The sequence below is a fragment of the Periplaneta americana genome, chromosome 14 (assembly GCF_040183065.1).
Source record: "Periplaneta americana isolate PAMFEO1 chromosome 14, P.americana_PAMFEO1_priV1, whole genome shotgun sequence".
Lineage (NCBI taxonomy): Eukaryota > Metazoa > Arthropoda > Insecta > Blattodea > Blattidae > Periplaneta > Periplaneta americana.
In genome coordinates, this window is record NC_091130.1 from 155,364,756 (window position 1) to 155,470,103 (window position 105,348).

Below are 105,348 nucleotides of genomic sequence, written 5' to 3' on the forward strand. Positions count from 1 at the left end.
TGTAAACATCGTGAACGATCTGTTCTCTGAATGTAGCTCAAACGATATAATATGTTATATGAAGATGCAATAGTTTGTTTAGTACACTTTACGATGATGTCCCAGGAATTTATTTACTACCGCAATTAAAGCTTTGGAATAGTGAAAACATGAATAGAGTAATTAATAAAAATTAAACAAACGTCCCGCCACAATTTGATCCACGTATCTGACGTATTTCGAGTCACGTGTGACGTCAGCATGCGTTAATTTATGCAGCGCATAGCAACAGTCATTTGTTCGCGCAAAGACTCCCGGGAACTGTGGGACGCCATCTAAAGTTATCATCAGAGAGCAAAAATTGTGACATTATGGCGGAATTTTCAGCGGCATTCAAGGACATTGCTTATTTATAGGTGTAAAAAGGTGTAAATCTAACTTATAGCTTCATTTAAGTTTCTTCCTAAAGTATATTAATTGAAGGTGTACGGACAAGCTTTGGTGTAGACGAAGCGCAATAGTGAATTTCCGTTCAACAGCAGGGGTGGGAAGAGGATTTGGGACGGGGTCCAGCCGATTTCCTTGGCGTAAACAAACTGCAAACGTATGTTATACTTTATTATATACTATTAGTTTTCACATGCGTGTTTGAGTAGTTGGTTTTATTAATACTAGACGTGACTTTTATTGTGGTGTTACGAACTCTTATGAGTAATGTTGACAAATAGTTGTAAGCCTATTATGGCTGAGGACAACATGCTGGAGTACCAACTTTTGAATGATTGATATAACAACAAAGTTATTAATGGTCATAGTAAAATAGATGCTTTGGTTCTTCGGATGAACTTTCAAACAATTTTAGTGATATAAGTACCTTATAAATAATGTTTTATTTATACATGCAATATGTCAGAGTTCAACAATTGACTTCAGAAGTTGAGGTCACTGGCATGATTGCCACAGTTTTATCGTATACTTTGTCGATTAATGTTACACTTTTTTTTTAGGGTTCAGTAAGAATTTCTTCACACTGAAGTTACACATAAGTGTAGGCAGCTTTAAATTGCTGTAATGAGTGCCCCTGCCGTAAAACCAGCTCTTCCCACAGCAGGAGCTCAGGCTCCTAAGGTTGGTTCTGGAGCCCCTCCTGCTACAACTAACAATCCTCCACCTTCTGCCGCTGGAGGACCTAAGATTATACCTACTACAGGTAGCCCTAATAGACCAATTGCACCCCCAAGTGCCAACCACGCTACAGTTGGCTCTATGCCATTGAGCTTAGTGCAAGAACACAAAACTGGCAGTGGCCTTATGCAGCAGCCACCCCAGATTCCTCGAACACCAGAAAAGACCAAGGAACATCCGATGACAACTGCTATGGGAGTCAAACCTACATCAAATGGTGTTGAAGGATCTCCAAACAGACCGACACCGACCTCCCAACTTCCAGTAGATACCAAGAAACTGGAAGAAGGGGCTGTTGCTACAGCTGTAATGAATCACTCTGCAGAGATCGCGACGGTTGCTGCCACACCCCCTCAGCCACAAGGGTTACAAACAGGCCAGGCTACCCAGCATAACCCAGTTGTATCAGGTAAGTTATGCCCACACGGCACTTCGTAAGGCTACTCTTTATCTTTGTTAGAATGCACCAAATATATCTTATGATAATATTTTGCATAATTTAGAAGTGACGGAACAATTTGATCAACGATCGAAGTGAAATAAGGGGCGCGCTTCCGAATAGGGGCAGCGGCATTTTCTCTAAGGTTAGGGCCCAGTTTAGGTGTGTGTGTATTAATCGAAAATTAGGGGCTAGAAAATATTGAGAATAGGACTCATGTTTATAGGACATTTTTTTCGATTAATACACACACACCTAAACTGGGCTCTAACCTTAGGGTAATGCCGCTGCCCCTGTTAGGAAGCGCGCGAAATAAGAATAAGGTTTAATTTAATTTGTTGTATTAAATCAGCTTATAATTGAAGGGGTGAGAATGATATAACCCTAAGCTGCACAGACACAATTTTACGGGTGAGCGTATTGAAGGTTTAGAGTCCAGTGCTATTAGGCATGGTATACGAATTTCTTTGGATGTATACTTACGTAATTTGTTGACTTATTACCGCTATCTTCTTAATATGTGTAAGACTTGAACTTGCACAAAAAAAAAAAAAACAGTTTTGTTAAAAGTGTGGCTTTGAACTAAGTATGTCATTCTCACCCTTCAATTATATTCATGATCCAGAAGTGTGTTTGTTGATGTGAGAAGGAAATACTTCTCGTGATTGGAAAGTGACATAATATAACATATGAAGAGTTCGCGGGAAAAACGAATGTCACATTTCTGTTAAGGATTAATGATCTAATTTAGTCTATAACTGCAAGATGTAGTGCTGTTTCTATAGAAATAAAGGAAAGGATTACTGTATTCGTGGTGATAATTCTCCTTTTTACCATTTTTTCATAAGAACAACATTAAATTTCGTAGTGATCCATTTAATTACATAATGACATCAACCTTAACAAAACTGTGACATTCATCGTTTTTCCCGCGAACTCTTCATATCTATTGTTTGAAATATATTGTAACATATTTTATCTTTTAGTAGTCTTAATGTGAGTTGATATTACACTATAGTACATAGTCAAATCTTGGCAAGCAAATGAATTTTCAAATTTTCCAAATTACTAATTGGACAATGGTTTTTCGAGCTAGACCAGGTTGAAACTACATTATGAACTCGGCAGTGGTGATGATGACCGTGATGATAGTAGTGGTGGTGATAAAACATATTGACACTTACGAAAAGCAGTTTGTTATTTAATTAATGTGAAAGTTAACTGTGAACTCAGTTTTAGCTAGTCTCTAGTTTAGACGAAGATAAATGTTATTTGGTGACATTCAAGAAGTAGCTTACTTATGAAATGTATTACTAAAGAATTTAAAATACGAAGTTTAGTACTGTGAATTCACTATCATTTTTTTCTATAGGATGTAGGCTACATTTCTCTGGTCAGCGGGAGAAGGCATATAAGTCAAAAAGAATAATTTTTCAGGAGAGAATTTCTTTTTAATTTACTCTTAACTGAATATAAGTATAATAATGAAATTCATGTATGTTTCAATTTAAAATAAAAGAAATTTTATGATTCCAAAAATTAGAAAAAAATACTAGATTTATGTGATTAGGTACAACAGAAATCATTGCAATAAGTGAAAGTCTCAGGAATCTTCTATGCCACATCAGTAAATTTAAAAATGCAGTTATATTGTCAGACTCCAAAGCAGCTATTCTATCAATAGTCTCTAAACACACACCTTCATCTCAAACAGCAGAAATAACTAAAATGCTCTTTCAATTAATATCACTCAATAAAAGAATTGTATTCCAATGGAGACCATCCCATTGTGGAATCCTGGGAAACGAGAATGCGGATGCTTTAGCAAAGAAGGGCAGCACTGCTACTTACAGACCTGTTACTAAATCTACGTATTACTCTGTGAAGAGATTTATTAAATCTACATACTTAGACTTCAACAAACAAAATTTCATAACACAATCCCAAGGGAAAAAATGGAACTCTCTGCATCAAAATCCACAGTTAATTCCCGATTTACCATTTAGATTGGCAACAGGCCATGATTGTTTGGCCAAACACCTGCATAGAATTGGAATATATCAGTCCCCTAACTGTCCATTGTGCAACTCACACCAAGAAATGGATTCGGAACACCTCAAAATCTGTGCTTCAGTGGCTGGTCATGATAATATCTTTGAAAAATATTGGAGTGCAAGAGGTCAAATGACTTTATTGTCAAACGCCTGGCATTAGAAAACAACAACAACAACAGAAAAATCGACTTTTTGACTTATGTGCCTTTTCTCGCCGACCAAAGATTTTATATTATTTTAACTTCGCCCAAAGTGTACAGTTTGTGTTACTGTTCTGAGTAATACTAACAATGTTGTATTTTGTATTCTCAAATTATAATACTGTCATAACTGATGAAGGATCCTGCATTGAGAACATTTTCGTACAGTGGTACAGTGTGTATGTTCAAGAAGACTAATCTGTAGATTGTGTATACTGAGGAAAAAAATGTCTGTCATGCTAACTCTTGAAATGCGAAACTTTAGATTAGACTTCTTGGAATATTATCTGGAAGAAAAACTCCCAAAGAAAACACTGTAAAAGCAACTAAACATAAATAGAAGTAGCTTTTACATAGGACATTGGAAGTAGGTACTTGATATATCACATGCTCATAAACAGATGTCGCAAAAGTCAATTTTCTCTTGCACTGTAATATACAGTAGAATCACTCTTAATCAGCACCAAAAGTAGAATAACTCTTCTCATGTTCTCAGCCAGATGAGTTGGAGATTTGCTTCCAAGCTTTCGACAGCTAGCTCTGCCATCTTCATCTGGGAATGAAGTGATGTGGGACCACGTCTAGCCGGTATATATGCAATAGTAGGGCTTCCCGATGCGGGCCAATCAGGAGCTAGTTCCTGGTCCCGACCACCAGGCGCATTCTGGTTGGTGGAGCGGTAGCCAATCAGGAGCTGCTTGGAAGCAAATGTCCAACTCACCTGGCTGAGAACCCGAGAAGAGATATTCTACATCAAACGCCGGGAAAGCTTCATGTCATACATCACAAAAGGGTCAGGCTATTTCTGGATACGAAATTTTTCCGGATAATTGAATAAACACTGGTAGCCTATATACAAAAAAAAAAGTTCCTATTTCATGGTGCCAAATATTGAAACTGCAGCCCTATGAAGCTTATTTCTCTATTACTTGTTCATAACTGAATAAACAAAAACTGTGTGGATTTTCCTTATTAAAACACATCACACAACACAAATAATACACTAATTCTAGGTTCGAATATTCACTGAAATTGATAGTTCGTGCGGACTTCCTAATGTGGCATCACTGACGGTCCGAACATAACTAAATAAACATAAAAACTGTGTGGATTTTCTTTATTAAAACACATCACACAACACAAATAATACACAAATTTTAGGTTCCAATATTCACTGAAAATGAAAGTTTGTACAAACTGGCAGATTTCAACTTTTTTTTTTTTTTTTTTTTTTTTGGCGTAGACAAAAGTGCCGTTGTTTTGGTATTGCCAGTTACAAGGGATTTTACTGTAGTTCACATGTATAGTTCATATGTGTTGCTCAAACTGTTTTATTTTGTTTTCAATAAATTTCGAGACTTACAATCAACTCACAAATAATTACATGATTATCTTTATTAATGACATCAGTTTCATTATTAATTAATATTTTCAGGTCCTCTGGGTGATGCTGAAAATACCAAATTTAGAAAAATCTCATGGCATCAAATGTGGTAGCCAGTCAGTATTGCCACAGCATTCAATCCACTCTTGAAACATATTATTTTAAAACCTAGAAACTCTTTCTTGCCGCTACATTAAAGAGTGGCATGAATGAACGGGATTATTTTTCAGCTAAGACCACAGATGTCTTACAGCATCTCTAAATAAGCTGCTGACGTAACAGTTTCTTAAAAAATAAAGTCCTGTTAATAAATTTCGAAAGTCCTTCCCTGATACAAACACTTCGCATATTGAGCTTCATCTGTGCATAACACTGACTGCCAGAAGTTTAGATCTGCTTCATTACAGATTAACACATAATTGTCTTTGTGAAGTAATTTTGGACGATGCGGTTTGAATTTTGAGTCCTTTGACATTCCCTGCAAGCCCCTTGGGGGTAACCCCGTTTCAATAGATGCCTTTCTTGTTGGCTTACGAAAACTTTATTCAAATACCTGAGCCATCAATTGAATGTGTTCTTCATTACAAGCGGTTTTTGACTGGGTCTGCAATGCTTTCCATTGTTTCAAGTTTTATGTTTCATTTTAGCAAATGTTTGCTGAGTTGCCAACGTTGCATAAGGAGCTCTGAAGTAATTATGAACTTCGGCAGTATATTTGCCATGCTTCCATCACAACTGAAGCATGTACATTTGTTCTATAGTAATACTAGGAAGCGGATTTTTAGGCACTAAAAACGATACTGAATAGGTATAGTTGAATGGGTATCATGTCAGAAGTGTTTTGAGATCTCATTCACAACACTTTGAAATCTAACAGAAGAGAGCTGGCTCACATAAACTGGAGAATTAATCTCGTACAGTTTGCTTGCTATTTGTAAATAACATTTGAGACTGTTCATTTGAACTTACATTTGAAAAGCAAGCATCACCTACTGAAGCCACCCACAAGTCTATGTCAGCAGAATCTCTGACCAATATTAGAGAATGGAGTGAACGTCAATTAAATAGCAAACATGGTTTTGCATCATTCACTGCAATTGACTAATGCTTACACTTTCAAACCCAGCAGTTTTATTTATATGGTTCTATTTTATAACTAGTCCCGCGCCGTGGCGTCGCGGTCTAAGGCATCCTGCCTAGGACTCGTGTTACAGAATGCGCACTGGTTCGAGTCCTCATGGGGGAAGAAATTTTCTCATGAAATTTCGGCCAGTGTATGGGACCGGTGCCCACCCAGCATTGTGATGCACTTGGGGAGCTACGATAGGTAGCGAAATCCGGTTGCGAATGCCAGCTATAGCAGCTGGGGGATCATCGTGCTAACCACACGATACCTCCATTCTGGTTGGATGATCGTCCACCTCTGCTTCGACATGTGGGCGTGAGGCCAGCAGCCGGCTGGTCGGTCTAGGCCCTTCACTGGCTGTAGCACCACGGATTATTATTATTATATTTTGTAACTATAGCGAGTTGGAGTATTAGTTTTTAGTACATAAAATCTGCTCCCTAGTAATGAATGTCATTGCAAATACAGAAGTTGCGCAAACAGTTCACTTACGGCTTACCATGGTCATGTAGTTTGCGTGTATATGATAGAATAGTAATATGCGTTACAAGAGCGGTATGTTGAAGTTTTCATGTTTGAGGAAAAGTTTTAAAAAGCGAAACGTAGTTGAGCTTTTTTAATTTCCGAGAATTGAAAGAAAACATACCGCTCGTGTATCGTACATTATTTTGTGCGAAGATCGTTTATTACATACCTGAAAGAGGAATTTCTAATTAGTTGCAATGAAATCTCCATCTTGGTTTCTGTTCAATGACTGCAAATTTGCAAAACAAAAATATCTATCTTCAACATTGTTGCTTTAAAATGTTTTCTGTGTTTACTATACTCCAGCAGGCCGTGATATACGTGTCCCTTTTTTTTTTCCCCCAGTCTATGATGAGTCTGGAATCTTGAAGATTTTTCACGGCTTCCTTAATGTTATTTGCATCACGAATGCAGTAACTTTAGTGGAGTTGTAGAGTTTACTTAATTTTTGCAAATATTTAAAAACAATAATTAACAGTGCAATTTAGGTGAAATTGCAGTGGTAAGTTTCCAATTTATAATTATTACTATATTGAACGTCTCTAAAAATAATATGTTAAAAGCCTAAAACAGTAAAATGAATATGTCACTTAAGCGGTAAGAAGAGGGAAATTGTTGTGTGTGTTAGGTTGGGAATACTGAATGTGGAATTTTAGACTTTCCGCGTATTGGTTCTGTGCAGAAACCAAGCAAATACGCACGATCTCAACCAAAACTAATAACATTGGGGCAGCACAAATGTAATAATTTTATATTTCATTGCTTTAGGCACACAACCAAGTCCAATGAAACCTCAGTCAGCTCCTGTGTCTGCTGCTGCAACAAATCATTCGACACTTCTCAGTGTTACCAACAAGCTGGAGGGAACGGCGGTTGAAGTGAAGACATCTGTGGCGACAAGTGCCGCGCAGTCAGCTGAGCCTCCGCCTCCCACTGTGCCGCCGGCACCCACAACTGTTCCTCCTGCTCCAGCTTCCATTCAACAACAACCTCAACTCCAGCAGCAGCAGCCACCAACTCCACAGCAGCAGCATCAGCCTCAGCTACCGCCGCCACCACAACCGCAACCACTGCCACAGCAGCAAACTCCACCGGCACTTCCTCAGCAACAGACACAACAGCAGCAGCAACAGCAGCCACCACAACAGCAGCAGCAGCCACAGCAGGCTCCACCCCCTCCTGCAGCAGCAGCAGCTCCAGCAGTGCTGGCGCAAACAACGGCACCACAGCAGCAGCAGCAGCAACCTCAACAACAGCCAGTACCACCTGCATCATTGCCCCCTCAGCAGCAGCAGCAGGCACCAGTACTGGCACCTCAGCAGGAACCAGCACCTGTCAAGCCAACTCTTAGCTTGGCAGACAAACCCAGGACAGATGCAGTGAAACCTGAGTTCAAGGTGGCAACACCTCCCAGGAATAGCAAGAGGAAAAGGGAAGTGAAGGTAATATTTGCATGTACTCAATCAGTTTTAATTTTATCTTGGTTATTACACTTTTACTACATCACACTACTTTTGACCAATAAAATGGTATGAAAGAACGTCTTTCAACCAGTCATGGCTGCTTATCGCACAATTTTATCGCGTCCCTAGCATTTGTTTAATTTTATCGCATCCCTAGCATTTGTTTAATTTTATCGCGTCCCTAGCATTTGTTTAATTTTATTGCTTTCCTAGCATTTGTTTATTTTTATCGTGTTCCTAGCATTTGTTTAACTGTATCGCATTCCTAGCATTTGTCTATTTTTGTCGCGTCCCTAGCATTTGTTTAATAAAACGGTATGAAAGAACTTCTTTCAACCAGTCATGGCTGCTTATCGCACAATTTTATCGCGTCCCTAGCATTTGTTTAATTTTATCGCGTCCCTAGCATTTGTTTATTTTTATCGTGTTCCTAGCATTTGTTTAATTTTATCGCATTCCTAGCATTTGTTTATTTTTATCGCGTCTCTAGCATTTGTTTAATTTTATCGCGTCCCTGGCATTTGTTAAATTTTATCGCGTCCCTAGCATTTGTTTAATTTTATTGCGTCCCTTGCATTTGTTTAATTTTATCGCGTTCCTAGCATTTGTTTATTTTTATCGCGTCCCTAGCATTTGTTTAATTTTATTGCGTCCCTAGCATTTGTTTAATTTTATTGCGTCCCTAGCATTTGTTTAATTTTATCGCGTTCCTAGCATTTGTTTAATTTTATTGCGTCCCTAGCATTTGTTTATTTTTATCGCGTCCTTAGCATTTGTTTAATTTTATCGAGTTCCTAGCATTTGTTTATTTTTATCACTACCCTAGCATTTGTTTCTTTGTTTGCCAACATTTCAAACTGCACTGGTCTGGATGTCAAAAAACAGAAAATTACAAACCATTCCAGTCGATGCACAGCAGTTTCAAATATGACTGGCATTGGCATTCAGGAACAAGAATTAATAAAGATCACTGGTCATAGCTATGCATCTTCCCTGAAACCCTATTTACAAATAAATGAAGAGCACCATTCGGAAATCCTGAATAAGTTGAGGGATACACCATGTACATCAACGAGTTCCACTTCTTTTAAGCACACTTCTAATATATAACACTAACACCAACCACTAAAACATTCAAATTTGAAAATTGCACTTTCAATAATTGTTTCTTTTAAAATTATTCATGTTTATTTTTTATGTCATCATCGTTAATTAAAACTTTTCTTGTTTATTTCATCATCCCTAATTAAAACTTTTCTAACACTTGTTCATATTATTTAGGTTATGTTAGAGCTTCTCCTATATGATATTATGAATAGTCACATATCAGAGATTGTTTAATAGCCTACTAAGATTTATTGAAATTCATCTGTCAAGTGACATTGATTACTGGGATCTGGATAATTGAAGTGGAATGCAACTGTTTTAATAAAAATGAAACTGTATCAACAAAGCCTTCTTGACTAGTAACCGTCCACAGAGTTCAATGAAGATTCCATAGTTGGCACAACTGATAACAAGAAAATAGTTAATCATAACACACTACTGCCATCTAGCGTAATGTTGAGATGGTACAATAATACATTTGAAGACAGTTATATTTTCGTAAGTCAATATTTTATTGTATTGGAATACTTTGTTACTTCTAATCTTTATATACTTTCTTCTAATCGTGTAATAGTCAATTAAATCCCACTCGAGTTTTAATTTTCTCTAGATAAATCAAAACCTCTAGTGAGATTGCTGTTGATAATTCTTATAGCCTATATGCAAGTTCAGTAGTAGAAAGAGAAAGTACTTCTTAAAAAGGACTACCTACTAAACTTGAAAGTATTGAAGTTATGTTGCATGCCATTAGCTTTTCTTACTCGAATTCTGGTAATGGAAATGGACTTCGTTAAGATTTTATTGCTGTTGTAAATGTAATTGTTTCTGGTTATGCTCCGGCAGTTGGATGCTCTCTCTCCATTTGCTGCTTTGCATCCCAGGCACTAGGGTAGATGGTGGATATTCGTGGTGGAGTTCTTATCCTTGCACAGTATGCAATGTGATGAGCAGCCAGGCAGTCATGCCAGTGTATGATTTGAATAGTGCAACTTGCTTTCCTGGGAAGATCCGGAATTATTTCTGTGGTTTTTTTTTTTTTTTAGTAAAATATTCCATTGTTTATTGTCGCTTTCCTTTGGAATTCTTCATGGACTCTCTCTTTTATGGATTTCTGGATGAGTAGTTTTGATGAATGGGTGTGTTCGAACCCTTCTTTGATAAGTAGTATGTAATTTTTTCTTGCTGTTATATTAATGAAAGTTCAGTTGATTGAGGGAAAACCTAGGAAAAAAACTACAACCAGGTAACTTGTCCCAACCAGGATTTGAACCTGGGCCCTCTCATTTCAAGCCAGACATGCTGTTACGCCGCAGCAGTGGACAGTTCGGATGTTAGTTACTTAGTAGAAAGGAGAAAAAGCATAATTTCGAGGGAAAAATTGTTCCGGGGCCGGGCATCGAACCCGGGACCTTTGGTTTAACGTACCAATGCTCTACCAACTGAACTACCCGGGAACTCTACCCAACACCGGTCCAATTTTTCCCTCTATATCCACAGATCTCAAAGTGGGCTGACAACCGTCAAGCAACCAACTTCGAGTGGACACTAACTCCGTGTGACTTAAATTGTGGTACGTTAAACCAAAGGTTCCGGGTTCGATGCCCGGCCTCGGAACAATTTTTCCCTCGAAATTATTATAATTTTTTTTTTAATCCAATGCCACCAGGTTGTCTTTTCGACATTTCTGGTCTTCTCTCCTGGCCGTGGCTTAATTGTAACCCACTTCTGAGGTTGGGGCGCCTGGAAGGCAGAGTTATTACATTACCCCGATGATGTGATAGGATGATTATGATAATGTGGTGCCAGGAGAGGTCTTAAATCTAAACTTAACCTAAATTCCAGACGATGGACAAACACAGGAATAATCCCCTTTAAGGAAAAATTCCTGTGCTCTAACCGGGAATCGAACCCGAGACCTCATGAACTATAGCCAGAAGCTCTGACCACTAGACCATGAGGCTGGTCTCCCTCGAAATTATTCAAATCAACTTTATGGGGAGTTATACCTGAAATCTTGATTTGCTTAATACACGTCACTGTTCGTTAATAGAATACAATTTAAGTCACACGGAGTTAGTGTGCACTCGAAGTTGGTTGCTTGACGGTTGTCAGCCCACTTTGAGGTCTGTGGAAAAATTGGATTGGTGTCGGGTAGAGTTCCCGGGTAGCTCAGTTGGTAGAGCCTTGGTACATTAAACCAAAGGTCCGGGTTCGATGCCCGGCCCTGGAACAATTTTTCCCTCGAAATTATTCAAATCAACTTTACAGGGAGTTATACCTGAAAGCTTAATTTGGAGAAAAAGCATGTTAAGAATACAGATATATCTACTGTATGTATAGGGTGCTTCAGAGCACCTGTATCACCCCTTTTTCACGAATAGTAGGTGACTGGGTATTTACTGAAAAATTTTGTTACCAAAACCTATATAAAAGAATCAATTGTTGGTACTTTCATTTTGCAGGACAAACCCGAGGTAGGGTTATTGGGTAACTGGAGTCAACTTCGAATTTTCAAATGAGAACCTAGGTCGTGTAAGGTATCTTTGGATAGAACTTTTATAAAGAAACAACTTTTACTAAAACTTTTTTTTTTGTAACTTTCAAAGAAAAAAATAAGTTATAAATATGTTATCTCAGTTATTGTGATATATGCAAATCTCATTCTCACACAACACTCTTCATAGTTGCTGAAAATGTCCACCACTCCATACTAAACAATGCTATTATCTCTTTCTTATGTTCTGGATTGCTAGGGCACTGCTGAGAGATCCACAGTCTACTTTAATTCTTTCTTTCATGCCTTCCCTTGTTATTGGACGATTTCTTAATTTGCCCCCACAAAAAGGAGCAATTTGGACATAGTCAGGAGATTGGGCTGGCCAAGCTATCAGTCTTTCTTGTCCAATCCACCATCGCATTTTTCGTTCTAGTCACATAGAGATCTTTCATTGGGTGAGGGGTTAATTCTCTGTGTCAACCTGTTAATGTTTTGTAAGTTCCCGGATCACAGTTCTGCTCTGTCTGTAGAAGTCATGAGTGTAAGATCTTAATTTCTATTCTTCAATCTAGGATCATGATTTTATTTACATATCAAATTAAGTTTGCTAAGAACTTCAATTGTTTTGAAAACTCATTGTCCATGACCGGACATGAACATATGAACTTCTGATCTAATGGCAGATATTATAACCATGACTAATTAGACTGTTACTCTGAACATACAGGAAAATCATTTGTTGAATTTTAGATACATTTTGTTCAGACTGGGAATCAGTCTTTATAACATGTTATGAGATTTCATTGGTTCATTTTTTTTAGAATGAATTATTGTAGAGTTAACATTTGTCACTTTAAGACCTGTCCATTGGAGCTGTACTTCCAAGCAGGCATGACCTGTTAACATTCTCAATTTGGAAATTGTTGTTTCCTTGTCAATCTAACTGCCGTTTTCTTTTTTTGAAGCTAAATTTGGATTCTTCGAAACTGTTAGCAAAGCTTTCTTTTTGTTCTTGCTGGATATTGTTTTTTACTTAACACAGGTGTAGTTCGTTTTTATCTGTCCCAATTTCCCAGCAGGACATTGCCCTTTAAGGCAGACTAATTTTATTTGTTGCTTTTACTATAATAGATAGATTGTAGTAATGTATTTAAGTCAATTTGTAATGAAAGTATATTTTTGATCGTTTTCAGCCATCAGCAGAAGTAGCAAAGACACCAGCTTCAGAACAGGATGATCGTAAATCTAAGAGAGTCAGAACCCAGACTCAGCCTTATCAGAGCCCCCTCCCAGAAATATACATTACCAAGTTTAAGACACTCATGAAGTCGCCTGATGACAAACTAATCGTTTTCTACAAGTGAGTACATGTAGACTTATTCCTAGATTACAGAGGCAGTTCGTGGTGTAATTGCAGTTAACTTATATCTATAAATTTTACATTTAAAAAATGACTTTCAAATCAAGAAACAAATTTAACCCTGACAGAAAGAAATACAGTAGCGTGCAAATTAATCTGAACACAACATATTTTTACATTTTCTGTCATTGTTGGCCTCAGCTGCTCATACCGCTTTAATTGACTCTGTAGTACGTGTAATTCCATTGTTGAAGGTCTGTCATTATTTTTTTTATAATATGTGACATTTTGCCTGTCGTTTTGTACTTATAAGCATTTCAGTTGTATTGAAGACTTAATACTGCAATCCTGTGTACATTCTGTCGTCTTCACCAATGGATACAACTCCACGAAAACGGTCTAAAATTATAACATTAGCAGAGCATTCTTCTATGACACAGAGGCAAGTTGCTGCAGAATGTCACATCGGTTTGGCTACTGTTAATTCGATCATAAAACGATACAGGGAGACTGGATCCATCACATCCCAGAAAAAAGGAAACTGTGGCCAGAAAAGGAAGACTTCACCTGCAGATGATCGTTTAATTGTCAGGAAAAGTAAATTAAATCCTAGACTAACTGCTGTCGACTTAACCCGCGAGTTAATGGCTACCACTGGGGCGAATATTCACGTCACAACAGTGCGGCGTAGGCTTTTGGAAGCTGGACGAAGGGCTCGTGAGCCTATTAAGAAGCAACTGCTAACCCCTGTTATGTGCAGAAAACACTTAATGTGGGCAAAATTACACCAACACTGGACAGTGAATGACTGGAAGAATGTACTTTTTTCCGATGAGTCTCATTTCGAGGTCCACGGCCACCGTGTTTCTTACATATGGAAAGGATCCGAAAAAGTAACAGCAGCTCATCTCCAACTAGCACCCAAATACCCCCCTAAAGTAATGTTTTACACATGAAAGGCCTGGAGCATTAATACCTATCAAGGGAATGATGAATTCTGACAAATATATTCACTTATTGGAAACCAGAATCGTACCCCAGCTGCAAAAATCATTTCCGGATGGCAGAAGTGTGTTCCAACAAGACCTGGCACCATGCCATACGTCTCGAAAAACTACAGAATTCTTCAACAAGAAGAATATTCAGGTACTTCCCTGACCAGGCAACTCACCCGACATCAACCCCATTGAGAACTTGTGGTCGATTTGCAAAAAAAGAATGCAAAAAATGGATTGTTCTACAAAGGAGAAGATGATTTCTGCCCTCATTGGTGTATGGTTTCGTGATGAAGAAATGAAGAATATTTGTGGGAAATTAGTGGAATCCATGCCAAATCGTCTCAGAGCTGTTATTAGGAACAAGGGAGGCCACATAGATTACTGAGGTATGTCTTAGATCCTTTTTTTATCCCGTTTGAGTGTTTTTGCATATGTATTGCGTTGTTCGGATTAATTTGTACGCCACTGTAAATAATGGAATATGAGGAGGGAAGTTCCTTTTTTACTGTGAAATTACGAATAAAACATAACTATGTACAAGATCAGCTGTTAATGAAGTTATATAAACAATTAAAATCCCAACTAATAATTTTCTTATTACCTCTGATTGAGGTTCTGGCTGGTATGTACATCTATTACCAGGCAGTACATCTCACTTGACGATATGTGTCAGAGGAAGAACTATTGTTTGTATGCATCTGAAGTCTGACTAGTGTAATATGTAGCTAGTCGGTGATGTATGCAGTGGAAGGGAAAAGAACTGGTCACCCTGGTGTTTCAATTAAAATGATTTAATGAAGGTGGTGGTAAAAACTGCCACTGGTAGATTTATTCATTTAAAGTGCCAGTATGGACACTGATTCCACATTTCATTTTATACTCTTGGATCGTGTCAAATGACTTCTCTATTTCTGGTTGCATTTAAACTGATAGGTATACAGTATGTCATATGTTTAAATTGGTTGGTTAGTGTGTGTTTCTTGATGAAGCCATCTCCTGTCTTGCAAGAGTGAACAAAGTTAGTAACCAGATGAACAGTCTCGCAGATCAGTAAGTGGTCACCATCTATAAGTAGAGTCTTTCATTCAAAAAGGAAACACAATTCATGTTCATTATTTGTAATTTATTTGCTTTCCCGGGGGTAAAAGGCGGTCAGAGCGTGGTGCCGACCACACCACCTCATTCTAGTGCCGAGGTCACGGAAAGCATGGGGCTCTACCTCCATGCCCCCCAAGTGCCTTCATGGCATGTTACGGGGATACCTTTACTTTGCTTTACACAGGAGAGCACTCAATAACTAAGTTATTGGCTCTTCTTAACAGATAGCAGTTTTCAATTTATGCACCTAGTACACTGTACATGTTATCATTGGGTTGCATTACACATAAACTCTTATGAAATTAAAAGAAACATAGAAGAGCTTATTTTATTATATAATGACCCTTTTCATAAAAGAAGTAAGATTTTTTTCAAAACTATATTGGACAGCTTTTTTCACTATTGCTTGTGAGACTTTTTTATTTGGTTCACTTTGAGTTCTTTCTTCAGGACATACGAACTTGATACTAGATGAATGTAGTGATTTTCTTTTGGTGTAAAGCTAGCATCGAGTTGTAAAGTCACTAAAGGAAATGTATGGATATGCATTAGGCAGAATTTATAACAAAGCATGTTATTTGCATGTGGAATTAAAGAGGTTGTATATATTATCTCGCATACTCTATAGTTTTTGATACCACTTCAGCAAAACTACAGTATCTACATACTTGTATATATATTTTCAAAGAAAATGTATTGCTTAATAGATACATCCTGGGCAATTTACTGTACCACTATTCTCTTACACCTCACTGACAAATTGAAGACTGACATTACATATATTATCAGTGCCTATCAAAAGGACATAAAGGACATTATCGGTTACACTAATGCAGCGTTTCTCAAACTTTTTAGAAGTGGGGACCACTTTTTAAGTCAGAACAGTTCCGCTGACCACCTTACACTTGTTCCCTTCGAAAGAAAATTTATCATTTTTGTAGCATAATTTAATATCAGCATATTTGTATTTTTAAACAGAATTAATTAATTAAAATTAATTTAATTCCATTAATTTTATATTATTAACTAATTAAGTTAATGTTATTAGAAGAATTTTTTTTTTTTAATTCAAAGCTATTAGAGTTTGGATAATCTTTAATTTATTAACTAAACAAAATAAATAAATGTTGGTACTCACATTAATGAGATGGATAAGCCTGCCAATTCTTGCACAGTTGTTATAATATAACAATAATATATTATATAATATATTATATTTGGATGTATGCTGGTAAGCTTAAGTCGGAGATCGTCACATACATTGAGTCGATGTCGGTAGTTTATTTTTATTAGAGTTAGTGATGAAAACCCTTCCGCTTGAAATTTCACTTTAAGTCCAGTGTCATTCGAGAGTTCAATTAACTGTTCTCTTTCACTCAATGAAAGTTTGTTAGTTTCAATATCGCAATGAAAGGGATCACGAACCCATGAAAATTCATCATATTTACTTGGAAAATAAGTTTCAAATTGTGATCTCAGAGTTTAAAAATGCGAACATAGTATGTCACTGCATAATTCTTTTCCAATAACGAAATAATTTTCAACCAAAAAAGATTCTAGGGCTAGAAATAGTGGACAAATCCTCTGTTTTACGCAACTGACCCACAAACCAAGTTTTCTCTCGAACCTCTATATTTTCTCATGCGTATTAAGAACAGTCAAAGAATTACCTTATAGACAGAGAATTAGTTCGATTAGTTTTGAGAATACATCTGAAAGCTATGCCAATGTACTTACCCACATGTCATCAACTGATGTGCAGGAAAAAGATGGCGAGAAGAGATGGCTTTAAATCCCTCTTTTGTTGCTGAGAGTAGAGTGGGAAGTCGGTAGACGAGTAGGGTAATAAATTTAATAAAATGTCAGTGGGTACTAGGAGAAAAAGTGAAAGGCAATTGTTGACATGTGTCATTTTCAAACTCAGAGATTTTCAACTATAGTGTGATATGCAATTCGTTTGAATTTTATTTTTTCTTCTATCCTTTTTGAAGGACCACAAGGGTAGACCTCGAGGACCACAGGTGGTCCGCGGACCATAGTTTGAGAAACGCTGCACTAATGCACTCTCTGTTGAAATATAACTGAAACATCTGAGAGACTGCACAGGAGTCAACTCGGGTGCATTAGCATTTCAGTCCATGTGTTGGGCATGAAGCTGAATTGACCCACGGTGTATTATGTACTACTGCTTAGAATGACCATGCAAACATACTAGCAAAACTTTGTCTAGAATTTGGTTATATTATTCCAAAAATACACAACTCTACCTACAACTTCCATCAGATTTCTCAACCACTTTTAGGGGCTGCATATATTGAACACTATTAATTAATATTTTCTTTTTTTCTACAACAGGAACGAATTTCTTGCAGTTCGCAATCAGGAAGGCAGCTTCTACATTTGTCAGGCAATGCAGAATATCTACAAGAGTAGTCCTCGTATCCGAATACGGTGGTTATCACAAGAGAAGAAAGACAACAAACCATCTGATGTTTATATTCCGGATTTCTATGATGCTACAGGTCAGGTTACTTTCAAAATGTTTAAAAACTAGCCATACCCGTGCAGTTCGCTGCACTTGTTAGAAATAAATATAAAGTAATTACATAATTAAAATAGGGCATTTGGTCCAGGGAACACATATTCTCCTTTGTTGTGTGCAAGGCCGCCTTAAATAACGGAGTCATTTGTTTTCATTTCATTATAGCATGTTAGTCTGAGGTGGCAGTGATAAAATGTATTGTTACTTTAAAACTATTGTATCTCGTTAAATATCAGTCCTATTAAATTTTGCATAGAATGAAACTTATCAGAAATCGTTTTTAAAGAAACTTTTGTTATGTAACATTTTCATGAAAATCGATAATAAGCGAGATATTTCGATTTAATTTAGGCCCCCTTATAACCCCTGTTTTAAATAAAGTATTTTGAATGCCATATAGCCTAAAATCTAAGTTGGAACGAACTTAACTTATATTCCAATTTTCATAGAAATCCGGTCAGCCATTATTGCGTGAAAAGGTAACAAACATTCAGACTGACATACTAATAAAGATTTCAAAAATGCGATTTTCTCTCTTAGGATGGTTAATTATAGGCTACATGTTAACACCAATTATTTTTGGAAAAGCGAAAATTACCACAAAAATTTCGGTTACAGATTTATTATTATTATTATTATTATTATTATTATTATTATTATTATTATTATAGATGAGTAAGGTGACTTATGACTTACATATGTGAAATTAGTAATCTGTAACCTCTGAAGAGTATAAATTTGAGACAGTTTTTGAAATTTTATTGTGACTATTACACTCTTACTACGTCATACTACTTTTGACCAATAAAACGGTACAAAAGGACGTATTTCAACCAATCATGGCTGCTTATCGCACAATTTTATCGCGTTCCTAGCATTTGTTTAATTTTATCGCGTCCCTAGCATTTGTTTCTTTGTTTGCCAACGTTTGAAACTGCGCTGGTCTGGACGTCAAAAATATATATAAAATTACAAATCACTCCAGTCGATGCACAGCAGTTTCAAATATGACTCACATTGGCATTCAAGAACAAGAATTAATAAAAATCACTGATCATACCTATGCATCTTCTGAAATCCGATTTACAAATAAATGAAGAGCACCATTCGGAAATCCTGAATAAGTTGAATACACCATGTAGGCCTAAATCAACGAGTTCCACTTTTATTATGCACACGTCCCATATAACATCAATTGAACCACCAACCACATTCAAATTTGAAAATTGTACATTCAATAATTATTCCTTTTAAAATTATTCATTCGGAAATTCTGAATAAGTTGAATACACCATGTAGGCCTAAATCAACGAGTTCCACTTCTATTACGCACACGTCCAATATAACATCAATTGAACCACCTACCACATTCAAATTTGAAAATTGTACATTCAATAATTATTCCTTTTAAAATTATTCATGTTTATTTTTTATGTCATCGTCGTTAATTAAAACTTTTCTAACACTTGTGTATATTAGTCAGGTTATGTTATAGCTTCTGCTCTGAGAGGATAAAAAGAACTTCTGCTACATGATATTATGGATAGTCACGTATCAGAGATTGTTTAATATTAAGATTTATTGAATAGTAATCATTACAGTGTCTGTATAAAGACACTACTGCCATCTAGCATGCATCTAGCGTAATATTTGTAATGTTGAGATGGTACAGTAATACATTTGAAGACAGTTGTATTTTCGTAAGTCAATTAATATTTTGTTGTATTGGAGTACTTCGTTACTTCTAATCTTTATATACTTTCTTCTAATCGTATAATAGTCAATTAAATCCCATTCGAGTTTTGATTTTCTCTAGATAAATCTGCTCGTGTTCCACTCGCAGATTTATCGATAAAATCAAAACGTCTAGTGAGATTACTGTTGATAAAATTCAGATTCTTTTGCTAGTTATACAGGTATTACCATCAGAAAGGCTTAACTTGCTGGTATATGCTTTTGTTTATGGTATAGGTCATTCTTTTTATATGTCTCAGTGCAGTGAAAACTCTACTTACTTACTGGCTTTTAAGGAATCCGGAGGTTCATTGCCGCCCTCACATAAGCCCGCCATTGGTCCCTATCCTGAGCAAGATTAATCCAGTCTCTACCATCATATCCCACCTCCCTCAAATCCATTTTAATATTATCCTCCCATCTACGTCTCGCCTCCCCAAAAACTCTACAGTATATTAATCCCATTTGTATAATTTTCTTGGCTATAGCATTCAGTTTCCTTTTTAATCTAATGGTGGGTCCCCCCCCCCCTCCTTCCAATGCCACCGGGTTGTCATTTGACATCTCTGGTCTCTCCTGGCAATGGCTTATTTGTAACCCACTTCTGAGGTTGGGGCGCCTGGAAGGCGGAGTTATGCTGCCCCGATGATAGGATGATTATGAATTGCCAGGAGAGGTTTTAAACCTAAGTCTAATCTAATTTCCAGACCATGAAGGAACACAGACACTTTCCCCTTTAAGGAAAAATTCCTGTGTTCTGTTTGGAATCGAACCCGGGACCTCATGAAATGTAGTCAGAAAAACTGACCACTAAGCCCATGAGGCTGGTCGAAGTGTGTATTTTACTTCACGTCATTCATTTAAGTATTCCCTTCTGTTAGCAACACACCAAAATTGTATTTTTTTTTTTTTGCCACCATAGGCATTGTAGGCCTACACTGCATCATCTGAAGCAAACTACAATGCAGTGCCTAATTTTATTATTATTATTATTATTATTATTATTATTATTATTATTATTATTAATGTAGGATTGGTGGAATGCTGGTAAGAGAAATGGAAATAACCCACAAAAAATGTACCACCACAAATTCCACTAAGACCTGCTGAGATTTGAACTTTGGTTACCAACGTGGAGAGCTGAAGAGCTGATGCTCTAACCTTTTGGCTAACGTGCCCCTCATTCCGTGTTTACTAATCTAATTTCCCTCTATAACAAACAACTCATATTAATCTATGAACAAAATATTTTATAAAAATATAAAGCTTTCTGTATTATTTTTAGGTCTGTGTATTTAGATGATTTTTCTTACTGCTTCTGAGAGAACAGTCTTTTTATGTTAAGTCAGTATTTTATTACTTTAAATTTATTTGACTACCACCGTAATTGATGCATTCAACTGTTTCCTCTGCAATGCACTGCCTGCTTTTAAGGAGGTACACTTTTCTTCTTCTCTTTCTTCCACCCTCACCCTTGTAGGACTAAACTTGACTCAGTCCAGACATTCGAAAATGAACCTTAAGAACTACACTTGACCAGTGGAGGAATTAATTGAACACACTATGTGTAATCTTAGTGTGAAACTTGGACTCTCACTCTGGGAGAGGAACATAGGTTAAGGGTGTTTGAGAATAAGGTGCTTAGGAAAATATTTGGGGCTAAGCGGGATGAAGTTACAGGAGAATAGAGAAAGTTACACAACACAGAACTGCACGCATTGTATTCTTCATCTAACATAATTAGGAACTTAAAATCCAGACGTTTGAGATGGGCAGGGCATGTAGCACGTATGGGCGAATCCAGAAATGCATATAGAGTGTTAGTTGGGAGACTGGAGGGAAAAAGATCTTTAGGGAGGCCGAGACGTAGATGGGAGGATAATATTAAAATGGATTTGAGGGAGGTGGGGTGTGATGATAAGAGACTGGATTAATCTTGCACAGGATAGGGACCGATGGCGGGCTTATGTGAGGGCGGCAATGAACCTTCGGGTTCCTTAAAAGCCATTTGTAAGCAAGTAAGTAAGTAAGCATGTGTAATCTTAGTTTATTCGAAATTTAGTCTGCATATTGAATGTTAGAAACATTAGGAGTAATATGAAAACATTATTCTACATTTTCAAAGCCATGTTTTTCCGATAGTCAAGTATATTAATTATATTAATGGATAAAGGTAGTCATGAACTTATCTTTTTTTTTCTTCATAACTGACTACCTTTGTTCATTAATATGATTGTACATGATAATGCTACTTGCGTATAATAAAGCTTGTCATTCATCCATAGTGTTCTGCCCAAGGACAGGTCTTTCGCTTCAAACCTAGCCTTCTCCAATCTTTCCTAATTTCTGCCTTCCTTTTAGTTTCTGCGTACAATCCATATATCTTAATGTCGTCTATCATCCGATACCTTCTTCTGCCCTGAACTTTTCTCCCGTTCACCATTCCTTCCAGTACATCCTTCAGTAGGCAGTTTCTTCTCAGCCAGTGACCCAACCAATTTCTTTTTCTCTTCATGATCAGTTTCAGCTTTATTCTTTCTTCACCCACTTTTTCTAGCATAGCCTCATTTCTTATTCTGTCTGTCCATTTCACATGCTCCATTCTTCTCCATATCCACATTTCAAATGCTCCCCCCCCCCCCCCAGAGATCTGCATAAAATGCTTCTTTCTCTGTTAGAAGTTTCCTTTGCCATTGCTATCCTCCTCCTGACTTCCAGGCAGCAGTCCGAAGCTATCTACTTTGTTCTACCACCTCACTTAGAATTTGCACATTTACATTCTTCATTTTTCTTACAATAACCGTGGTCTTCGTCTTGTTTGCATTTATCTTTATCCCATACTGCTCACATCTGTCATTTAGCTTCCGTAACATATCCTTTGATATCATCTCCTGTTCTGCTAACAACGCCATATCATCAGCAAATCTCATGAGTTTTATTCTTCTTCCTCCTCCTATCACACCTTTCATGTTCTGAAAACAGTTCGTCATTAAATCCTCCAAGTAGATGTTGAACAGGGTAGGTAATAAAGGGCATTCTTGTCGTGTTGTCATGCAAGTTTCAAAAATATAATCAATCTGTTTGCTTAATAATATGATATATGATATATTTCGTCACAGCACTTCTTTACATGTAATGGTGTACCTCACATTTCTGTATCTGGTGCCACCATTAACATATTATTACAATAACACATTATTTGCAGTACACGTCTACACAAATACTCCCAATTACACAATGTACCTTTTTTGTTATTTGGTCAATCTCCGCTTCTGTATTTCTCCTACATTTCATTTGCTATTCTCTATTTGTTCATTAATCCTAATATATCTAATATTATATACTCCTTTCACACCCCCTTTTTCCTCTAACAACTATTCACTAAAATCTCAATTTCAAGCTTAATAATATTGTAAATTTAATTCAACTCAACAATAGGATTTTATTCTTCCAACAATAATTCCTTTCTACAATTCACCTTAAACGTTCTCGTCAACAATAGAATTTTCACTCAACACAGTATTCGTTATAGCACTCCACTGACGGCAATGACAATTTACTTGGACTATTACGAACAACAATGAACTGTTAATCTTAACTAATATTTACAAAGCACTATTTACAAATCAGAACTATCAGTTCACAGTTCTTCTAGCTCAGTCACTCGAGTTCACAGTATCTCGAACCACAGACCTTCAGAGACAGTTCACTGTACTCGAACTCAGGTCCCTCCAACTGCGGTCCACTGCACTCGAACTCAGGCCTTCGGATGCTGATACAGTTGTGGACGCACACTCGAGTTGAACTCCGGTACACAAGACTGGCTTGCTTGCTCTGGCTTTCTCACTGACTGGCTGACTAATCAACTGAAAACTGCTCGAGTTCGCTGGCGTTTCTTCTTTTATAATCACAGCGACGTAGCCTCGAAAGTTTGACGCGTCTCCAGAGATTGCACTCCAGAGAAATCCAGAGCCCTCTCCTCTCTACCAGCACCAGATGCGCACGCACTCTCGTCGCGTTGACGTAATACACCCCCTCTCTTCTCTCCGCCGCGTGCCGTCCCAAAGTGCTCCGTGCGATCTTCTCTCTTGCGGGACGCTGGTCGTGAGTTCGAATCTCCCGTCGCTGTCACAATATACATTGTAATATTGTTTCTTAAAAATAAAAAAGAAGAGACTGTTGTTTCTGCTGGCAGTTTATAATGCATTCTTCGTCAGATTTGACTTTGTTTTAAAATATTTTGAAAAGTATTGTCAAAAAAAATTGTAGTAGTGCAGTAAACCTTTGAATTACGAGTAAATTGGTTTGCAATGAGGAAACATTTTTGTGAAAAAACTCAAAATACAGTAAAGTAATTTGTTTTGCACTATTGTATTGAATTTTACCTAAATTGAGGACCGTTTTTGCAAAACTTGCTAACTGCAAAATTTGCAAAATTGAGATTTTGTTGGATTCGTTAATATAAGGCAGGCCTCTACATGATGTTCAAAGCGTCTTAGTAAAATTGGGTTATTTTTCTTCATTGTAGTGTGTCAAAGTGTGATCGTTTTTTCAAAACTTGCTTTCTCCTATAAGTGAGACATACAGCAAAACTTGCTTACTATAGTGTTTTGTCTCTCCTGTAAAATTTAGTTTTTTCAGTTACCAAGTTTTGCAAAAACGGTCCTCAATTATACTGTATTTTATATCAATAAAAGGTTATGAAACGAATTAATCTGACTTTGCATTATTTTTATGGAGAAAGTCGCTTTGATATGCAAGTGTTTTGGATTAAGAGTACATTACGTACCGAATTATTCTCGTAATCCAAGGTTTTACTGCACTGGTTTCATTTCGCCACAAAAAGAAAAAAAAAGAATAATGTGGACAGTGACAATCTGAGTACATTTGTGCAGCAGATCTTCATAGTAATGAAAGGACAGCCTGATATTTTTATATACTTACAGGTGTGAACTAGTATTTAAAGCTCTAGTACATTTTATTCCTATGTCATATCGTTTGTTCTGTTTAGATTTTGACTGCATTCTTACAAATCTGGAACTGAAGAGGTTGGATAAGAACAAATACCAGCTTCCAGAAGAAGAACGAGAAAGAACGCAAAGTATTCTCAAACGTGCTCTCGATGTAGAAAAGGGTGTGTCAGAGAAGCCTCCGGTCACGGAAGAACATCCAGATGGACGTGAGTATTTTACAAGCTCAGTTGTGTTTGATTCTCGATTATATATTGCCAGGCGTGTATTCTTTGTATAGAATGACTCCATTTGCTTTCTGAGGCAACGTACACCAAGAGTCAAATTCTTTGTCTCGTAGAAGTTTTCGTAAAGATGGTATGTTTATCTGGTCAGAAGAGTCAGTATTTGTCAATCCAAGTTTATCCAGACTTGCTTATATTTCATAGGTTAAATCACGTGTATTCGAAACATACATGTTGTTTGTCTTTGCAAACATATAAGAAATTGAGGACCGTTTTTGTAAAACTTGCTGGCTGCAAAATTTGAAAAATTGAGATTTTGATGGATTCGTTAACATAAGGCAGGTCTCTACATGATGTTCAAAGCGTCCTAGTAAAATTAGGTTATTTGTCTTCATTGTAGTTTGTCAAAGTGTGATCGTTTTTTCAAAACTTGCTTTCTGCTATAAGTGAGAGATACAGAAAAACTTGCTTACTATAGTGTTTTGTCTGTCCTGTGAAATTTAGTTTTTCCATTTAGCAAGTTTTGCAAAATGGTCCTCAATTATTATTTTCTTGTAAAACTGACGTACTGGAGAAATTCGGAGCGAAATAATTATGGATAAAATGGTAGAGAGGGACACCTTTATTGATGTGACTGAAACAAGTGATTGATCTGGTATGGCCATGATAGATTAATGAGAGAAGAATAAATCCCATGTGACATGTTGGAATAGATTCCTAAAGAGAGGGAGAAGTAGAAATCATGACGAGTATGATAAAACAGTTTTAAATGGGGGATTATAAGTAAACATGGATAGAGGAAAGACGATGTAAGTAACTTACAGTAGATGCTCCATCATCGCTCTAATTGGGAGTAGGAAAACCGCAAATAATCGGCAGTGAGTTATATGTTCAAGAAGAAATTTTACTAATCACCCCATGCAGAAAGGGCTTCAGTCACAAATTTTGAAAAACCAAGATATCGATGGAAATCATATCTTTATGGGTGGTTCCATTGGCCTGTGCAGAAAGGTATTCAGTTCAATGCTTGGAAAGATAGAAACTGAAGCGTCAGGCTCAGAGTTGTATGCAGAAAGGAATACAGTGTGCAGAATGTTTTCTTTGGTTTTCTCAGAACTAGGATTAATAGACTGCAGCCCTTTCTGCATGGGGCGATTCGTTAAAATACAGATGTACTGTATATACAGTAAAACCCTGATAAGATGCTGTTCAAGGGACCAGGTGTAAAACGTGTATTAACCGGGACTGCGTATTAGGCAGGTATACTAATTTTGACTTATATACAGTATCTATTAGCATTTTTCTTTATTGAAATACATGATTCATGAAAGGTAATATAGTATTGCTCCATTATGTAATTACTGTACTGTACGTCAAGGACATTTACAATATGTACTGTACTTAATTCTTTCGAAAAAAAAAAGTCATTTATAGTTGTTTGCCATGTGCGTGTTCTCCAAGTCCTCATGTTTACCACACTTCAGTTTCTGCGATTACATCCTCCTGACGTCGCAGCTGTAGAGATTGAGTCGCGATTTTTTATTATCCTTCTTAATGTCGATGATGGGATTCCTAATGAATCAGAGAGTTGTTTCTGAGTAAGAGTACTGTTCTCATCGTACTTTCGTAAGATTTACAATTTTTCCGACACAGAAAGGGCTTTTTGTTTAACACTCATTGAAATCACATTCACAGACATTTCAATACACAAAAGGACAACAAACTGCCCAGCAAAAATTTCCATAATTTTATTATGGCCGAGTGAGGAATGTTGTTTGAGAGAGAGGGTTAGCAAGAGGTTGAGGTATTGTAATTGTATTGTATGCAGATAAGTATTCGAATAAGAGAGCGTAATAAGAGGGTGGGGTATACTGAGGTCTGAAATATGAAGGTTTAAATGCGCAGGGAAAGGGTCGAATACCAATACTTTTCAGGTTAATCGCAATGACTAAGGTGTTTCATTGCTGTTCCAGTACATTGCTGAAAATTACATCGAAAATATTCCACAAAAACAGCGTATTATGCGGGACTTGAACGCAACAAACGGGGTATTTTATAAAGGCGTTATATATGAAATGTGCAGGGACCGGACAAAAACAGGCATATTACTCTCGGCTCCACAAGTAAAGAACCCTGGCCTCACACCACTTCTGCAGAGTGATTGACAGGCCAGTTAGGGGAGTTGTCTTGCTAAAACTTTCAGCTGTTGCCATGTTCCCCCTTTGCTGGACTCTTTAAATGTATTTTCTTTTGCAACTGGTTGGATTCTTTCAAAAATGGAAAATTCTCAACACAGCATTCTCGGCAGTCTCCTGGCGGTATCTTTGTCCACAGTTTCACTAATTGGGGGAGCGTGTCAGTCAGATTTATGGCTTCCTGAACCCAAACCTGCAACGAAGGTTCTTTACTTGTGAAACCAAGAGTGCACGGGATAGCGTAATAAGCGGGTATGTCTTATCGAGGTTTTACTGTATTTTGTTTTAAATGTTATGTTTTATTTAACGACGCTCGCAACTGCAGAGGTTATATCAGCGTCGCCGGATGTGCCGGAATTTTGTCCCGCAGGAGTTCTTTTACGTGCCAGTAAATCTACTGACATGAGCCTGTCACATTTAAGCACACTTAAATGCCATCGACCTGGCCCGGGATCGAACCCGCAACCTCGAGCATAGAAGGCCAGCGCTATACCAACTTGCCAACCAGGTCGACTACTGTATGTTTAGTCAGCAGTCCGAAGACTGGCTGGAATCTCTTAAGTGACACCAATAAGGAATAATTCATGAGGAAAGTAAGCTAGGAGATAATAGGGCAGGGTGTCCAGTTCCTTTCCTTCTCCATTGCATACATTGCTGACTAATTACATAGTTCACTAATCACACTTGAGATGTATACAAACAATTGTTTTTCCTCTGACACATATAGTAAGTGAGATGTACTGTCTGATAATAGATGTATCTACCAGAAATAGACTTAAATTGTTTTAATTTATTTAATGAATGCTACACTGCTCATTAGGTGTCAGAATAAATACTGTATGTACCATGTAAAGGTACGGTCACACGTCGCTACTTTTGCTGCGCAACTTTTGTACTGCAGCTGCAAAAGTTGCATGTCGTGTTCACACATAAGCCAAAAGAAGTGTGCTGCACGCTACTTTTCGTGCTGCGCAACCCGAGCGCTGCAAAAGTTGCAACTGGAGGTTGCGAGTCTGTTCACACACAAGGCGCTACTTTTGCAGCCGCAGTCATGCTGCAGGTTTCCATCTCCGTGTTGACTTCTCAATATGCATTTTGTGGTTATGTTCGCATTATTAATAAACTCATGCGAAAGCTTACTTATCTATTATTTGCTTTTCTGTCCTAACTAGTATTCAGAAATTGGCATTTTTTTTACTATAAAGCTTTTAAAAATGCCAATATACTTAAATGATAACCAACAGCATATTCACGTAATCAATGTTGGCAACCCTCCTGTTTGAAACTATGCTAAGGAAAATTAAAAAAATGAATTATATCGTCAGCAAATATGCTCAGACTTTGTTGTGCATTTAATAACTGTTACAAATAATTTATTTTCATCACATCTAACATAAAAATATATCCAAACAATAAAAGTATCATTGGCACATTTGGGTGGCAACCGCAGCAAAAGTTTCAACAAAACCGATATCAAAAATGCTGCGGCTGCAACCCTGAGAATCCTGTTCACGCGTCATTACTTTTAAGCTGCGCGCAGCATAAAAAAGTAGCGAGCAGCAGGTTTGGCAGCCGCTACTTTTCGGGTTGCACCGTTGTTCACACGTCGCAGTACGAGAGTTGCGCAGTTTTTTGTACTGCAGCGCTGCAAAAGTAGCGACGTGTGACCGTACCTTAACACTCAACTGAAATATAAAATCTACCCACAAACAGTAGACAGATTCAGTGTCATTAACCTGTTACTCTCCACTTTTTGAGAGCGAAGATGCTTGTAATGTTCAGTTACGACTAAAAGGTTGTAGTGCATTTAAAGAAAGGATGCAGTTAATCTGTTTGTGGTTAATCAAGAGTTTACTGTTTGCGTTCGTAATTGTGTTAATGTACTTTGGTTTTATTTTAGTGGACTTATCCCTCTTCCGTGATGAATCTCAGCTAAAGAAGAGGAGAAGTTTAAAACGGACAGCAAGGAGGAAGGGGAAAGAAAATGCATCAGGCACCGAGGATGATTATGAAGGCTTGACAGGTGACGATGAGTCAGAAGAGGAAGTCAAAAAGAAGAAACCAAAACCAAACAAAAGATTGGAAAAACCAAAGGTTTCTGTCAAGGAAAAAGTAAAAACAAAAGAGAAACCCGTTGAGAAGAGGGCAGAACGTTCTTCCGAACGGGGACGTGATCGAGGACTAGCATCAAAGAGGAGAAGTGAGACGATAGTTGCCACCACCACCACCACAGCTGCTGCTGCAGCAGTTAAGAACGCTGCTGTGAAGCAGACGGTGGCCAAGCAAGCCGTTGCAAGGCAGGCTGTTGCCAAAGCTGCTGACAAGAAGCCCAAGGTCGTGGCCAAGACTACTAAGAAACCCGAGGCTGTAGCGGAAAGCAGTATTCCCACAAGGTCTGCCAAGACAAGAAGTAAGTATCTTTGTCACCATCTAGTGTACAGTGTTATGTTCCAGTGTTTCAAATTGTGTTAATTTATTTTGTCTTTGCTGGTACTCAAACATCTGCACCATCACAAAAGGATTCATGTAATTATCTGCCTTGTAGAACATTTACTCAGCCACCGGTGTAGCTCAGTTGACTCAGGCACTTGCCTGCCAATCTGACGTTGTGTTTGGGCGTGGGTTCGATTTCTGCTTGGGCTGATTACCTAGTTGAGATTTTTTTCAGAGTTTTTTCTAATTGTAATGTAAATGTTAGGTAATTTATGGCGAATTCTCGGCTTAATCTCGCCAAATACTATCTCGCTATTATCAATCTCATCAGTGCTAAATAATCGAGTACAGTAGAACCTCTATTATCCGTGGTAATGAAGGGGGTAGAGTGAACAGTTAATCGAAAAAGTCGGATAATCAGTACCATGAGAGGTTTTCATAAATTAAGTGTATAATAAAATTTCGTAACTTCCTCCATGGTTTTTTTCTTTCAACAAGCTAGGTAGTGGATCAGAAGTTGACTAATTTAAGTCTGATTTTCAGTTACGGGTTTTTAATGTTTTTAATGCCAAGGAAACTCCTTATGACGGCTGTCTGTGGAAAGATAGGAATAGTAGAGGTCTCATGTTGTAGATTTACATACTTTATACACTTTACATTTGTTTTCATTAAATTGCGCACAGTTGTAATTCTTATCTCGTATTTTGATGTGAGATGAACCATAGTTTCTCTTTTCCCAAATCACACAACACGTCATCAGCTTAGAGTGTAAACCTGCTAACCGCCAAAAAAGACAATTTTACAAGGGAAGCAAAAAACTGAGTTTAAATTAACACTGATGGCGAAGTGCATCAACATCGGTTAAAAACGCAGTAATCATAGATTACAAAACGACGGTTAAACAGTAACGTGGTTAAAATGTAATTTCTGTGCACCATTCATAATCACCAATTACTTAAACATGGTTAACTGACACCTCATTTAACCAGAGTAAAGTCTATGATAGTACACTGTTTCTACAAAATGACAAAAAGAAAGCATCCATACCGCTGCAAAGATAATAGTCAACGTCTAAAAACGACTGCGCTCACTCCGTTCTACATCGAAATGAACGTAGCCTACATTTTCGCGTTGCATTTGTTTGCCTTTGGGCACTGTTATATTTGCGAGTTGCATTTCTTTGTTTTTCAGTGCTGTTAGGTTAAAATCGTACAAAATAGAAAATTGAATGCAAAAATGATTATATTCCAATATGAGGTTAAAGTATCATAGACTTACTTACTATATTTAAATATATTATATAAAAAAGAAGGAATATCCACAAAGGAAAAGGATGTAGAAGATTAGTAGGAATGTGTGTACGATCCAGGACCTCATTTACACCAGGTTACTGTTCATTATCCTAAGATCCATCCATAACCTCTCTTTGTTCAGCCAGTGACATAGAGAAAGAGATATTCAAGTATTCCCTCTTAAAATATAGAAAATAAGTTATATAGAATCGTAATATAAGCAGCCGATCAATAGAAGAAATATGACTGTTTTTGTGTTATTTCAAGTGAGCCATTTGTAGATTTTGATAAACGACATCCCTCTTGGAATTTTCTGTCACCTAATTCCTCGTAAGAATTCTCTCTTGCCACTAAAGAAACTTCACGCTCCCGCTCTATCCAAGTAATTCAAGTACTGTACAATAATAATCGTCTTCGAAATAAACATTTGTGGCTCTGGCCGCCATTTTGCTTTACTTGCTCTACTAATCACTGGTTATCTCCTTTAACCGCTCGAATATGGCCGGTTAGAGATTACTGTGGTTAACCTTCTATTTAAGTCATAACCGAGGTCGATCCACCGTAAAAATGCTTAACCAGGGGTTAGGTGACAATTTTAACTAGTGGTTACACTAACCGACGTTGATGCACTTGGGCGTGAAACTTTAGGACCAAATCCAGAGTATAGGTACAAATGCCATGTGTACTTTAGATTTGGTCCTAAAGTTTCAGAGTTAATTTAAACTTAGTTTTTTGCTTCCCTTGTAAAATTTTCTTTTTTGGCTGTTAGCAGGTTTACACTCTAAGCCGACGATGTTTACTTTTGACACCTGTGGAAGACATTTTGCATAGATGTTAGATGCTACTATCATTCAAGAGCAGACCACTGTGCAAGGATAAATGTTTGTAAAAAAAACAGCCTATAAAAAAATTTGTACTAATGTGATGTACAGTACTTCCTATTTTTTGCAGCAAAAATAAAAACGAGCGATAGAATGAAAGACGGTCGGATAATCCACCAATTAGTGGAAAATCGGGGTTCTACTGTAGTTGATACGACGTCGTTAAATAACCAAATGAAAAAAAAAATTATTCCTCCAGTGATGGGGATGATAAGCTAAGAAGAAAAAAAAGTTTACGGGAAAATATACTCGAGCGTCGTCTGGGTTTACCATGTATGTATTCCACATGCATCAATGTTGGTTAGTGTAACCAATGGTTAAAATTGCCACCTAACCTCCAGTTAAGTATTTTTATGCTGTACTGACCTCAGTTAGGTTAACCACGTTAATTTCTAGTCTTATTCCAGCTGTTAAAGGAGGTAAACATTGATTATACCCAGGCCGTTGTAACCTTGCACATGACAGTTGTTAATTGTGTTGGCGATCCTTCCTATGAATAAGTTGAACGCTGTGCGGTAGCCTTCTGAACCAATCGGAACGTAGTATTTTCTGCATGTTGCCAGTTTGCTGCATGTTGTGTCACTGCCACGTGCTTAATTTGTGTGTTATGGCCGGTTTCACCAAGCTTCTTTAAATCAGCACCAACGACTTGGATCGTTTAATTTTAACGGAATCTTTAAAAGTTGACTGTTTCACCAAGCCTCGTATCTTTAAAATTAACAGGCGTTTACTAACGAGGGGATTTTGTACTTATATCTTGCATGTTTTGTTTTTCATACGACCATGGCTTCGAAATCGCGAATTTCATTGGTTACATATGATCATGGCTGACTTTGTTTGGCATGAGGAAACAATCATAGGCAAACGGGTAAGAGGCTGTAATTTTAGGAACATCTTCCTAAATACAGTATGTTGTTATACCGCAATTAAAAAAAATAAAAGACAGCTGCTTCCAAATGTAAATAATAGGAATGTAGAGCAGTTAAATTGTAGCTGCTAAAGGAAATCTGAGAAAATTTAGCGGACTGTAAGGTCGACAGCTTAAAAATTGATGCCACAATTAATTATATACAAAGCATTCTAAGCAGTTATATTAGGCCTAAATTTAGGATGGGAAATCGCCTCTTCCATAAATTTCATACTACTTTTCCATTGTATTTCATGTAGATTTATTAGTACCCTGTAACAATTTTGCCATGCTTGTGTGGCAGGATTCAGGAGAGGTGTCATTAAATTGGATTTTAAGGGGTATCCATTGTCTCCTAAAAGAAAATCTCTTTGCAACCTTTTCATTTAAAAGGGCATCCTCCTTTGGAATGTTGTGCTATCCGTGTAGACCGTAACATTATCTTAAACCGAGAAGAATCTGTTGGAGAGGCGTTAAGTGGGTGATTCCTATCTGTCGTATTCTAACCTATTACAATTTCAATAAACTAGCGCTGAGGTAGTTCTGCTGGTTTCAGAAGTGAAAATCGTTGAATTTATAAGGGATTTTTTTGTGGTAATGCAGTTGATCGTATATGCAAGGCATAACAAAAACCTAAAGTAATCAAACTAACCTGTCACAGATTCATATGTGCAAGGTGTATAAGCAGAGTACGAAGGAAACTACCTCAGCGCTAGTTTAGCCACAATTTTTCTATGCGGAGCGTTACATAGGCCTATGAAATTGTTTGAATATTGAAGGAAAAATAGGATCTTCTATTGCAGAATCTTTTGGCTATATTACTGCCAGGATATACGATTGGAACATGTACACAATCTATGTTGTCTATGACAACATAAAATTTAGCTATAAGCTTATTAGGCCTATAGAAATAATGACTATTGTAATGTTGATAGTACGTCTGATAATTTATTCAAATATCTAGACAATACAGCTTTTGATACCCCGTTCATATCATGAATTACTATTTCAAAACTTCCCGCAACGTTATTTTAAAACTAGAAGAATCTGTTAAAGAGGCGTTAAGTGGGTGATTTCTATATGTCGTATTCTAACCTATACAATATACCGGTATTCAGTTTCTTGTAGAATCATACTACTTATTTCCTTAATGTGTAGCTTTCGTGGAATTCTTTATCACTTAAATCTCCAAAATGATTATTCCGAGTGTTATTACAACATATAAGTTCGTCATTATGTTGAAGTTCTAAATAAAGAACTTCATCACCGAATAATTACGTCTGCCATGTTGTTGACTTCTTAACGCATCGTTACTGTTTTAACGCGATGAATAGGTCCTAATAAATTAACGATGAATTTAAAGATGTGTTAGCAATAATGATACTTGGTGAAACACAAAAACTGACTAACGTGTCATTAAATTATTTAACGAGACGTTATAATGATAATGAAGGTTGATGAAACCGGACATTAGTGTTATAAAGTTATAAATAAATTTTTAGTGCTGCTGCGAAATGTCACAAAGAAACTGATGACTTGTGTAGTGACAATCTTTTGCGTAAATAGTCAGACTTGTCAGTTTTATGAGCAGGATAAAAAATTTGACCATATATGCACAGTAGGTGTCCCTCCATTCCTGCAGGTAATGTAATACAGTGGACATCAGAGACTTTAGGCCTTTCTAAGCAAATAATAATAATAAAGAACGGAGTTACATAATAATTGTCATTTGAATTAACGGCACATAATAGTAAACTCCGCATAAGTTAAGTCAGCTTTTGTGTAGTGATAATTGTAGCAGCATTGCATCTCTCGCTACCAACATTACATAAAGCTGTCAGAAACAGGGTTACAGTTGCCTGGATATAGAAGGCCTTGTGAAGCAAAATGGCAGCCAGAATCATAGTTGATAATTTTGAAGACGATTATTTTTGTACTTGGATAGGGATGATGGTGAATGGGAAGTTGCATTAGTGGAAAGAGAGTACTTCTGTGGGGAGTTAGAGTAGGTGACAGAAAATTTTAGAAGAGGTTTTTATGAAAATCGACTGTGTTATTTCTGTTGCAACAGATGAATCACTAGGAATAACTCATAAACAGAAAAAGTCCTGTTTTTATGAACCAGCTACTTGTAATATTAACAGTATTTTAAGAGAGAAATCTCTTTCTCTAGGCTGAATGAAGAGAGGTTATGGATGGATTTTATGATATTGCAAAGTTCTCTGGTGTAATTGGCGTCCTGGATTGTGCCATCTGTTATGGAAAGCTGTCACTATAGCCGAACATTGCAATCTTTCAAATCCAAGTTAGAAAATTATCTTATGACGAGTTGCCAAACTAACTTACTATTATGACAAGTGTTGTATTGCATGTTACCACGTATTCACATTTTTTTTTATGTTCTAGTGATATTTAACTTATTCTATATTTTTGTTTTCATATTTTCCGATAATGGTATATCTCTAATGTGATAAGTTGAGCTATATATAAATATAATTTTCCTTACTGTGTATACTTAAAAATATTGTATTCATTGTATGCTTTGTACTGCACTATTTTATTACTACTACTACTACTACTACTACTACTACTACTACTATTATTATTATTATTATTACAATTTTATTATTATTATTATTATTATTATTATTATTATTATTATTATTATTATTATTATTATTAGGAGGGCTAGGATTTTGATGAAATTGCATCTTTTTTCTAATAAGCCAGAAACATTGCTGCTTTAGTATTTATGTGTTATGTGATAAACTGAGTGTTTTAACTGATATTTGTTGGGGCATTTTTTTTTTTATTTTTTTTGCCTGTTTCAACTCATAAGAGCATCTTTTGTTTTATTCGGTCATTTTTTTAGGCATTTTCATTTAATTTTAGCCATCAATCTCCATTATTAATGTAAAATAATGTCTATTTCCTTTTATATTTTCTTCAGATATTTTGTCCATTAATACTCATTATTTTGCATAATATTTTAATCGTTTTTCTACACAAATATTGCCATTTTAATGCAGTACACCCCACGAAATGGATCAGTCCAACCACCCCTTCAATATAGACTCCTCTATACCTGCTAATTCCAGATAAGAATGGCCTTGTGGTAGACTACACGGAAACTAAAAAGTATATAAAGTAAATCCATGGTGCTACAGCCCATGAAGGGCCAAGACCGACCAGCCGACTGCTGACCTCACGTCCACATGCCGACGCAGAGGTGAACAATCAATCATACATGGAAACTACATCAGATAAAATAATTAAAGTGTTCTACTTAGAAAAAATTATGTAAAATTTAATTTAATTACTAGTCTAAATATTAAGTAGTACAAAACCTCTTTTCCTACTAAGGTAATTATGTAAGATCAATTTTTAGAGCATTTTTAAGGGCAATTTTTTTTTTTAAGATTTTTAGGTCATAAATGCATTGTTTTTAGGACATTTTTTCATGATTTATGGGTCATCAAAATCCTAGCCCTAATTATTATTATTATTATTATTATTATTATTATTATTATTATTATTATTATTATCAATAATTGTCTTATTTTTTATACTTTGTATGTCTCATTTATTTTGACCTGCTGTTCACATTTTATTATGCTTTTTCCTTTCTTTCTGTATGTTATATATTATATATGATTTCTACTTACTTGTTGTTTACGTTTTATTATTATTATCTTATTCAGTTTTGTGTGTAAAATTGTAGTGTACTTTGTAAATTTGTAGTGTTTTTTCTATCACAGTTTTACTCCTGGTTGAATGTTAGAGAAGGCCGTATGGCCTTAACTCTGCCAGGTTAGATAAATCATTATTATTATTATCATCATCATCATTATTATTTGACTGTTGATGCGCTGTTGTTATTGAAATTGTGTTTGGTGGTCTTATTGAGTGCCAGAAGGGTCAATTGTTACAAGTGTATGACAGTATCTCATATGCAGTAAGAACTGGATTCACGTGACTGTGTTGCAGGTGTAAAAGTGGCTTCTCCGCCTAAGAGTTCACCTGTGACGAGGACTAAGGACCGTGAACGCAGGGGAGCAACCCCTGCCAAGGGGAGGAAGAAGCCAGGAAAGAAAGCCTAAACTGTTAAGGCGTGTGAGGTAAACAGTTAATAAACAAAGAGTTCTGTTTGAGCAGAAGTGTGGGTGTGGCAGGAAGCAGCATATCTTCTCTGCCTTCACAATACAAAGGGAACAGTTTTTATTGTCTGCTACCGATAGTACCTGTTTGCTACACCAACAAGCAGGAAATTTTATACTACACCAGAAAAGAAAAAAAAAGTGTATGATGGAACCTGGAGAACTTTAAGCACACTCTTTTTTATTCAGAATAATATGTGCTGAACCCGTTATTGATGGCTAACGAATGTCGTATTGTGGATCATTTGGACAGAAAAAGTCTCTTCTTAGTGAAAATGTAAGTACTGTAGTAGGAAGGAAACGTCTGAGCAGTCCTTTGGTTATGCCACTGAAACAAAAATGAGCCCCATTCCCACTGTAGAATTTCATACATACACACATACAGTAATATTGATGTGCCGGTCCCCTGCGTGGCCGGCGGAGCTGATTGTTACAGTGGATGTATTTTATCATATGATGTTCGATTAGTACCGTGTCCTTGCCACACAGTAACGTATGTTTGTTGTGTTGATGTGTGAAATGAATCGACCTTACAAATAATGGTAGCATCTAACATTTTTGATAGGTTCGGCGGGAATATTGATACCTACAGTAATATAACTTTTTTCGTTGCAATTAAACGATACAAATTCACACCATGATTGCATTTTACTTGGAAGTGTGTTTAGAAGTAATCTTACTGTTTGGTTTTATTGCATAGCTTTCATATCTTATCAATTACTCTTCACTAGATAGCTTTGTATCCATCTTCCTTTCACCCTTGTCGAGAGATCGGTGGTGAGATTAGTTTTATTACATCAAGGAAACCGATGCATATTACCGTAAAAAAAAAAGTATTGTCAAGTTTGCAGACGTTTGTAGATCACAGATTTTTTTTTTCTTTTTGTGAATAGTATACATTGCATAATGGAGTTATTCTTTTATATTAATTTAAGAAACTAGCTGGATGACAGGGAGATCTGTGGGAGTAAAAACCATGGAGGTGGCATTTAAAAGATTTTTATTCTACAATTCTTTTTCATATGTACATTTGGGAATTGATATATTTTATTGCAATCCTTTAAAGAAAAGATGTTTAAGGAAATACATTTTAGAAAACGTTATTGCTGTGCGTCTGAAACTAGCACATTTCACGAAGTCTTAGTTTACCGGACTGCATTGCAAAATGCAGACTGTGGTACGGAACAACCAAACCAAGCAATTAGCACACTTGGCAGTTGCCAAGCAACACCTCCCATTCTTTACACTTTCTAGATTGTATACTAGGTAGATCTGAGTTGACACAGACATTGTAGAATGTGCCATGTTTCTTAAATAAACCACATTAGAAAAGTATGGAAGGCCCTGTGTAAGATGAGATTCTAGTTGCTTATAACCTTGGATCTCATGTTTCAAAGGACCATGGTGTATTTATTTTTCTATTTAACATTTCATGAGATACAGAATACTTTTAGGTTGTGGTGTATTACAGGGGTGGAAAAATTTGGACAGTTCGAGCAATTGTTACAAGTGGGTGGCCTTAATAAAGCATTTACTACTGTGAGGAACATGGTTGTGTCTTAATCTTGTTCCACATCTTTCTGAACTGTTGCGCATCCCATAATTTGTGCAGATAGTTGTCTTTTTTTTATTATTAAACAGTTGAAATTTCATAAACTGTTGTTCAGAATGAGGTATGTGTAAGATCCTGATAAGAGTGGAGACACTGATTATAGGGACCAACAGGAACATATATTTAGCAATATTAAAGAACTCGAATTTTTATGGGAATAGTCTTCGCACATTCGGGTTGAGATTCGACATGGACTGTTACCCTAGTGCCTGTTTAGAGTATGGTAACGTCACATAAACCACTGCGTGTTTCCTCAGGACTTCGTTCAGGAGGAAATACGTTATGTCCCTTTGGGTCTGAAGAGATGCTTTCTTCTTGTCACGATTTTAAACTCAAATGCGCATTTGAGAGTGTTTGTAAGAGAAGTATCCAGTGATAATAGCCTGGTTTATCCACAGGCACGGGCAGCCAAAGAAATTAGTTTAGTTATGGGGAAGAAAAGAAAAACATTAGAATCCTTGAAATATTTTTCCACCCCTGGTATAACATTCCCTTCCTGAATTAACAACTTTAGGCATCAGAGATGCCAACCTCTGAAGTAGTAATTCCCTCCACTCCCATTATTTGTGATCCAGTTGAATGCATAGTGGAAAAGGTTTTTATACAGGATAAATCACAAAGCAAATTGTGTGATAACTCTAGAACCATCAACTGCAGCCATTCTTCCCAAATAGAAATCCGTAGATATAAGCAGATTAAGAAACGGTTTGTGTTTGTACCTTTAACTAAGTCAACCCATTTGAATAATGATAGAAATATGTAACTTTCTAAATGTAACACCTATAATGTAAAGATAATTTTATTGGAAACCATGGAGGGTCATTGGCATCTCTAATGTGTAATATTTTGCATATCAGGTTTGCAAAAAATCTTGGATGCCAGCTTTGTCACACCATACAGCGACAAATAATATGGTTGTTTACGAATTGCACGACTGTGTAAATACAACCAGCGGTGATCGGTGAGCTCCTAGATTTTAGCAATCCTGTGAAAGTTATCTTATACTAGGTACAGGATCTGTAAAGGTATATGTTTTTCTTCCTTCCCCTTTTCCATCATTCAATAAATGTTATGAAGAATTTCTCTGGTTTTATTAATGATATAAGGAAATGTGTAACATAGCCAAGATAGAATAGAGCACTAATCCCATAGCAAAGTTATGCAGACTTGCATGTGAAGGTGAACACTTTCTCCCTTTTGATCCTCAGACCGTGACAGCTTCACAGCATAATGTCTTTTCTCTGATTTGGTTAAATATACAGGGTGGTATATTTTAATATTTAATGTGAAATGTGTTGGTCTCTATTTACTGTATTGGCGAGAATCTAGTACGATATTCTTTGTGTGAAAACTGTACTTGTGTCATAATCACAACGTAGCCCTTTATAGTCATAAAAAGTTTGCTTTATAGGATGCGTGAGCTGTAAAGAATGTTAATTTTTTATTCTTTTCTAGACCACACAACTGACAAAATCAAGAAGCAAGTAGCAGAATGAACATAGATATAGTCTATTTTTTACAGACATTGTATGTTCAGATAAGTTACGCTTAATTCATATATTTATTTTAGAACATTAGCCGATGGTTTTCATTTGTGTTTCAAATGTCTTGAGGTTTTTTTTTTTTATTTTTGGCATTTACTTGAACACTTGACTAAGTTAAAATGAGATGTATACATGGTATGATAGTACATTATGCAACGAGCCTATAATGGTAGTAATTAAAACGTGAGTATGTTTATGAAACGAGCGCAAGCGAGTTTCATAATTTTCATACAAGCGTCTTAATTACCATTATAGTCAAGTTTCATACGACTTTTTATGCTCGACCATATTTCTAACTTGAAATTATTCAGAAGTATTCATTTTATTCTTATCTGACTGAGGAGCGGAACTGACCTTGTACAATACCTCGTAAATTTTGAGATGTGTGCAGATGCGAAAGTATTGATTTTTTCCGAGAAACAAATGCCCACATTGACCTTGATATAATCTACAGAGTAAAATAAACATTTTATAAAGTTGATAAAGTGTTGTAAAATAACAGAAAAAAATATACCTTTCTGTATCCTATGCAATGCCAATCAAGGAATGAATATGGAATATCTTAAAAGATGTGCAGCTGTAGAGAAGGAAGATATCTTGGTGCAAAAATATTGGAATGCATGAAGACTAATGGCTTTGTTGCCAAATATCTAGGCATTGAATACACACACACACACATATCTCATTTTAACTTAGTCACTTGTGTTCAGCAAGTATATGCTAAAAATGAAAGAACTGAAGATGCTCAAAACTCGAATGTAAATGTTAATCTAAAGTTGTAAAATAAATGCATCTATAATTGATAAGTTGAAAGACGGTAACATACCAAAATAAATAGTATATGGCTAGGTATAGTAATTATCTCAGGTTCAGGTGCTAGATGTTATTACATTTAAGGGTAAATTGTGCAAAGAATATAATGAGTGGTTGGTTGAGCTGTGGTTTATTTACAGCAATCATCACTGGCGATTGTCACCTGGAGTTGCTAGCAGTTGAAATGAACGCCCATGGTTTCTTTACAATGATGATCACCAATGTAGATCGTTGGAGGTTGCTTCTGAACCAAATTCAGGATGCACATAATCATATACATGTTCAATAATGGATATTTAGAGAAGGCCATGTAGAAATATTAAATCACCTACAAGTTATGGCAGCAAAACAAATCAAGACTTTTTTTTAATATGTAGTAGTTAAGCCTGCCATAAATGTTTCACGAACGACGTTTTTATAATAATAATAATAATAATAATAATAATAATAATAATAATAATAATAATAAGTGGCACTACAGCCCACGAAGGGCCAAGACCTACCAGCCGGCTGATGGCCTCACGACCACATGCCGAAGCAGATGTGGATGATCATCCAACCAGAATGGAGGTATCGTGTGGTTAGCAAGATAAGCCCCCCCCAGCTGTTATAGCTAGTTTGCATAACCGGATTTCACTAACTATTGTAGCTCTCCAAGTGCATCACGATGGTGGGTGGGCACCGGTCCCATACACTGGCCGAAATTTCATGAGAAAATTTCTTCCCCCATGAGGACTCGAACCAGCGCGCATTCCGTAACGTGAGTCCCAGGCAGGATGCCTTGAGGCTCATCTCCACTATTAAACATTTAACAACATGTTGTTAAATTGTTTACCGTTAACATACTAACATGTTGATTGAACATGTTAATGCTAATTTCATTGAACACTTTGTCCACACTGTTAAACATGTTAAACTTGACTTTCTTTGCGTAGTCCACCATAAACAGTCTATGAGTTTTTAATATAGATAGTGTTTTATTTTCAAACGTTGGAGAATGGACTTAGATGATAATACGACTTTTGTAAATGCCTCTATTGCTTGTCACAAGGAAGAAAATGAGAATGTGGATGCGACAATATCTTAGTAAAAGACACTATGCAGGATACATTCTAAACGAGCTTAAAGTTGAATACAGTATTGATTTGGATTCAGAAACTTGCTGAGAATGTCAGAACACGATTTTAATATAGTGCTGCAAAAATACTTCCTGTTACATCAAAGAAATACACAATTTAAGAGCAGCCATTTCATCTCAATTAAAAAAATTACAGCGCGATTGATTATCATAGGACCTACGGCGTGATAGATGTTAAAGGAGTGGGTAATATCGTATAATTATTCTTTCCGAAGTTTTATGAACGTTAACATACATCACCAAATACGACTATTACTGACGTCAACAACATAAGATTAACATTTAGCGTACGACGAGAGTGTGAAAACTCTATTGTATTCTCGAGAACAGTTAAATAATAATTCCAGTTTTCTGAAACAGTCGGCCTTCTTTGTTTTGTCTCTGTATTCTTTTGCAGACACATCCCACAAACAAGGCCTTTCCATCAGTGCATTAATCTTATTCTAACGTATTTTCTTTCATTTACTCCATTACTTTGAACAACTTACAGCCAACACCAAGGACCAATGATAGTATAAAAATGATCAAGATACGCACCACAAAATTGGAACTTATAGTTGTTGCTATGGAAACTATGAACTTTCCCAAACTGTACCGACGCTGCACGAGCAAGTGAATTGACTTGACATGTTTTCCATTGCTGCTGGAAAACACGCCAACATATTAAGTCAATTGAGACTTGAAATGTCCATATACATGTTAAATTCCACATGATGTTTAGTAGAGGAGACGAGCCTTTAGACCACGGCGCAGGACTACATTTTTGTAAGGAAATTTAAGTTACAAGCTGCTGAAAAATGTAGGGCTATGAAGTAAGGTTGAATCAAGAAATTAACAAACAAAGAACACTATTGCCTTTAACCAATGTTTGTTCACGATTATTTACATCTCTTGACAGTGCAGGTACTTCGCACTGCACTTTCTAAACAGTTATACAGACCAAAACAATAATTTCAGCACTAATTCATGAAGTAAACATCAGCTAGAGAAATTATTGATTTTTACATTCTAAAATAAAGTTTGATTAAAATGTGGGATTTTTGTGAATCCCCACAAAAATTATAGGAACGCCAAAAAAAGGGGAGCTTACAGCTTGACATGCTTAATGCTTAATACAGATATCGTCTTCTTCTTTTCTAGAATAAATGGTATCTTCAGTATTTTGGATTTATCCCTATTCATATTTCAGCAAAGACCCATGTTAACTATTTTACATTACCATCTGTAGTAGATGAAAAGGATGAAACAAAACAAATGCGAATTGACAGATGTATGCTGATAAAGAAACCACTTCCTGGCGATCATCACCAGCATTTATAATCACAGGCGATGGTCATTGTAAACAAACCATAGCTTTAAAGAGAATCATGTTTTGAGCCCAACAGGTACATTAAAAAAAAAAACAAGTGAGCATTTGCTGGTCCAATGGATAATTATAACTTGGAATAGGATTAACAGTGAGTTGAAAAAGTGCTGTGTTTGTAATAACATGGATGTCAGTGAGGCTGACATTTTGCGGGAGGATTACCAGTCTGAAGAAGAGTCCAGTTCCAGTATAGAAGACGAGCTGATAGGAGAAGGAAGGAAAGATTATGAAGAGGAATGGGATTAACCAGAAGAGTTTGTTGCTGAAGACTTGAAAATAGCTTTAAATTGTAAGTTTCTTTCAATTTATAACAGTTTCAAGGTGAAAATCATATTACTGTATTTTATTTTTGTTTAGAACATCTGAAAACTTCGGCTCATATCATATTTGTGGTTGTACTAGAATCTGGCCAATACGATATATATAGGTTAGGACTATAGAATTTAAATTGTCTCAAGTCTAAGTTGTCAAGATTATTTCTTTGGAAACAGCAGGTGACAGTAATGCCAATTGAGTGGATTAATGTCTCTAGGATTGGGTTAATAAATTGAACTTATCCCTGGAAGGATTTTTGTGCCTATTGTCAAGAAACCCATAATAGCGACACAGCTTTCCAACAATTGTATTTATTCGCGTAATTCCCCCTCCCCCCACCTTTTCTAAATAATCCGGAGGTAAAAAATCGAGGAGGAGGAAATTACGCGAGAACTGCAAAATAGAGTTATTTAGTCGCGCCTGGGGGGGGGTGTGTGTGTGTGTGTGTGTGTGTGTGTGTGTGTGTGTGTGTGTGTGTGTGTGTGTGTGTGTGTGTGTGTGTGTGTGCGTGCGTGCGTGCGTGCGTGCGTGCGTGCGTGCGTGCGTGCGTGCGTGCGTGCGTGCGTGCGTGCGTGCGTGCGTGCGTGCGTGCGTGCGCGCGTGCGCGCTTGCGCGCGTGTGTGTGTGTGTTTTTTTTCTCTTCTTTTACTTCCCCATAAGTTTTTAAGTAAAATATATTTGCCCTCTTACAATGCAAAAATATTGATGTGATTTTTAAAATGGTTTCTTGACATGCATACTACAGTGGGTTTATTGACTTTTCCAATCCTAAAATATGTTTATAGCCATTCTCCATCTTGTAATGGTCTTACTGACATCTTTCATCATTACATTCAGACAGAATACAGGGCAGCAAGACCCAATAGACAATGACAGTGCTTTGCTTGTAAGTGGATACTTTTCAAAATAGTTGCAGCCACTATCATTACTGTATATTGACTATAAAGTGAGTATTACATTTGCTGTAACTGTTGCAGTCTGTATTAACAAAGATATTGGTGGTAGTCGCTTATCTACATGTTCATGTGTCACAGAAGTGCCTATTTTATCTTGTCCTTATTTCTTTTTTAATTTCTTTAGTTAGGTTATTACATTTATTCCTTATAACAATACAGAATGTCTAATCATATATTGAAATATTCTTCATTCTGCTTAATAATATTACAGCTGGAAAAATGAGAAGGTACAGCTACTATTAATATTTATACATTTTGTAAAACTAGCTTGGAATAGTACAAACGTACTTCATATTTGACATTGACATATTTCTCTATAGTATTGTGGTGTATAGGTTAATGCAAAGTTAATCTTCTGAATCTAAAAGTTGCACATTGATCAGGATTGTGTATTTTTTACAATTATTTATTTTAATTTAGTTTGCAGATGAAATAAAAGAATTAAAAACAAACGTGTGACAGCCCAGGCATTAGAAACCAGGTGAGGAGGAGATGGCAGTAATATTGGTTTAATTTTAACCATTTGGCACATATATTTTGTTGTATAGAGAAAGTAGTTATTTTAAGTTACAAAATATTTTACTTTAAACGAGCTTTGAAGTTACATACGGGCTATTCCATATGAAATCGATCAGTCAAAAACCTCGCATTTTTTTTTTATACTCTAATTTTTTCCCTACTTATACAAGGTGCTGAGGGGAGTGCATTTTCAAAAATATACTATCGAAAATCAAACGGTTTTCGTATTGTTGAGCGACAAATTTAGCGTATTTTATAAAAACAAGCTTCTTTCAGCGCTCAGAACTCTGGAACCATTTACTGCAGAACATTGAACGAGAGCTCATTTTGAAGCTGACATTTGGTAGGTTATGTTAAGAAGTAATCCTTATTTTTATTGTACACAGAGAGACAAATAATCTGATTTTACTTGCTTTTAGGATTTTTGGCCATTTGTAAAAATGTAAAAAAATATTGAGGAAAAACCTTGCACTATTCGGCATTGTTTGCTTAGTGTCATGGCAATAAGTTTCGAGGGTATTAAATAGATTATTTTCACACGCTTAGACTTGAACAGCGCAGTACCGCATGCACTGGCCGAGAGCTGAAGATAAGCGAGCATTGGGCGTCATTTTACTCCTGTGTTTATGAAAACCTGTGATAAAGCTAGCACAGCCATGAGTGATAGACGACACATTACGTGTTTGTCTCCTGGCTTTGCTTGTCTCAGCTAAGCTCCCATCTCACAGTCAGCTGGTTAGTTTACGCGCATACTATTTATTTCCTTTATTTGATATTTTCAATACTTTCTTATCAACATACCATCAGTAAAAAATATGTGTTTATTTGTACTTTCAAAGCAGAATCTAACTATATATTTTTAAAATATGTTTTCCTAGCCAAAGGTGTCTTAATCAGGAAAAATCTAAATTTCTCCATTTTCATAAAAAGTAAGAAAATCTGTATATGTCGATATAAACTTTAATTTCTCAGCATCAAAATAAACCATGATGTCGATCATTGGGTGAAAGGGTTTCAGAGCTACAACAGTTTAAAGTTGCAAATTTTATGAAAATACGATAAATTTAAATATTTTTAATTTCAACACTATGAAGTTCTGATGCCTCAAGCTTTGCACAAAGCATTGTAGCACAGTTCTCTAAGTACAAAAAAAGTTTCATTGTATTTAGAAATTGTAAGGTCAATTTTCTCCATATTTTGGTCGATTTGAGATGGAATAGCTCATACGCATTATTTTTTATAGAATCAAGTCTTTCAACATGTGGCAGGCATTTTTTGGTACTGGTTCCTTCAAATGACTGTTATTTTTAAATGATTTAAATCTTATTACCAGAATTTTACTTTCCAGTTATTTACTTACTTAATAATATGCATATTTGTATGTTATTTTCGTTCATTTCAGAAATGAAAGGTTTAATTCAGATATATTCTTGTTAATGGAGCCTGTTTTTAATTCCTAATGCACCAGGTGATCAGCTGCTCTGTCTGCAGCATGGCGTTTTTGCTCTTTTCATGTAGGCTGGCATCTTCCCTGAGCCATTAGCCATTCATCACAGTGACAGTGTTTTATAAAATTAATTTGGAGTATTACACAAATTTTATTACTTAATTCTGTGATGAACAACCAGTAAGTAAGCTAGTAAAATTAATTTCACACCTGAAAAATGAAATTAAGTTAACTACACGTATTTCTGTATGTCAATTCTATTAGACCACATATTGATAGCTGCTCTACAGTTTATGAAGCACTTCATGTTTACAGTATATGATTAAGTTACGAGGGCTATTCATAAAGTAACTCCGTTTATTTTTTACAAACCTGTGAATGAAGATACAGAATTGGGTTACAATACATTTGAAAGTATACACTCTAGTTTATTTTTCCACATACAGTTACATTGAGACACTTGTCGTAGCGTTTGATGAGCTTTGAAATTCCGTAATCATAGAATTCGGCCGCCTGCGACTGAAGCCAACCTAGGACGCTGGTTTCCAACTCTTCGTCATCGCCAAAGCGCTTCGAGCCAAGCCACGTCTTCATGTGCATGAAGAGATGGCAGTCACTAGGCTCCAAATCTGGGCTATAGGGAGGGTGATCCAATACTTCCTAGTTGAACTCTCGCAGTTTGGTCGCAGTACGATGCGCTGTATGCGGCCAGGCGTTGTCATCAGAAAAATCACCCCAGAGCTCAACATGCCATGACGTTTGTTTTGAATGGCCCTTTTGAAGTTTGGTAGTGTGTACAGTAACGCTCAGCATTAATTGTGGCATTCCTCTCCAAGAACTCCACTGGCAGAATTCATTTTCTGTCCCAGAAGACAGTTGCCATGAGTTTCCTCGTCGAAGGTGTTTGTGGGTTTTTTCGGGGAGTGAGTATGGCCCCACTGCATTGATGGAAGCTTTGTTTCTGCATTCACATACCGCACCCAAGTCTCATCTCCTATCACAATCTGATCGAGAAAAGCATCACCTTCTCTTTCGTAACACTCAAGAAAGGAGAGTGCCGCTCCCATCCGCTGAGCCTTTTGTTCCTCAGAAAGGAGTTTAGGCACCCATCTGACAGAAAGTTTCCGGTAGCTCAAATCTTCGATAATCACTTTGTACAGAAGAGTGCGACTAATCTGTAGAAAATCCTCACTAAGCTCCAACATGGTGAACCTGCTGTTTGCTCTAACCCTTTCTTCAACCAAATGAATCAGATCTGCATTCATGATACTCGGTCGACCACTTCTCTCTTCATCATGGACATTGTTTCGCCCATTGTCTTACACCACCTTCACTCATTATCTCTGACCCATAAACTTCACAAAGTTGCTGATAGATTTCACTAGCTTTACAGTTTTTGGCCACAAGAAATCTTATTACAGAACGTACCTCACACCTGGCGGGACTTGCGATTGCAGCACACATTTTGACAGCGGCTGAGAGAGGAACAAAGACACGACCTTGACTCTACCGCTGCTCGACGCGTACTGCTTCAAGGTACACTCCACCGCAAGAGCGGCGCCACTGTCTCTGTTGTTACCCATGCTATATGAAAACGGAAGTTACTTTATGAATAGCCCTCGTACAATTTGAAAACAAATTGTTAATGAAGTATTATGCTTCCATGAGGCGTGTTCAGATATACAGACTGGTATGAAAGATAATCTAGATTCATATTTTTACCATGAAATTCTGTTTGAAAAAACTCTTTTAATCTGATGATACAATATGTTTAAAACGAATTTAGAATGCTTCCATACATACAAAAATCTGAAAAATAATGATTAACTTTCGATATGTAAAATAATTGTTCTCAAAGATTTTGCAACCATTAATATTGTGAACCTCTTACATTGTGCTGCAAACATTCCTACAAAGTATAGAAACCAGCAAACGTATTTGTCCTTTATGAGAGCATTAGCGAGCTAATTTTGAATGGTGGATGAAGTAAGTTTTACGTATCTGATCAAGTTTACTGAATTAACTGTAATGTCAGTCTGTTTAACATAGATATAACTTTTGTACCAAACGAGATTTCTGTTTGATCATAAGTAGAGTTAGCAGTGCATATCCTTGCTTCATAATATCTATGCTTCCACATTGACATGAATTTAGCTAGATTTACACATTTATGTTGAATATTGCTGAAAGTGGATGACAAATGTAATTCATGTTACATGTTTTGTGATGTTAATTGCATTTCGAGAGAAGGACCTTATTCGAACTAATATCATAAAATTATACAGCAGATTGCCTATTAAGATATTTTGAGATTCAGATATCTCTATTAAAGACAAGGTATGAAAACAAAATTAATGAAGTATCAAAGTTTCTGTGGAATGTTCCAAAGGACCATGAAGGGAGAGGAAATGAAAGATTTGCAACTGAAATTACATAACATCATGGTTCTACAATTATTTAATTACACTGTAAGTAAACATGGGTTGTTGGCAAAGTGATCTGAAAAGAATAAAACCCAATGAAGATGAAACTGACACACAATTAATGGTGGCTTGTTATTTGTCGCCTATGCTTTTAGAGTGATGCTCAAATTACAGGTCACATCTGATATCATACTTGTTGTCTTGTTTTTATATGAAGTTTTAAAATATGAGATATATATAAATAATAATAAACAGAACTAACTCTATATCAGTGAGAACTCTCCTGCCACAGCCATGTTTCTGTGTTTGCATTAGATCAAATTTTCATAATTTAGTTTATTATTTTCAATCAGTATAACATGAATAGTATCTGATCTTATATAAATAAATAAAAACGATAAATATAATTTTGTGTTTTTATGTGATTTGTCAATGCAGTTAAAGTGCAAATATAAAACACAAAATCTCTGTTGAGACTTAATTAAGATTTAGAAAAGTATATTACTCTATGTTAACTCGTAATGCCAACAGCGAATGATTGAATACTACTGCCTTAGGTTAAAAATGTCTGGTTGAAAAAGTTATTTTCTGAAAATTCTTTAGCGTTGAAGTATGCAACATAGAATTATTTTGAAAGAACTCCAACTGTCCACGTATTACCGAGACAATTACAAAGTTTGAAATAATTGTGATGGTTTATTTCATTTTTCAGATACTGAAAGTTATCATATGAATGCACGTATAAATGGATTGAAAGATATCACTCATTATTTGAGGTTTTGTATGATAGGAAAATAATCTATTTTGAGAAGACGAGGTGAGGTTAAAAAATGTTACCTCGTAGTTGATGTCATCAGAGTATTGCCTTTTTATAGAAACCTCAAAGGGAGTGATAGTCTGACCTCACTGAATTTTATTGGCTGTACAAACCTAAGTATTATGTAAAACTTACTGCTAAGAAAAAAAAAATCACATTATTTAGACATACCTCCATTTACTCCGCAATACAATCCTTTACTTGTAGTGATATGTGAACATTTGTGGTCTGGTTATCATTCTTACCATTATATATACAACTTTCAGAAGTTTAAACCCAACAAAAACTAATGGATTTCTTCGAGCAATAAAAGTTTTAGAATGGCGTCCTAAATTAGAGTTCTAATTGATGTAACATTTGAAGCTGCCTTTGCATCTGCTTAATTTGAAGAAACGTAAAGCTGAAGGCCCCACAGTTCAAATTTAGGGTATGTGAAAGAAGGCAAAAGCAAAATATACTGACCATTCATGTCGAATTTCACCTCCGTTATCCTATCATCCTTAAAGTTATGTATGTGTTATACCATGAGGATAAACCCAAGCAAGTGGTCTGAAAGGACCACTATCCTACTACCCTTCAAGTTACTTGTGTGTTATACCATGAGGATAAACCCAAGCAAGTGGTCTGAAAGGGCCATTATCCTACTATCCTTTAAGTTACTTGTGTGTTATACCATGAGGATAAACCCAAGCAAGTGGTCTGAAAGGGCCATTATCCTACTATCCTTTAAGTTACTTGTGTGTTATACCATGAGGATAAACCCAAGCAAGTGGTCTGAAAGGGCCATTATCCTACTACCCTTCAAGTTACTTGTGTGTTATACCATGAGGACAAATATAAGCAAGTGGTCTGAAAGGGCCATTATCCTATTACCCTTCAAGTTACTTATATGTTACACCATGAGGATAAACCCAAGCAAGTGGTCTGAAAGGGCCATTATCCTACTATCCTTTAAGTTACTTGTGTGTTATACCATGAGGATAAACCCAAGCAAGTGGTCTGAAAGGGCCATTATCCTACTATCCTTTAAGTTACTTGTGTGTTATACCATGAGGATAAACCCAAGCAAGTGGTCTGAAAGGGCCATTATCCTACTACCCTTCAAGTTACTTGTGTGTTATACCATGAGGACAAATATAAGCAAGTGGTCTGAAAGGGCCATTATCCTATTACCCTTCAAGTTACTTATATGTTACACCATGAGGATAAACCCAAGCAAGTGGTCTGAAAGGGCCATTATCCTACTATCCTTCAAGTTACTTGTGTGTTATACCATGAGGATAAACCCAAGCAAGTGGTCTGAAAGGGCCATTATCCTACTACCCTTCAAGTTACTTGTGTGTTATACCATGAGGATAAACCCAAGCAAGTGGTCTGAAAGGGCCATTATCCTACTACCCTTCAAGTTACTTGTGTGTTATACCATGAGGATAAACCCAAGCAAGTGGTCTGAAAGGGCCATTATCCTACTACCCTTCAAGTTACTTGTGTGTTATACCATGAGGATAAACCCAAGCAAGTGGTCTGAAAGGGCCATTATCCTACTACCCTTCAAGTTACTTGTGTGTTATACCATGAGGACAAATATAAGCAAGTGGTCTGAAAGGGCCATTATCCTACTATCCTTTAAGTTACTTGTGTGTTATACCATGAGGATAAACCCAAGCAAGTGGTCTGAAAGGGCCATTATCCTACTACCCTTCAAGTTACTTGTGTGTTATACCATGAGGACAAATATAAGCAAGTGGTCTGAAAGGGCCATTATCCTATTACCCTTCAAGTTACTTATATGTTACACCATGAGGATAAACCCAAGCAAGTGATCTGAAAGGGCCATTATCCTACTACCCTTCAAGTTACTTGTGTGTTATACCATGAGGATAAACCCAAGCAAGTGGTCTGAAAGGGCCATTATCCTACTATCCTTTAAGTTACTTGTGTGTTATACCATGAGGATAAACCCAAGCAAGTGGTGTGAAACGGTCATTATCCTACTATCCTTTAAGTTACTTGTGTGTTATACCATGAGGATAAACCCAAGCAAGTGGTCTGAAAGGGCCATTATCCTACTACCCTTCAAGTTACTTGTGTGTTATACCATGAGGACAAATATAAGCAAGTGGTCTGAAAGGGCCATTATCCTATTACCCTTCAAGTTACTTATATGTTACACCATGAGGATAAACCCAAGCAAGTGATCTGAAAGGGCCATTATCCTACTACCCTTCAAGTTACTTATGTGTTATACCATGAGGATAAACCCAAGCAAGTGGTCTGAAAGGGCCATTATCCTACTACCCTTCAAGTTACTTGTGTGTTATACCATGAGGACAAATCCAAGCAAGTGGTCTGAAAGGGCAATAAGTTGTACATCTTGATTACACAACTTTTAACACTGTATCCCTTCGGAATATGTATGGTAAGACTTTCCTGTGTTAAATTTCAACGTACCTCGTTTCCCTGTTTCGATCTATTTATGGGTCATCTTCAGAACTGGTCGTTGTTGGTCTTGGCGCCACTTGTTCTGTTTCCTGTGAGGGTGCGTTCGTGTGGTATAGTGTAGAGTCAAAGAGTGTGTGTGTTTTGAAGTTGAGTTGTGTTGAGAATTTCGTTGGGGTGTGTTTTTGTGTGTCTATATATTTCATATTGTTCTAGTGTGTTTAGTTTCTGGCTCTTTGGTTGGATGTGTAGTATTTCCATGTCTGTGTTGATGTCTCTGTGGGTGTGGTTAGCATTTGTGATGTGTTCTGCATATGTGGAGGTGTTTTGTAATTTTGTTATGGCTGTGATGTGTTCTTTGTAACGTGTTTGAAACGATCTGCCTGTCTGTCCTATGTAGAAGTTGTTGCAGGTGTTACACACAAACAAACAAACAAATACAACCACACAGGCGTATACAAACTCAAATGTAACACCTGCAACAACTTCTACATAGGACAGACAGGCAGATCATTTCAAACACGTTACAAAGGACACATCACAGCCATAACAAAATTACAAAACACCTCCACATATGCAGAACACCTCACAAATGCTAACCACACCCACAGAGACATCAACACAGACATGGAAATACTGCACATCCAACCAAAAAGCCAGAAACTAAACACACTAGAACAATATGAAATATACAGACACACGAAAACACACCCCAACGAAATTCTCAACACACAACTCAACTTCAAAACACGCACACTCTTTAACTCTACACTATACCACAGGAACACACCCTCACAGGAAACAGAACAAGTGGCGCCAAAACCAACAACGACCAGTTCTGAAGATGACCCATAAATAGGTCGAAACATGTAAACGAGGTACGTTGAAATTTAACACAGGAAAGTCTTACCATACAAATTTTGAAATAAGTTGTAGTTGAATTTTCCAAAGCTGAAGATTTTCAACACAAGGAAATCCCTATATGGAACCATATTTAACCTTCATGTAATGATCAAGCTCAAAAGTAATTATGTTGCTAACATGATGACATGCGTGTTACTTAATATTGCTAAAGATAATCTGCAGTAAATGCACTGAGAAATTGACATTGGAAAGTTGGTGAAAGGTTATAATGACTGCTTGAATACATTTCAAGTTTTCTTCTAACAGAGTATTTTCCATTCTCATCTACAGTTAACATATATACAGGTTATAACATAATTTTCCAAATGAACTATGACATTCTGAAAATATCCATGTGTTTGGTTCTGTCACATCTTTTTCAGGACCCACTTTGAAATGAGCAGCAACATGCTATATGGAAAGAAGTCAACATTTTAATATCTTGGGTATTAACAGCACTGTTAGACAAAATAATTCTCCACATATTAAGTTTGCTATACTGCCAAAGACAAGGTTCTCTACATTCAGCAGTGATTAATTATTTACCTGGGTAGCTATACTTTTTTTTTTCGGTGTAAGTTAATAATTATGGAGGGTATATTATTTTTATTAAATATGTTTTTTTTTATTCTTTATAATCTGTTAGTTTGTGGACAGCCTTTTAAATCATATTAATGGACGTATTTTGTTCGTTTTATACAGGGTGTATCAAAACTCGATGATAAAACTTCAGGAATGGATTCGTCATATAGAGAGAAGAAAAAAAAGGTGTATTACAACATGGATCCACAAATGCATAATTGGATACTTTAAAGTAGAAGGGTGCAAAGTGCCAAAATGAAACATTGGAGATAAGATAAATGCTGCTATAAGAATAATTGTACAATATTTGTGTCATGTTTTTTTTCTGATAGAAAACAGCAACAGTACAGTGTTTACTCATTAATAATAGTGGTATGTAAAGACATTACTTCTCCAGATTTAATTATATAACAAATTGTGAAAAGGGTTAAGTAATGGGTACAGTTGCAGTAGAAGGGTGCAAAGTTCAATACCTATTTTTTTCTATTCTGGAGCAAGTTTTACTTACAGATCTGCTTGTAGAACTGCCTAGTGCCTATGCTCCTTGTTTGGAAGGTAGGGGATCATTGCTCTTCTTTTCTCCAGTAATTTCCCTATTTTGTACTTTAACTTGAAAAAACGCTGACTGCAATCTTTCATATTTTCCCCCCTTTTTAAGCAGTATGCACTGCTTCATTATCATGGGACTGTTTCACAGAAACACTACCTGCTTTACTAACATCATACTGAATGCAACATGCCTTAGAAATATTCAAGTTCTTGTTGGAAATTAGTTGATCAGCAACATCTTGGATATTAAGGAAATCTGACTCTAGCATTGAAACTGTTTGAAATGGTTTTACAATTTTAGAGTCGTGTACGATTTTAAGCAGGTCACTAGGAATGAAGGTTTTTGTCACTTTCTGTCGTTTTTCAAAGCGAAATCAAAATCGCATTGCAAGAAACTGTGGCCACTGAGAAGGAAACGTTGTTCTATGTGCTCAAATAAATCAATGGCAACTGAAAAGAGACACATGCAAACCGTTACACAGTTTTTGTTTTGAGCTGCACAGTTATTGCTCCAGATTATCAGATTCTTCTTGTTTGTTATGTCCATATGTATCAGTTTTAGCAGACACGAGGCATCAGTCTGGCTAGACGGGCTCCGCTACAAACTGACAAACACAGGGATGCCGCGCATATTTGTCAGATGGCTCTCGGATTTCATACGTGACCGAACGGCTCAAGTAAAAATTAACGACAATCTTTCTACCAACTTAACCCTTCATGGGGGAGTAGCCCAAGGCACAGTACTGTCTCCGATCCTTTATAACATCTATGTAGCTGACATCCCGCAACCACAAACTCCGACAATCAAACTCGGACAGTTTGCAGACGACACAATTCTGACATCGAGAAGACTTAGTATACACACGCAAGCACGATTACTCAACAACTCACTGAGACGCCTCACAACATGGCTCGACAAATGGAGACTAACGATTAACACAACGAAAACACAAGTCATGGTACTGAAAAGACGACGATACCCACGAGCGACAATACGTGACAGGAACCCAATACGAATAAAAAACGCACGACTACCATACCGAGACAAAATAACGTACCTCGGAGTGACCTTTAACAGGAAACTGAACTTCAATCCGCAGGCGGTTAAAATCCTCCAGCGAATAGCCCTATCCGCGAAACTCCTCTATAAAGTTTCCGGTCGCCCTCCCGAACGAATAGGCAGCCTTCCTCAAACCAATATCATAATATATAAATCCATCATCCGACCATCCATAATGTACGCCTCTCATATCTCCGACTCCTAATCCAAAAAGAGAGAAGCCTAATCCGCAAAGCTTATCTCCTGGTTCCCAACACCAGAAATCATATCCCATATGACCTCTCCCGAATTAAACCCCTTCCCGAATACATCCGTCGCAAAAACATTAAATATGTCCACAAATCCATAAATAAACCCTACACACAACTGCTCTTCAACCCACCTCCCCCTCAGAATCCCGACATAACAATATCAAATCTCTATCAACAATACACCCAACACCTACAAAACCAACATTAAATAACATCCATCCCTACACTCCCAAGCACTAGACGACCAACTCCATAATTACCAGCAACGTAAACAAGACGCACTTAATACATAGACGACAGACAAATTAACTACGACAACTAGGCAGCAGACGTTGTGTGGGTTGCCTGCCAGATGGTGAAGTGCAGAGTCCGCCTCCCGAGCAACAACGACAAGAAACGAAAAACACCAAACCCGGATCCTGCGTTTTTCCCTTGCTGTGCCAGTCCATGTGAGGCGTGTGTCGAACTACTAAATCCACGAAAAATAATCGCAGCCTGAAGAGAGCAATTAAGACTCTAAAGCAGGCTACCACGGAGGGAGTGATCCCAACGTGGTAATACATATTACTACTACTACTTCTACTACACGAGGCAATCTCATTGGCACCTCTACTCGCGATGCTTTCACCCCACATATGCATGTAAGACTGCATTGTATCACATACACAGATTCCAAAGTTATAACACAAAAGCTGACTTCTGTAAAACATTTTGCTGTGTGTAAGTTTGGGCACAAACATGACCTGTTGAAGATCCATTGCAAGGCAACAGCATTGCTATCAGGCAACTGTGAAAGACTGGTGTCAGTCTTCATAATATTTTGTGCACAGTCTGCCCTTCTATGATGCAGCTCAAGAGGGCGCTTACCATCTGAAACTGCATGGTGCTGGCAATGTGACATCTAAATATCTCGCTTATGAAACACAAGTGGATGTAGCCTCTTTCATACATCAACCTCCTAGGCACGTTGCACTTTTCTGCGTAATAATTTCGTTTTCTATGATTTTGGCACTTTGCACTTTCTACTTTAAAGTATCCAATTGCAGAGTTATCAGTAGAGACGAGAATTCCATGCAAATGCATGTTTTTATAGGAACATAGAAACTTAGTATTTATCCATTTCATTACTTTACATTTCTAAATATGTGTACTTTTTCCGTGCATATTTGCATGTTTTGGCCTTTTTGGGGATAAAAACATGCATAATGTATATTTAAGCAATTTTTGGCTTAATCGTGCATATAATATACATTATATTCAGTAAAAATGCATGTTTTAATGGTTTTGAATGGAATGGAATGGGTTTGATTTAATTTGTAAGTTTTCTTTTAAATTCAGGATGTTGATTTTCTGTTTTAATTCCTGAACCATGGTTATGAAACTTTTTTGAGTTTTTAATCTACAGAGAGGACTGTATGAATGATCAATCAATCTTCTTAATGTATCCAGCTGTTTACTGACAACATAAAGTCCACTATAGTCTATTCAGTTGTTGTTTTTCACGAGAAATGAGGGGTATTTTGATTGGTGTTCATTATAGATGCCTGTTGCTAGTAGCCAGAGTTGGGGTGTAGTCAGTATATACTGCAGGGCTGTGTCTTCTGCAACTGGTACTGATGATTTTAATTTACTTCTTTTGTGGTTTATGGATGGACAGTATAGAAGAATGTGTTCCAGATCTTCATCATGATTATTACGCCACAGACAAGTAGGATTATCAGAAATGTGAAATCGGTGTAGGTACAATTGAGTGACAATGTGACCTGTTCTGGCTCTTGTTAAAAATGTTTGAACATGTCTGGGCAAGTTTTTGTACATTTCCAGGTCATTTGGTTTCTTTTGTACGGACTGTAAAATTTTTCCTTTGTCAGAAGAGAGCCAATTGTTGATCCATAGGTTTGTAAAATGAGACTTTACTGAAGCAAAAGCATTGGATAGAGATATCACTTGAAGAGGTCTTGGTTGCAAATATGTTGCCTGTTTTGCAATATTATCGACTTTACTGTATGAATGATAAATATAACAAAATTAACAGACAAAAATAGCTTTATTAAAGTAAAAAAAAGTTAAATGCTACAATTTAAAAATGTCATAATTGAGCTTATGTACAAGAACTGACAAATTATTACAAGTGTGCAAATTGTGGCGAGAATTCAAATAATTTGAGCCTATTCAGTGCGTGTTAGCACACTTATATGAACAAAAATATGCATTTCCTGGCACAATGGTATTTCCTTCTTGAGACAGAATTACAGTGTTAGCTATATTCTTCAATTGAAGTGGCACGTATTTTCTAGCAAATGTCTCGAAGCAGGCTGATCCACACACGCAGTAGTGGGCATGGTCTAGGTACAGAACTAGGCTCCTGGGAACCAGTTCTGGAGAGTAAAATAATCTGCAACATAAAAATGAAAATCATAAGTACTGAGACAGTGCAGGCTTGTTACAATATACAGTAGAACTTGGTTATAGCAACCTCGTTTTGTGCGACACCTCGCCTATAACGTCAAATATTCTGTGGTCCCAACTAATTCCCCATAAGACATATGCTTTCCTACCTTGCTTAATACGACAAACGCATATGCGTCTACCTCGCATATAACGTCGTTTTCAACCTCAGTTTGGAATACGATTTTCTAAGAACCAAAGTATTTTAAGAAATATTTTGTTGAAATCTGACCCTGACAAATTCTTTACAGTCTCCTTCTGTCATAGACCTCTGGAATGCAGGCGAATTCCCCACCCCATTGTAACCTGACCGAATTCATGCGGTATTAGATCAGTTTCGGCAGAAAGTTTTCACTAAGTGCACGCATTTTAATACAGTATGGTCACTAAAAGAAGTGAGTGACGCTTTAGAAGTCAGTAGAATTGTGAACATGTTCTGTGAAGCTAGGGAAGGGAGCAGTGAAATTGCAACTGAAATTAAGAACATAGAACGTAATTTAGCCCTAGAAAGTGTGTATTGGGCAAGTAGAAGACAACAGAATAAAATGACTGATTACCTCACTTCTAAGTAAAGTAGTTTGGTGAGTACTGAACAAACGTTTTAATACAGAATATTGTATTTATAATTCTAGGCCTACGTGTATTTTATTTTTGTTCACTGTAGGCTTAAAAGTCAATATATAAATCTAAAACAAGTCTAATTAAGTTTCTTATTTTTCATTTTCCACCTCACTAGATTGATAATGCGAATCTCGGTTACTACGACACTCGTTTATAACAACATAATGTTTAAGGTCCCTTGGATGTCGTTATAACCAAGTTCTACTGTACAGTGTATCTGCAGAAACATTCTGGGGTTATGAGCTGCTATAGTTTTGTCACTATGTGTTTTTTCGAAATTCATACCAGTGTCATTAGAAAGAACAGCTCAAAGAATTTAAAAAAATGGGTAATTGATAATTGTTGACCGAAACAACAGATGGCAGCATATGTAGAAAGAAAAAAACCGCTGTTTCTACTATTTCGCTTGTCATTATGGCATTGTTGGATATAAGCAAATTGTGCTAAATGGTCTGAATGTTAAATTTTCAAGTCTGTGTGAATTGTGCTTGTTTACTTTTCCATTAACGTGGAACATTGCCTCGTCACAAAAAATGAATTTGGCTGAAAGGTCTTCATCATCCGCCATTAATGTCAATAAATTTTCACAGAAAACACGTCGTTTTGCAGATCCTCAGCTTTCAATTCTGCTCATGATCACTTTCATTTTCTTAGAATATGAACAACTGTAGCTCCTTAAATATTATCGGATCAATGTTCACGTAACATTTTTTCCCTCGATGAACTATAGAACTGATTCCTAAAGCATAGGTCATACTTCATGATTAATTCTGTATAGTGCAAATATGCCCCTTAATTACCAACACAAGGGTGCCAATCTTCAAGAGTGTTACCCTGTGTATATTAGTGTCGTTGCTACTATCTTTCCAACTGTTTTACCTGCAAAAATAAATAAAATCTAGTAGAAGTATTAGGGTTTTGAACATACACATAACATGGTTTTAAAGGAGAGAGAGGATAGCCATTTACGAGATATAGTAAAAAGTGACATAGGTAAGCAGGTTATTCTGTAAATTTATACAACTCTCTGTCAAAATAGACGAGAAACTATAAACACGTAATTTGTTAGCTTGTATGTTGCTATACCTGAACACTCATAGATTCTCGTTTGTACTGTAATTATTCGAAATAGAGCTGGTAATCTTGTGGGAAAATCTTTTAACGCAGCAGTTTCCACGATAAATATGACTGAATTATGGAAAATGGTGGAACAATAGCAAAGGAAATTAGAGCACCCTGGGGAATATGTTTTCGTCCACCATCATCACCACCTCTGATTTGAACTTCAGCCTCCAGCAGTGAAAGCCAATACTAACCATTTGGTTAATATTACACAGTTTTTTACTCAAATACCCGTAAAACTGTACGTACGTACTACAGTACCGCATAATGGCAGTGTATTCACGCCCAGTTAGTAATTAAAAAAGTCACCTGTCAAAACATTACCAATGCATGTTACAATACCAAGTTTTTACACTGACCTGTTTTTCACTACCGTTCTTGCAGCACACTCCATAAGACTGGGAACTCCAATGCAATTGACAGAAAGGTGATTTGTTATAGGTTCAAATGAATTCTGGGCCAAATCTAGAGAATCCAAGCGTAATCTTCCGACACTACCTGGCAAATATCGAAGGTTGTTATATCCAGCTCCTAGTGTCCTGTATTTCAAAAACACATTTTTTTCTTAGATATGAGGCTCTTATTGTGGTAAAATTCTGTTGTGTTAAATTGGAACCCCTATACAAAATAAAACAAGTATATGGGAGTGAAATATTGAGGGGGGAATGAAAACAAGAGAATCAAAACCTAAGCAAATGAAGTGAGATTTCGTCACTGCACTTTCAAAATCTGTTATGTGTATTTAAACAGATTTTTCAGGAGAAAGTAAAAAGCATTACTGTATCACTTTCAATCATTACATGAAAATTGATTGAGAGTGTGTATTACAGTAATAGGAATAGTAAAGGTGAAATAGGACTGCACAAGTCGATAAAAGTTTGTATGTGTTATTGTAATTGGAAGGTCATGGGGAGCACGAATACAGAGATGTGGTGCCGACCCATTACTAAATAAGGGCTGTAGAAATAAATACCGGTATCACATGAAAATCGATGAAATTATACAGAAAGTAGCTTTGAAAATCAAAGTGATAATGCTTTTTTCTTTCTCCTGAAAAATCTGTTCAAATGCACATAGCAGATTTTGGATGTCCAGCGACAATTTACAAAAAACACACACACACACACACACACACCCTGGACTTTTAATATCGAATCCACCAATCAGAGTAACAACGAAATTTCACTATAAAGTTACGATTTCTCATTGTTAAGTCGTGTATTAAAATAAATAGAATATTTGAAAACATGCATATCCATCATATAGTTATCACTAGAGCCTGGATGTTACGCATTTATTTTGGTTAAAATAGGCAGGCAAATAAGACACTAAAAATAGTAAAAATACGCAGTGAAATAGGCATTTATTATTCATGAAAATAGACAAATATTTAATAAACTATCCCATACGGTACTCATTTTCCTTGGTTACATGTCACAACAGGATGCTTTTTTAAGTTGTCAACTGTCATAGTGAGCCACCTGTCGGAGGGAACGTTTTTCATGGTGCAAAAAGATCTTTCTACTTCTACTGAAGTGATTGGAGCAAACTTAAAACAACTTCTTTCAGAAGGACTGTCTCTACTTTCTTTCAGAGATCGAGAAAACTGACTGTGTGTTGTCTCAAAAAGAGGGGTGTGAGAAGGGATTAGAGACTTCAAAGTACGCGTGACTTGTGCGTGCAAGCAACAACAGTACCGAAACCTGGAGACTTGCTTTTAATACTTCCCTCATCCCCTTTCTTTTGCTAGTAAACCCCAAAGTGACCTGAGCACTCAGGGTAATACTGTTCAAACATCTTTGTTAAGTGACATAAAAGATGGAATCGGTAGGGAAGAAACGTTTACGACTTCTTGGAAACATTGCTGGAGAATAAGATTCTCAGCAAATATTTGTGTGAGGTGAATATATATTTTTAATTTGTACAACGGTTCTTTCTTGTTTTTTTATATAATATATGTGCGGTTTATTTTAAATGCATTAAAATAAAAATTGGGCCTATTGTCTCCAAATGTGTGGAAACGTGTTTATCTCTAATAGATCTTTCATACATACACTCAGGTTAAAAAAAGCATTTTGCCTAACATCCAGGCTCTAGTTATCACCTTACACATACCTTCACACACATGTACAAGCAATTCATTTACCCAGGTCTCTCAGTATTTACGAATTTTAGAATATAGTTTGTAAGTTGGTGAAATAAATGGTGTTTACAATGATAAAAATAAAAGCTTTGTTGATATTTATCAATATAAACAAACTTTATAAATATTACCTGAGATGTGTAAGATTCCCTAAACCTGGAGGTAATTCTGTCAGTTTGTTTCTCTCAATCTTAAGAATACTGAGTTTCTTGAGCTTTGAGATTTGTTTTGGTAGCAAGCACAGCTGAAAATAAAGGCATTTTATTTAAATCGACTTTTCATATAATAATAATAATAATAATAATAATAATAATAATAATAATAATAATAATAATAATAATAATAATTTATTTTAGTTGGCAGAGTTAAGGCCATAAGGCCTTCTCTTCCACTCAAGCAGCAAAAAGTATACATACACATGTATGAACTTAGAAAGAATTCAACAATTTGATTTAGATGAGAGTTACATGTATACAAGAGTTATTTACGAATTAAACAGCAAAGACTATGAACTATTAATTAAACAATGAAATAGGAACTGTGTAACAGAATTAAGTGAAACTGAAACCTATATTACATGACCACTGGTTAGTTCCATGTAGAATTGGTCTTTTAGAGGGGTGGTTGCTTTCTTTCAACACAATTGAGTTAAACTACTGTACATATGTAAAATAAAATAACTTTGAATGTGTTAATTAATTGCAATAAGTACAGAACTCTTTTATAATTTTATCCTCTTTTTAACTCATTACTTCTGCTTTAGATCAAACAATCTTCTTAATGTATCCACCTGTTTGGTGAGAACATAAAGTCCACTATAGTCCACTGTAGTCTATTCAGTTGTTGTTTTTCACGAGAAATGAGGGGTATTTTGATCGGTGTTCATTATAGATGCCTGTTGCTAGTAGTCAATATTACTTCTGCTTTAGAAAATCATAAATTGAACTGTGCATCATTTTATTACATCTTTTTTCTTTTCACTTTCTCTAAACTATCCCTTTATATATTAAGAGTCACAGAGTCTTTCATTGGAATTTCATTCGGTTATAATTTTTTTATTGGATTTTAAAAATGAATTAATTGGAGTTCTGCCACATTTAAATTCTTCCGACAGTTTTCTTTCAGATAAACCACTTTCACGAATCACTTTGACTCAGTCTCTACAATTCTCATTTTACTGAATATATTTTTACTTGTAACAATTTTACACAATGCCAGAAGAAATTAGAGGATTAAAGGAGTGGACATTCAGCACGAATACTTAACAAATTGTCAAATTTCATTTGGACCTTGGTAGATACAGTACAGTACTCTTATCAAGTTCTCAGAACTTATTTACTGCATTGTAAAATGACAATACTGTGCTTTAATTCTGATACGTAGTTTCTTTAAAGGGGTAAAATTAAGAAAACGTCTAGTCAATGGCAGGTTGGTGGTCCTGAAATGGAGGTAAAAAAATGCATTTATTGTATGGGTTTTTTCATTGGTTCTAAGAGGGGTGGTCTTTCTGAAATGTAAAGTTCTAGGCCACAGAGGAATAACTAAATTCTGTTCCTGGTCACATTCACAGTAAAAGCCTAAAAATGTATAGTATAACACAGTGGTGTATTTTTTTTAATATTTTAGTAGGTTATTTTACGAAGCTTTATCAACATCTCAGGTTATTTAGCGTCTGAATGAGATGAAGGTGATAATGCTGGTGAAATGAGTCCGGGGTCCAGCACCGAAAGTTACCCAGCATTTGCTCATATTGGGTTGAGGGAAAACCCCAGAAAAAACCTCAATCAGGTAACTTGCCCCGACCGGGAATCAAACCCAGGCCACCTAGTTTCGCGGCCAGACACACTAGCCGTTACTCCACAGGGGTGTACACAGAATTTTGTCAGGGGGGGGGGGGCATTATTAAAATTTTTACAATTTACATGATCAGTATTTTAAATTTTGTATATTAATTATTATGCTATAGTATATATTTTATTAACATTATACTATATTCTAATAGAAAATATTTATTAATGTCCTTATAAAATCTTTGAAATATAATTTATTTATAGCCATCCAATTTTTAACAAATTTTAACATCTGTTTAATCTTGTGTAATAAAAAATGCTCACGTCATTATTACACTTACACAAAAAGTTTATATTAAAATTATAAACTGTCAGTCCTTTTCAATATGTTTCACAAAGAGTTAAATTTCATATTGTGTCAGCTTCATTTTATTACAAGGTCGGTACTAGGAAGTAGGTCTCTCTAGGGATCCTGTTGGCGAATTGACATGTTTGCCATTCCACCAGGCTCTTCATCCACCTACATTATCGACCCAACTATCAGGTTCGAGGCACAGGAACAACAGCCCGCTGAAGTCCATGCAGAAAAATGCAGGATTTATGAGCCCACAGTTCCATTCTATTTGGAGAAATATCACCTCACCGCCATCGAAGCAGTTGGGCTAATGGTTGGCGCTAGGGGCACAATACCGCGCCTCTTTGTCAGTTTCTGCAAGAAGTTCCAGCTGAACAACGACTTCATTCGTGATGTTTCCCTTACTGCTATCAGAGGATCACTTGCCATTTTAAAATACCACCTGTACTTTGTTTCCTAAAGAGGAAGAACGTTTGAACGTCTAATCCGTTTGTTTATTATGTTTAGGCCTGTTATATGTATGCTCTTATCCTTCCTGTACTTAATTTCCCTTTCTTGTTCGTTCCCCACATTTCTCTTTTGTGGTCTGTTTTTGTTTTCACTCTGTGTGTTATGCTTTGTGCAATGAGGCAGTCCCATTATTGGGAAAGCTGAAAGAGTGTCTTTCCTAGCATTGTTATAATTCAAATATGTCACAGCACCAAGCACAGGGATTATATTGAAGGAGGGATAGGAGGACTATGCCTTATGTCGATGCAGATTTTGTTACTCTAACAGTTAAAAATTAGAGAAAGGAAAACGATTATGAATAAAAAAAATACTCAAATCTAGATATGTCATTAAAAAAGGTTCAAGGGGGAAGAAGGGTTCAAACCCGGTAACCCCTGTCCTTGCATACGCCCCTGGTATAACATTATATGACACTTGTAAAAAATTTGCCAACCAATACTTACTTACTGGCTTTTAAGGAACCCGGAGGTTCATTGCTGCCCTCACATAAGCCCGCCATCAGTCCCTATCCTGAGCAAGATTAATCCAGTCTCTATCATCATATCCCACCTCCCTCAAATCCATTTTAATATTATCTTCCCATCTACGTCTCGGTCTCCCTAAAGGTCTTTTTCCCTCCGGCCTCCCAACTAACACTCCATATCCATTTCTGGATTCGCCCATACGTGATACATGCCCTGCCCATCTCAAACGTCTGGATTTAATGTTCCTAATTATGTCAGGTGAAGAATACAATGCGTGCAGTTCTGTGTTGTGTAACTTTCTCCATTCTCCTGTAACTTCATCCCGCTTAGCTCCAAATATTTTCCTAAGAACCTTATTCTCAAACACCCTTAATCTCTGTTCCTCTCTCAAAGCGAGAGTCCAAATTTCACAGCTATACAGAACAACTGGTAATATAACAGATTTATAAATTCTGACTTTCAGATGTTTTGACAGCAGACTAGATGACAAAAGCTTCTCAACCGAATAATAACAGGCATTTCCCATATTTATTCTGTGTTTAATTTCCTCCCGAGTGTCATTTGTTTACCCTTGCCTGAATTTGCCAACCAATGGGCAAACTATCAGTTACAGTATCGACAAGAGAAGGTTTTTGTAACAGCGCCCTCACCAGACAGCTAGATATTTCCAACGTTGATCAGTGATCACATGAAAATCTGCAACTGATTCTATGTACTGTATTTTAATAAAGAAGCACTTGCACGAAATGGGGTTAGGTGATAATCCTGACTCATAGATGAAAGATAAAAACAAAACAGCAGAACATGTTTTGTGTTGTTCTCGCAAAATGAAAGAGTCTATGTTAAGAATCTCTTGTCTGACAGTAACATTCCTACTTATGTCCAGATCTCTTGCCGTTGGTAGACAATCACTCTAGTGAGTGAGTTGTCTCAACTTGACTCTCAACAGAGAACATACAGATAAAAGTGTGAAGGTCAGGCAAGAATTGAATTTACATATATTTCATTCTTAAAAGTGGTTGGACAAGGGCCACTTTCCTCTCTGCCCTAAAATGAGAAAGACAAAGTAGGCAACAACTCAAAACTGGCAAAATGCTCCTGGGATGCGACTACTTTGACGTTTTTCTCAAATTACCTCGTTGTTACTAAGATCCAGCACTTGTAACGACCTGGTCAGGTTGTAACTGCTAATCCAGTTCCACTTGGTATCGTGAATTGGTGTTTCACTAAGTTTGTTGTGAGACAAATGAAGGCATTCCAAAGAAGGAAGCGATCCCAGTTCTTCCGGCAAGTGAGTGAGTTCATTATGACTGAGGTCCAGCAATTTAAGATTCTGCAGGCGCAGGATCTTGTTATCAAATTTCTTCTGTTCTGCATGATTTATCTGCAATAGAAAAGAAAAACAGGCATTAGCAGGTGATATTTAAAATCTGTATTTGTATTCGTTGACTTTATTCTCAACTTGTTTTTCATATTATTCAGCATTATTAAATTTTTACCATAATTCAAGCATCATAATTTTTTTTAATGTTTATTTTATTTATTTTGATTTATTTAATAATAACATATACATAAAAACGTTACATTAAAGTACCCCGAAAGAGCAAAGCTCGTGTTTGGGGATAGTTCCGTTACATAAATATACATACTTTGTAGACAAAATACTTAAGAAAAAAGGTGACATAAAGATGATAATAATAATACTAGTAATAACTGAGTGAAAAAAAGAGACGATGTTGAGATTGGTGGATTAATATTAAATTATTATTAGTAGTATAATTAGTGCAGGTCATGTTGCTATAGTAACCAAGATAAGATAGAAAAATATACTTAGGATAGAAATAAACTTGTTTTACAATACATGGTACATAATATAAATACAGGAAAGTCTGTCATATAATTTTTTTAATTCTGGATCTGAAAATTTCATTGCTTAAAGTAGTCAATTCTGGATGAAATTTTATTATCGAATTATATAGACGTGGACCATAATTTGTACTGTGTAGTAAAGCAGCAGATGTGAAACATTTAGGTTCAACTAATTTAAGAATTTCATTTCGTCTTGTATTATGATCATGTGGCTGAGCTACAAATTTCATTCTATTTTTATGATAGAATTTCATTAAAGAGTATTTATAAATTTGGTCAATTCTAAAAACATTCAATTCGGAATGGATCAAATTTGTTGAATAATCCAGTAGCCTTTTCAAACATATTTTGATTATACGTTTTTGCAACATAATTAGAGGAAGAAGAGCAGTTTTTGTAATGCCTCCCCATCCAATTATACCATATTGGATAACAGATTCAACTATAGCCAAATAAACCAAACGTAATACATGAGTAGGCAAGTAATGGCGAAGGTTTACAAATTTGTAAATTGTTTTACGGATTTTGTTACATAAAAAGGTGATTTGTCTATCCCATTTCAAGTGCTGATCAACAATAATTCCCAGGTATTTCACATCTACAGATTCTTTCAGGCAAGGGCATTTACAGGTTGTAGAGAGTTTACAAAATGAGTTCTGGATTATTAATTTTAAATGAGAAAGTGATTAATTATTAATTTCATCTTCTTCCAAAACGGAATCTGTTGACAAGTTTTTTGTCAGAAAATAACGGAAGATTTGTCACGATATATTTATTTTATTACATTGAATAGAACACTGTTTACATAATCTATATTTAATGTATGCCTTCTGGTATTTCTCTTGGTTTAGCTGTTCTTAATTATTTTTCATCCTGTTTTACAAATTGGTGTATATGTTCACAAATGAAAGACAAATACAGTACAATTTGTAGTTCTGTTTTGATCAGCTCAGGATGACCCCTGTTTATAACAACGTCCAATTCTTCTTCGTTAGTGTAAAACCTTTTTTTCTATAAACGTATTAGAAGCTGGGACGCTGATAGAAATCTAAATTATGACTATTTATAATTGAAAAACTTCCTTTATAAGAAACAGTCATTTACCAATATCACTTCCTTGAAAATAATTACATTCTAATAAAACAACCCTACTCTCATAAAATTCTTCACACAGTTCATCAAGGTTCAGAAATTTTGCAGCCTTAATAGCCTATATCAACTTCATTTTCAAAGATAGAATAATCTAATTCTTGAGTCTATGAAATGCTATATAACTTTCAGTATTGATTATTTTTTGTAAAATTATAGCATTTTTCAAAGCAAAGCAGCATATTAGCATAAAACTCTTAAAAAAAGTTAACAGAACTATTAAAAAGGAACGGTGTCACCTATGAAATGTCATTGTAATTGCAATATTCCAGGACTTTTAAAATAAGATCCTTTGATGTGCATGGATTAAAGAAAACAAGGAAGAAATAATCTAGGGCAAAAGAAAAACGTAAGCTATAAATTAAAAGGAAAAAAAAACATAAGATCTGGCAACCCTACCTTACACAGCAAAAGATCATTTCTAGTACACATATACATACAGCATATACAGTGAAACCTCTCATTTATGGACATCGAAGGGACGTAACAATCTGTCCGCATCTGAGAGGTGTCCTTTATTGGGACGGAGGCTCCCCAATATAAAATTAAATTTATAATATGCATTATGTATCTCTTCACACTTTAAATGAAATGTATTACTGTAGTTTAATTCTAAATAAATATACTACAGTAAATTCTTTGCAACTTTGAACTACAGTACATAAGACCGAAAAAGGAAAATACAGTACTGTGCCATGCAATTTTATTCTAGGTCTACAGTTGTGCAGTATTGTAATTTACAGTTTTCAACTTAACCTTTACATTCAGGTGCCATGTCTCTCTAAACAGAACTTGTGGAAGTGAAGAGAATAATCCTACTAACCCTATCATGTGTTGAATACAATTTCACGATCTCGGAAACTTTGAACCTATCAGACAGGCTAAATTTTATGACTTTGTTTATCCACCCGCTTCCAGCTAACAAGGGGTAGCCAGCTGGCTAGTGGTAGCCTACGAGACCCTTATTATCTTCTTTCACGTTGAAGAATTTCTGTACAGTTCTCAAAACTAAATTTTCCATTTTTGTAACACATTAGGTCTTGAAATCCAAGTTCTGTCCGCAGTCAGGAGGTAAAGCAAGCTTTAGGACTGTGAAACAGCTGTCCGTGTCCGTGTCTGAGAGTGTCCGTAAACGAGAGTTTAATTTATCATTATTTCTATATTATTTCAGTTGGGACATAAAAATCTGTCCGTATATGAGGAGTGTCCGTAGCTTGGGGGTGTCCATAAGGTGAAGTTTCACTGTATGTACATATCACTTTATATTTTACAAATGCTTTCTTTGAATAACATCCATTATTATTAGAATATACGTTAAAGCCCACTGTTTGAATTTTTTTTTGTCAACTGATAATTTTTCACCAGGGACATACAATTCTCCGAAATTTTCACAAGTCTGCCACTCCCTCCCCTTTTACTTCGTCACTAGGCGTATACTTACTTATGGCTTTTAAGGAACCCGGAGGTTCATTGCCGCCCTCACATAAGCCCGCCATCGGTCCCTATCCTGAGCAAGATTAATCCAGTCTCTATCATCATATCCCACCTCCCTCAAATCCATTTTAATATTATCTTCCCATCTACGTCTCGGCCTCCCTAAAGGTCTTTTCCCCTCTGGCCTCCCAACTAACACACTATATGCATTTCTGGATTCGCCCATATGTGCTACATACCCTGCCCATCTCAAACGTCTGGATTTAATGTTCCTAATTATGTCAGGTGAAGAATACAATGCGTGCAGTTCTGTGTTGTGTAACTTTCTCCATTCTCCTGTAACTTCATCCCTCTTAGTCCCAAATATTTTCCTAAGCACCTTATTCTCACACACTCTTAACCTATGTTTCTCTCTCAAAGTGAGAGTTTCACAATCATAAAGAACAACTGGTAATATAACTGTTTTATAAATTCTAACTTTCAGATTTTTTGACAGCAGACTGGATGATAAAAGCTATTCAACCGAATAATAACAGGCATTTTCCATATTTATTCTGTGTTTAATTTCCTCCTGAGTATCATTTATATTTGTTATTGTTGCTCCCAGGTTTTTGAATTTTTCCACTTCAAAGGATAAATTTCCAATTTTTATATTTCCGTTTCGTACAATATTCTACAATAACAATACATGTTAATTTTTTTATTTATTTTTGTAAGAAAAGCGTTAATTTTATTTAAAAACCTGCAAAGGAATAAATAATTTCTTATCAGTTTCTCTATTGATGAGTAAAAATCAGAATCATATAGATAGCACCTATAGAGTAAAACAGTGTTAATATTCAGGAGAAAATTATTTCTTTCCGAGAAAAGTATTTTGTTGTGCTCTATTCAAGAAATCAGCTGTTAAAATATGCACAGTTGTATTGCTCACATACTGTATAATAGTGACGAAGAAAATTGTCTGCCAATTTTTGAAGTGTTTGATTTAAAATACAACCCATTTTCTACTAAAAATAATTGTATTCCATAGACATCATTGCTACATAAATTTACAGAACAAAATGCGACTAATAGTTTAGGCGAAATCACTGTGACTAGGTGGCTTGCTCTGAAGCACTTTTCATATATCAGAGATGCTAAAAACGTATTTCCGCGAAAATTTCGAAATCTATTTTTTGCAGCATCACAATTTGGGTTGCAAGGGGTAGTGAAGTGCATTCCATAACCTCTCCTACTCAAATCCCATCCTCACCTTCCCGTGGCGCAACCTGTTTTTAACAAACGAGGCTCTGGGGACCGAGTCACAGCGGTATAACTGTTCCATCAAAATGGAGGAAATGCCATTTCAGCACGCTGACATGCCATGGCATGCATAAGTGTCTCGTAAGTGGTGAAGAGGGGATATGGTCAGTGGAGTTGTCTGACAATTCTCCTGACCAAACCTTGTGGACCCACTAATCAACAGCAGGTGTGGTATTCCAAACAATTTGGAGTTTATGTGAAGATGATATAACTGCCATAATATACGTTAACCTCTTGCCTTACTATTTATTTTACCAGTTTTGTGAAAAAAAGTGTCATATTTTTTTATTTTCGTAAAGAGGTCATTTAATATTGCAGAATCACTGTACATCACTAATTATCTTACATACTTAAAAAATCACTATGAAGTAGACAATGGGACTCAAACAAGTTAACTTGGGTTAATAAATTTTGACACATGTTAGCAACCCGAGTTAAGTCGGGATAATAAGGGAAGTGGTTAAACCAGTTATACTTTCTTGCTACATCACTCCCCAATATGAATTATTTCTTCATCATTGTGCAGTCTTCATCAAAAATGGATCAGAATCATCTTCACCAGACCTTTCTTTAAACTCACTCTGTGTATAAGAAATGTTGGACTTTATTGCCAAGAGCTCAGCCTTGGTTAACAACAACAACAACAACAACATATGTTTGCCTTCTTCTCCCAGTTGGATTTAAAGACCATTTTTGTATTTCTTGGGAACTGCCCATAAAATATTTTGCCTCTGTAACGGTTTGCTTTCATAGTGCTATTGGTTACTTGACATGGAAGTAATAATGTCAGAATCACAGATTTTCAATCAGCAATTTAAATTGTTAACTGCCTCCCATTGGAGGTAGCCCAGAAGGACTCAGTATACTCTCCTACATGAATTTTAAAATATTATGGCCCGGTTTCTTCAATCTTTGTTAAAATGCACCTAACATAGCGTTAATTAACTGTAAGTTAAAAGTATGAATTGCTGTTAAAAATATTGCGTTTCTTCATCTTTATATTTCACATTTTAACATTCTGTTTGTTAACTCTCTGTTAGAACCAGAGATTCTAGAGTTTAACAATAACCTATAACCAAGTATAGGCTCACTTCTGTTTTCCGAACTCTGACAATTGTGATTCGCGCTTGTTTCCGTTGTTTGATTCAGAGAGGAAGTCTTTCTATTCTCTCAGGTTTGATTTCTGCTTCTTTCCTCATCTGTATCACATTAGCATGGAGTGGCGTATTGATATTGCTGTTATGAAATGGAAAACACTGGAACAAAAAGAAATCTTGGGACTAATTTCTCTTCGTTTGAAAGAAATCTTCTGCTGGAAATTATTTCGCAGTATAAACCAATTAATGAGAATAAACAAACAAACTGATCTAAGTTGAAAGCGAAAAGTGAGGCTTGGCAGAAAATAGCCTATACCTTTGTATGAACTTCTGGTCTGTCAAATCACTGAAATGAAGCCCTCTGTTTATGTATTCATGGATATCATTTTCTAAATAATCCAGATATGTAAGTTCAGCATCTAACGCACCAGCCATATTGGATACTTCTATGCTAACAGAGAGTTAAATGATTTAAATGCGTGAAATTGGGTTGTTAAATTAACATAGGTTTTAACAGCCTGTTAGTACTAACAGTAGTTGAACAAATGCTTCCACTGTTAAGTTTACAGTTAAAATGCAATAACACACTGTTATAATTTTACAAAGGTTGAAGAAACCGGGCCTAAATGTTTACATAAATTTGTTGACAGAAAATTAAAATAAACATACATGAATCATAAAGTGAAGAAAGAGAAATTAAACAGAGTGAATATGATGACTCAGAATTTGGCAAGAGCGTTTCAAAACTAAAGTTATGATGTCAGTAGTAAGTGTCTGTGGTAGTTCAAAAGTCTTCCTGAAGCTCTCAAAGAACTTGGGAATCACACCACGAGCTCCAATAAGAAGACCAATCACCTCAATGTCTTCAAGCTGGTATTTTGCTTTGAAGTAATCAACTGTTGGCAGATAAATGTTGATCTTTTCTTGATTGACATCCTCCGGCTGGCTACTCCCCGTTTCAATCCTTATGGTAGGATCAATTATATATCCTTTCTTGGTAGTCTGGGAATACGCTATGATGTCAATACGTCTAGAGGAGCCATTAGTAGCAAGGCAAAAAACTTCCTCTTCTACTGTCCAAGACTTTTTTTTCAAAGCAGTTGCAATTAAGGATCGAACATGATGGTGTCTGGCATTTCGGAGGAGTAAACCTCTGTTACACTGACCTTGGACGTGGGCAAGGGTTTCAGTCTCCGGGCAGCCATGTCTGCACCGGGATCCGTCCAAAGAGCGACCAGGTACTCCTCTAACTGCTGCTCAATTGGCGTTCATTTTAAGGCAGGTTACCCATTCAGATGTAGATAGTCCAGACTTATTAAAAATTCAGTCATTGGTTTTAGGTACTTGGCTGTACAATTCTACACCTCTGCCTCTTCCAGGCATTACTTTCCAAGATTCGAATTCGATTCGATTCCAGAAACAATTGCAATATACACAACAGTTCTACAATGGGAATTTGTCAATTACTTATACTTAACCATACAATTTATAAATGAAGTTATATTACACTTCTTGGGGTTACATAAAATGCCTTGTGTGTAATGAAGAAAATGAAAGATTATCTTTTTATTTGAGTGTTGGTCGGTCTGGGCCCTTCAAGGGTTATGGCATCACGGATTATTACCATAAATATCTAGTAAATGATAATTCAAGAAAATAAACTACAAAAACGAATACTATTAGTACTCAAATGATAAAGAACTTACTCTTTTAGAAACCATGCATTAGTCAAGATACAGCATAAGAAATGCAGGAATTAATCTAGGTGAAACTTGGGCACAAGTGTTTCAATGTATGGGGACTTTGAAATTGTCTTTGTTCTTTACTGATAGAAAAAGAAGCAAAAAGCTAGAGGAACCTTCATCAAACTAAGGAGGATTGGGCAGACAAATCATTTAAACAATAACACTAAGATAAAGTCATCTGATGTGTAAGTAAAATAAGTTTTGTTAGGCCTATAAAGATGTGAGACATGGAGGGTAAAATGTAAGATCCAGCAAAAGCTGTAGTCTTGTGTAAAGTTACGGAAATATGTTGGCCCAGGATGGTGATAACTATGGGAAATGACAGGGCAGACTAGATAAATATTAATAACGAAATCAAAAGACGTAAATATGGATGGATAGCCACACACTCCATAAGAGTGATCATGCAATCTGCAAAGCAATGAAGAGGGAGATCTGGGACAACATGGAGCGACTCTGTTTTGGAGATTGGAGGTCACAGTTGGAGTAACTTACATGTCATTGCAAAGGACCAAGGACTCAGAAAAACTGGAGAAGATTTGTGGACAATCTGTGTTCCCGATAGAGCAGTGGGTTGTATAATTATTATTATTACAACTGTAAGAGCTAAAAAGAAGATGCTGTTGAAGGGTGAGTAACCAGTGTTTCCTTCTTCTCGTCAATTTGTCTTTTCTTCTTGTCAATTTGTTTTTGTAATTATTTCAATGGCGCATAGGTATTTTTTTTTGCACGATTGTGTTTTTTGCTGTATTTGCAGCCGTTGTTAGGCCTTTAACATTAGAATTCCCACACATAAACTTGTTGCTAGGGAAACCATTCTTCATTACAGTGCAGTTTTACAAAGGCTTTGGAATAATATTTCCCTAAATTTTCAATGCAAATTATATCGTAGTTGCAATTTTAAAGATATGATCATGCAAAAAATGTTGTACAATACACGTTTGCGAAGTGCATTACAATATCTCGGAAACTGAAAAACTCACTCTGCGTGAAAGTTTTATTTTATGTTAAGATAGTTTTTTTCTCTCGTTTTCGGAGTTTTTTCTCTCTAGTTTTCGGATGATATAATAAAATATGATAGTTTAGAATTAATAATTTTATACTCAAGAACAGGTATTTCACTGCAAACTCAACATTCTGCAATCTTCCCTATCTACTGCCTTTCTCTTAGTCTTCACATACAACCCATATATCTAATATTGTCTATCTGGTATCTTCTTCTACCCCACACTTTTCTGCCATTCACCATTCCTTCCAGAGCATCCTTCAATAGACAGTGTCTTCTTAGCCACTAACCCAGCTAATTTCTTTTTCTTTTCCTGATCAGTTTCAGTCAGTGTTATTCTTTCTTCACCCACTCTTTCCAGCACAGCTTCATTTCTTATTCTGTCTGTCCATTTTACAGGTTTCATTTTTCTCCATATCCACATTTCAAATCCTTCTAGTCGTTTCTCTTCACTTCGTCGTACTGTCCATACAATGCTACACTCCAAACCTAGTTTCTTCTTTAGTTATTTTTACAGAGGTCCGCAGATGCTCCTTTTTCTGTTACAAGCTTTCTTTGAGATTGCTATCCTCCTTTTGTTTTTCTGGCAGCAGCTCATGTTACTGCTTATAGTATACACCAAGTATTTGAAGCTGTCTACTTGCTCTACTGCCTCATTTAGTATTCGCAAGTTTACCTTCTTTATTTTTCTTCCGATAACCATGGTCTTCGTCCTGTTTGCATTTATCTTCATCCCATACTGCTCACAGCTGTCATTTAGTTCTAGTAACATATCCTTAGAATCATCGTATCTTCTGTTAATAGTTTAGAAATAAATGCAAAATTTTCTCTAATCTCTTCTAATAGATTCTGTTATCTAATTGCTCAATTTGCGAAGAAGAAAGATTGTCAAAAGTGGAGTATGTAATAAAGTACGTGTAAACCCTATATATTTCCAATACATACAATGAAACCTATCATCATCAATCACGTCTTGCTTCAACTTTCAAACCCAATGTCCTATACTGCAATCACTACCACCTATACCCATCCTATAATGGATCTCTAAACTCTGTACTGGCTTACAGTTTCTCCCCAGCACATTTTCGTTGGACATGATGGATATTAGACTGATTTATTGGTACTTCGACTTACCCTGCTATTTTCATTTCGCCACTGTCCCATCATACCACCAGCTGTTAAAAGCCTCTAGGACTAGAAGTTTGAAATGTGCAAATCATGCCAAACTAGGCAATAAGGTAAAGTACCATATACAATTCTTAAATTAACATAGTTAAGTGTAAAAGTTGTTAATTTAATAAGTTGTAATTAACATAATTAGTGATTTAAAAGTATGTTAAACAAGGATTACATTACAAAATCTTAAACTCCTAGTATACTTACCCTCAATATTTGTAATGTTCTAGGAAATCCTTCCAAAATAGGATATGCTGCTTTTGATAATACTTCTAGTTTTGTTTTAGGAATCGATGGCAATTTCGATGTAGTGGTGATATTTGACAGCATCAAGGCCTTGGGAGATATTTTCTCTTCCAAGCCAAGTTTCAATGTTCGCAGGAAACATTTTAATTGCAACGAATCACACTTTATGCAGATATCATGAGGTGGGTTCTTGAATCTGATGGTCGCTTTCCCCTCGTTCACAAAACGAGTAAACACTTGTTCAATGTTTTTCTTTACCTATAGACATAGAATCAAAATATCTGTGAAGTTAAACATAATTTCAAGAGTAAGGCAATTTATTAAGTGACCCTGCCAATATTATTGGGCTTTTTCCTACTGTAATTCTGAATAAAATAACATGAATACATATTTTATCCTCCACATTACTTTACAAAATTCTTCCTAAATCGCATCAAGCATACATGTATGAAGCGAAAAACAATACAATACAATACAATGGCAGAGAGGTTATGATGTGTTGTCTAGTGCAACAGTACACAACTTTTCAGCCTAAAGCTTCGATTTTAAATAACGTTATAATAGTGAAAAAATGAAAACATACCTTATGTACAAAAATATGATCTTTTACATACTAATTTGTCCCTCTGTGCTGCCTTAAATTAATTCAAACGACTTCAATAACAGGCGAGACACTTAAACAAGTATTTGTCTTTTAAAATACAAGTATTAGGGCCCCGGTATTCTTTTCATAACTTTCACGAATACGTTTAAAGTTACCTTGTATTTTGTACCCAGTTTATTCTGAGCAGACTGATGCAGTATATACAGTTCAGCTTCCGTGCCGGCTTGTTTTCCTATTGCCAAGGAAGACCACTGACTACGGCCTCTCCCAGATATATTTAGCGACGGGAGTAGACGATTACATATTTCAACATTCCCAACTATCTTCATAATCACAATCGTAATATAAAGTATTTACCAAATTTTCAAGAAATATGGCGGGACATGGCTGCCAACGTACCAACGTCATTGAAAATCTGTAATGTTGGTAGGGTTGACCATTGTAAGAGAACATAAAAGATGGAAACCCAATTAAAAAAAATACGTAGGCTATCATCCCTGCTGCGATTGGTGCGCACTGGTGTTTGAGATTTGAGTACTGTTCTAAGAACCTTGTGGAACCTAGTGAGTACTGAACGTTACTGAAACGTGCTGAGAACACGAAAATGAAATGTCTTTATTAGTATTGAGGAATGATTGTCATACTTTCAGAAATACTGATCTGTACGCAAGAGACAAATTGTTTAAACAACCATAAGGCGGAAGTAATAAGGAAACGGTTGTGAAGTATATGATAATAATATTGAAATACTTGAAACATTTCTGTAAACATGGTACCTTCAAAAATATGGAGGAAGTGACAGCAATTGCCTAAATAATTGTTCAAGATTACATTATAAAATAGGCCTTCAGTTCCCAAAGAATTCTACAATGTCAGAATCATATGGTAGGCTGTGTTTGGAGAATTCCCAATGAAGTAAATTTCTTGTATGTAGAAGCTGTAAGAAATTTCTAATTCTTGTGCGTAATATTTTCAGATTTTTTGTTCAAGTTTTTGGTTATTGGAAGCGCAGGTTCAGGAAAGTCGTGTCTCTTACACCAGTTTATTGAGAGTAAATGTAAGTATACAACACGATAAGGAAACGTGGAATTGTTCTTTTCTCTGTAAACTTACAGTAATCTAGACATGTAATATTGCAAATGTATTGTGCATTCAAAGCGTGGAAAACAAGTATTTTTTTCTGTTATTTTTCATTAATGCAATACCGGTAACTTAGTGGTAAATTTGTTCACTGTTGCTTGTATTGTCAAGCATTAGGTTACCGGTATGTGTTCTCTAGCATTGCATAGTGTAACATGTCATTTACTTTATAATTAACTCTGTAGCGCAGGTCTGTGTTGTGTAACTTCAATCTTGTACACATTAGTGCGCTTTCTTTTTTTACAGTTAAAGATGAAAGCAGCCATACAATTGGTGTTGAATTTGGCTCTAAGATAGTAAATGTTGGAGGGAAATCTGTAAAACTTCAGATCTGGGATACTGCTGGGCAGGAAAGGTTCAGGTAGGATTATTTTGAACAAGTGTAGGTATAAAATATATAACTTATTCATGCTTTGCAGTAGACATTACTCACAAAGGAACTTGTTAATGAATTCTTGCCGAAGTCATCTCTGAAACTAGATTTCTACAACAGATGGACATACAAACTGTAAGGGGCTGCACACCGCCATCAGTCAAAATTGCAACAGACGAGGTACAGTGTTAAAGGAACAAGAGGAACAGTAGCTTTCATGAGAACATGGAGGGCAGATATGCCGCTGATGTCTGCGTTCTTGATGTGAGACAGCTGGTTCCTTTTCATACAGGCTGCAGATATTAGTCTCCATTGTGGTTCGTTGTCGTAATGGGCAATAGAAATGTCAGTTTGGAATTAATGCAGGCCGTGGAAAAAATTCCTATAATCCCTATACCTGTATTATTTGTTATCATATTTTTCGAATGAGAACGAGCTCGAGAAAGTTTGTGGGATATGTCAAAGGAATGTAATTTGAATGGCAATCAAATTTATTCATTAACAAAATATTCGATAATTCGATAGAAAACGTTTGTCAATATGGCGGACATCTTTGAGGATCAATGACAGGTAGATTTGGTTTTTCAGGCTTTTGGTATGCCTACCAACAAACGTAGGCCTATATGTAAGGCATACATAACCTCAACAAATCAAATCTAACAGTCACTGATTCTCGATGATGTTATTGCTGTCTGTCATATTAACCAACGTTTTCTACCGAATTTAGTATTTAGAGGATTATTATATATTAAAGTGCGTGAGGTTTATTTTGACACAGCATTCTAGAAAGAGAAAGGAATATTTATACTCACACCACCTGTTTCACTGAAAGGGAAAGAGGATGCTGCAGTTAGGGGAGGGTTGGATATGTCATCTTACTGCTTTGTTACTTAAACAGCTTACTATAATCCTAAGGTAGTTGTCAGTCAGTGGCAGACTGGTTAATAATGTACTGTAGTGTCAGCGAGTAATAATTATATTATGATACATTACTGTGCATTTTATTACAGCACATTGGAAATGCAACAAATAGTAGATATCATGTACTTAGTTCCGCACATAGTAGTGTTTATTTTCGTGATTGCAATTTTTAAAGCAGGTATTGGGAAAAGCATTGTAATCTGGTTTTCAGCAGATTGTGCCTAACATCCATACTTTACACTTATATGTGAGGCAATAAAAACGGAACATCTTTTACGGGGATCATGGAGAGAACTGCTACCATGTGTCCCATCATTCCATATACAGAATTTTTAATGATGATTTGGGAACAAAAGTGTGAAGCCCAAGAAATAAACAGCCTAATAGGATGCCGAAAGAGACTACTATCGGTTTCTGATAAACTGGAGAATTTGCTATGGTAGCTTTGAAACGTGCTTTTATGGTTACGACCAAATTGAACTAAATACACAATGTCGCCAACATAAGGACATGATGTTGGTCTGTGGTGTTATTAGAAGGAGAAATTTGTTTTGTTTTTTTTTTTTTTTTTTTTTTTTTTCCTCTGCCTCCCTTATCCTGAACATTACTGAGAAATAGCACCACTGTTAGCGACAAGATATATTTGGTAAATATTGCGAGTAGATTTCGTGTCTTAGATGAGGGACTCGCAACAGGAACAGTTTTGCTGTGGCACATGTGCAGATCTCTCGTGCAGTGGCAGCATGATCCTTACTTGAATTTATTTTCGTGTGTACATTCAAGATCAAATGAAGAAGATCCCTTCTTGCTCCAGTTACACATCTTGCATATACGCAGCTAAGGTTTGGTTAGTTTAGGTTTTTATTACACAAGTCCGCGCATGCACAGACAGCCAAGATGACCCTGTCTGTCATGGCCCTTACGATAGTTTTTGTTTCATAATATTGATAAACAATAATATGATGGAAGCGGTGAATAATTTCATGGCTGCTAAAAGTATTCTTTGTAAAAGACGACGTATTTTCTCTAGACCACAAATAAAACGGCAATGCGGTCATAATTATGTACTTAACGTTTTAGCGAACATTAACCAGAAATGTACTTTCCTTCATTTGAATGATATTCCCTAAAACACACCTTTTTCACTCTTTATTTCGTTGTGATAACCTGCTTTAAGATCTTACTGCATCTGCAGATCAACCACATGAGGTGGACAGTGAAAAGAAACAGATCTATGAACCAACAATCCCGTTCTATAAAGATAAATATAGCTTGTCCCACATTGATGTAATAGGTCTGATGGTGGGAGCACGAGGTACCATACCCTCCTTCTTTGCCAACAAATGTAAAAACCTGGGCCTAACACACAGCATTGTGAAGGAAATAGCCATTAGTGCCCTCAAAGGATCGGTTCAGATATTGAGAAATCACTTATATGGGAGTGATAATGGAAATTCGAAGTTATCTTAACCGATGGCTGTTGATTGGTTTAGATATCAATGCCAACAAATCCGTACTATTATTTTCTCACGGTATATGGCATTCAAATCATTCTAACCTATCTGATGATATTTTTTTCCCCCCCCTTTCTTAACTGTAAATGAGCACAAATGCTACTTAGGTGTACATTTTTCTGACATTTTGTAGGCCTATATTCGATTCCCTAACCGTTTCAAATGTACATCATTTTACCTTTTAGGTGTATTTCCAAATTATGTAATACACTTTGTTAAATCTGGCAACCTGTTCATAAGGGAAGCTAAATTTATTAGTATTAGTAATATTATTAGTGAATTTTACAAGCTTTTGTTGTATAATTGAAACTAATATGTTTACTAATATTTTTTCTACAAGTTTGCATTCACCCATTATTACAAATTATTATTAGTGAGGTTAGTTTGTTTGTAGTTAATAATAGTAAACTAAATTATGATTAGTATTATCTAGTTTTTGATTCCTCAGATGAAAACTTAACCAAGGCCTTCTCCTAGACGAAAGAAAGTGTATTGTTCCAATTGATTTTCCATATTCACATACTACTTCTCAACCATTAGTTTTGTCATCATTAGTTAATGTGTTTTTAAATGGATCAATAATATTGATTTTTTTATATTTAATTTTAATATGCACAATTTCAGATTCTGTTGCTCTTTTTTCTTCCCTGTTGCAAAAGATTTAGATGCAACTGTTAATTTTTTAATTCACGCAGTATTTACACTCACTGCCATTGAGATTATTATACTTTTCATCGTGATTATAATGGCAGTGGTATACACAGTTATATCACAGTTTAATATACAGTCACGAAGCTTGAGGCGAGTTTTTGCATTTCTCGCGAGCACTCCAAGCGGTTAGCAACTGAGAGTACTAGGAACAATAGACTGTGCCAGTACTATTTCGCATTGTTTGTGATGAAGCGACAGTAGCGATCCTAATGGTTAGCAACTAAGTTTCACTGTCATTGGATGCATATTGAGCTTCGTGACTGTATGTACTAGACTGTGGTTATATATAGTCCAAGAAGCCGTGATATGCCTGAGGTTCTCTGACGAATTTGTAATTTGTAAAATTTGTCTACCAAAAATCACTAACAATATTAGTAAACTGTTGGGTATTGTGCAACAGGAATTATTACGGTTAGTAATTTGTAACTTGTAATTTGTAAATTTATTGTAATAATATTAGTAAAATCATGCAACAGCTCAGTTATAATATTTACATACCATAAAAAATATAGCTCTCTTCTCATGTAGCCCTTTTTTTTTTTAAGTACATCTTGCGTTACCTTGAACATTTCTGCCTGATGTGACTTTTAAATACACAGAACTGAACTTGCATTCTTTTATTTTTATTATTATTATTATTATTATTATTATTATTATTATTATTATTATTATTATTATTGCAGCTGCTAGTACCGCTATCACCATGACCACTGCTGTATAAATTATTTTCTGTACTGATTATTTCTTCATTCTGATGTAATTCTTTCTTGAAATACTGCAGATATTTTGAAATTATTCGGTTTCTAGGCCATTTGGTACCATCTCGTGAAACTTACTTGCATGTTAGGGGAAGAAGTATGTGGGCTGAAAAACTTCAGCTATGCTCCTACTTGGCTTTTGGTCCTCGTGAAACTTACCTGCATGTTAGGGGCTGCTTTTGATCAAGGTTTTCATCCTCAAGTCTTCCTCTGATGTTTTAAGGTCAGCAGAAAAATCAAGGATGGAAAGAATAAAGAATGAGCAAATAATGGAACTCATTGGAGTGAAGGGAAAGCTAGAAGCTAGGGGAGGAAAGCCTACAGTGGCATTGTCATGTTAAAAGGATGTCAGAGGAGAGAATATTGTGACTTTTATTTCACACAACAATGATCACTTTCTATAATTGAATTTAAACACTCAGTCAACAATGGGATTTCCACTCCACACAGCAACACAGTATTCGTTATTGAGAACAACAATGTACTGCTAATATTAGCTAATGTTCACAAAGCACTATTTACAAAACAGAACTGTCAGTTCTCAGTTCACAGTTCGTTGCCTTCGCTAGTTCTTCTAGCTCATTCACTCAAGTTCACAGTATATCGAACCCAAGACTTCCAGAGACCGTCCACTGCACTCGAACTCAAGACTTCCAACTGTGTTGCTTCCGCCTGGACGCTGCTCAAGTTCACTCGCGTGTCGAACCCTAGACTCCTGGGCGCTGCTGATTCACACAGCTGAACTCACTGTCCAATACTAACAACTGGCTGGCTCCTTCTTCGCGTCTCCTATTTATCACTAAACCATAGTTTCCAGAAAGTACGATTCTGGAAGTTTCTGTTTCTGGTGTCTTCCACCTGTTACTCGCGGCTTCTCTTTCCGCACGATTCTGTTCGGGAGGTTTCGTTCCCCCCTTCACCTCGCACAGCGAAGCACCTACAGATTTGCCTCCCCCTTGCTTTGCGCCACACCGCACCTCCCCTTGCCCTCTCGGCATGCAGACCCACGCGGATGCAGCCTCCTTCGCCGCGTCGCCCGTCTTCTCGCGCGCCCCGCTCTCTGTGGCTGTCACTATACAGGGTGTTTCAAAAATACGGGGCATAATTTCAGGTATGTATTTCCCACATGTAGACAATCAAAATAGTTCATTACAACATGTGTCCGGAAATGCTTCATTTCCGAGTTATGACCTTCACAACATTGAAATTCACCGGAACGTTTTTCTTTCCGCAGGTCGTTGTCATTACAGAAGATGTTCAAAATGTCCACCTCCTGCTTGAATACAGACCTCACATCGATGTCTCATTGACCTGCGAACACGATCCCAAACTCCAGGAGTATTGCGTATGTCCTCAGAACATGCCATAATTCGATTCCGAAGGGATTCCAAATCAGGCACCGGAGATGAATAAACCAATGATTTTAAATGGCCCCACAAGTAGAAATCGAGAGGGTTCAGATCAGGTGAGCGTGGAGGCCAAGCAATTGGGCCACCTCTACCTATCCATCGATCAGGAAACCTTCGATCCAAGTACCGGCGAGCCGTACGACTGAAGTGTGCAGAAGCGCCATCATGCAAGAAGTGAATGTGTTGACGATTGATCACTGGAGTGTCTTCTAAAACATGAGGTATGGTTTTTCCAGGAAGTTTGTGTACGCCTGCCCCATAAATCTGTTTACAAGTACATGGGGTCCAACTAATCGATCACCAATGATACCGGCCCACATGTTGAGGGAGAACCGCACCTGGTGATGAGATGGAACAATTGCATGTGGGTTTTCATAAGCCCATACATGCTGATTGTGGAAATTTGTTATGCCATCTCTTGTGAACTGTGCTTCATCTGTAAATAATACTAAGGCAGGAAAGTTCGGATTTACACCACACTGCTGCAAGAAATACTGACAGAACTTAACTCGTGCAGGGTAATCTGCTGGTGACAGGGCCTGTACACGTTGCAAATGATAAGGATACAATTGATACTCTTTCAACAGTCTCCAGACAGTCGTATGAGGAACATTGACTTGCAACGCTACCCTTCGTGTGCTGATAGAAGGAGTCATGTTCACAGCCTCCAGAATCTCCTCCTGTACTTCTGGAGTTGTAGATCTTGGTCGTCCCCTTCCCAAACCAGGAGGGTTAAATTTTCCATACTTGCACAGACGGTAATGGAGATGTACAAATGTCTTCCGATCTGGACATTGTCGCTGTGGGTACCTCTCCTGGTACAAACGACGAGCCAGCGCAGCATTGCCGTCCGCCTTATCGTACATGAAGTATATCTGTGCCAGCTCTTGATTTGAATACATGTCGCACAGTCTAACGCCTACACAACACTGAATGTAACCTTCGCCTCGGAATGAACTGTCAGAGTGCCCTCTTAGTGTCTCCTTTGACGGCAACGACCTGCGGAAAAGAAAAGGTTCCGGTGAATTTCAATGTTGTGAAGGCCATAACTCGGAAATAAAGCATTTCCGGACACATGCTGTAATGAACTATTTTGATTGTCTACATGTGGGAAATACATACCTGAAATTATGCCCCGTATTTTTTAAAAACCCTGTATATTGAAGTTAATTATAGAATGGGTCCTACAGGAGAAAGGGAGAAGGTGTCATCCAAAGAATACTTGCACAGAAGAAGTACAAGCAGTCAGATCAATGAATGAATAGAGAGGAATGGCGTTTAGAACTCTTATGACACTGGATTTGCCAATAGTAATTTACGGGTGTGTAAATTGTTAGGAATGTGATGAGGCTGCTTTGTGTTCCAGGTCGGTGACGCGTAGCTACTACAGGGGAGCAGCAGGCGCCCTCTTGGTGTACGATATTACCAACAGAGAAACATTCAACGCCCTCGCCAACTGGTTGTCTGATGCTCGCACTCTGGCAAGCCCTAACATTGTCATTCTCTTAGTAGGCAACAAAAGGGATCTGGACGGTGAAAGAGAAGTTACATTCCTTGAGGCAAGCCGGTTTGCACAAGAGAATGGTTAGACTTATTTAATAACTTTTCTGCTTATTTATTTCCTCTTTGTGTTGTATGTGGATTTCAGCTGTTAGTAGAGATGAGCTTAAACGATATTTACAAATATCTGTGACAACTGTGACTGTGACAATTAAATATGTGACTTTTATCAGTGATTTTGTCACACTGATATTTTATATCGATAAGTAAGCACAATATGCATGAATGACACCGATGAAAATTAAAGAACAATGAAATGTGAATACGATTTCTGTATACACACCACACATCAGTGATTTATATAGGAAAATCCAACAAATAAATTATGTACATGTGCCATTAACAAATAAATACCTACCTAACTAAACAATAACATGTCGAAAGTTAACCTCGTGTACCAAGAGGTTATATTGTAGATAGTGAATCATTTGATAATTTTTAAATGTAGTTGGGTATGGAGAAATTGAGGTTATGTGATTATTCTAATCGTTTTAAAAATTGATCCTTTTTATTGTATATATAATAGATAAATTATTTAAGTCGTGCATTAACATTATAATATTGAGCCGTCGACCTGGTTAGCGAGTTGGTATAGCGCTGGCCTTCTATGCCCAAGGTTGCGGGTTCGATCCCGGGCCAGGTCGATGGCATTTAAGTGTCCTTAAATGCGACAGGCTCATGTCAGTAGATTTACTGGCATATAAAAGAACTCCTGCGGGACAAAATTCCGGCACATCCGGCGACGCTGATATAACCTCTGCAGTTGGGAGCGTCGTTAAATAAAACATAACATTTTTAATATTGAGACATAGAATAAAAATTAACGAAACATACTGTAAGTATTCGGAAAAATATTGGAAAATAATTACAAAACAATACAGTTGATCAGACAGGATTTTACATAAGATAAAGTACTGGTAATCAGTGGTATTATTATTATTTAAATCATACCACCCGATTGCTGTTATTGTATCATGCGCACACGCAAACTCACGACGTAGAGGAGAAAATATCAGTCACAGAGTACTAAATACAGAGCAGATTTCGATAGCGATATTTTGTCACAGATATTTCGCGTCATCAGTCACAGGTTTATCTGTGACAAAATATCGGTTTGTGAAATATCGGCCATCTCTAGCTGTTAGGCTCACACACTGTTATGTTGTTTATTACATGCAAGTAGAGGTCGTATGTAAGAAGTGACACATACTGAGAGTTTTGTCCACACCTGTGGAGTAACGGTCAGCGTGTCTACCGTGAAACCAGGTGGCCCCGGCTGTTTAAAGGAGTCCCTGGCAGTACATTCAGTACTTGAAATTGACAATTAGCTTTCTGATGTTTAAAAAACAGAGTATTAGAAAAAATAAGCTGCAGAATTAGGGTGCTGAACTTCATTTTGGCAGCCTGTTGAAATATGAATCACTACACTGAAACACATTTGACTTTAAGTCCATTCACATTGCACTGAATTGTCTGGGGTTGTGAAGTAAATATAAAACTCACTATATAGAACGTGAGTTTTATATGTATAATTTTATTAATTTTTAAACATATAATCTAACTTTTCTATAAAAACATATTAGTACTTACGATATTTTATTTTTATACATGATTACAATACAGACATTATGTCAATGAATTTATCGTGTTTTCTGATGTTGCAGTATAAATTAAATAAGGGTGTAGGCTAAGAATGTAGAAATTTGAAAACTGTGATTTTATTGACATCATACCACAGCCTTAAATCAAAATGTTTTGTGCTAGTGTATAAAATATCATTTACTTCAAAGAAATGTTATTTGAATGTACAGAGTTCCTCTCATTTCCACTATATTTTGATTTCAGAGCTAATGTTTCTTGAAACAAGTGCCAAAACGGGGGAAAATGTAGAAGAAGCATTTCTGAAATGCTCAAAGACAATCCTAGCAAAAATTGAAACAGGTATGTATGTATGTACGTATTTGTGTTTACACTTATTGCAGGCCTACTTCTGTGCATTGCAAATGACTGTTCAGTTTCGATATTGTGCAAATTGTTTTCCTCACAATTGTGGTTTGGTAGTATACAGGGCTTTCATTTCAAAACTTCCAGTCTAAATAACTATTTAAATTAAATTCAGTTTAAACAAAAAACACGTCAATTTAGGTATTGACGGGGAAGTCTGAAACCAGACTTATTTACATTTTAGATTTCACCCCTCACCTCCAGCCAGGATTGTTGTTATTGTTGATTAGAACTGAAGAGAATAAAGCTACAAAAATTTATTGACCATTTGATGTAATAGTTGTGTTTGTGTATTAAATTATTTTAAAATTGTGTAGAAACTTACAGCGGAGTCCGTATAGGCCAGTTTCTATCTGACACTTTTCCAATTCACTGCGGGCTAAAGCAAGGAGATGCACTATCACCTTTACTTTTTAACTTCGCTCTAGAATATGCCATTAGGAAAGTTCAGGATAACACAGAGGGTTTGGAATTGAACGGGTTACATCAGCTTCTTGTCTATGCGGATGACATGAATATGTTAGGAGAAAATCCACAAACGATTAGGGAAAACGCGGAAATTCTAGTTGAAGCAAGTAAAGCGATAGGGTTGGAAGTAAATCCCGAAAAGACTAAGTATATGATTATGTCTCGTGACCAGAATATTGTACGAAATGGAACTATAAAAATTGGAGATTTATCCTTCGAAGAGGTGGAAAAATTCAAATATCTTGGAGCAACAGTAACAAATATAAATGACACGCGGGAGGAAATTAAACACAGAATAAATATGGGAAATGCGTGTTATTATTCGGTTGAGAAGCTTTTGTCATCTAGTCTTCTGTCAAAAAATTTGAAACTTAGAATTTATAAAACAGTTATGTATGTATGTATTTATTCACACTGCAATGGGTATATACCCGGTGGCAGTGGTAACTAATTGCACTCAATAAATATTACCAGTTGTTCTGTATTGTTGTGAAACTTGGACTCTCACTTTGAAAGAGTAACAGAGATTAAGGGTGTTTGAGAATAAGGTTCTTAGAAAAACATTTGGGGCTAAGAGGGATGAAGTTACAGGAGAATGGAGAAAGTTACACACTTTGTGTATTAATGATTATGGCGAGAGAGTCGATTTTTCGTTATAGCTATTATAGAAACTTTTTTTAATTCGTTGTAATTATTTTAACAGTGCAGAACTGCACGCATTGTATTCTTCACCTGACATAATTAGGAATATTAAATCCAGACATTTGAGATGGGCAGGACATGTAACATGTATGGGCGAATCCAGAAATGCATATAGAGTGTTAGTTGGGAGGCCGGAGGGAAAAAGACCTTTGGGGAGGCCGAGACGTAGATGGGAAGATAATATTAAAATTGATTTGAGGGAGGTGGGATATGATGGTAGAGACTGGATTAATATTGCTCAGGATAGGGACCAATGGCGGGCTTATGTGAGGGCGGCAATGAACCTCGGGTTCCTTAAAAGCCAGTAAGTAAGTATATCCTTCAAGAGAAAACACAAGTCATCCTTATTGATTAAATTTAGGAAATTACACAAAATAAGCTGTGTTTTCATCCTACAGTCAACTGATAATAACAAAAATACAGGTTGCCAGGCGACAGTAGAAAGCAAAAGATGTGAAAACAATTGAATGCTCTTTCATATTTAAGTATAAAGATATAGGGGTGCCATTTGAAATTTCAAATTGAATTCAATTTAAATAATTAGTTACTTAGACTGGGAAGTTTTTAAATGAAAACCCTGTGTAAATAAAAGGTGTGGGTGACAATGAACATCTGTGTTTAACACTTCGATTTACAAATGTACATTAATCTCAATCCTAGGTGAGCTTGATCCAGAGAGGATTGGATCAGGAATCCAGTATGGAGATACAACCACTCGTCGTCTCCACCGAGAAAACAATCGTCGGCAGCCGGACTGTATTTGCCGCATGTAGTAATACCACTGGCCCAAAAGTGATGAGATAGCCCCATGTATAGATATTTACTGTTTGTCTATTTAATATCTTACCTGAAATAACAAAAAGTATCTAATAACCACACATCATAAATGGGCCAGTGAAAACTATGTACCATTATGTGATAAAGCTAAAGAAGGTAAAAGGTAGAAATTTTAGAAGGTAATAGTTATTTTTCATATATTATACATAAACCTCAGTGTTGTGAGTAATTTTTATTTTATGTAAGCACAGTATGATAAATCTTCGTTGTGGTACCATGTAAGGATCTATCAGATAGCACACACAACAGCTACATCAGTGAAATTCTTATACTCCCGGTCTTAAAATACTGTTAGTGATTCAGTTCACGAAATAATTATAGTTTATGAGTGATATATAGGAAATAAAGTACAGCAGGCATTTTAAAACTGAGATAATTCAATAAAACAGTGACATTGTAGCAATATGAGGCAGAATGTTCCTTGTATTGAATACCTGTAATAGCAACAGTTGTACCATTTCTTTATCTCAAACTGCAGAGTAATGTTTTATTGACGAAATCATACATTCATAGCTAGATTTATGATATTTTAATGCAGATCTATTACTTGCTCTTTTTACATAATATAATACAATATGTACAATTTTATTCCTGGCCGTACAGATAGCTTACATTATGTAATGGTAGGTGATTGAATTACAGCAAAATTTCATCTATATGTTTCGCACTTATTCTTTCTTCTTCTTCTTCTTCTTTTTCTGAGATACTGGCAAAATTGTTACGCTTTTCATTCATTAATTTTTTTACACTTGTATGACCGTATTTTAAACTCCAGCAGACACTAAAGATCATTTATATGTTCTAGAGCTATTTTCCTCGAAATTACGAAATTTGTATTCATAGTTAATTTGTGACCTGTTTTGAAAATTTGAATCTGTCCCTGTTCGTCCCAGCATATGCAACTGTTTCCAAGAAGTAGGTTTTGATGATAATGACACTGACGAAGATAGTGATGTTTCTGTTTGTGATGTGTTTTCATCCTACAATCAACTGATAATAACAAAAATATAAGTTGCCAGGCAACGATAGAAAACAAAAGATGCGAAAACAAATGAATGAGGTGTATAAACAATTGAATGCAAACATCACCACCATTGGAGCCATGACAATCTCCGAAATTGTTAGTCATTCAGCAGAAGTTGTACAAGGAAGATGTAGATGATGATCAGCCTTCAAGAATCTTGTGTCTTCTAATGCTCCTGTTACTGCTTTACAAAAAGTTAGGGAACATTTCGATGTTTCTTAACCCATAATGTAAGTGAACAAATTATGTAACATTTATCAAAATTTAAGGGCACAGGTTATTCCTTAAGAGCAAACAGTCCGAAAATAAGCGACTTTGTTTGTAAAAATATTCACATTTGATTAAATTAATGCTATTTCAGATGATATTAAATTTCATTTCAGTTATAAGTTTTTCTCACTTAAGCATTTTTTTCGGATCTGTATGAAAATATATAAATGAAGTTTTACTGTACTGTAGTTGGAAATAAATGGTATCATTAGTTGGAAATAAATGGTATTCATGTTCTCTATTGACTGAACTCACAAAATATGAACGTCACGCGTTTATTTTCAAATAGATTTGTTTGTGATTAATAAATGTAATATATATTTTAAATTATTTTTAGTCTTTAACTTCTAGAGGTTTTATTGAAGTCACAGTGAGTGGAATGGTATGATTGCAATATCATGAATGCCCATGCCACTTGTTTATTCCCATCTTTAAATTTTATTTTAAGTAGAAAGTAGAAGTGTCTATGTACATGATTCGTACAGAAGGCAGGGAGGTAGAGTTCTCTTGCTTTCTGGACATATGTAAGTCAACTGATAGCTCCTATTTGGCTTCCATGATACCATTTACTATTTCTTCCTAATTTAATTTTCTGCGATATTCTTCAGTTGTTAAAATGCTTTAATCAGTGGTGTATTTTTTTCATACATCTTGACGAAGTCTGCATGATTAGACAATCTTCATTGTTTCAGTATTTATTACCAGTATTACTTTGAATTTACAATGATGACTTTGACTTTGGTAGTTGTGTAACTGATCTGATAAATATATATATATATATATATATATATAGTTACTCATCAAAAGATGGTGTGAGGTAAGTGCCCCACCCTTTTTTTCTTTTGGGAGGAGATAATCTCGGTTTTATAGAACTGTTTGTGATACAACTGAAATTAATTTTATCTGAGAATGATAGGGTGTGGCAGAGAAGGTACACTCTCCTTGCCCTTCCCCAAGTATTACATAAATAAAATTGTTTGTCTACACATTAAAGGATAAGCTGTTGACTAGATGAACACAATGACCAGTAAAAAACTGCTTGTACATGATCGAATTTTCGTCAAATTCTTTACTTCACTAAACTTTTAAAAGTTTTATTGTCAATCAAAAGTCTTGGATTTTCTTGAAAGTAAAGAAGAATATGTTCTTTGATGGAAGATTTGTCAATTCTTTGAAGGAATTGACCAATGAGATTCGATAATAATATGGCGCCAAAAACTATAACAACATGGCGTCCTGGTCGAGATAAGTAGTTTGCGAATTAATTAATTCAGTTATATGAATTAAACCCATGCCTGTACGTCGTAGGTTCTGTGGAATACCACAACAAAATGAAGGAAGAAAATGCGTACCTGTGAGGAAATTGCAGGGCAGATGTATGGAGTTAGTACCAATATGTGTATTTTTTTTAATTAAGAAGATTCTAACCTATAACCTAGGCAAACACTAACCTTAAATATTTTGTTTTAAAACAATATGCAATCATAATATTCTTCGTTTTAGGGTACCATACAGTTAAGTAATATGAGTATTGCTTTGTATAAGTTACCCTAGTTATTCTCCAAAGGATTGTAATATTTGGTAGGTAGCTTACATAGGTTTCAATGAATTTGAAGCTCATGTTTCAAAATCTTGTCAAATCTTTAGCAATATGAAACAATCCTTGACAAATCTTTTCCAGGATTGATCAGTCTTTGACAAGTTTTCTCGTAAAGTATTGAATTGAAAGACAAATTTGATCATGTACAAACAGCTTAAGAAATGTACTTGGGTACCTAAGAATATTAATGCAAATAGATTTTATCAAGTTGACATAGTTCATGAAAATGAAGATGATGCTTAGATAAAAAAATTACTCTGTAGTAAATAATTAAGTACAATTTTACTAGTTAGCTTGATTAAACCGACTGTAGTAGCATCTGTTGTTACTCCATGGTATTGTAGTGTATTACAGTTACAGTTACCTTCTTTAGATTTACATTTACAATCAAACATTGCTTAAATAAAATGCAATACTTTTCTATTGTTGACACTGATTTCTAGAATAGTTGGCATTTTACTCCCTTGTATAGCTTTTGGTATTGGGAATATAGAAAATTCCGCCCAGGGCCAGTATGACAAAATTTTGCTTTGTGTAGAATATTTAAAATAAATCTTCAATCTATTCAGCATTTGTTGGTCTGAATGCCTTGTAACAGGCCTGATAGATATATGGTTGTGATTATTTGTCAAAAACTATGTGACCACTAAGGCATGCAGTAACAGATAACGCTCTATCCATGTAAAGAACAGCAATACAATGATACATCGCGAGGTAAGAATCAGAGGGTTCTATCTACACATTTTGGACTTTTTTAGTTTTTTATATAAATAGGTTCATTAGAACATTCTCTATCACATTTATAATCTTTTCGCTGTAAGAAAAATCCTAATGTAAACAATAGCACGTGACTGAAGTGAGGCGTCATTGGCCGCTGTTTGGCGCCATAGATTTTCAGTACGTGTTCCCACCTACTGGTGTACATTCTGTTTCATGTTAAACATTTCCCGTTACTCGTCAAGTAGGCCTAACCTCACTACTATGCATTCGTTTGCTTAGGAAACATTTACTTTATAATTACTGTAATTAAATTATTTTTTAAGTCTTATGTCTTCACAATGGACAGTTGAGGATGCAAAAGCCATACTTCAGTACCACGTGCTTACGTGAACTACGGTACGAGCTCAAGTGACACCAACTTGTTACAAGTACAGACTACCTCGGTATTACTGTTGGTATTCATCCGCGTTCATGGTACATAACAAAATATAAAAGTAGCTTTTCTTTTACATAGCGTTGTACATATGAGTGAAGTTAAATATTTAATCGTATTTAACAACTAGAATTCAATTTTTTATTTTCAAATAATACAAGATTGTGGTTTCCAAATATGAACTATATTTTCCTGCGTAATGTGAGTGTTTCGACTGGGAGCCAATCACTGGTATGACAGCCATGTGCTTATGTTTACATTAGGATTTTTCTTACAGCGAAAACAGTATAGTTGAGATTTAATCAGTATATTGTTTCTGTGAAAACCATAGGGAGATTTGGTTTTGTCTACAAAAGTTGGCTAACTTGAGTGCCAAAAGGTTGTGTCTGCAAAACTTGTGTAATCTGAGAACTATGTGCACTCTATTATCTTTACATTCTTCTTCTTCTTTTTTGGCACTACAGCCCTTGTAGTCTAGCCTGGCCTCCCTATTATCTTTACATTAGTATTATCAAATAATAATTTATGTTAATAATTCTTTAAAATAAATATTGGATAGTGAATCATTTACCGATTGTGACTGCAATGGGGCTGAATACATTCCACATTTTAAATGATCAAAACTTGAACAAAATGGAAATGAGAAAATCAAGATCTGTGAAAGGTAAGGTTCTCATAACTAAGTTTACACTGTGAGTGAATAATAATAATAACAATATAATTCACCTTTCGATATTTATTAGCAGAGCTCTGTGATTTTAACCCCTTCAGACCTGAATTTATATTTAAAAAAAAATTGGAAAAAAAAACTGGTCTCATAATCATTCTGGGGATTCAAAATTCCCAAATCAAGTCTTTACAGATAATCAAAACTTGGGGACAGTTTTGACCTCTGGGCCCCCAAAATTTTAAATTTTATTTTTAATTTAGGTATGGAAATGTTTCAAAAATAATATTTTCCATTTCTATCACATTGAATTTTTCAAAATATTTAAAAGTATCGAAGACTTTCCAAAAAAGGAAACAATGTACACTAGGCCTGAAGGGGTTAAATTATGAACAGTAATTTGCACTCATCGTGCAAAATAATCAGAAAAAAAAAACTAAAAGTTACATAGGTGGTTTGTCAAACAAACACATCTTGTTAATCTAGTAGTAGCAAGATTTATTGCAAACAAATCATCTGCCTCATACCAGCAGTAACCAAAAGATCCAGAATTTTTTTCTCATTAACACTCGAAGGTTATCTGATACTGTTGCCATGGTCAGCAGTCAGGTTTTGTTATTCCCTCACCACCTCAGCTAATATATTTTTATTTAAAATAAAACCCAAAATAATAATAGCTTAAAATATATTCCTTTATTCTTGTGATTAAAATATTTTGTATTTCTTATTTTGCTAAAATGACGTGTTGTGAGATATTTCCAAGTCATGTGCTTGTCACTGTTTGCAAGGCATCCAAGCCAAGTGCCAACTGAAAAGTTGAAACACACACAAAACTGTAAATTTGGAACTTTGTAAATATAAATAGAGCACCTAAACTCTAAATATCTGTGTATGTATGTAAAGCTGTATATGATCCAGTTTGGTTTACAGTAACAAAATGGAAATGATAAATGTAGTCATAATGATAGCTTCATTGTCACTGAAAACACAAGCACACGATAAAATTATAATTTTGAATTGTTAAGATTATCCCATTGTAACGTAATAAACTATGATATAAAATTCCTAATACATGCACGAACGTTTCCTATTTAATATCCTGTCGTAAAAATCAGGTATTCTGCACGAAAACTATAACTAGAAGCATATTTTACACTTCTTAAAATATATGTTACCAGTACATTTTAGAAAATTCATAAGCTGATGTACTGGTAACTAAAACAAATGAAAGTTATATATGACTGTCATGTTAGTAAATTGCTTTAAACATGACTTTCTAATCACTAAAAAAGTAGAGACTATTCTCGCACATTGTTTTGTTAAAAATGTATGAAGGATATACATTTTTACTTTATAAATTTTGGCCAACTAAAATCGTTATATTGACAAAGTTTGGGTGTAGTAATGGAAGCACATTAGTCAGCGAGATATTCCATGGAGTATGCCTGTATTATGGTTCATTCCCAATAAAAACATTTATTGCTTCATTTTTTTATTCTTTGGTTTATTATTTACACATATGCACAATCTTCAAATTCACTAACTGAATATTCATGAATATTCGATAGGCTAACATAAAAGTGCAGATATTTAGTGTTGATTAGATAAAGACAATCCTGTAAATTTAAAAGGAAGTAATTTTATTATTATTGGTGCTTAAAAATATACATCAGATTGTTATAGATGAAGACTAAAAAAAGCCTTTCTTTGGAATAGTCATGTTTTGTATATAGTAATAAGTGAGTACATATGAATAGCACTTTTATACTCTTATGTAAGATGGTCTACTTAACTTTGCAACCTGTTATTTTCCATAAGGATCAACATTTTAAGATACTGTTTTTATAGACATTTTAATACTTATAGAAAATGCAGAATAATACCTTATGGTCTCTTAAATAAAGGAGGATATATATAATTTTTTAAAGGAAACATTGAAGATTTCTAAGGTGAAATTGATATACAAAGAAATATTGTACTAATATTTAAATTTTCTGAACTGCACACTTTCAGAGGTATTAATATACAAATACTGGGATTGCTAAAATTATTTTTTATTTTAATTTCTTTCATTTATATGAAATGAGTAAAACATAAACACTGAATAATATTGTTTGCAAATACAACATATCTCTCTTTAATTTAATTGCGTAATAAAATAGGCATTTAAACAATCGTGGAAATCTAATTATTATTATTATGCTGGACCTTGACAAAACAACAAAAACAGAGAATACAGACTGCAGAAGTGAAGTTTTTTTTTAAGATTAATTTTAGGATTTACAGAAGCAGACTGAATAAACAGTAATGATATTAGACAAAGGTTGAATGTAAATAGCCTTGTGGATGAAATTCGAATACATCAACAGAAATGATTGAACCACGTAGAAAGAATGAACAATAATAGACTTCCTAAACAATTATACAAGTATAGAGCAATAGGGAAGACTGCAGACAAGATGGAAAGACCGATCTGAAAGGAATCCTTGAAGGCTAAACAGCCTGAAAAGATTAATCTTTGTAGTTGATAATGGTGATTGTTATTAATTACATTTTCAGGAATGTTTAAATTTTATTATGCAATTAAATTAAAAAGAGATATGTTTGTAAACATTCAAACCATTATAAATTATTATAATGATTGGTATATTAAAAACAATAATATTGATGCTATACACATATACAGTATCGTTCAATAGCTGCTTGTTCAGAAAAGTAAATGTTTTGGTGGGGACTAGAAAAACTAAAATTTTACAAATCGATATTCAACTATTTAAGTACCGGTAGTCAATTTTTTTTTAAATACTTTTTCAAGCATTAGAATGTTATAAAGGAATGTTTTCTCAATATGTTGGTCCACATAGGAAGCAGAAGTTACAAAATTAAGCAGACCATTCTGTATAATTTAGAGTTTCAATATTATGCAGCATAAAGTTAACATTTTACACACCATTTATTTTAACTTATTTCAGTGTATCAACCACAAATATTTTTTATAGGCTCGTTTACGAAATTCAAGCAGTAATTTTTACTGTGTTAATATTATGGTAATTCACCTGGCTGGCTAGTTTTAACGTGGTGTCCTAGGTTTCAGAGAATGACGGACATTGTGTCAAAACTAGTCAGCTATGTAATTTAGCATAATATTAGTAACAAAGTAAAACAGTTATTACTTCCTCAATGATCATACAAGTGTTAAAAGAGTGTATCCAAGAAAGAAGTAATTTTTACATTGAATTATCTTTGGCACAAAACATAAACATACTCGTTCATCTTCTCTCTGTCCAATAAATAGCTTTTGTTGTGATTTTGGAAAATAAGCATGTTGATTAAGGGAAAGTTAAAACCAAATAAAAAGTGATTTGCTTGAAATATGCACTATGTGTTTTTTCAAGATTTTATGTATTTTACAATAACTTACATGTTCAGAACTTTTCCATCTCTTTGTGCATATCCTGCTATAGATTTTTCTTTAATTACGGGATCTCTGAGTATTTCAGACTTGTTAAAAAAATTCGTACCAGTACACTTAAACATTTAAACAGCCTTACGATAATAAATAAATGTGCTTGTACATAAGTTATTATGCTGTGTAATCATTGTCTTTTCGAGGAACTCCATTATAACTTGTAATGTGCAGAAACACCATTGTGTGTAACCACATCGCCACTTTATAGTGTGTCCAAGTTGAAACTTATGTTAAGGTCTGGCTGATAATTAAAAAGAAATTCTTGTTATGGATAGACAATAAGGATGAAAGAACTAATCAAATAAAGCATGGCATGAGAATGAAGTAGGGTATGTATATATGGTATAACCTTTTCTAACTAGTTCCCAGTCATTAGAATTATCTTATCTGTTTTGTGTTTATTTCTAAAGGGAAATGACTTCTATATACGAGGTGCATCCATAAAGTAACTTTTCCACTCGTCCCACAGCTAGCAAACCATATGTTGCGCGAAACGACTGCGTGTACGTGATAGAGTAATGTCCTGGCATGGCGCATGCGCTAGCGGAACTTCCCGAGTGCTCTCAGTAGCTTCGTTGCATTGGTTGAAGATGGACGTTCCTGTTCCAGCTCCCGCCGCGTGTGAAGTGCGGTCAGTGATAAAGTTTTTGATTGCACAGGACATAGTGCCGATTGAGATTGATTGTCAGCTGTGCCAGGTCTATGGGCAAGCAGATGGTGCGTTGCTGCTGTAGGCAATTTTCAGCAGGACGCCAAAATGTGCATGACGAGGAGCGCAGTCGGAGGCCAACCATCATCACAGATTATCTTGTGGAACAACGCACCATCTGCTTGCTCATGACATTAGGCCCATAGACCTGGCACAGCTGACGATCAATTTCAATCGGCACTATGCCCTGTGCATTCAAAAACTTTATCACTGACCGCACTTCACACACGGCGGGAGCTGGAATAGGAACGTCCATCTTCAACCAATGCAACGAAGCTACTGAGAGCACTCGGGAAGTTCCGCTAGCTCATGCTCATGCCAGGATATTACTCTATCACGTATACGCCGTCGCTTCGCGCAACATATGGTTTGCTAGCTGTGGGGCGAGTGGGGAAGTTACTTTATGGACGCGCCTCATATTTTCTTTAGTTTTAACCGAATTTGGCAATATTCAGAGACAGAGACTGACACGAACTTTTTTTTTTTAGAGGGTTCAGATTTTAATTCTCATTTTATTTAACAGGAAAAACAAAGGAGTGTAAGTACATGAAGATCACTTTTGCACAATTTATTGAACAAGATATTAGTATAATTATAAGTTCACCTTTACATTCAATAAATGTATAATTCACTTACAATTCCAGTTTGTTATGCAGATAAATTTGTGAACTGTACTAAATGATTGCTCTTCCAAATATTTTGAATTCATTGTGAGACTACAACTGATCTTTTTGTTTCCATCCCAATTTTGTAAACGTATAATTTCAAATATGTTTGTAGTTTGTTATACATACATAGTCATGTAGTAAAATGTGGATTAGTGTTCACTGGTTAAAATTGTATCACAGTATTTTCAGTGCACATAATAATAAAACACATTCGCTCATATTGACACCTGACAGTTGTATGGGCAACAGATAGAAATACAGTATTGTGAATTAGAACAGTTCTGGATAAGCTGCATAAATGGTAAGCGACTGTTCATATATACCAATAGGAAGACCTAAAATCGCTGGAAAAAGACAAGCTTTGTAATTCAAGATACATATTTGAACAGGATTGGAGTCTTTCTCCAATGCCTAGACTGGACATTTCAATTTCAAAACCTGCTGTTACCTAAGAAATAAACAAGGTGAACATGTGTGATTATTTCTTGTACACTACAAATTTTGTGTACGAACATCCCAGCATTGGAGAATTTGAATTTATGAGCTTAACTAGTTGTTGAACTGCACATCTAGCATGTAATGAGGATTGAATTATAATAAATATAAACTTAAATACAATAATGACACACTTCAAAGAATACTGGAGACTCTATAGACACAAATGTAGAGTTTTTTTTTAGTTGTACTGTACAATGTCATTTGAAACAGGAGATTTATATATGAAAATGATTTGAAAGATTGAATCATAGGAAAATTAATTGTTAATTTCAGAATTTGAAAGTTACTGATCAACATAGGACTATAGAAGGCTCTGGAACTTTATTAACTGTTGTTTTTTTTGGTAATATTTTTCTGCATGGTATTTTAAAGCATAAAATGTCACTGCTTCTTACAAAAATAATTTTAATGATATTAATGTGACGTTCATTTTATGCGTGAATGTAACTACTTACTTGAGAGTTATTAAAACAGAAATCTATTATGTGCATGGTTCTTCACAACATTATCTTTCCTTAGCAATTATATTTCTCCTCTTTTTATACTAACATTTACTGTGAAGAGTTACAATAACTATTATTATTATTATTATTATTATTATTATTATTATTATTATTATTATTATTTATATATTGTGACTGTATGAAGCACAAAAGTAATGTAAGAAATATTAAATTTAATGTCTATACACAACTAGCATTACTTCTTTCAAGTCCGGTTAAACGAGAATTCTGTAAAAATGATTAAATGACATAACCATAAACTTCGTTAATATACCACTAATGTGGAACTATTGTAAATCAGAAAAGAGTGTTTGTTATATTATACGACAGTACAACACACTGAAACATTTTACTCATGAGAAAAGAAATGATAAAATGTACAAGTATTAATTTTTGGAACAAAACTTTATTTATTGAACAATAATGGTATTGTTTGCTGCTGCTGCTGCCGCCTTTTTGTCCTTCCAGGGGCTTGTTTCTCAAAACTCACGGACTAATAATACTAGTCTGTACAGTACTAATATTAGTTTATTTTACAAGTCTGTGTTTCTAGAAACTACAAGCGTAACGTAGTAGTTACCAGTTGACAGACTAGTAATATTGGTCGATTTCACCAGTTCATAAGTGATTCTGTTCCTCAAAATGCTAATCTAGTTGATTATACTAGTATTCAACAGGAATATCGCTACAAGACTCTAAAGACTGGTGATTTCTATATTATTAGTTACCAGTGGCAATGTTTCTCAGATAATCAAAACAAAATATCGTAGTTATTTTTTAATATGTGGTTTAGTGATTTCGATTGAAGTAGTAAAGAAGTTGTTGTGAGAAGAGCTAAAACTATATCGAGAAAGAACAATTATTATTCCTTTACGGGAGCATTGTTTAAATATAATTAATGGTTTAGATAAAGTGCTGAAAAGCTTGGAGAGTTGTTAAATATAGTGGGACCCGCCATAACAAGACAAACAAATAGAAGTCATGCATTGTCAGCAAAGCTTCAAATACAAATTGCTCTACAAATCGGGATGTTGATTATTTTCCAATGCCATTTGGTCTTTCTGTCCTAGACCAGCAACACTTGCAGAATTTTTTTCCTAATAATCTAATACCAATTCATCAACTGCAGTAATTTTTGCTGGCTTTCCTCCTCCACTGCCAGTTCTTCTGACATTGTGAACTTTAGCCTACAAATTAAATATAAAACGACACTAATTTATGAATAGATCAAACGTAAAACTGAAAAAAAAAAAAAAAAAAAAAATAGCGAATTTTTCAAGTCACAAATGGCATCCTTGTCGCCAGTAGACTCACTTACTACATAATGTGTTCATATTATGATACTTGAACTCATCAAAGTTGCTTTCTTAATGTTGGGCCAGTAAGTGTCCCTAACGTATGCATAATCTTTGTTCTGAAGTATCAGTTCCATAGCCTCACATATTACAAATTTTTTTGTCCATTCGTTTACTTTATCATTTTTGTTATTATGCTTGAAAACGCACCGAATGATATATCCTTTGAGTCATTAATCATATTGAGTATAGTTAATTTGCTTTCAATTGATGGAATTTCAAGAGAAGAGAGAAGTAAGAACCAAAACACAACTTAGAAATGGGGATGCTCTAGGAATACTTTGAACACTACATACAAAATGTTTATACAGCCAGTGCTGACATACTGCGGAGAAATTTTAATTACTTCACCTTTCATAAACGACATAGAATATGTTCAAAACCAAGCTCTCAGGCTCATTACTGGTGGAATCAAAACAATTCCAATAGATTCTATGAGAATCCTCACTAATATTAACAGCATCAAAATGACAATAGAAGAAAAAGCACTGATTCAATATGAAAAACTTATCAGATTACCAGGAAACAATTGGCATTCATACAGTCCTCTCTGTAGATTGAAAACTCAAAAAAGTTTCATATCCATTGTTCAAGAATTAAAACAGAAAATCAATATCCCGAATTTAAAAGAAAACTTACAAATTAAACCAAACCCTTTAACTCTATTAAATATAGAATATAATCTAATTTTAACAGAAGAAATACTGAAATCAGAAGTAAACACTGAAATACTGAAACAATTATCTTTAGAGACAATTAATATTAGGTACCCTCCACAAAACTGGCTTCATTTATACACCGACGGATCCTTGATCTCCAGAGAACAAGGCACCAGTGCAGGTGTTACGTGCTGTCTCTTCTCACTTTATAGATCTCTTGGATATGGAAAAACAAGTTTTGATGGTGAAATCATTGCAATAAGTGAAAGTCTCAGGAATCTTCTATGCCACATCAATAAATTTAAAAATGCAGTTATATTGTCAGACTCCAAAGCAGCTATTCTATCAATAGTCTCTAAACACACACCTTCATCTCAAACAGCAGAAATAACTACAATGCTCTCTCAATTAATATCACTCAATAAAAGAATTGTATTCCAATGGATACCATCCCATTGTGGAATCCTGGGAAACGAGAATGCGGATGCTTTAGCAAAGAAGGGCAGCACTACTACTTACAGACCTGTTACTAAATCTATGTATTACTCTGTGAAGAGATTATTAAATCTACATACTTAGACTTCAACAAACAAAATTTGATAACACAATCCCAAGGGAAAAAATGGAACTCTTTGCATCAAAATCCACAGTTAATTCCTGATTTACCACGAAAATCGTCTGTAGCTGCATTTAGATTGGCAACAGGCCATGATTGTTTGACCAAACACCTGCATAGAATTGGAATATATCAGTCCCCTAACTGTCCATTGTGCAACTCAAACCAAGAAATGGATTCAGAACATCTCAAAATCTGTGCTTCAGTGGTTGGTCATGATAATATGTTTGAAAAATATTGGAGTGCAAGAGGTCAAATGACTTCATTGTCAAATGCCTGGCATTAGAAAACAACAACAACAACTTAGCCTCCTAACCTCAAATAACAATACCTACCAATGGATATAAACAAATGAACTCAATCAGCTGACTAATGAAAGAGATCATGTGACTAGTGAAAAATTGTCACAAGTTACTGGACTGGTGAAATAGTTTGAGAAACAGAATCTACTAGAGCTGGTGAAATATACTCTGGTAACTAGTAACTGGTGAACTACTGAACTAGTATTTTTGAGAAACAGGCCACTGATCGACAATACTGTGCTATATTCATTTGAAGTTTGTGTGGATGTAGCTATAGCTCGGCCCTAGGCACAATGGGGAAGTGGAACAGAACTCAGAAATCCACACCCAAGTCCTTTTCACGTACACTGCCTTACAAACAAATGCACAGTAGGCACTTTGCACCAGTGATGGAGTTCAGGCAAGCAGTGAGAACCAAATGTTCGGAAAATCTATGAGGCCTGCCTTATACAATCTATCATTGAGCAATGCTTACCTTCCTGTCTACTCATGTCAGCCTGGGAGTGGGGAGTTAAGGGGAAATCTGCAGTGACTCGATCGAATTATTAGTGCCCAGACCTGTTGTACTGTCATCCTCTGAGGAGTTAGTGCTGAGAGGAATGTGGTTCCGACTAGTCTAGCGCAGTATTGGTGTGAGAGGGGACAGTGACAGCGGCAGTCTGGAAGGAAGTACAATCATACTGAAAACATTCACCCAATTTACGAGAGCAGTATGCCTATCAGTTTTCTAACGTATTTTTGGCGAGATAGAGATACAAAAATTCGTACTTACGTGTTCAGAGAAGGAAAGTATTGTAGAAAATTTTATTCATTTATTTATTTATTACTTATTTATTATTTATTTTGGTGCAGTTAAGGCCATCAGACCACCAGAAATACAAATACAATAAAATAAATAAAAAGGAAAATCATAATGCAACTACAATAATATACAGTAAATGAAAGGAAGAATCATACTATAAAATTTAGTGATTAGTAGAATTGAATTAAATTTGTAAAGTAATCAATTTAAATATACTGTACTGCTGAACTCACTTGAAAAGTATAACTACTTGATTTTGTATTTTAAGATATCACCAACAAATGATTTTCACATGACATTATAGGAATCTGTTTTTCACGATACCAATCACACATATTCTAAAATTCTAATAGAATAAAACCAAAAATTTTCCACAGCATGTTTCCTTAAAAATGACTTGTAACGGTGAAATATTCAATGAGTAATTCAATATAATATTATCAGCTAACATCAGGCAGAAGACTGAAGACTGCATATTTTTGGACGATTAATACTTCCCACTCCGCTCAGCTTGGCTTGGCTTGGCTGTAGCAACAAAAGAATCTACCTGCAACCCCCCCACACCGATGGCAAGAATACCTCAGGTCCCAGCGCTACACTCGTCGGAGGAAGACAGTAGCTTGTGTATATTTTCTTGTAGTTTTACTTTGTTTTTAATTTGATTTTTTCTGTTATTGTATATGCATTTCTAGTGGTGTGGAAGAGAAGGTCTGATGGTCTTAACCACATCACAATTAATAAATAAATAAATACCATCTCTATCGCTATGTCTAAGCTGCATCGGTGTGCTCCCTCCGTCTCTCTCACACTCCCTTATAACATTCTTTGTTCGCAACTTGGCAAGTCCCATCCATGTACTTTTTCTCTCATCTTACAACCATTGAAATTGACGTAACAATAGAGTCATTCAAATAATTTATATTTCAAAAACTGTTGTTTAGTCAACTGCCCAGTCCACACCTGTGGAGTAACAGTCAGTGCGTCTGGCCGTGAAACCAGGTGGCCCGGGTTCGAATCCCGGTTGGGGCAAGTTACCTGGTTGAGATTTTTTCCGGGGTTTTCCCTCAACCCAATACGAGCAAATGCTGGGTAACTTTCGGTCTTGGACCCCGGACTCATTTCACTGGCATTATCACCTTCATTTCATTCAGACGCTGAATAACCTAGATGTTGATACAGCGTCGTAAAATAACCCAATAAAATAAAATAAATAAAATCAACTGCCCAAAGACAGGTTTGAACCTCATGTCATAAGTGACATCAATAAGGCATCACTCGTGAGGCAGCTAACCCAGGAGATGGGTAGGGTGGCCAGTTTCTTCCCCCTCCAGTGCATTGCATACTAGTAACGTACTAATCAGACTTCAGTGATGCCAACCATTCCAACCTAGCTGATTCTACCATGTACCATAATACGTCTTATGGTACGCAAAAATACCAAAATTTGCTTAGTACAGGTCTTATAAAAAGTCAACTTCATACTCACTTCACTTACGTGATTCGGATTCCGCATATTGCGGATAGATGGCAGGACTGTAACCCATTTCTTTTTTTTTAAGTTGCATACCACTTCGGCGAGCCACGCTATGCATGATGTGTATCTGTGGAGAGTTATGTTATGTACTAGGGTGAGTGCATGTGTAAGGGTTCGTGTAGGGAATGGAGGGTGGTAATGAAGATGAAGGGAGAAGAGGAAATCCAGTGCTGGCATGTAGCCTACTCCTGTCGAATAGCACCAAGGGGGCTGCCAGGCTTAACATCCCCATCCAGTGGACGAATCACTATCTACAGTGACATAAGATTTCTCTTCATATGCACTGTAGAGAGATTTGGAATTTAACCCAGTCATATTGGTGCACAATTTAGTGATTAGAAGTTGTACACCACCATCTCTTCTGGTCCCGAGATAGATGATAGAAATTTTACATGAAAATTTCTGACTCTGCCGGGAATCGAACCCGGACTGGCTAGTCTGGAGACAGATGACAGAGCTAACTCCGCAGACGAAATTCAATATGAAAATATTGTGTTCTCTGTTGAATTTAATGTAATGCAACAATTGCCAGAAGGTTCTTAGCACTTTCATTAATA

General features: G+C 35.9%; 3 protein-coding genes and 1 non-coding gene across 5 annotated transcripts; 3 read left to right on the forward strand and 1 right to left on the reverse strand.

Annotated features, from left to right (window-relative positions):
* Positions 1-286: 286 nt before the first annotated feature.
* On the forward strand, positions 287-38,085 carry LOC138713903 (uncharacterized). Its single transcript, XM_069846419.1, has 8 exons — positions 287-583; positions 987-1,573; positions 7,661-8,334; positions 13,153-13,319; positions 17,771-17,937; positions 24,703-24,870; positions 28,981-29,490; positions 36,581-38,085. Exons 2-8 carry the CDS (start codon positions 1,051-1,053, stop codon positions 36,691-36,693), a joined length of 2,322 nt encoding a protein of 773 aa, XP_069702520.1. The 5' UTR covers positions 287-583; positions 987-1,050; the 3' UTR covers positions 36,694-38,085.
* TRNAN-AUU (transfer RNA asparagine (anticodon AUU)) lies at positions 11,621-11,692 on the forward strand. Its single transcript has one exon. It is a non-coding gene; the product is annotated as a tRNA-Asn (tRNA).
* Positions 38,086-57,512: 19,427 nt separating the features above from the next.
* Positions 57,513-76,969, reverse strand: LOC138713904 (leucine-rich repeat protein 1-like). 2 transcript variants are annotated; one of them, XM_069846421.1, is made up of 6 exons: positions 76,721-76,967; positions 75,923-76,219; positions 66,073-66,321; positions 61,950-62,062; positions 60,035-60,214; positions 57,513-57,879 (listed from the first exon to the last, which is right to left on the reverse strand). In XM_069846421.1, the coding sequence occupies exons 1-6, from the start codon at positions 76,892-76,894 to the stop codon at positions 57,657-57,659; spliced, it is 1,236 nt and encodes a 411-aa protein (XP_069702522.1). In that variant the 5' UTR covers positions 76,895-76,967; the 3' UTR covers positions 57,513-57,656. The 2 variants fall into 2 exon arrangements, with proteins under 2 accessions (XP_069702522.1, XP_069702523.1); XM_069846422.1 differs by lacking the exon at positions 60,035-60,214 and having other exon boundaries at positions 76,721-76,969.
* Positions 76,970-77,079: 110 nt separating this feature from the next.
* On the forward strand, positions 77,080-97,469 carry Rab4 (RAS oncogene family member Rab4). Its single transcript, XM_069846423.1, has 6 exons — positions 77,080-77,450; positions 77,542-77,622; positions 77,952-78,066; positions 84,758-84,975; positions 86,797-86,892; positions 88,786-97,469. Exons 1-6 carry the CDS (start codon positions 77,435-77,437, stop codon positions 88,896-88,898), a joined length of 639 nt encoding a protein of 212 aa, XP_069702524.1. The 5' UTR covers positions 77,080-77,434; the 3' UTR covers positions 88,899-97,469.
* Positions 97,470-105,348: the final 7,879 nt, after the last annotated feature.

What these genes read in the sequence shown, in the direction of transcription:
- LOC138713903 (XM_069846419.1), top strand. Translation starts at nt 1,051, where the DNA reads ATGAGTGCCCCTGCCGTAAAACCAGCTCTTCCCACAGCAGGAGCTCAG. An exon ending in AAACTAATCGTTTTCTACAA is followed by an intron (nt 13,320 to 17,770) that starts GTGAGTACATGT and finishes TTTCTACAACAG; the next exon opens with GAACGAATTTCTTGCAGTTC. An exon ending in GGATTTCTATGATGCTACAG is followed by an intron (nt 17,938 to 24,702) that starts GTCAGGTTACTT and finishes TGTTCTGTTTAG; the next exon opens with ATTTTGACTGCATTCTTACA.
- LOC138713904 (XM_069846421.1), bottom strand. Translation starts at nt 76,894, where the DNA reads ATGAAGATAGTTGGGAATGTTGAAATATGTAATCGTCTACTCCCGTCG. An exon ending in AACTGGGTACAAAATACAAG is followed by an intron (nt 76,220 to 76,720) that starts GTAACTTTAAAC and finishes CTATGTCTATAG; the next exon opens with GTAAAGAAAAACATTGAACA. An exon ending in GGGAATCTTACACATCTCAG is followed by an intron (nt 60,215 to 61,949) that starts GTAATATTTATA and finishes TTTGAAATACAG; the next exon opens with GACACTAGGAGCTGGATATA.
- Rab4 (XM_069846423.1), top strand. An exon ending in CCAGTTTATTGAGAGTAAAT is followed by an intron (nt 77,623 to 77,951) that starts GTAAGTATACAA and finishes CTTTTTTTACAG; the next exon opens with TTAAAGATGAAAGCAGCCAT. An exon ending in CCTAGCAAAAATTGAAACAG is followed by an intron (nt 86,893 to 88,785) that starts GTATGTATGTAT and finishes TCTCAATCCTAG; the next exon opens with GTGAGCTTGATCCAGAGAGG.